At 46.9% G+C, this 127,500-nt stretch overlaps 8 protein-coding genes across 18 annotated transcripts in view; 4 read left to right on the top strand and 4 right to left on the bottom strand.

Moving 5' to 3' along the window:
- The window catches only part of ankrd44 (ankyrin repeat domain 44), a 15,556-nt gene extending 9,306 nt beyond the window's left edge, over window positions 1–6,250 (bottom strand). For all 4 annotated transcript variants that reach the window (XM_062456888.1, XM_062456890.1, XM_062456889.1 and 1 more), the window contains exons 1-8: window positions 5,845–6,250; window positions 3,037–3,120; window positions 2,498–2,576; window positions 2,157–2,227; window positions 1,390–1,590; window positions 1,013–1,100; window positions 386–528; window positions 93–305 (exon numbers count right to left, since the gene is read on the bottom strand). In XM_062456888.1, the coding sequence (XP_062312872.1) occupies window positions 93–305; window positions 386–528; window positions 1,013–1,100; window positions 1,390–1,590; window positions 2,157–2,227; window positions 2,498–2,576; window positions 3,037–3,120; window positions 5,845–5,871 (906 nt within the window). In that variant the 5' untranslated portion in view covers window positions 5,872–6,250. The remainder of the gene's footprint in view (window positions 1–92; window positions 306–385; window positions 529–1,012; window positions 1,101–1,389; window positions 1,591–2,156; window positions 2,228–2,497; window positions 2,577–3,036; window positions 3,121–5,844) is intronic.
- A 1,403-nt stretch (window positions 6,251–7,653) lies between these two features.
- sf3b1 (splicing factor 3b, subunit 1) lies at window positions 7,654–18,115 on the bottom strand. 5 transcript variants are annotated; one of them, XM_062456884.1, is made up of 23 exons: window positions 17,983–18,081; window positions 17,134–17,306; window positions 16,829–16,930; window positions 16,574–16,688; window positions 14,100–14,179; window positions 13,724–13,921; window positions 13,157–13,628; window positions 12,924–13,045; window positions 12,633–12,830; window positions 12,443–12,544; window positions 12,178–12,357; window positions 12,000–12,086; window positions 11,437–11,707; window positions 11,159–11,304; window positions 10,883–11,029; window positions 10,478–10,603; window positions 10,154–10,375; window positions 9,829–10,011; window positions 9,482–9,714; window positions 9,213–9,344; window positions 8,824–9,096; window positions 8,460–8,676; window positions 7,654–8,249 (listed from the first exon to the last, which is right to left on the bottom strand). In XM_062456884.1, exons 1-23 carry the CDS (start codon window positions 18,008–18,010, stop codon window positions 8,091–8,093), a joined length of 3,966 nt encoding a protein of 1,321 aa, XP_062312868.1. In that variant the 5' UTR covers window positions 18,011–18,081; the 3' UTR covers window positions 7,654–8,090. The 5 variants fall into 5 exon arrangements, 4 of the variants coding, with proteins under 4 accessions (XP_062312868.1, XP_062312869.1, XP_062312870.1 ...); XM_062456885.1 differs by lacking the exons at window positions 16,574–16,688; window positions 16,829–16,930; window positions 17,134–17,306; window positions 17,983–18,081 and adding an exon at window positions 14,525–14,912; XR_009929749.1 differs by lacking the exons at window positions 7,654–8,249; window positions 8,460–8,676; window positions 8,824–9,096; ... (12 more) ...; window positions 12,924–13,045; window positions 13,157–13,628 and adding an exon at window positions 14,525–14,579 and having other exon boundaries at window positions 13,861–13,921; window positions 17,983–18,095.
- A 1,182-nt stretch (window positions 18,116–19,297) lies between these two features.
- coq10b (coenzyme Q10B) lies at window positions 19,298–24,902 on the top strand. Its single transcript, XM_062456862.1, has 5 exons — window positions 19,298–19,454; window positions 21,330–21,482; window positions 22,138–22,330; window positions 22,439–22,540; window positions 22,747–24,902. Exons 1-5 carry the CDS (start codon window positions 19,354–19,356, stop codon window positions 22,912–22,914), a joined length of 717 nt encoding a protein of 238 aa, XP_062312846.1. The 5' UTR covers window positions 19,298–19,353; the 3' UTR covers window positions 22,915–24,902.
- A 357-nt stretch (window positions 24,903–25,259) lies between these two features.
- hspd1 (heat shock 60 protein 1) lies at window positions 25,260–30,745 on the bottom strand. The gene is made up of 11 exons (XM_062456861.1): window positions 30,589–30,745; window positions 28,972–29,147; window positions 28,427–28,762; window positions 28,182–28,277; window positions 27,993–28,086; window positions 27,715–27,883; window positions 27,458–27,557; window positions 27,105–27,350; window positions 26,765–26,939; window positions 26,238–26,416; window positions 25,260–26,104 (listed from the first exon to the last, which is right to left on the bottom strand). Exons 2-11 carry the CDS (start codon window positions 29,143–29,145, stop codon window positions 25,934–25,936), a joined length of 1,740 nt encoding a protein of 579 aa, XP_062312845.1. The 5' UTR covers window positions 29,146–29,147; window positions 30,589–30,745; the 3' UTR covers window positions 25,260–25,933.
- Window positions 30,746–31,089: 344 nt separating this feature from the next.
- On the top strand, window positions 31,090–37,401 carry LOC134017345 (MOB-like protein phocein). Of its 3 annotated transcripts, XM_062456860.1 has the most exons (9): window positions 31,090–31,370; window positions 32,920–33,075; window positions 34,914–34,976; window positions 35,248–35,348; window positions 35,456–35,498; window positions 35,726–35,812; window positions 35,938–36,017; window positions 36,202–36,313; window positions 36,519–37,401. In XM_062456860.1, the coding sequence occupies exons 1-9, from the start codon at window positions 31,368–31,370 to the stop codon at window positions 36,648–36,650; spliced, it is 777 nt and encodes a 258-aa protein (XP_062312844.1). In that variant the 5' UTR covers window positions 31,090–31,367; the 3' UTR covers window positions 36,651–37,401. The 3 variants fall into 3 exon arrangements, with proteins under 3 accessions (XP_062312844.1, XP_062312843.1, XP_062312842.1); XM_062456858.1 differs by lacking the exons at window positions 31,090–31,370; window positions 32,920–33,075 and adding an exon at window positions 34,049–34,188; XM_062456859.1 differs by lacking the exons at window positions 34,914–34,976; window positions 35,248–35,348; window positions 35,456–35,498; ... (2 more) ...; window positions 36,202–36,313; window positions 36,519–37,401 and adding exons at window positions 33,234–33,323; window positions 33,695–33,892 and having other exon boundaries at window positions 31,213–31,370.
- A 74-nt stretch (window positions 37,402–37,475) lies between these two features.
- On the bottom strand, window positions 37,476–49,026 carry rftn2 (raftlin family member 2). 2 transcript variants are annotated; one of them, XM_062456902.1, is made up of 10 exons: window positions 48,253–48,383; window positions 43,197–44,098; window positions 42,720–42,900; window positions 41,519–41,627; window positions 41,165–41,345; window positions 40,555–40,773; window positions 39,664–39,770; window positions 39,447–39,550; window positions 39,284–39,362; window positions 37,476–39,127 (listed from the first exon to the last, which is right to left on the bottom strand). In XM_062456902.1, the coding sequence occupies exons 2-10, from the start codon at window positions 43,243–43,245 to the stop codon at window positions 38,921–38,923; spliced, it is 1,236 nt and encodes a 411-aa protein (XP_062312886.1). In that variant the 5' UTR covers window positions 43,246–44,098; window positions 48,253–48,383; the 3' UTR covers window positions 37,476–38,920. The 2 variants fall into 2 exon arrangements, with proteins under 2 accessions (XP_062312886.1, XP_062312885.1); XM_062456901.1 differs by lacking the exon at window positions 43,197–44,098 and having other exon boundaries at window positions 48,253–49,026.
- A 4,903-nt stretch (window positions 49,027–53,929) lies between these two features.
- Window positions 53,930–93,579, top strand: plcl1 (phospholipase C like 1). The gene is made up of 11 exons (XM_062456916.1): window positions 53,930–54,982; window positions 79,612–79,686; window positions 79,792–80,079; window positions 80,504–80,785; window positions 81,818–83,312; window positions 83,512–83,717; window positions 85,546–85,908; window positions 87,639–87,842; window positions 88,853–88,928; window positions 89,336–89,445; window positions 89,716–93,579. The coding sequence occupies exons 1-11, from the start codon at window positions 54,785–54,787 to the stop codon at window positions 89,890–89,892; spliced, it is 3,474 nt and encodes a 1,157-aa protein (XP_062312900.1). The 5' UTR covers window positions 53,930–54,784; the 3' UTR covers window positions 89,893–93,579.
- Window positions 93,580–94,039: 460 nt separating this feature from the next.
- On the top strand, window positions 94,040–125,104 carry si:dkey-49n23.1 (semaphorin-3D). The gene is made up of 18 exons (XM_062456857.1): window positions 94,040–94,219; window positions 106,752–106,987; window positions 115,931–116,094; window positions 116,256–116,318; window positions 116,623–116,742; window positions 117,073–117,160; window positions 117,275–117,403; window positions 117,531–117,673; window positions 117,796–117,910; window positions 118,127–118,196; window positions 118,666–118,810; window positions 119,601–119,823; window positions 120,446–120,534; window positions 121,893–121,934; window positions 122,076–122,233; window positions 122,713–122,777; window positions 123,046–123,179; window positions 123,370–125,104. The coding sequence occupies exons 2-18, from the start codon at window positions 106,837–106,839 to the stop codon at window positions 123,814–123,816; spliced, it is 2,346 nt and encodes a 781-aa protein (XP_062312841.1). The 5' UTR covers window positions 94,040–94,219; window positions 106,752–106,836; the 3' UTR covers window positions 123,817–125,104.
- Window positions 125,105–127,500: the final 2,396 nt, after the last annotated feature.

The following is a 127,500-nucleotide window of genomic DNA, read 5'->3' as shown; positions in this document are numbered from 1 at the left end:
TGAGCTCTCTGGACTAGGGGTCAGGTGTCCAGGTCCTCAGACTGAGCTCTCTGGACTAGGGGTCAGGTGTCCAGGTCCTCAGACCGACTGACCTGCACGTTGACGTCCGCTCCGTTGTTAACCAGGAACTCCAGACAGAGGGCTCCGTGTGTGGAGGCCGCCGCAAAGTGCAGCGGGGTGAAGCCTTTGTTGTTGGGCTGGCTCACGTTGGCGCCGTAGTCGATCAGCTCGCTCACAACCGCGTCCTGGCCGTTGAAGCACGCCACGTGGAGCGCCGTGTTCCCAAAGGCGTTAGCCTCGTCGATCTGCACGGCACCGAGACGCAAAGTCAAGCCCATATCAAGACGAACGGTGAGTTTGCGTGTCTGAGTGAGTAACTCCCTACCTCAACAGCCAGATTGAGCAGGTGTTTGACCACGGCGATCTGCCCGCTGGAGGCGGCGGTATGGAGAGGGGTGTAGCCCCGCTTGTCCTTACAGCTGATCTCCGCCCCTTGGTTGACCAGCAGCGACACCACATCCAGGTGGCCTGGCAGGGGCCGAATGCAGAAAGCCCTCTTTAATAACCCCAGAGGTTATATACGCTATATATAGAAGATTTGAACTAACTGACAACCTCAATCTATTTTACTGGCTGGGAAAATATAGGATAAAACAATGTGTTAGACACCACACAGAGCTCTAGTAGATGAGTGCGGAATACATGCAGCACACTACAAGGCCGTAATCATAATATATATTGGGGGGGGACACACATCCCCCCCAATATTCAAATCTGGTCAAAATGTCCCCCCCAATATATTGATATAAAAATATAAATGTGCTACGCTACGACAGGCAACCACGTACGCTGTCTGAAATGATCATTTACAAAAATGATCCCCCCCAATGTTGCCTCCATGGCTACGGCCTTGGCACACTACACAGGAAAGTAAACCGTGTCATGGTGACGGACGAAGTATGGCACGACGTCCGCGTCCGTTCGCTTCAGATGGTATTTCATTTCGACCCACCCATGAACGCAGCCCAGTGGAGAGCCCTGCCGTCTTTCTTATCGAAGGCGTTGATGTTGGCTCCCTTCTCCAGGAGGAGGCTGACCATCTGAGGCGGGGAGGAGGAGGAGAGAGAGAGAGAAACCCAGGAGAACAGGGGGATTAGAAAGTGTGCCGACAGTGTCAGTCGCAGCAGGAAGCTGGTGGTGAGTCAGGTGTGTGTGTCTGTCTCTCTCTCTGGGAAGCAGGGTGTGGGCGAGCTTCTTTATATAACAGCCGAAAATACAGCAGAGCAGATGGGAGCAAGGTTTTTTTTTTTCTCTTGACAGCAAACAGCCGACAGACACACGCGCCTGGGGAGGGTCGGGCGGGAACGAGGACGTGCTCTCCGACACTACCTCCGTGTGTCCGTTGAGGGCGGCGTGGTGCAGGGCGGTGCGCCCGCCGCGGTCCGACACGTTGACGCTGCTCAGCAGTGGGATGATGACCTCGGCGCAGCGCAGGGCGTTGTTGGCGGCCGCCACGTGCAGCGGCGTCTGCCAGTTCTTATCCCGGGCGTTCACGTCTGCAGAGTGGCGGATCAACACGCGGACCGCCTCCTGTGGACCGGAGGGGAGCGTGTGAGGGTGGGTTTCGGTGTGTGTGTGTCAGAATCAGAATAAAGACAATGCGATGTGTGTATGTGTGTTTGAAAATAAGCAAAAGAAAAGCAAAACGACTCGTACAGAAAGTCATCTTTATACATTTACAGGCATAAAGTCCTAAACACAGACCCACACTTACAAACAGCCATATCCTCTCATTCATCTATAATAAACTGAACAACAGCCACACACAGATATATACACACAGCTACTGAGTCAGTCAGTCCAGTTGCCCCAGCCATGTTGAATTACCAGTTTGTGTCTGTCTATTATGCCTCCTGTGTTGACGATGGATTGCACTGGTTTCTCCACTAAACACACATGCTACTGCATTCCTGAGAGGCCTCATTTGCTGCATGTGTGAGTGTGTGTGTGTGTGTGTGTGTGTGAGTGTGAGTGTTCCTAATCTATATCACAGTGAGCTGCTTAGTTCCCAACCACCTGTGTCACAGCGTGTGTCCTTAAGAATGGGCCGCCGCACAACAGAGATCAAGGACGAGGGTGTGAGTGTCGCTACCCACCTCGCTACGAGAAGCCACCGCGCGGTGGAGAGGGGTGAGCCACATATTGTCTTTGGCGTTGACCCGCGCCCCTGCAGGGGGTGAGAGAAAGAGGGAGAGGTAGCAAGAGATATTAGCGCGGGGGTTGCGGACAGGAGAGAGGAACAGAGAGAGAGAGAGAGAGAGAGAGAGAGAGAGAGAGAGGAACAGAGAGAGAGAGAGCGAGAGAGAGAGAGAGAGAGAGAGAGAGAGAGAGAGAGAGAGAGAGAGAGAGAGAGAGAGAGAGAGAGAGAGAGAGAGAGAGAGAGAGAGAGAGAGGGGAGGAGGGGACACAGCCTGGAGAAAGATGGGTCGTCTTTCACCTGAGAGGATGAGGAGCTCGGTGATCTCGGCGTCTCCTAGGAAGGCTGCAGCGTGAAGTGGGGTGCGTTTCTCGGCATCCTGAAAGCGAGGCCGAGAGTGAGAGCCAGGAACGGTTAGAAATCCAGTGGACAGACAGGCATGACAAAGTATCGCCATGAGCTCAATAGAGCAGTCCTACAGTTGCTACAGTGTCAAGACATCCATTGTCCAGACCACTGAGGACAGAATCACATCTGAACAGAACAATGACAGAGCTCTGGTTGTGGCTCTGAGAGCACAGCCAAGGGCCGGACAGGAGACTAAACACCCAGGAAAGACAATGGGACCACAAGCCGAACCCCAACCCCAGCCCCAGCATATTGGGATATACTGTGACTATATTTATCTCTGCTCTAAGGTAAACAAACTCCTCTTTGGCCTTTGGCATATTGACCTCTGACCCCAAGGCCAGAACAGGAAGTGCAGTGGGTGGAAGCCGAAGGTTTCTGAAATTCATCTCCTAACCCCCTTGTGCGGACAAGGGAGGGGCATGTCTTACCAGAGCGTTGATATCCTCCGATTTGTAGATAAGCATACGAATCTCTTCAGGGTCTCCATTGAAGATTGCCTGGATGAGTGGAGGCTAGAGAATGGAGAAGAAAAGTCAAGTTTAACAAAGTCAAAATTGCTTCTTTTCTGGGTCACGTAAACCAGGTATACTGTTTGGTCCTGTCTGACAAGTCTAGCTACAGTAAAGACAAGTCTAGCTACAGTAAAGACCAGTGACACAGCACCAGTATGCAGGCAGGCCCTATCATTGTCTCTTTCAACAGATCAGCAGCAAGCGTCAGCTTTCTGGAATCCCTGACAGATAAGGCTGCTTGTTTGGGACATGAGAACAGAATAGCGTCAGTGTTGAACTAGGTTTGAAAATGCTAAAGCTGATATGGTGCCACCCCCCCCCCCCCCCCCCCCCCGACCCAATGGTAGCCAGTGACGAGTCAGAGCCCTGAGCTACTGAGCAGAACTATTTCAGAATCCCCGACTTCCTGTACCTCCCCGTCTCACTTCCTGTTCCTCTCGTTGCCTTCTCGGAATTGACAGGCAGGAACCTCTGCCGTTTCGGTTCTGCTTCGAAGCGACATAACCATAGACACAGAGTACACGCATACCCACACGCCCTGAGTGTTGTCACATCACCCTGCACAGGAAACCACCTCACACAGTACATGTGAGGTTCCAGAGCAGCTGACTCTTCAAGCGTTGGCTTGACTTGGAGCAGGTGAAGGCTAGCGCTCCCTCCACACACACACACACACACACACACCCAGGCTCCCCCAGGGAGATCTAGGCCCACACGACACCAGCTGGCAGCCATCCTGTTAAGACAGGAAGGGTGCCATGGGAAGCTCCATATGGACTGATCCATGACGTTTTAATAATAATAATAATAATAATACATTTGATTTGTATTGCACTTTATATTTAAAGCAATCGCAGAGTGTTTTCAGTTGCAGACTCTTCTCCACCTTTTCTCACACTCCATCGCCCATAATGGAATTCACCTACCTTTAGGCCTATCAGTCTCTGTATGTTCTAAGGACATTCCAAGATGCTGAGCTAGCTAAAGAGAAAAGGTGTATACTGATTACGCGGGAAGCTGATCTATGACATATCCAAGCAAGTGGCCCTGTGGGGTATTGGAGAGAAGAAAGGGTGGGGTGAAGAAAGTTGTCCAGATTTAGGACATTACTCGAACCCACACCACACCACCCCTCCAGGCTCACCGAAAAACCCTAAACACTGAGCCCATTGTTGCCTCACAGCAGTACGCTCACAGTCCCACCCCCATAGCCCAATGAATGGTCCCAGAACTCCTACTGCATCCAATGAAAACGTAGCAAAATACTTTAATACTTTATTTAGAACACCATAAGATCAGCCTATTAATCATCCCCTCCTGTACCAGAGTATCCCAGAGGAACAGGGTCCTTCACTTGGTCCACCCCAATCAGTCCCTTTCTCTCCCCCCATCCATTTCATTCTACACAAACATCCTTCATCAGATAAATGCTGTTATCATTCCACAAACTGCAAACACACATACTCCTGATGTATACACAAAGACACAACTAGAAGTTTACAATGTTTCCCTCTCAATAGGATGTCGAAGAATCTGAGACGCCTTGCAGTTAATGCCCGGAGGAAGACATCTGCATATCTCCACACCCACAGGCCCAAAATGAGAAGCTGCTTGACGTTTCAGTAAAAAGGAATTGTAGAATTTAAATCTGTGCATGACCATGTTTTCATACCTTACTCTTGGTGTGACAGACACAAAATAATTTAACCACACAATGTCAGTGATTAAAAAATATAAACTAGGGAGTGTGCACTTATACACCTGTCTATTAGCTTGCTCTTATTTCAGTACAGGAAGCCCTGCACAATCAAATGAAAAAACAGGAAAGACACAACTTCACTTAGTGTCCAGACAAAAACACAGCCAAAATAGGCAAGCATTTCCTTTTCTACACTGAACAAGTCATTTCTCTACCTCTGGGTCATTATGTCACTGTACCCTTGGCCTTGTCTTTACCCCAGCAACAACAAAAAGAGCCCTAGGCTTGTCAAATAACTGTTTTGACGACAACTTCGTACAGGGTAATTGATGACTAATGCGTTTTAGTGCTGGTGAGGCTTGAACCAACACAGGAAGTACCAGTGTTAAGCAACTTTTTCTTAGCACACCAACATTTAGCTAGAAGAAATATGAGAAACAGGGGAAGCAAACATACCTCTTGCAAGAGAGAATAATTATGAAGTGAAATAATGAAAATGAAAATAGCATACCAACTTTGAAGTTAGCTAAACTATCTCGCTGGATAAGAGAACAGGCACAGCAGGGGAGCTGTCAATTAGCTAGCTAACGTTAGCTAGCTATCTTAGAGACTAAGGGAAGTCATCAGCTCCACCAAATCTCTTGCTAACTAGAGACCAGGAAGCCCATCTGTTAGTTGCACAGCACATACAAATTGCGACAGCATATATCTTAACTCTTATTATGAAAATGAGAGCATTCCAGATCACCGGTGTGCAGAGAGCGATGCCCAGTTCTATGCACCTAGCGCAGGATAGCGGTATGTTGCTGTTCTGGCCTTGGGCATCAGAAAAACAGTTTCATCTTCCTTGCATTTGCATGAGACTTATACACATGTATAACTGACACAAAACATCCCACTGGTCCATGACCTCTCAATGATATCAGTAAACAAAGAGCCTCTCCTGTCTAGTACAAGAAGGATAGTATAAAAGCAGAATATTTCTGTGACTGTTTGTTATGTACAGTACACTAGCGGCACCGTACCTGATCGACGAGTTTTAGAACAGCCATATCTCGGTCAGCTTGGACGGCACATCCACTCTCCTCTGGAGATCAGATCAATCAAATATCGTGAAATAGTGCGCCACAAAAACCGTTTGTCGGTTTCCTAGAACTCAAGGACGTAAATCCCACAATGATAGTTGTTTTTCTGATGTAACGCAGATCTTCAAGGCCCGTGCTATACCACAGACCATGACCAGTTCCACAGACGCTTTCAGAGGCGATGGAGAGTCGAGTCAGCCGCTGTTCCAGTAAGCTGATCGCCGAGGGAGGTGGGAGGATATAGGCTTCTTCTCTCGATGTAAACAGTACGTATTTACAGCTACTGCACGGGGCACTTTTCTGAAAGCCGAACCCTCCACTCTCGCCGCTCAGAAAATTCTCCCCGCAGTGTCCTCCACTCTCGCCGCTCAGAAAATTCTCCCCGCAGTGTATCTGTAAACGGGTGAAGAGAAGAGATTGCACAGGAAGTTCAAGTCACTCTCCCTCTCCTCCACTCAGATGCAGAATCATCCACAGCAGCACCAACTCGCTGCAGATTCCCTCGCTGCCTCCCTCCAGTGGTTGCAACATTTAACAGCGCTTTAAAATGGCAAAATGCAAGCTTTTTTAATGTTATGGCTTTTTGCACACACACCCCCGCCCCACACACCCACACATCCGTTTTGTACATATTCTAAGCACATGAAGATGCATTCCAAAGTTTATTGTATTCTTGGTGCACAGAATAGGCAACATTGCTTAATTCCTGTGTCCCTTCGGGGAATAAATGACTACAAATAAACATTTTCTGCCTGCTCCTTGGGTTTCCCTTCTCCTCAGCCCTGTGATGTGAGCAAAAGGATTAGTTAGGTATCCATGTGGATTGCATCACCCTCTTAAAGACTTTCAATTTGACCATGAGAACAATTAACTAATTTCATTACATAAGCCAAATCAGATGACAGGAAACTTCACCCCAAACAACCATCAATTCAGCCCTAAGCCTTCAGGAAGCATTTCATTAAGTAATGATCCAATCAGTGGTGGTATTTCATGACTTACATCATCTCATAGGTCCCATTAATGCCAAATATGTAGTGCACAAATTGCAAAAGGCTTACACAGTTTAGATACGTTTTCTGGTATAGTGGTGGTCCTTATAGAGAAGGTAGACACTTATTTGAGCCTGACAAGGGTACTACGAGCCGAGGTCACACATCCAGTTCATCTCTGCCTACCAGGGAGTCAGTCAAGCATGGATGGAAGCTGCCTGGGAAATCTGGGTCAGAGAGCAAGGGCCTACATATAGAGCTGTGGGGGGGCTGAGTGAATGGAAGAGAAAGGGCCTGAGGCAACAGACTACTTCTGCTGTGGTGCAATTAGAACACAGGGCTGAATGTCTCCCTTTGACAATATGGCTGTGACCTCTACTTATCAGTGATGACAACAGAGCTAAAAGTAGACCTACGGTATGTATTTCTAGATGGCTTTGAAATCTTGCAAAGTTTTGCATCACTGTCTGCATGTCTCTTTGAACCTCAGGAATATTGCATCAGCAGTATACCAGTGTTTAACGACCAAACCCCCCACCCCACATTGGACAAAAAGCCAAAACAACCCACATCAGTGAACACTTAAGGCATAACAGTCCACACGCACTGGACCAGCCTGCAGCCCCTCTCATTCACATGTTGTGTCTCAGCAGGATGGCAAGGCAGATCATGTGACAAAGGAACTCGTTATGGACAGTTCACTTAGAAACTGGCTGCAAAAGACATGACCTTGGTGCGATACAAATGTACACAAACATTTATACACAAACGTTTATTTAGTCAAATAAAGCAACATTCTGATAAGACCAGAGGGTAGTTCACAGATGGATGGCAGAGCATTGTGATGGAGTGGCCGGTACAGAGGCCATACACAGAAACCATATCCTTTTTAAATTTCACTGACTGCTTCTCATTCTATAGCAAGACTGACTTACACTCGCTTTTTTTAATAATAGGAGAATAAAACAATACATACAAGTTCTAAATTTTTCAATTTCCCCTAATCACTTAAACTTTGATAAAACTGAATGTGTGGCAGCTGTGTTCCTAGACAGTTTGACACCCACTACAAGACTGTAATAATAAAAAAAATGGACAGAGTCATTTATTCTGTAGAGATGGGATTGAGAGAGAATGGAGAGGGGTGGGAAAAGAGAGAGAGAGAGAGAGAGAGAAGAGAGCGGGTTAGCCCTTTCACAAGACATACTCTAACTCAGAGCGGATGTAGCCATTTTTCTCATCATTGTGGACGTGTGGATAGTGAGCAATAAGAGCATCCTGCGATCCAATGTAGATGGAATTGTAGATCTTCCAGTAGACATCCCTCACCTTCCTGGCAGGGTGGAACAGACCCTAGCAACAGTAGAGAAAACAGTGTTAGCAAATCACATTACTGTGGATTTGTAGAACATGCACTACTTAAGTCTGAATTGTAGATTTCTTTTTTTTATGTCGGTGAGAAAAAAATTAAATACAAAATCTCATCATTCAACCAGTATCAACCTTATTGTCTTATCAAGATCTATTCTGACATCCAACTGATGTAGCCAGTGAGTGGTTTACCTGCAGGCAGTACTGCAGCATGCGGCAGGGGCCGATGGCAACACGGAGGCCCTCCAGGGCCCCCATGACTGCCTGGATGACGTGGGGCGAAGTCTCAAACACATTGGGCCACACGTAGTTGAGAAGGTGGTTAAGGGAGTCCTCACAGCCAAAGCCATAGACCCCCAGGGACATGTGCTGAACCACTGCACTAGCTGTCTGCCTGTGGACCAGGTCTCTGCAGGGAAGAGAGGGGACACAAAAAAAGTTAATTTTTTTTTTTTTTTTATCCAATGCAACCAATGATCCAATGATATTTAAACAAAATCCCCTCCCCCCCTTCCCCTCCCAACAGCACCCCCTTCCCTTCCACATCTGTCCTCACCTGTCCATGAGCGCGTCCTCCAGGAGAGGCGTCACAGCGTAGATGTAGTCCTTCCCCATCTCCCCGATGTACTCAAACAGGAAGGACAGGGACTTGAGCACGCCGTTCTGCACGTTGAGCTCGGGCACGCGGTACTCGTTCATGAGGGCTGGCAGCACGGTGAAGGGGGAGCAGGTCTCGGCCACGATGGCGATGGCCACGGTGGTGCACACGCGGTTCTGGCGCTCCTGCACCTTCAGGTTGTTCAGCAGGGTGGCCAGCACGTCGTGAGGGCTGAGGGAGGACCACACAACGTGGGATGAAACGTCGGAAACGCCGGAGTGTGATGTCGTTCATGTTCCTTTCCAGATTGGTATCTGCTCTGTGGAGGATGGCTGGTGGTCACTCACCCAATGGCCTTGGCGATGTATCCAAAGGTGTTGACGGTAGCCCGCCGGATGGCCTTCTTGTGGGCCTTGAGCAGCTCCAGCAGCTCAAAGCAGATCCTCATCCACTCCCTCGCAGACACGTACTCGGCACCCCTGTGGCAGACAAGGGAACGTTACACAACGGCTCAAACTACGGCATTAACGACGAGACCCCGCCGGCGTCCCGGGTGGATTAAGTCTTCTGGGTATCATCGTCAAATCCCACACATCCAAAGCTGCTCACTACTGACCTGTCGGCGATCCTGCCCACCAGGTCGATGCAGTTCTCCTGCACCTTTTCGTGTCTGTTCTTCAGGATTGGCGTGAGGCGGGGAAGCAAGTCTTTAATCGGGGGAGTCATCTTGTGCATGCCGATGACGTTGACGATGGCCTTCAGGGCTCCCAGGATGCTGCCCAGCACCTCGGGGTACTCCTCTCCCAGGTACTCATACAGCACCACCCCAAGATGACCCATCAGCTTCTCCTGTGATGAGGGACAGAGACAGGGAGGATGTTAGGCAGGACCAGGGCAGCATTACTGTACCTGAAACGGTATGGTAAGAGAATGTGTGTGTGTGTGTGTGAGAGAGAATCCCACCTCCTGGCAGGTCTTCATGACCACGGCGGTACGAGAGATGAGGTCGGCAGCCTGCTGGCGGACCTTGGCGGACTTGTTGTTGAGACGCCAGAGAACAGTACCGCAGATCTGAGGCAGGTAGGGCTTCACCCTCTTCCCCAGAGCGTTCACCACCGTGCCAAAACCGTTCAACATCACAGAGTCCTGGGGTGGGGGGAAAAAAACAACAGGAGGAAAGGTTTAGTGTCCACATCTAGGTTTAAGATTCTTCTCCGCACCATGCAAAACCAAACAGTTCATGAGACCAAGCAGATTTGTAGCAGGGGTGTCAAGTCAGGTGGCTCACCTCAGTGGTCTGCTCCTGGAAGGCGTACAGGATGCCATCAATGAGCTGCTCCTCCAGCTTGTGGTCGATGTCTGCGGCCCCCAGGTTGCCCATGATCTTCTCAATGGTCTCCATCACCATCTTCCTGTACTGCTCCGCCTCGTCCTTCAGGTCGTCCACGATGCGAGAGATGATCTCAGCGGCTCCCACCTTGTTGGCCAGCTCCACCGTGGTGTCTACCAGCTACGGGAAGACGAGCAGGTGTCGGTTATCATAAAGACACGTTCTGGACACTCGCTGGCAAGGCTTGAAAGCAGCAACACCGATCTGTGCGTGTTTGTGTACCTGTCTGTAGTTGCGTCTGTCGAGGGCCATCCTGTGCTGCCAGAAGTGCTTGAAGAAAGGAGGGAGGATCTCGGTCTTGATGTAGTTGGCCTCCACACCATCAGTTCCACAGCACTGCTTCACCACCTAGGAGAGGACAGGGGAAGTTGTAGTGAAGGAATGATCCAAATCAACTTTATTCCAATACAATCAACACTTACATGAGACATTGTTTTTAATTTTTATTGAGGAACTGTAACCAACGGGTGCAGGGTGAGAACAGAGTCAACATGGATGTCAGACCTGCTAGTTCTCATGTTGGTGACGTCCATCTAGCGAAGTACTAGCCCTGATCTGACCATGGACAGGTCAAACAGGCGAGAATGATTCGCAGGCTTGCGTACACACACACACACGCAAACAAACCTTGAGCACAATCTTCTTCATCTCCTCGTCAGGGGACTGGAACTCTCTGATAAGGATGAGCATCACCTCTCTGGTGTAGTAGTTGGCGTACTCTGCATCCATCAGGGGAATAAGGTAGCCAATGGCTTTGAGGAACGCAGCCAGACCCTGCACACGGAGAGAGCGTTACAACTTTGCTATTGGGTATGTTCAACCAACTACAGAATCTATACAGATTAAACCCCACAGTAATACCCGTCACTGAGCGCATGTGAAGAAGAGATTGCGTGTCCTCACCTTTCCTCTGTGCTGTCTGATACCCTTCCAGAGGGGCTTCAGGACTGAGTCGAAGGACTCGATGCCGTAGGGCGTGGCCGCCTCGGCCAGGGCAGCGATGGCCAGGGCACTGATGGTCCTTACCTTCTGCTGCTCATCAACCAGACCTGAGGAAACACACACGCGCACACAAACGCTCACTACCGCAGCAAGGAAATGCCAAAAGAAGAAGTCATTTAACTAAGGCATCTAACATTTTTCCCATCCCTTCATCTGGTGTGCGTTGCACCCCTACTGACCGTGCTCGATGATCTCCACCAGACTCCGCAGGTGGGGCAGGATGGCACAGCCCATGAGAATGGCGATCTGCTGGACGATCTTGATGCCCGTGTGGCGAGCCTGCCACGACTTCTTGCTCTTGCACACGGCTTTGAGGAAGGGCAGCAGGGACGGGATGCCCAGCGCAGACGCCACCACGGCGAACGCTCGCGCTGTCGTGTTTCTCACGTACTCGTCCATGTTGTCGATGTCGGGCCTCATGGTGGAGATCATGGTGGCCAGGCCAGCAGCCTACAGAGAGAGGGAGGGGCAAGGGTAAGTATTACAGCGACTAGACAACCACACAGGAAACTTTTTAGTGCATCAATCCAACATGTAGTAAATGTAACCAATGGGTGCAGGGTGAGAACAGAGTCAACATGGATGTCAGACCTGCTAGTTCTCGTGTTGGTGACGTCCATCTCGCGAAGTACTAGCCCTGATCTGACCATGGACAGGTCAAACAGGCGAGAATGATTCGCAGGCAGTGTGTGTGTGCATGAGGTATGGCTGGATACATCAGAATACAAGGCTACTGTTTTACCTTGGCCAGATTAGAGATAATCTCTCTGCCCTCCACTCTGGCATAGTAGTCTTCATCAATAAGCAGGGGCTCAATAACCACCAGGATCTGTAGGTGAAGGAAACAGTTATCATTAACCAGTCCAAATCACACTTGAAAGACAATACATGTCCAAACAAAAACTGTGCTGCTGACCAACCTTGTGGACGTAGGGGCGGACCAGGTCGTCAAGCTTGTAGAGGATCCGGTCGATGACTTTGACCAGCAGGTGGCGCTCCTGGTCCTCCAGTGTAGGGGACATGAGCAGGGGCAGGATCTGGTTGAACAAAGGCCCTGCCCCGAACTCCCGCGCCTTGTCTGTGATCTGGCGGAGAGCGGCCTGAGGAGAGACATCATGGGGTCAGGGGGGGGGGGGGGGGGCATTCCTGATGTAGAGGTGGTTGGAATAGTGGATCAAGCCTCACCTTTCTCATGGGAGGTGTTCCGTTCTTGATTTTCAGCAGAAGCTTCATGATCTTGCGTTCCTTCTGCTCCTCAGGACTTAGAGTGGACTCGTCCACTTCCACCTGGAGAGAAAGTCATCCACACTTCATCAATCAAGTTACTGGCAACGTGTGTGTGTGCGCACAGAGTGAGTGAGTGTGAAGTCCTTACCAGCAGTTTGTCAAAGTATTGGATGTCATCAGGCTTGAGGAAGGGGAGGTTTCCAGAAGGCTGGTCATTAATCTGCTTCATGGAACGGTCCTCCTGCTGCATGTGGAAGCCCGTCATGCCTCCGATGGGAGTCGGAGTTGCCGACAGCTTACGAGCAGGGGTGCGGATGGGCACATAGCCTGCGGGGGGAGGCAAGACCTACAGAGGGAAAGGGTGGTGTCGTTAGAGGCACTAACGGTAATCAGTGTAAAACATGAATAGACAGTTGGTTGGAGGGCGGCATGAAAGTACCTTGTAGCCCTCGGGAAACATGGCGTCCAGCTCATCATCTGTGAGGGGACGGTTCCTCTCGTCAATCTCCCTCTCCCAACGCCAGGCCTGCAGCTGCTCCGGGGTCATGCTCATCAGATGACCTGGAGAAACAAACAAAACACGTCCGCTAAGTACTGTAGGATAAATAGAAACAATGTACGTAATCTGATTCTAGTCCTAGGAGGAGAGGTTAGGAAGAAGTCTCTAGGTACCTGGTGTGGGGGTGGCCATGTTCATGGCTGGCGTTCCTATGGGGGTCTTGCCAGGTGTGAGCAGGGGGGTGGAGGAGCCCATCTGACTGGCAGGGGTCTCGTCCCAACGAGACTTCCGCTTGCTCGCCCCAGGAGTGGGGGTCTCTCCCACAGACTCTTCGCCCCTGTCTGTTCGTGGCGTCTCCGCCCACCCGCTGCCATGGCCGGGAGTTTCCCTCTCCGTCTTTGGGGTCTCGTCCCAGCGGTTCTTGCGGACACTCCCTGTGGCGCCCCCGTGGCCGGGGGTTGCGTGTCCCGGGGTGTCCCCTCTCCCTGGTGTGGCAGCTCCAGCCGGGGTGTGGCTGGGGGTGGGGTCCCACATGCGAGTGCTGGGCGTCGCCCCGGGGGTCTCGCTGCCTTTGTTCCTGCCTGGGGTCTCATCCCACCTGCTGTTGGAGGGTGTGTGTGCAGGGGTGTGTCCTGGAGTCTGGCCCTTTTAAAACAAGAGTTTATAAACAAAGTTATGACACTAAAGCCGAGGCTATTGGACACTATGAGCGAAGGCGACATTGTGGGTCAACTGCTCACCTCCACGGAAGCATCTGCCTGGTCCCAGCTGGATATCTTCTTGGGCGTGGTGTTGGTCGGAGTCTGGTTTTGGTCGGCCGTCTGGTCCCATCGGCGCTTGCGCTTGGCTGCCGCGGCGGCCTGGGAGGCAGCAGAACCGTTCACGGGCTTCAGGTCCCCCGTTTTTGCCTTCTCTGCCATCTGCTGCCGGATCTCTTTCTGCCAGGAAAAAGATCAAGAACGATTCACTGAGCAGAAGCCAACCAATATGCACTTTTATTACAAAATCCATGTACCCTACACTGCATCCAGTGACACTGGATGGGAGGAAAATTCTCTTTCTCTCCTTATTAATGTGTAGATGAAAATACTCCCAAAACCAGGAAGTAGATCTTACCTCCTCTTTGGTCAGGTGCTGTTCTCTCATGACGTCCATGTAGGACCTGACCTGCATCTTGGGATCCGGCGTTTTGCCCCCTGCGCGAAAGAGCACCAACAAGACACAGGACACACATTAGGACACATCCCAGGGGCCAGCGTTCATGACACTCAGTAAGCACAACGACACAGCCAGCTAACCCTGACTTTACAAACTGTTCACTGCTTTAGTTCCTTTGTTACAGTTGATTCACAAGACAAACCCTACTTACACATACAGTCCTCTCTTACATACAGACATTACTGTCTAAAAAAAACAAAAAAACAACAAGCAGATACATTGAGAAAAGAGCAGTGGTTCATTTCTTTCTTTTAAGGAGATAAGGAGAGGATAAAGCCATCACTGATGCAGGGGTCCTGGGCTGTGCTCTCCAGAATACGTACACTTTCAGTGCCAAGGGTCCTTCTGCAGTCAGACTTCAACCGGCAGAAAAGAAGCCTAGAAAATGTCTCTTTACCATTAGTAACACTTTGGAAAAGGGTTGGAACTCACATATATAAGCATACCACCTGTGTTGCATGTCATTCAAAAAAATCCTCCAGGGACCTCAACCTCAAATAAAATAATAAAATCTTCTCCAGTTTTGACATGTGATCTCTAATACATAAACAAAAAAAATCTAGGTGTCTGTCCAAATTTAGGAATCCTCTTTGAAAATCATAATGAACCATCATAGGGATGAGTCTTAAACTGATAAAAGGATTCTGGCCATTAATCCATTGCATCACAATTTAGATAGCATTGGTTTAAGCCATCTGCCATCTACCAAGCACCTAAGGCTTCAGAGTGGTGTGTCACTATTCATTTGTTTCAAATGTAGATCTTGACTCTCTAAAAATACTGATATACTCCAAAAATGAGTACAAAGCAAACGTTTAATAAATAAAAAAATTAAGGTTAGGGCTTGAATCTTAACAAAATCAAACATTGTCTTAAGCCTCGAGAGGTTTGTTGCAACTGGGCCCCAGAAAACCAGCCAGTGGACCCTGACCAAACTGACAAGCGCACACTTCTGTTTGTGTTCACCATAACCTACACAGGATGAGTTGCTGCAACCCTTAAGAGAGTGCAGACAGGACTGGCAAAGCAGTACTGCTGTAGGAGAGAAATTAAGGACAGTTAGTATGGGCCTGTGGTATTGAGGCACACAGATTTCTTGATATATATATTTGTATTTTACACATTAGATGTGTAAAATGGAAATATATTTACACAACATCCTTGTACACAAATCTGTCTACATGCAGGCTTGGTACAGCCCTAACCCAGTCTAAACCTAAGGCCGTATATCATTTTTGGTGAACACATCTAAGGATCCAGTCATAGTATGCCTATATACTGGTTGAAAAATATATTTGTTGGGTTTTAAAACCAACTATGGTAACCTAATTAACCAAATTACTTTATTCAACAACAAATGTACCACAGTTGAGATCACGAGAGTATGCAACTGCGCACTTTCTAGTGTCGTGCTATTTAGGACGACCCTGAGCTGAGCACTTTATGAATGTACTATACTGAAATACTTGGAAGTCTGAACACTGTGACCCAGGTGAGCAACTAACTAGGAGCCTGAACTGAGAGCCAAGCTCCAGAGAGCCAAAGGATGTCTGTGTCCTGACTCGTGTTGTGTGATTCTCTGAGTGTGTCTGAATGTGGACAGAAGATCCTGCTGCATCATTTCCCTCCTGCCTTAATTCACTTCCCTCCACAGCTTCGGGAACATAGAATAGGTGTAAACAACCAGGTAAAAAGTATCAAGTTGCCTCAAGATCTGTGAAGGGGAGTGAATAAAACCAGCTAGTAGGGAACAACTTCAATAAATGTGACACTCACGGTCCCCCTGTTCTCATTTACAGAGCACAGCATATCTTATAAATCAGTTCTTATTGTGGTACTTACAAATGTCCAACCCTTATGATGCTCAGATTTACACAATACGTGTATAAGACAGTCACATTGTTCTCTTAACCCTTCGAGACACAGACAACCTTACTGCAACCCATGTAATGTTGCGTGCATTAGCCCTTAAACAAGACTATGCCCAACAACCTATCCTTTCAAACACCAGAAAAGTCCAATTTTGCATGTTTTGCCAAAGAAACAAACACAACACTGTGCTTTTCTAGAAATCAACTTGATGCATGCAGACCTTGCAGATGGGTTCCCTCTAATTCAATAAAAACTTGTAATGATAAATGTTGTTCTGGAACGATCAGGTACCATAACACAAACCACCCTTCAACGCGGAAGAGTTACCACAAGGAAGGCCAAGTCTGGGGAGAAGGAAGCTGCCTGCGCTTGAAGGGTTAAACAGTAAAAGGAGGGTTAGAACCCTTGAAAGACAGCCATGGTGTCAGGGAGCAATGGTACACAATGAGAGGGAGGGAGGGAGGAGCACTATGGAGGGAAGACGGAGGGGTGAAATTTACCATCTGCAAAGGGGTCGAGACGCTCCGGGGAGATGATCATCTGTCTCCGCCTGGCCTTGTATTCATCCTCTCGCTCAGCAATCTTCTGGGGCCGATGCTCAGCAAAGGGGTCATACTGGAGTAGGCAACAACAGTTGTTAAATAAAATAAAAACTATAAAACATCACTTTCCATGTGTAGCCTAACTGATTCATTTCTATGCTTGACTGAAGTTAATTTCTGTCAAAGGGTTGCGTTAAAGGCCCATGTACCAACCTGTTCATCTGACTGTGGTATTGCATTGAGTATCGCTACTGGAGCATGATACCCTGGTTTCTTCTGTCCCAGTAAGCTTGTAGATGAATCCTCTTCCTCGTCCTAGAAGAAAACAGACAGACAAGTCTAGTCAAGCCAGGCTTTCCTAGCTCACACTCCAAAACAAACAAGCACAACATAGTGGAGCAGTCAAACTCCATAAAAATAGCTGTGAAACCAGGAAGGTCAGCATAAAGTCTGACCACTGGGCAGATTAGTAGGATGAAGTGTTGTCTGCTTCATAACAGAGCGCGTGCAACACTTACATCCTCCTGTTCGTTCGCTGCAATAGAAGTGACATATCCAGCAAAGCGGCTGTCGCTGCCGCCATAGATCTCCTGGTCGTAATACCCTGTTGAGTCCAGGCCCACACCCTGGTCCCCCTCCTCTAACAGGGCCGCCTTCATGCCCTGGATCTCAAGGATCTGGGCCTCAATGTCTGCAAGAAAATAAGACAACATCAGGGTTAATTCACTGACTACCAAATACAACTTGTATTACAGCTAAAGCGGGGGGAGGTGTAAAGAATAAATAAATCTGTAGTCAACTTAAAAATAAAAAAAAACTATAACTAAGGCAACATGTTATACACTATAGAATAAATATCATGCACCATGTCGTTATGTCCAACAGTGATACCTAAGCTTAACAAGACGGAAAGACAATTTAATTTCATCTAACAACGCCATTTTGATGCTACCGTGCTAGTTAGCCAACTTGGCTTGGCTAGAAAGCACACAACGAAGCTGTGACGCCGTTCACAATAAACACCAAACCTTCACATTTGTATTTTCGTATGCATGTCAAGTAACATCGTAGAATACCACGTCGGGGGCAACAAACAAATACGCTAAGCAATATATTAACTTGTTTCGTTGTAATTGTACATTTGTTTGTAAAAGTATATTAGCTAGCTAGCTATTAGCCGGGCGCCATTATCTATTATCCATCCTCGTTGTCACTGACTTCGTTGACACGAGGAAAAACGGCATAAAACGTGTATGCACGGACCAATTAATATATACCATGTCAATATAATGCTATAGTATACATGGGAAAATAAAACATAGTGTTGCATTCTAAATAAATGAGCATTTTTAGTAAAATTCTGTTACCTTCGTGCGTTTTGGCGATCTTCGCCATTTTGGTGGTTTGGAGAAACTGGAACCGGAAAGATGCAATTGAGCGTTTCCGTTCTGAAAGAGGGAGTGAATATCCAGCCAGGCACTATTATTTTTTTTATCCCAGTAAACACCTCCTTTCACTGCAGAATAAGATTGACCTCCGTTGTTCGACGGCACAAGAGCTAGTTAGCCTTTCTACTACAGGCGAAGGTACACTGCCTATTAATAGAGGCTACATTTAAAACTCCATGTCAATAATAGTAATAGTATAAAATAATATAAAACCTATTTATCATTTGTGCTTTTGCACGTAATTTACATTGTTGATTTAATTGTTTTAATTGATCGTGATTAGGTCTCGCGAGAGAGAGACAAGGGCTACAACTGAAATATTCAGTGAAACATGAAGCGTCTACGTTTGTTACACTTTACCACTGATAGGGCTTGTTCACCTCTATAAAACTCATGCCTCTTTGCATCCTGTTCCATGCATCCTCAAATGACCCATGACATGACCCCTGATGTTTAGTTTGATGGGTAGGTGATAAGACCCGTCTGTTCTCTGATTGACATCGCAGATGTTTTTTTCCAAGACTAAAATAACTTGGACTGCTATCACATCAAGCCGAGAGTATAGTTTACCAGTACTTCAATAATACTGATTTAAATAATAATTTGTATTAAAAGCAAAATACTTAGAATCTAAAAGTTCAAAAGTGATCAATCTATCACTTTTTAATTGATAAAAAAAGGTGTCAAGGTACCTTCCATGCATCTTGAGAGAGTGAAAGAGACAGAGGCTAGAGCGAGGAAACTCTTTCATTAATCATAGACTGTGCCTCCGCATCGTCCATTATCAGGTGGTACACCTCGTCGGGCATTGTCCCTTACTTATACAGTAGCATGTCAATGGTCACGATATGGTTAAAGCCATCTAGGCTACGTAATCAGCGATTGGGAAGGATTTGGAAAACATTTCCATAATTAGTTTTTAGCAAATGGAACGCAATTATGTTACATTGTTGTTACATTGCTTGTCACATTGTTATTGTTAGGGATTTGTTTCGTTTTGTATAGCACCCATGGTGTCATGAACAATGTAAGTCGATTAAGTCAAAGCAACTCAATATCACATCTTGTGACATTTGTGCGCACGCTATGCAAAAACACACGTCAATCGTTGACTTTTTGACAGCTATAAAGAGCGACAAATGAAAACGAGTTTTTAAAATCCTTATTGACCAATCATAGACCAAGATTCAAGGTGCAGCCCCTGGAGAGGCGGGCTCTTTGCGCTCTCGAGACAAGTACAGTTTTCTGTAAAACGAGGAGACAACCGAAATAAATCAGCTTTGTGCGAAGATGGCAAGAGGTAGCGGGAGCCTGAGGAGAGTGGTAGCAGAGTGTATTAAACAGTTACCGTCCACGTCCAGCCGGAAGACACCATCAAGGAATGGCGTGAGGTAACTTCTGATATAGCTCTAAGTTTAATTCTACAACAGTTAAGATAGACTACTGTACTAACTAGGTAGGTCGATACTGTACGACCGACTAGCTAACGCTAATGTGTTTGATTGCTACTTTAGCTACTACTAGCTTCAAACTGTAACGACTAAAAAGTAACACTACCGTAACTAGCCCTAGCTATCTAGCTTAACTATCAAGAAGCATCTCATGTCATGACCAATGTTTAGTTTCACAACTAGACAGATCGAGTTACAACGTTTGCTATATAAGTAGCTAGCCAACACAGTAACCCGCATTATTGAGGTGAAGCCAACTAAGCTAGCTCTAACTACTGAAGTACTGTATAGTACCGTACTGTATCGTACTGTACTGACTGACAGGGATCGGAAGGAGATTCCTAGGGCAACATCGAACAATACTGAAATAAACTTACTCCTGCTCTAATAAATACAATTATCTTTATAATATATTATATCATATAGGCTACAGCTAACTAGCTATGTGACATTTGTAGTATTGCGTTGTGTGGATAGTGGCAACCTGATACGCCCTGGTTTCACTGATACTGAAGTGGTTGGCTAACATCGGGGGGACTGAACATTGCAGCCAGGCACATGCATTAGATAGGGCTAAACCGGTTAGCCACGCGTAATTCAAAGTAAACCTGGATAAGTCAACGCTTCCAGATACCTGTTTAACGTAATCTCGTATTGTGCATACCGGATCACCTGCAGAGATTGGTCTTGTGTGCTGGGGTTTCACTTTATGAGACTATAGCCCCCAATAATCCATCCCTGTGATGTTTGAGAGACTTCAGACTTCCCCAGACCTCAACTACCTGTGGAGCAAGTGCAATAAAGTGTAAATTCAGATACTAGATTTGTGTGGGAGAAAATAATCCTGTACGGATTGGGATGATATCCTAACAATGGTATTGGAATCAACCAGTTGGCATTACCTACATGACTGATGGTCTGTTTCTAGTGCCAGGGACTTTGCAGCTGTTGCATGGTAGGCAGCAATATACATTGGACAAAGATGCTGACTGGTAGCCATAATGTCTCTAAACACCCTCTCCTCAATGGATAAATACAAATAAATACATGTGCTGTCTGGAATGCATTTTTTCATCTATTGTGATCAGAGGGGTTTGACCATTAACTCTGCAGCCATGGGTTGGTTACAATTGGTCTAGTGTGAGGTCTGAAGTACCTGCTCTGGCATTGAATCTGCAGTAGCTAACAGGCCAAGGGCAAATAAAGGTTTTGAAAACTTACAAACAGTAGGCTATTGTTGTTTATGCCTGGGGACACAGTGACCATTTTCATAATTTCACCAGTTACAGCACCTTTATCTCTTAGGGAAGCAATATACTTTGGCCTAAACTATTCAAAAAGTCCTTATGGAGCTTTTCAAGACCTTGGGTATGTTGTTGAGTGTATAATTGTGTAATCATTTCCTGCTACTATTCTGCGTGAATGGAAAATGGTTGAAATGTAGCCAGCCCTTTTAGTATTTCACCCCTGTGTGTACCACATATACAAAGGGTTGTAATAAAGTTAGAGCCCTTGACCTTATTCCACTCTGCTTAGAATAAGCTGCTCAATTCGAGTGACAGATTGTTGTCAGGTGGTAAGGCCTGAGCTATTACTCATCACAGGTGTGAGAAGTTTCTTTGAAAAAGGCCACATTCTTGGGAAGAATTAAGTCAGAGATCCAAAATGTGTTCAATACCACCACATCCTTTATGGTGTGAAATATGGATCACATTTACATATAGCAGTAAATGTCCTGTTCACGTTTTCTTAGGTCACCCTGTTTTCTCTGCCTATATTTCTCAGAATAACATGTTGCTTTATTTTGGGATCCAGGTACCTGTCTTCATGTGGGATCCTGATGACACGGCTGCCCCCTCTCCTGGTGGCGATGCCCAGCCGCTCCATGCAGGTGCCTGCCCGTAGCTTCTTCAGCCTGGCAGGCACCTTCAACAAGAGGAAGGAGTACTCTGAGAGACGCATCATAGGGTCAGTCTAAAAAAGCACTGTGCCACCATTTTTAGCTGATAGCTAGATTCTCAGCGTATAAACTGTAGCTTAGCGTTTGTCCGGGCAGGGTCTTTGGGTCCCTTTGGGCTCTGGGTTTGGTCATTATGTTAGACCCATGTGCATGACTAGCATTTCTTAATCATGCACTGGTGCTGGTTGGAGATTTATAGATGTACAATGGAACGGATACTTACCCCTACATCCGTAGATCTCAATGAAATGAATATAGGTCATATATTATAGTATATGGAAACCCATGTCAGTCTATGACGTACTCTAAGGAAAGGTCACTATCAGTACCTTTACTATAAATAGAAGCAAGTATGTCCCGGTGGAGGATAGCAGTTATGCAACACACGGGTGGGAATGAGCTGTGGTCTACCAGGCCTCCATGGTCACTATACCATATATAACTTGTCCTCTCTCATTTACTCACATGTCTGTGACTGCAGTCACAATGTACAACCTACTTTATTACCTATATTACCTCACCTCGCCACCTAGTATAAAGTAGGGAGGGTGGAAAAGTATGTGAAGTCCCTTAGTAGTTTACGACTAATTTCCTTCAAATGAATGACGGTTTCTTTCTTTCCCATTCCTCTATTCCTCCTCCTCCTGTCTCTCTGTATCTCAGGTTCTCAATGCAAGAGATGTATGACGTGGTGGCCGGCGTAGAGAACTACCTCCACTTTGTCCCTTGGTGTAAGAAGTCTGATGTGATCTTCCGTCGCTCTGGCTTCTGCAAGGCCAAGCTGAGTGTAGGCTTTCCCCCGGTGGTAGAGAACTACACCTCCCTGGTCACCACCGTACGCCCTCATCTGGTCAAGGTGAGGCCATGCGCAAGCTCTACTTGCAGTATCTCTGTAGACGCATAGAAAGGCGCATTGTTCTCTGACTACTGTGGTCATTATTATTCTCTCCCCCGCCCCCCACAGGCAGCCTGTTCAGACGGTAGCCTGTTTAACCATCTAGAGACCGTCTGGCGCTTCAGCCCGGGCCTCCCCGGCTACCCTCGCACCTGCACCCTCGACTTTGCTGTAAGTGCAGGGCTGCACATGCGGTTGTTTGGGTGTGTGTGTGAGCGAGAGAGTCATGTTCTGCCAAAACATGTCTCCGTGGATGTGTGGGTGTAGTGTGTCTCTCCTCTTGGTAACGCTGTCGTCATGTGACGTGCACACACACCCCCCCATCTCCGATTTCCCTCGTGTTTGAACTCCCCCTCCCTCTTCCTTGTCGTCCGCAGATCTCCTTTGAGTTCCGCTCCCTCCTCCACTCTCAGCTGGCCACCGTCTTCTTTGACGAGGTTGTGAAGCAGATGGTGTCTGCGTTTGAGCGCGAGGCCTGCAAGCAGTACGGCGCTGAGACGAGGATCCCCCGCGAGCTCATGTTCCACGAAGTTCACCACACGTAGTGTGCCACCTCAACCCAGACACAAACACATGGACTCAGCCATGCTAGGGAGAGACAAATAGAAGGGAAGGAGACTAATTTAACACATGGGAGCGGGGGAGGAAAGACTATGCCCTGAACACCGCAGTGCCTGGTTAGAAAAGCACCATTTCATTCAGCTTGTCGCTGAACCTCGTTCTTGATAATCCCCTCTATCCTGATAATCTATGCACACACACCACACACACCCAGATAGATATGCAGACACTCAGAGTGCAGTACAATAGAGTGTTGGATGCTTGCTAGGTACAGAATAGGGCCTGGACACTGTGGTCTAGTCTATAAAACAATTCACCAGACAACCACCCTAGAACTAATTCCATTCCCTCCTCCCCCTATGTGAGCAGAGTAAGGTTGAGGGTTCTAATAGGCTCGTCAGACGAAGAGGGTGTGCTGGACTGATCGATGCCATATTATTGTTCTCTACCACTTGACATAAGATAACTGTGAGGTAGGCAGATAACAAACAGTACTGTACGAGGATCAGTTCATTTGGATGAAAAAATGGACGGACAGGCTTTTCATTGAGCCAGAGAAACTGTGCTGGGGGGTATCTATTATAAGAATAGTGCACGTACGGCCATGTCTTTCCAACATAAACCAAATAGTTCAAGAGGCACTGCTTTCTGCGTACATATTCTCTAGGGAAGTATCTACTGTGTGCTTTGCTTCAAGGGCAAGACTTGGAACATCAGTGTTGTGTTTCAGACTTCAGATATTACAGTGCAGTGGACTTGTTTTTTATTAGTGTGCAATATCGGAATGTGTTTTAAATGCAGCTGATTTTTGTTTGGCACGGACTTTCGAAAAGGGCCCAAACTGGCTTGGCAGAGGCTCAGTCAGATTGCTGTCACACTGAAGTACCATCCACCATCCTGCACCCTGTGGTACCTCGTCCCAGCCCAGCCCCTAGGTCCATCCCCCGGTGGTACCTAGTCCCAGACCAGCCCCTAGGTCCATCCCCCGGTGGTACCTCGTCCCAGCCCAGCCCCTAGCTCCATCCCCCTGTGGTACCTAGTCCCAGACCCCTAGCTCCATCCCCCGGTGGTACCTAGTCCCAGACCAGCCCCCTGGTCCAACACCCTGTGCACTTATTAGGTAAGAGTTGAGTTGATTTCACACGGCTTATACTTGTCAAATCATCTCAGGTCTACCTCTCCATTAGAACATAGGTTTCAGACTTAAGGGCCTATGTTTAGATGTTCTTTCAATTCCAACTCTGTAACTACCGCTGTGCCTTTTAAAGAACATGGCAGCATATTTATCTTTATTTTAAAATAGTATTCTCATGTATTATATTTATTAAGCTGGATATTAAGGACAGATGTAAATATGAATGGGAGGGACACTGCTGACAAGCTAAACAAAAATTAAATTTCCTTGTTGTAGGGGTTATGGTTTTATAATGTAAATGGTGTTTAAGGGGTGAAAATTAATCAACTGCATGGTTTATAAACTATTTTTATAAAACAAGTGTTTGTATTCTGTGTTGAGTGTAGGTTGTGTTTGTCAACATCTGGTTTGGACTGATTCCCAGTCTTGTGGTTGGCCAGAAATAGAGGAATCATGTGGAGACCAGAATAGAGCTGACACTGAGTTATGCCAGTTAACCATGACTCCTGCTGGACTAATCCTCATGTACACACACCAGCAGGACACCCACTGTGGCTGACAATCTGGAGGAGTGAATTGGCCCCTGGATAACAGTATATTAATATGCAATAATGCAAGACGCAAATGTATTTTAGAACATTGGATTTTACTTAAATAAAAAAAATCACTAATTATCAATAAACACATCGTACAATACAGAAGTTGAATGATCACTGTTGCATGTCTGCAGGGTGTTTATGTGCTGAGACCACAATGACATGTCCCAGAAACTGGTGAAGCTTCTTAAACACAAAAACAAAGCCGGCTCAAAGTTAACAGCGGGCACAAATAAAGGCCAAAACTTGACCTCATGAGGACACCTACAGCCTTCACATACAATTAAAAAAAAACTACAACTGTGGCCAAGACCTTAATCTGCTTTGTAAATAGAGCCCAACTCAACCACCCAAACTGCCAGTGTTCCTCTCCCTTCTCCCCGGTAGAGATGGGTGCATTGAGCAACCCTCTGATTTTAATATTTCTTTTGTTTTTAGCCAAATTAGACTGATAACACTCAGACTTGTAAATGAGGCACTTTTCCAATCATTATGTCAAATTATATACTTGAAGGAGTAGGTCTTTCAGTTACCATTTACAGCACAAGTCATACTATACAGCAAGAGTCATACTATAAATCAACAAAATGACAAATGCTCTGCAGGAAAATCTGTTTAATTGACCGAAAAGGTTTCCCAGAAGTCTGAAGTATGGGAAAACCAGTACAGATATAAAAAAAGGACACAAGACTGAAATTAACAAAACATTACAAAAGAAATTATCGAGTGACATTCCTGGCCAAGATCAGTGGAACCCACCCCTCTTAACTATATAGAATATTTGCCAAGTTAAGTGTTTCTCTGCAGGTCCTCATTGAAGTGTCAGTAGTGCAAGACAGGCTTCATGATTTAATATTACACAGAAATGCCAAAATGTTATTTGTACCAGCATTACATTATTCTCACAGATGAGCATTTCAACCATTAACTACACAAGAGCAGGTTGCAGCTATGTGGGCATGTTAATGATGTATTTGACAGCCATGAGGTTGAGATGTAAACGAGGGGGGGGCCTCATCAGGGATTATGTAAGTCCAGGCCACAGTCAGAGATGGAGGGACGGAGAGGGGCTGGGCAAGCCCAGGCTGCCCTCCAGAGGAGAGGGGGGTAGACTGAATTGTAGTAGTGGGGGTTCTTAATCCATTTGCAGCTCCAACAAACTCATGGCCAGTCAGTTTGAGCAGGTTTGATGAGGTCGGAGGGACACCGGTCAACCTCCCGGCCTCTTCAATCTGCTCATTAGTCTGTATAGCACGTCTGTGGCCAGGGCACTTAGAACATGCCGCCACCCATGCCTCCCATGCCGCCCATACCGCCCATACCGCCCATGCCCCCGCCGCCTGGCATCTCCTTCTCCTCCTTGGGCAGCTCTGTGACCACAGCCTCAGCAGTGGAGAGTAGAGAGGCAACACCGGCAGCATCCATTAGTGCGGTCCTAACCACCTGCAGGGGGGGGTAGAGAAACTAATTACCTATGAGGCAATAATAACTTGTACCAGCAGAGGGAGTAAATTCAAGTCCATCAAAAGCATGAAGGTAGTCTTGAAAGTAACAACTGTTTGTGGGGAAAGCATACCTTAGTGGGGTCGATGATGCCCTTTTCCACCATGTTGACATATTCTCCAATGAGAGCATCGTAGCCCAGCTCAGGTCCTCCCTGCAGGATCTTTTCCACCACAAGCGAACCTTCTACACCAGCGTTCTTGGCAATAGTCATGGCTGGGATACGCAGTGCCCTCCTGATGATCTCCAAACCTGGGGAGAGACATAGAATAAGAATTTATTATTAGTCATTGTCAACTTCTGTCTGGCGATGATCAAATCCGTTTTGATCTTCTAGATAAAGGAGATATTAGAATAAATGTATTCACATCTCCCAATTTATGAAAAGGAGTGGAAGAAAAACTCTTAGTGTTACTGTGTATAGCTCGGTTTGTCCATATAGAGAATGCGGGCGCTGCACAAGTAGTGGCCAGTGGCAAAGTGCTGTACTGTTGTGTACCGTTTCTGTGCCCTGGTGCAAACCGAATTTCCTGAAGTGGGACAATATAGGATGTGAACGTGTGCGCTCATGTCCATCTCCAGAAAAGGTTACCGACTTACCAATCTTCTGGTCTTCGTTGGCAGGCTTGATGTTGTCCAGGGCAGGGATGCAGCGCAGCAGGGCGCAGCCGCCCCCGGGCACGATGCCCTCCTCTACTGCTGCCCTTGTGGCGTTGAGGGCATCCGTCACACGGTCCTTCTTCTCGTTCACCTCCACATCACTTGTTCCTCCGATCTGAAATGAAACAGCCCGGTCAGAAAAACTATTTGTTAAGGAGGGGTGTTTGTTAGTCCGTAGAGCAAGTAGCCTCTTATGCTATGACTTGTTTCCACAAGGAACACGTGCCCTTCTCTGCTCTTACGTAACACCATCATCCTGCCCTGCCTGTGCACGACTCACCTTAAGAACCGCCACTCCGTCAGACAGCTTGGCCAGACGCTCGTTGAGCTTCTCCTTCTCGTAGTCGCTGGTGCTGCTCTCCAGCAGCTCGGCGATCTCTTGAGAGCGCTTCTCGATGAGTGCCGCATCCCCGCGCCCTTTCAGAAGCATGGTGTCGTCCTTGGTAACCAAGACCTCGCCAACCTGTCCAAAGTCGTGAGCCTGGATGTCCTCCAGGGCCACGCCCACCGCCTCATCCCCGAACACCTGAGGAACAGCAAGAGTGGTCATGTTGGATGATGGGTCTCTCTACTCACCATAAACCACAACTTTCTACTCTGACCAAGTCAGTGCTTAGTGCCAAATGTACTTACAGTGCCACCGGTGGCAATAGCCATGTCATGCAGTTGGTTCTTCCTGTTGTCTCCAAAACCTGGGGCCTTCACTGCTACCACCTGGAGCCCCACCTTCAGTCTGAGCAAAGACACAAAGAGTACAGCTTAATAATCATAACATCTCAGAGTCTGGTCTTAGGGTTGAATATTCCGCTCTGGGAACAACCAGTACAACCAGTCACGGTGACATGTTGAGAGTGGACCAGGCTGGAGGAGTGGCTAGTGGACAGACATACCTGTTGAGGACCAGGGTGCTGAGCGCCTCTCCGTCCACATCCTCAGCCACAATGACCAGAGGTTTGCGGTGCTGGTTGGCAATCTCCAGGGCTGGCACAATGCTCTGGACACTGGAGATCTTCTTCTCACTCAGCAGCAGGTAGGCATCCTGGAACTCACACTTCTGACCTGAGGAGAGGCAGAGGGAATGAAGTCAGGCTGTGGGGGGGTCAAGAATGGAAAACGACCTCTGTGGGACTTGGGTGAAAGAGGTGTACTAAAGAGGGAGAGGTGTTACCTTTAGCTGTGTTGATGAAGTAGGGGGAGATGTAGCCACGATCAAACTTCATCCCCTCAATGATCTCCAGTTCATCATGAAGAGTTTTGCCATCCTGGGGGGGGGGAATACACACCATTTAATGCTGAAGAGAAGAGTACAACAAAGGGATATTGTGGTTGTAGATTTGGATTATTAGTAATAGTGTACCTTGACAGTAATAACACCCTTGCGGCCCACTTTCTTCATGGCGTTGGAGATTATGGTACCAATCTCTACATCTCCATTGGCAGAGATGGTAGCAACCTGGGGAATCCGGTAGATATTTCAGTCAGATGGATAGATAATTTCTTGATAAATATTTGGAAAGCTTGGCTAGCTCTGCTTTTTATTTTAAACTTGATAAATATTTGGAAAGCTTGGCTAACTTGTTGAGTCCCAAACCCAGTACGTACCTGTGCAATCTCCTCTGGAGTTGTGACGGGCTTAGACAGCCTCTTTAACTCATTGATGACTGTTTCAACAGCAAGCATGACGCCACGGCGGATCTCCACGGGGTTGGCACCCTTGCTGATGCTATCAAAGCCCTCCTTGGCGATGGCACGGGCCAGAACAGTGGCAGTGGTGGTGCCGTCTCCAGCCTCCTCATTAGTGTTGTTGGCTACATCCTGCACCAACTTTGCACCAATGTTCTGGAACTTGTTCTTCAGCTCAATGCTCTTGGCAACAGTCACGCCATCTTTAGTAACCTTGGGGCTGCCCCAACTCTGCTCAATGATGACAGTTCGACCCTGTAAGTGGAGAGTGGTGGGGGGAAGGGGGAGGGTTAGATTGGTAAAGGAAGTACAAAAATAATTTCGGAAACAAATCAGAAGGCACATTTTTAAAGAAAGATTAGAAGGGGAGTCGTTATTTTATGACCACCTTGTAACCCGTTTGTAGTTACCCCAGACAGAAATCAGTTAATTAACTTCAGATGGCTAATAAATGTATTGGATACCTTGGGTCCCATAGTGACAGCGACAGCATCTGTCAGCAGGTCCACTCCTTGCAGCATGAGAGCCCGGGCATCAGCTCCAAACTTCACGTCCTTGGCGTAGGAGCGTGTGAGGTGGGGGGCCAGTGCCCTGGACACCGGCCTCATCTGTTTCAGCACTGTTGATAGACGCAGCATTGCTGTGGAGGAGAAGAAACGAGAGATAGAAGGGAACGTGAGAAACAGTTGAGATTTCAGTTACAAAAGGGGGAAAGGAGAAAGAGTAAAGCACATGGCAAGTCCAGGCACTGCAATTACTCTGCCAACTCAAATATGTGAGCTAATAAGTACACTTTCGCAATAGTCCTGGCTTTACTTTAAATCGGACATACACTGGCACTTATGAAATTATGAAGTGAAAAACACAAGATACTGAAGTTAACCTGTTGCACATGACCATTATCTTCCCAAGACATCCCCTCCCCCAGAAGTCATGCAAGGACAGTCAGTGTGGCACACTACAACCAACCCTAGAGGCCGTTTAATGTATAGCAAGAGGATTGGGGAAGGGGTGACTTCAATTTCCGAGCAGATTAAATCCGTCGTAATAATAACAGTAATGATAACACACAATAAATAGCTTTATCATTTACAATACATACTAGCCTGCTGTTATATTATGTGGAGCTGGCTATCCATCTGTCTATCACCTGTTCATGATTTTAAGAATTTTAGGTTGGAACTTAGAAGTACAAATTCTAAGGAGAAGCCTACAAGCATGTTTTCCTTGTTTCAAAGACCTGGTAGTAGTACTGACGATGGGCTATCCACACAAGGTTGTACAGAAATAAAATAATACGCCTCTGAATGATTTACTTATTGTTAGTCAATGAGTGTAATACAATGACACGGAATCTCCACTTCACTACGGCTCCCACGTGTGTTCCATGGACAGTGTTCAGGTCACGCGTCACAAGGTCAAAAACGCACACAGCATGCGCGGAAATGACTCCCCCTGAATTGCCAAATGAATGAGAAGGATGCCCACTGTGGTTTCCAAGTAACTAATTAAACCTCAATTTAGGAATTAAACGGAACATTAACTGTTCTGTGCTCTAAACTGAAGCGTACATGACAAATTAGTGACAGATGAGCAATCTGCCAGATTAAACTAGTTAGCTAGTTATTGCCATTGAGTGCCGCTAGCTTGAACAGTAACCCGTGCTTGGATTAAGGATGTACATTTTAAGTAACTCGTACAATCGTTGGACGATTTATGCAAGCACATGACTACGCAGCATTCAAACATTCTAACAGAATGAAAAATGTAAAGACGATTAGCGTAAAATACTGTTTTGAGGGATTGCCATTAGACGTTATGGGAGCTGAAATTCAATAGACGCTCTTCATTGCTTAATATCAAGCATTAGTGCATAATGAAACACTAACTTGTAGTTTTTACTGTCCTTGGGTGAGGAAAGATTACCATAGCTAGTGCTAGCTAGCTTTACCGTTTGTGGCTAAAGAATTTCACCCCAAAATACTAGCTAAAAAGAATGACAGTTCAGTTAACTGCAAATGTCCGTATACATTATGCTTACCTTAATAAAGATAAACAAATATCTTACAATAGGTACTTACTTCCTTCCTTGTCGAATTGTTTGAAGACTGCACGAATTGCTCGTCGGTTGGACACGGAATGATATAATGTGGTGAAGAGAGGCCAGTGATGGTGCAACCGTGCTACAGTTCAGAGACAGAACTGCACATGGTACATCGCATCCGGGTAATTTACCGGTGAACCCCTGACCATGTATAACGAAATAAACTGTTGTTTTTACTAATTTTACGAATACTAGAATAGTATTTACTGTTAAATAGATTGTGGAATACTTACATATACCTAATATTTTAGTTAACTTCTTTATAGGACGCTTTATAATGTTATACTGTCAGTGCTTTAACAAATGCATGCTCGTTCCCGGGTGCGGAGTTCCAGAATTTTCGCATGTGCCATTGGAGAAAAAGAGAGGTCAAAGTTGACATTGTGCAACCTCGGTGCTACTTAAAATCATAGACATATATATGTCTATGCTTAAAATCACATGTACGCACTACAAATTAGCAGCGCTTTCATTGCAGTTGACAAAATAATCCTCTATATTAGTTGTTTTATTCGTCCATGTAGTAAACTGAGAGATTTGCATTGCGTAATAGTTTATAGAACATTCTGGATTAGTATTGGAATGGCAAAATTAGGGGGCACCTGAAGACGCGCATGCGCGTAACTGTTCTGGATATTTCTTCACGTGGTGCCATTCCCCTTCAGTGTCAGATCTCAGATCCACGCGCTTTCTCTCTTTCTAGTCAAAGAAAACGGGGCTTAACATCACAAGGACTCAGAGACTGCACATACAACAATGGTAAGCATTTATACTTATGTCACTCAGAAATGGACGGTGTCGATGTGTATGGAATGAAAAATACATCTGCAATCTCTTAATCCCATATCACTAGCTACTTGATAGCTAGCCTGTTCATAGAACTGTTTGCTAGTGAATGGCTAACCAATTTAGGTTGCTAGCTGGTGCTAATTTGTCAATGTATCGAACTATACAAAGTCAGGTGTATTACGTTGCTGTCAACAAAATACGTCTCAACAGAGTTTAAACTAGCCAACGAGTAATACGGTTTCGTATGAGATGGACAGACGTTCCAAACGGACCGAAGGGTCAACAGATGAAACTGCGTAGAATGCACCAAATTTCAACGTGACTAAGACCAGTTTATTCAATGGTTGATTAATAAGGATATTTAAGACATCGGTGATATTGTGACCAAAAAGACTGCACTTGAGGTATCTTGAAAAACGAAATTATGGGTGTGAAATCCAAAATAATTCAGCAATAGTTTGAAACTAATACCCGTGTTACTGTACTATCCGTGTAGCTTGTAATTTAAAAATGTATATTTACAAATGTTTTGACCCTTTGAGTGTTAACAAATTGATTGCACAGTGTCCTTGCACAACGTGAAATGCATTACCGGCGATTCATACACCCCTTCCGGGTTCCGTTGTCGTCACGTCCAGTTTAAGTCAGACTTAACACTAAAGTGTTTTTTAATCATTTTGTGGTGCATATTTGGCACAGTGATTTAACAATTATGTTAAAAACGTAACTTTTTCTATTTGATAAAAAATAAATTACAATTAGTCCAACCATATTGGGTTTATCCCAATAAAACAATTTATGAAACGCATCTGAAGAATCACGAGTAAAATTAGAAAGCCATGTCAAGTCATTGAAGAAGGCCTTGAATGCTATCTTCATGTCCTTGAGGCTTCCAGACCGCACACAGGGCTTGCCACAGGAGGAGGTAGTGGAAGGCACTGTGACAGTGCACCAGTTGATTTATTCTTAAATGTACTGAGAAATCCATCTTTGAATCTGTTAGTGTTCTTTGTCCTTCTCTGTGATGGTAAACATTGATAGGTAGGGAGTGAAGGTCTGCACTCAACCTCCCCCCTGTACCCATCCCCCATGCCCCCCCCCCCCCCCCCCGAGAGTCAACAGATTGTAACCCAAATGCGTTGTCTTCCAGTCTATTTATTTTCTACTGCTCCACCCCCTCTTCAATCCTCATTCACCCCCAACCTCCATGTGACCTTCACTCAAGGTTACACATGCATCTGTTGCTATCAGACAGGCAGCTGTTCTAAACCAAACTGCCTGTCTGTTGACCCTCGTGTAACTAAATATTTGTTTTGATAACTTTCATAAAATTTAAATTGTGTGGAGATGTACTGTGGGGGGAAAAAGCATTTTTCATGATACTCAAGCCTTCCACTTTTTCCATAATTTATCTTAGACTCCCCCTTGTGGCCATTTATTATTGTTACGCTTGGACAACCCCAGTGACCATGATCCTAAAAAGATTTATATAATTCGGTCTTTTCCTCTGTCTCCAAAGGCTTTCAGAAGGTTCCTCCCCATGTTTGACCGGGTGCTTGTGGAGCGTGTGGCCGCTGAGACTGTGACCAAGGGGGGCATCATGCTGCCAGAGAAGGCCCAGGGCAAGGTTCTACAGGCCACCGTATTGGCAGTGGGACCCGGCTCTGTCAACAAGGTAACCAAATTAACTTGGTTCATCTAGACCTTGGGACCATCTTCCAGAATAGTTTTCTGGAAGATGGTCAATACTATCGTCTGAAGTCTATATATCCTACGTCTGACCTGTGTCTCACCATATATTTCTATTGCTTTTGTTTTGGTCATCTCATCCAGAATGGGGATCTTCAACCTGTGTGTGTCAAAGTTGGAGAAAAAGTCCTCCTTCCAGAGTATGGTGGAACTAAAGTATCCCTGGAAGACAAGGTATGTCAGGAACAACATTTCAGGTATTTGATTGATGCGGGATAGTGTGGATTTTTTAAATTGGAAATATACAGTATTTCTGTACAATAAAACGTAGTAAAGATGAGAGGAATTCTACCTTTTATATAGTAATGACAGTATAGGTTTAGGTACATTACCGGAAGAGATTAAAATAAAGTGGCCCCAATAGGGTGTAGTATTTATGGTGACAGGGTCAAACACAAGTTGACTTCTGATCAATGTTTGGTTGGGTCACACATAAAGACACAAAATCCCATAACTCAAAAGCATGGAATTGTCTTATTTTGAGTGATGAGTCAAGTATCTACGATTGTTGCCTTCTTGTAATTTATTAACATATTGTGTTTCAGGACTACTTTCTCTTCCGTGATGCCGATATCTTGGGGAAATATGTAGACTAAAGTCCTATCTTCAACATGTAAAATCATAGCAATCCCATGAAAGTTAAAAGTGGCCTCATGTCCTTTTTTTTTCCTTTTCTATGTTGTTCAATTGTAAATAATTCTAATCATGTTTTGTTACATTAATAAAGTTACCTACTGAATCTGTATGTGTCTGATTTTTGTTTTGTTAACATACAACATAAACATCAGTATTGCAGAAGTGTCTGGTGTAGTGGTCTATATAACATGTTTTTACACATGTATTAAATTGACACACTATTTGTAACTGTGGACAAATAACACATTGGGGCTTATTTAACATCTCCTGTCTGACTCACTGCTGCAGCAGTGGCCCTAGCTATAGCGAGTCCGCAAGAGAAGCATCCGGGTATTCTGTCGAGATGGTCATGGCGGAGGGTACTGCAGTTCTCAGGAGGAATCGGCCTGGAACCAAAGCAAAGGTGGGATTCCACCAATCGGGACGAATTATAGTTTTAAAAAAATGTGGTTATTGTGTGGTCAGAAGCTGTCCATGTGGTGATTTAATAGGGGAAACTCAATTAACAGTGGTTCTCTTCCGGATACGACAGTTAACCAGCATAGGAAGGGTCGGCCCAGTGACTGAAATGTCTGTTGGATACTGTACAGTACTTGTCAAATTGTGAAAATCATTTGCGAAGCCAACTTTAGCTTGGCACAGATTTGCAGTTGTACTTTCTCAGTATTCGGATTTAACCATCTAATACTATTTCTAATGATTACGTTCCGGCTTATAGTCGTGCGTTCTCAATGCTAGCTTGGAAGGTAGCTAGCTAGTTAGCTAGCAACTGGCTGCTAAATGCTAATGAAAGCTAGCTGATTGGAAAGCAACTTCTACTAGATAGCTAGCTCTAGAGCTAACATTATTAGTTTGATATCAATGATAATACTAGGACAATACTTCATAGCCGGGTACGCTGTTGACTTAGCTAGTCTTGTTTATTTGATAACTTGCCATTACATTAACATTCTGTTGCTGAACTTCTAGCAAATGTTGACTACCTAACTTGTAGCATTATCTAGCTGGGGCTAGATAAATTTAATTATTTGTTTACATTGGTCATTGTCATCGAGTCAACCCTCTAACTGACAAGGCTTGGACGTTAAACACATTTATGTAACGTCTTGACTGTTCTGTCATACTTAGGATTTCTACAACTGGCCAGATGAATCGTTCGAGGAAATGGACAGCACGCTGGCTGTACAACAGGTGGGGTGTACTAGCAGGGCTGTTAAAAAAAATGAGATCGAGTGTCTAGACTAAACTTCACAGAATACGGCATTGCCTTGCAAATGATATCAAACAACATTGAAGAAAACTAAAGTTAAACATAATGGCTAACCCTAAACTCTCATACATTGCATGCATTGCTTTTTGGCTAGCTTTTATATAAAAAGTTAAACAAGCTGTGGCCTTAAGGGAGGTTTTACTAGTTATCTATTTCATTGTCAGTGGCTCAAGGCTTCTCTCTCCCTTTTAGTATATTCAGCAGAACATCCGGTCTGACTGTTCCAACATTGATAAGATCCTGGAGCCACCAGAGGGACAGGATGAAGGAGTGTGGAAGTATGAGCACCTCAGGTAGGCTATCTGGCAGCAGTATTCATTCTATTCTGAGAAAGTTGTATAGAATCAGTGTTTTAAAAACAATTTGCTTTCTCCATTTCCTTTCTGGCTCTGCAATACAGGCAGTTCTGTCTAGAGCTGAATGGACTTGCTGTCAAGCTCCAGGTGGGTACCTGCCCACACACCAGCCAATCAAACAGCATTTCAAGTCTTCACTTTCCAATTACCATATTCAAATGCAGAGATATTAATTGATACGACTGGCTGTTCGATATAGTAGGCATCAGTTTCACATTCATTTTAGATTAATACAAGTCACCTGGATTAAATAAAGAAAATGTTGAGATCAGGTCTGACTCTTACACTGTGGAATTTGTTTGTGTTGTCCACAGAGTGAGTGCCACCCAGACACTTGCACCCAGATGACAGCCACAGAACAATGGATCTTCCTTTGTGCTGCCCACAAGACCCCCAAAGAGGTGGGCATTAAATCATCAAGACCATTACCTACAATGCTGTTTGCTGTAAAACCATGTGGTACCAGGATTCTACGCTTGTCTTATAGGATGACAGTTAGTGACAGTTTTCTTCTGTTTTTGTGCAGTGTCCTGCGATTGACTACACCAGGCACACGCTGGACGGAGCTGCCTGCCTTCTCAACAGCAACAAGTATTTTCCCAGCCGGTAAGTTTTGTCATGAAACACACTTAATCACACAAACTATCAACTTATTGTAGGACTGGCATCATACCCTGCCTTTTGAGCCAACCGCGGTGAGTATTATGAAGATGCATATCATAACCTGGCTTGACAACGCTGATCCACATTGTGATTTTAGCACTTCTCCCTGAAAATCTGGTCTCTTCAGGGTGAGCATCAAAGAGTCATCTGTGGCCAAGCTGGGTTCAGTGTGTCGCCGCATATACAGGATATTCTCCCATGCCTACTTCCACCACCGCCAGATATTTGACAAGTATGAGGTACGAAGTCTCAGTGTCACAGACAGTTCCACCTTTAGATACCAGGGCACTGTTACCAAGACAATTGGGAAACGTTACATTTCCTGAGGTTTAGTTACCATTTCCACAACTGTGGCTATGTATTCGAGTCACACTTCTACAAGTCTTTTTTCTGAATGGGACTTTTGCTGTAGTTCTCTCATCATCTTCTTCTTTCCCCCTGCAGAACGAGACGTTCCTGTGCCATCGGTTCACGCGCTTTGTGATGAAGTATAACTTGATGTCAAAGGACAACCTCATCGTTCCCATCCTGGAGGAGGAAGTCCAGAACACCCCCACGGGAGAGAGCGAAGCCTGAGCGTGGCCAAGGCGGACGCGCACACACACTACAGACATGAGCCCAGAACAGAAACAACCTCCTAGATAGTGCTGCCCCTGCACTGGTGTTGAGCATCATTTATCGTCATATCAACCCACATTATGGTATATGCCTCATAGAACTTGCTCTGTGATCCAAAGCTACAGTACAGTGGAGATCTGAGATAATTGGACAATCAGAGATTTAAGGCAAGCTAACAGGACGTCTATTCGAGGTCCGTGTGGTTCAGCTGCAGCTGCTTGGCAAGCTAGGCCTATATAGCTCAATGTAGTGGGACTTAAAGCCAGTTTAGACCTTCCCTATCCTTTCAGATCTGCAAGTGGGTTGTTTCTGGACTGGGACAGGCTCTCACTACTCTGCAGGGGGACCTTGCTTTCATGTTTTAAGCAGCTGGATTTGCAAACCCATGTAACCATCGCATGTGTCGTTGAGGCAAACACATGGTTGGTTTCCCTGTACATAACCCCTGCCACCCTCCTGCTTTCCTCTTCATCTACCGACTATCATGTTCTTCTGGTGCTTCAGCTTTGCTTTTCCTCGATCTTTTCTGGTTTCTGTTCTTTTCCATGTTGATCTCAGTAAACCTTTATCCTCCTTTATCCTAAGTTATTGTGTGAGAGGATTCTTGTCTTTCCAACCCACTGTATTTTTTTATTTTAAATGAACACATGTTTTGTTACTGTTGACATGCATTTTCACAATGTCTTAATAAAAATGTAAAAAGACTGTTTACCCAGCTATATATGTTTTGCTTGGGGGGGCTGGGTTGTCAGCTGAAAGGTGTAAAAACAAACGCACAACGGCTAAAAGGGTAAAACTATTTAATATATCAATAGTACAGGAAGAAAACATTTCTCAAAACTGAAAACACTGCAAAAGGTAGATAACACTGATTTACTCATCCCAAGGCGAGGAAGATCAATAGAAACATGTAGAACTACAAAGGTTCCCACAAACAATAATACTTCTGTTAACCTATAAAGATATTTACAGCAGCATGACAATCTCTTGTCAAGCCTTCCTTTCATTCCCTCTATTACCATTACACTAAAAACTGTCTTGTGTCCTGGAGTCAGATCTTAAACAATGTCAATCATTTGAGACTTCTACCACTGAACAGTGAAACAAGTGAACAAATAATTCCATAACAATGTGCACAGTTTGAGCCCAACTGATGAAATAAACGTAATTACATCATTAACAGGTGAGTATGGAGAACAGACTCGAGCACCAGTCAAAATGAAAGGTATAACCCTAGTGTACAAATTGTCTCAAATGTGGCTTTTTTTCCCCTAAAAGATTTGTCAAAAGTTTTTTCCCTATGATCAATTTTACACAACCTGAACATCCCGAACTGAAGTTGAACTAACTCAATCTCATGGTTCAAGTGGATGTTTACAAAAATTCACAGCCATCCTGGGGCCTTGGAGAACCCATACACCCTATAGAAAGACATCAAAACTCATCCTATTGTACAAATAAACTTCCCCGGGCATGAACCCAAGAACTGTGTTTTATGTCACCCATCACAAGAGGCAGGGCTCCTTATTTTGTGACACAGCAGTATTGAGAGGTCAGGTTATTCTCAGTACCGACATACACAACTTGTGTATTTGTCCACCTGATAAATGTTTATATCCTGCATGTGTTTACAGGAGAGATACAGCTAACAGGAAGTAGCAGGCCAACAGAGGATGAGGGGATGAACCGAGGTGCAAGTGGCGGCGGGTGGGTCACACAACAGGAAAAGCGGATGAAAACATCTCAGAGGAGGACTGATGGATCACAGGAAGTGGAGAGGGCCGTCAGTGTGCATGGCTCTTCCTGGTTCCTCTGATCCCCGTCACATGTGGCTTGTTTTGCGGAGGTGACAGTCATATGTGTGTCTGTTTCTCATCATGTGAAGGATGCATGATTAGCATGACATTCTCTTTTAGAACCTTTCCCTTACTAAAGTGTCATACGTGAATGCGAACAAGGTGAAGTAAAATATCTATATGGTAGTGAATGCATATTGCTTGTTTTTTCCCCAAGAACTTGTATAAAATGTGGTCTTAAAATCAAGTGATAAATACTGTATGGCTTGAAAAAAAAAAAATATATAAAAATAATAAACATTACAAAAGTGCCAATTCTTTTCTCTACTCTATATTCCTGGTTATGTGGAAAGGGTTAGAGGGATATGGGTGTACAGTAAGTGTGTGTGTGTGTGTGTTTACAGTTTCTGTCGGTGTCTCTCTCTGCGCTGATCACATACAGGTAACCTCTGCTGCGCCATCGTCTTGTTCAAAGCCCCCCTCTTCCAGGTGGGAGAGGGCGCTGGGATACCCTCCTCCGAACACCGGGAAGCCCCCAATACCCCCTGATGTAGGGGAGAGCTCCTCTGGGGTGGTGCTGCCCACCCCGCGACTCACAGATCGCGTGGAAACATCACGCTGCATGGAGGCTGTGGCATCCTGTGAGGAACACCCAAGAAACCTTTCAAACATATTCGCCTTTCACACAGCTATGTCATTCATCCAATGTCCAACAGGAGGCAGTGTGGCCCAATTGAAAGTATTACGATCTCTAGCGCCATAATGTCCTCCTGTACGTTCACAGCCACAGCTCACCTGGTTCTTCGGGGAAGCTGCCTGCATCTTGACGGGTCTCTGGAGGAACACCACCTGCTTGGTGGCCAGGTTACCATCACTGAAGAACCACAAAGAACAAACATAGTTAGTCACAGAGTGTGTGTGGTACTAGCATTTGTGTGTATATGTGCGTGTGTGTTACCTGTCATGGCGGATGATAGGAGTGGGAAGCACACAGGTAAGAAGCCAGCCAAACTCAGCGAGAGTGTGAAGGAGGGGTCCATAGTCAGTCTTCACATTGGAACCCTACACATTGGGCAGTAAGACATCTGTCCCTTTAGTGGTACATCCCAGGTACACGATGGGAAAGAGGTCCGTTTCAGATCAGTCTTGTTCAAACACACACAGGCATTGCTGACCTCTATCACAGTCCACTGCTCCACGACGATGGTGTCATTGGCTGGAGGTGAAGTGCTCCTCTCCTCATAGACAAACAGACCCTCTAGAGACCTGGGCACTGGGTCACCTGACACACACATCACTGCATAATCAACAAGTATCTATTTCACATTTCAATATATCCCTATACATTTCTGCATATCTGTAGTAGGTAACATGGAAATATACCAAGCACCAGATTTCTTCACAATAGGAGGAGGAGAAAGATTCTACACGGGGGGGGGGGGGGGGGGGGTCCGTGTAGAATCTTTCTCGTGTCGTGTCACGGAAAGTGTGTCATTGAGATGACAATGAACTAGTTACACTCCTTTGGAAGTAGGATGTGTGTGCTTGCCCGAGTGCATGTGTCTGTGTGTGTTCTACATTTCCATATCTCTACGAATGAGGTGAATTTTTACAGCTGCCAGTCTAGAGGAAGTGAGTTCACAAGGTTGGAAGGAGAGCTCCAAATATAGCCACAGTGAAAGAGAGGGGGAGGGGCTCACGCAAACAGGAAGTGACTGTAAAACAGAATTTTCTGGGAGCACAAAAATTGATAGACTGGGAGAGTGGGAGAGAAACAGATGTGGATTTGAACGATGATAAGGACAAACAATGTTCTTAATCTCTCGTTCTTTCTCCCTCCCTTCCCCTCTTCTTTAATCCCATCCTGTCATCAGTAATAGGCTGTTTCTAACATCACCCTAGTAGACCCTATAATAGTTGTGACCTCTCACTATAGTAGGCTGCAGTGGGACTGTTCTGAAAGGAGATTACTACTATTCATATCAGCACAGGACTCTACACAGACTCAAAACCATCTGGAATCTTAGCTCTGCCAACATATGGACCATCAACCTGACTGGCTGTACCTTTGGGTGTGTCCCAGTATACAAAAGAGTCCACCAATGACCAGCCCTTGCGGTAGTAGGCGGCGGTTAGCTCCAGCCAATCAGCCTCCAGCGCGCTGACCACCTGGCCCTTCCTGGAGACGCGCATGGAAAGTGCCCCCTGGTGGTACTGACAGGCCAGGGAGTCCAGCGGGGCGCAGCCTGGTGCCCAGGAATGGAAGAACACCAGAAGCCTTAGGTCTGGACGGAGAGAAGGAGACGGAGAGGGGGAAGAGGGGAGGGAAGGACATGAGGGGAGAGAGAGGGAAGAAAGATGACCATGGAACAAAGAGAAGAAGGTTAAAACCATACTGGCCTGACAAACAGCATCCAAGAGGAACTCGTACTGTTCAAAGAGTATGATTGTTTGGTAGTAGACAGTGTCTGAGTGTGTGACGTGCTGTGCTCCATGTAGGCTAGGTCAGCCTGGGTTGAGGAGCAGGCAGGCAGAGTGATAGTACTGCTGCAGAGCCCCGGGGCAGCTTGTCACTCACTCTCATCCCCACCACACAGGCTTAAACCCAAACACACCGACAAGGCAGAGGGAAGAGACGGAGAGAGGGAAGGGGTTAGACCAGAGAAGAGGTCTCACCAGGGCTGTAGGTGTTCTCCTCCAGGTCTCCGTCTCCAGGGGGGGTGCGCGGAGGGGAGCGCGGGGGGGAACGGCAGCCCCTCCTGGGACTGGGCACCCGGCCGTTGCTGCCCCCTCCTCCTCCAGCCTGCTGGAGGACCGAGCCCACAAACCTCACCCCGCCACGTGCACTGCTGTTGACCTGCAAACACGCACGCACAGATCAGGAGGCGGCTGGGGGGGGGGGGGGGGGGGGGGTGAGGGGGGGCTTGCGTTGGATGGGTGCAGTAACTATATGACGGCGTCTGTGCCAGTAGGGGTAAGTCAGTCTATGACATGTTCCGGGGGTGCTGCAGTGTGGTGTGCAGGACTGACCCTGTCGATAAGCGCCCTCACGATGTCTCCCGTCAGAGACTCTCCTGGGAGGGGCCACTCCTCCACTCTCAGCACTGGGACACTGTGGCACATGGACACCGCATGCTTACTGGACACACAGACAGACAGACAGACAGACAGACAGACAGACACACACACACACACAGGTTAGCTCACTGACTGGTCTCACGCTACAGAGGGCCTGTCCATCCAGCTGGGTAGTTCTCATCAGGCTGTATGCAGACAGAAAACATATGAAACTTTAATGGGCCCAGCATGAGAGGACAACTGCTGTCTAAGCATGACATACATAAGGATAAAGAAAACAGGAGGAGTGTGTAGACATACAGAACTGTTCCTCTGCTGGGACCCGGTTAGCAGTTAGGACATGTTGGCCCACACCAATAAGAAGAGAGATTCTTAGCGGACGCTTATATTATTCTTAGAGAGAAGATAGTTATGATATGGTATGTTTTACATTTCACCAGTGGAATGTATAATACTGAAGGTCACAGCGGGCACACAGCGGGCACACACCGGGCACCCAGGAGAGAGGAGGCAGAGATGCCCCATTGGCCCAGGTAACAAAACTCCTGTTGTCAGGGTACATTTCTACCCAATGGCAGGCGTTGTCTCAACCCATTGGCAGACCACACCGAAACATCCTCTCTAGGACCCCCCAAAATCCCCCCATCCCCGTCTCCTCACACAGCCGTCTGCCGGTCTGACCTCCTACTGATCCTGCATTAAATATGCAGCTCCTCTTATTAATCATTCAGCTATTTACTAGAGTGGGAAGGCCGCTGACATGCAGAGCTCCAATCAGAGAGCAGTGGAGGAGGGCGGTGGGAGTTATTGTTGTGTCTGCAGCACCTGGGTCATGGTGCTGTGGGGGATTGTTGTGTTGCCAGACCATGTGCAAGCGTGTCATGTCTGCGTGTGTGTGTGTGTGTGTTTCTGGGGCTTCCTCTCATGTCTGCGTGTGTGTGTGTTTCTGGGGATTCCTCTCATGTCTGCATGCGTGTGTGTGTGTTTCTGGGGCTTCCTCTCATGTCTGCGTGTGTGTGTGTTTCTGGGGATTCCTCTCATGTCTGCATGCGTGTGTGTGTGTGTTTCTGGGGCTTCCTCTCATGTCTGCATGCGTGTGTGTGTGTTTCTGGGGCTTCCTCTCATGTCTGTGAGTGTGTGAGGGGGGCATTACCTGGGCCGAGGTCGGGCCAGGATGGCCCGATACAGCAGGCTGAAGGGCAGCGAGCGCGTGCGTCCGACGGAGAGGATGATGGGATGCAGGGCTGTCAGGACGTAGCCCTGGGTGTAGTAGGGCTGCAGGGCCTGGGGCAGCTCGCACAGGGAGGCCACGTACTGCACGGTAGGACGACTGCCTGGAGGAGGGAGGGAGGAGGAGGGGAGGAAGGAGGGAGGGAGGGAGGGGAGTAGGAGGGAAGTAAGGAGAGGAGGAAGGGAGGGGGAGGATGAGAGGAGGAGGGAGAGAGAGAGAGATGCATTAGGTCTAGGTTATGGGTGACTCACTGTGATAAGGGGTTATCCCTGTAATGTGCTTTGTGCACACTGCATTGTGGATTAGAGTACAGTGGAAAAATCTATGCCCTGATTTTTAGTTCACCCTGGATAAAAGCATCGGCTAAACGAATAAAATGTCAAAAAGGCAAATATTTACACAGGGCCATTTGCACCCTTCCTCCTCCGTCCTCTAATGACTTCACCATCCCTATTCCCCTGGGGAGAGGGGAAATCCCACAGACACACACACACAACACAAACCCAGAACAACGTTTTGGTTGTCACAGAGGAATGTGAATGATAGAGTAGCGCCCTTCTCACGGCGACACACCACAGCAGCGTTACACCAGCCAGACAGGGACTACAAACACAGCAGCGTTACACTAGCCAGACAGGGACTACAAACACAGCAGCGTTACACCAGCCACACAGGGACTACAAACACAGCAGCGTTACACCAGCCAGACAGGGACTACAAACACAGCAGCGTTACACCAGACAGACAGGGACTACAAACACAGCAGCGTTACACTAGCCAGACAGGGACTACAAACACAGCAGCGTTACACCAGCCACACAGGGACTACAAACACAGCAGCGTTACACCAGCCAGACAGGGACTACAAGCACAGCAGCATTACACCAGCTACACAGGGACTACAAGCACAGCAGCGTTACACCAGCCACACAGGGACTACAAACACAGCAGCGTTACACCAGCCAGACAGGGACTACAAGCACAGCAGCGTTACACCAGCCAGACAGGGACTACAAACACAGCAGCGTTACACCAGCCAGACAGGGACTACAAACACAGCAGCGTTACACCAGCCACACAGGGACTACAAGCACAGCAGCGTTACACCAGCCACACAGGGACTACAAGCACAGCAGCGTTACACCAGCCACACAGGGACTACAAGCACAGCAGCGTTACACCAGCCACACAGGGACTACAAGCACAGCAGCGTTACACCAGCCAGACAGGGACTACAAGCACAGCAGGCTGCTGAGGCCTCCTTCTCTTGGGTAACCACTCAACCCCGCCCAGGGCTGCTCCTAATGAGAGGGATACACCACCGTCACCACAAGGCTTTTTATACCAGCCGCTGCTCCAACAGTCACAAACACAGTCCAGACTACACCCCCTTATCTAATCCCCCAGCACTTTTCTTCTCTGGTTTCGAAACAATTGATCCTTTTATTCTGCAGATCTACAAAACAGGACTAGGACTCGGTGTCTAGCGGGGAAGTGGACAGGCGGATGTTGGGTTGTTTTTCCTTCACACAGTGACTTTCTCACGGATCTGGCAACCCACTCCTGCCATCATTACCTTACTTTTTGAGTCTACTGGAGTGGCTGTTCACTGTAGGGCTGGCTCTGGGCCTCACACAGACTCTTTACAGTCAAACACAAACATTTGTAGTCTTAACACGCATGCATACTGCACATGGGTTTACATCAACAAAATAGGAGCTGTGTGAAATCAAGGGGACAAACAGCACATCACACTGGCACACTGTTCTTGGACAGCAACACACACCAAGCCCATTCCAGCACAACCGAATGTACACATTGCATGTTTACAAATACAATCATACTCCGCTACACCACATTCTCACAACCGGGAACATCTGAAACAGATTGTTTCCCTGGACTTCATGTGAATTTTACGGCCTGATTTGGCTTCAAGGTCTGGAATGCTGGCTGGTGGACATGGATTCTAATCCGAGGTCCACATCCGTCACTCTGGGATGTCTAGACCAGTGGGTGGTTAGGGAGGACTGTGGGCAGACTGGCAAGGCCAACCAGAGTGCCCAAGCGGCATATCCTGTGTGCTACAGAGAGAAGCTGAGATAACGGTACAACAACAGGAACACAGCCGCCTAAAACCAATCCTCTCCAAAAGATCCTTCAGATCAACCTTGGTGGGAGTCCTCACCTGACTGTGTGAAAATAAGGACACATTCCAGGCCATAGCTCTCCAGAGGATCACAACGCCAGGCAGTTCAGAAACAGGCCTTTAGTGTCACACACACACGTCTCTGGCCCAGGCTTTTGTCCCTCTCCTGCTCCCCAAACCCCCCCCCCCCCTCACCATCCCAGTGCTCGCCCTGTTAATGCACACACTGAGCCCTCTGTTCGTTGTTATGTGGGAGAAAAGGCAAGGACAGGAGGAGGGGTGCAAATTGGGGGGTGAGGGGGGGGGGAGGTGCGAAGGAGAAGCTGTGTAAAAAAAAGGGAGGCAAAAGAAGAGGGGGGGGGATGCTGTGGAGACAGAGCAAGTAAAAGAAAGAAGAGGGGGAGAAGGATTGAGATACCAAGAAGGAAGGAGGGGAGAATGTGGTTACAAGAGAGTTTATGAGCCAGAAAGCTCATGTGTGAAAGGGAGAGCTTGTAAGAGCCACTGGCAACCGTCGAATAGAAGGAGGGAGGGGAAGAAAATTCAAGGACTGACAGAGAAAGAGAGAAGGTGGAGCTATGTTCCAGACATGGCATACAGTGTTGGACAAACGGGAGGGCATGAGAAGGAGGTACTAGAGCTCTCACTGGATCCGATCATTTTTATATGATTATAGAGGCACTTAGTCTGTTCAGTTGTTGCCCTGTCTGTTAGTACATCATTAGATTACATTAGCACAACATTAGGCAGTTACGCCAATCAAGCTGCTTTGAACTCCCCAGAAATGTTATTAAGGCCAACCAGATTGATTCTCCACACGGTATTAAGCCACCCGGCCAGGTCTGCCCTTGTACTGTCCCATGAAAATAAATCGTAGAAACTCACGATAATCTGACACAATCCCGTGTTTTCAGATTAACAGGATGAAAGAATACACTAGATTGAGGCCCTCTGTTTTCCAGTAGTAGAATGTAGATCAGTTGAAGACTCAGCAGAGAAGTAATCAGGAGTTGCATCCATCAGAGGTAAACAACCTTGGAGAGAATGACATTAACCAAGCGAAGCGGGGAGGAGGGAGTTTACATTCATCCCCCAATCCTTTTATCCTTCCCGTTCATCCGTTTATATTCACAAAACATATCTCCAGTCAACTCTATATCTATCATCCATCCATTCCTGTGGCCATTAACATAGGTACTCCATCCATCCAGCCAGTCATGCCCCCCCCCCTCCCCCTCCCCTCCCCGCTTCCTCCCCCCCAACTCTTTTTTTCCCCTCTACCCTGCACTCTCCCCTGTGACTCTCCTAGGGCCCCGGCCTTGCCTCAACCCCCCTCAGAAGGCCCAACTCTGGCCCGGTTCCCCCCTCACTGACACAGCAGCACAGATCCCAACTCGGACTAATCAGCGTGGGGAGGCATTCGCCATTAGTCTTTGATGTGCTGCCTCTGGCCTCGGCTTCCGTCCCACAGCAGGCAGCCAGGAGTAATGGTGCTTTAAAAAGGAGGCCAAGCCACTAGGCAGGGCCACTGCTACCGAAGGCTGAGGGGAGATGGGGAGGATGGAGGAGAGGGCGGGGGGCATTGTGCAGAGAGGGTGGAGGGGGAGGGGAGACGGATGGGTATAGATGTGCGTCCCAGAAAGGTTTCCTTATTAGGGGAAAGGTGAAAGGGAACATGACAATGCTGACCCCCCTGGCTAGTCGAAGTAAAGCAGGGAATAGGGAAACTAATCTGTAGTGGGGAAGTGTTTAGGGACAATCTTCATAATCTGTCTATTTGCCTCTTCATCACAGTCCAACATCTGGCTCTGGAGGGTGGGGGGTTATCTGAAAAGATCTAATGGAACGGAAACCATGTCAGTCTTGTGTGCATGAGAGAGAGAGAGAGAGAGAGAGAGAGAGAGAGAGAGAGAGAGAGAGAGAGAGAGAGAGAGAGAGAGAGAGAGAGAGAGAGAGAGAGAGAGAGAGGAGAGAGAGAGAGAGAGAGAGAGAGAGAGAGAGAGAGAGAGAGAGAGAGAGAGAGAGAGAGAGAGAGAGAGAGAGAGAGAGAGAGAGAGAGAGAGAGAGAGAGAGAGCAAGCGAGCGTGTGTGCGAAAGAAACTAAAGTATTCTGATCTACCTCTAAGGCATCTGCAGTCCAGGTGCTCCTCAGGAATGGAACACACTGACAGTTCTTTATGCTTAAAATCACTCCCTCAACATGAACGCAAAGTTCTATTCTCTCAAGCACATTCATTATGAAACCTATGCAAGGTATTTGTCTAAGTGAGCAGCAACCTGGCCCATAGTTTGTTAACGAACAAAAGAACCCAGTGCTCTGCTGTGCTTAAAACCAGCTCACGTAATGGATAGACATGTCCAATCACATCCCAGTGCCCATCCAGGGTGCCAACTCAGCACAGAGAGGTGGCTCACCAGGGGGGGGAGCTAGGCTGGGGAGGCAAATAGGCCAGGCCAGCCTTTCAAAACCAGATTCTGGCTCATATCTTGAAAAACAGGATAATCGATGAACAGCACTGTTCATTACTGATCAGTGATCAGATCAATCACTGTCCCCAACAACTCATATCAGTTTATGTCCAAGACACAAGCCCACTGGAAACAGGTGTCCATCATGATTAGTTCAGTTCTTCCAGTCTAACACTGGTAGTTGGTTAAATACCTAACTATGCCACATGGCCTGTTTACATGGTGGGCTTCCATTCAACAACTTAATCACCATATCCTTCCAAATGGGTCACACTGTCCTCCTCGTCAAAACAGCCAGACTCCTCCTGTTATCTGGATTACCCTGAAAATGCACTGCCGCTTGACAGCCATAGCTGATTGAGATTATCAAATATATCTATGTAACAGCAGGTGTCTCTGTGGGGAAGTGGCCATTTTTTGTTGTCACGCATGAGCATTCTGAAACGCTCACACACACACTCACACTGCAGGGTCACATGGGAAGGAGAAATAGGAAAACTCCCCTGACCCATTTCTGGATAGAATAAAATGACAGCACTGTTGCTAGGACATTTCAGAAGACCCCAGCCTCTTTCTGCCGAGGGTACACACGTGTAAGAAGTTTAAATGTAATGAATGTCTTGAATTCACGGTTTACTCTATGTAACCCACTACACAACTTCAATAAGTTTGGTGTTTTTAAGAAAACGTACAAGTACAATGTCTCAAAGTAATTTACACTGGACCATATGGAAATCTGATTAGTTTTAGGACTAAATTCGGGTCAGTCAATGGTCCCTTCATGTGATTTTGTTATGTTTTCGCATTATCTTGCAATCATGCAAGATAATGACAGCCTACCTTCCATACTGAAGTCGAGTAGCACATATTCGTACACCGTATCTGTTTTGGTTTCAACTTGTGGTCTCTTCAAAGTGGAGTATATTTTCCCTGGGCTGCTGTCCTCCGGGTCCTCGAGCTTCCGCAGCCCGCAGCCCATTGTGGCGGGATGTCCAGCTCACACAGCTCGATCACGGGAAGAGCTCTCCGTTATGAACAGCCGCGCTCCTGATATGAAGTTAACGGGATTGCTCCATCCCGAGCTCAATAGTTAATCCCTTGGAATGACCCAACATAACCTCTGCACACTGCAATAGGCTACAAACGTTATTCCTCAATTATCCAATGGTCTGAGAGTTTATGCTACTGAGCGTAGATGATCTTCATTGGATCCTTGATCCCACCGCCGAGCGTGTGGAGTGTGGAGCTGACTGCTAAGGGAAAAGAAAAAAAAACTCGCGGAAAGTTATGATTGACACTTTCCACCGAGGCGCGTGCTGTTACTTTGTTGCAAATGATAGTTTTAATGTAATATTACTACGTGTCACTATGTTGTTCGATGGAATCATCCACGGAAAATGTAAAGGAACAAATCTGTGAGACCCGAAACCTACATAAAGGAACGCAAAGCGTGGCTTCTCGCTAGAGACAGAAAAAATGGGAGGAACGTGGGCGAGCTGATTTAGGGAGCAACAACATCTGACAGAGGAAGCGGTGGCTGCATGGAGAGAGGAAGGTGTGAATAAAAAAATCACATGCAGTCTGTCACCATTCAGAATAATTTCTCATTTTAATTGGCTCATGCTCAGAGAGTTACAAGTCTTTGTATTGTTACCGTTACGAATAACCATGATTAAAGACGACAGCTGACCTGTTCAAAGGTTAATCCAGCATGTTTCACGTCATCTGTGAAATTACGAAAGTCCAACGTCCTTCTTTATGGTAATGACCAGACACCTATAACTCTATTTACTCTTATAGAGACCGGTAATTGAAAGATAATGTGTTGACTAAATCTCTTTCTGATTTGCAATTTTAGAAACCTAACACCTTTCTGTATGTCTCAATGACTTGTAATAGAAGGAGGCATTATTTAGGCAATAAGCCATATGTCACCAAGCCCATAACTCCTCTCCACCAATCCTAGACCAGTGTCGAGAGGTAATGGATCCCATGTGGTATAGGGCTCCTTAGGGCATCTTGGCCAGTCAATTGACAAGCCCCTCACTTGCCTGTTCACCATCTGAAGTATACCAGATCTCCCCAACTCTGACCTAGGGAAATACATAATCCAGCCTCTAGATTTCCCTTTCACTCTCACATTTATGCAACTCTCTGTCTCCCTTTCTTTATACATGAGAACGAGACGTTCACATTCACCGGAATGGAATCTGGAATATCCTCATAGCAGCTGAAGCACATCTATGAATCCAGCTGCAGGCCCTTGGGGGATAAACACTCGGCAGGTGCCAACTGTGTTGCACAGTGCTCTGCCCTCCCACACTCAATGCGTTGGGATCATTCTCACTATATAGTCGCACCATCTACCAAATTAAAAAGGAGTGCTCCAAAAGATTTGGGATAGCCCAATTGTAATTTTTGCTCTCTGTAATTTCCATGTACTTAAAGTCAATATTTTATTTTTTATACTCTCATACACTCATTTAGTAGGAGTAAATATAAGGAAGGAAGGAAACATGGAAGGAAGTAAAGGAAGGAAGCAGCTAAATGCAGCAAATATTATAAAAACTGTTGAAAGCTAAGAACTGCAATGGTCTTTGAACACTTCTGTAATTATAGGATGTATATTTATCCCTTTGTGTGTGGAGAGAGGAAGTTGGAGGGACTGGTCGTCTCTAGACCAGCTGTTGGAAAACACCTGCAGCAGAGCATAGGGGCATGGCTTCTGTACACCATCTTCAATGTGTGCATTTTTTTTTTATACCAATATTTTTATCCTCATCTCTAGTCAGCATCATGGCACATATCAGCATGTGAACAAAGAGTGGCATTGTGGCAGACTAGTCATTCACAAGCTCTCTTCTGCTATGTGAGCTGTGTACAGTTTCTGCTTTGAAAGAATGTTGGAAAATATAACAGAGCAGAAAAAAACATAAGGACTTAGATTATGGAATAAAGGTACTAAACGTTTCAAATGAAATTGTCATCGACAAATCTTACCATAACTGTTGTATAGCCTTTTAGAACCTCCTTGGTTTGAGTCTTTGACATAGACAGAATGTTTTATAGTTAAATTCATTGGGGTATAGCGCCATCTAGTGTCAAGAGTTTGAGGAAGACGTCAAAGTCTGATTTGCGTGTACATACTTTATGTGTACATACTGTATGTGTACAAAAATAAATGTATAGGCTACAGTAGAGATAAGGTGATACGTTTGTATCATCAGAGGTCCCTACTGTGACCTAAAGAAGGAAGGGTACCCATCATGTTCAGAAAGATGTTTGTGTCTCAAATATTATGTCACATTCTATAATGTAACGTCTCTAGAAAGTCCAGAGTGGAGCAGGTGGCAGTCTACATAGATAGTGTTGGCATCAGGAGCTAGCACAGGAGGGGGAGAAAGAAGAAAAAAGTTAAATAAGGACAAAGGGAGTCAGAAATGTTCTGTTGCTCCACAACCATATCACCCACAGTGACCAGCTGGACAAACTGCTCTCCTTCGAACACCTGCCCAGGGTGTTTCACACACACACACACACACACACATACATACACACACACACACACACACACACACACAAACACACACACAGACATGCACAAACACAAATATGCACACAGACACACAATCTATGATCTACACACAGAGAGGAATGCAGTGGGGGTGGACAGTTCTGGAGGCCATTTAAACAGTGATGTTAGTTTAAAAAGAAAGTATATATTTTTGCAGGGGAGATATCATGACACATCCAAATTCGGTCTTGCACAGATCCACTATTAAGAAAGTAACACCATACTAGCACTTCGTTGCAGAGACTCTAGACGCATCAATAGAAGGGAATGGTCCTAGGACTGTGACTGGAATGGTTCTAAGACTGTGACAGGAATGGTTCTAGGACTGTGACTGGAATGGTTCTAGGCCTGTGATTGGAATGGTTCTAGGCCTGTGACTGGAATGGTCCTAGGACTGTGACTGGAATGGTTCTAGGACTGTGACTGGAATGGTCCTAGGACTGTGACTGGAATGGTCCTAGGACTGTGACTGGAATGGTTCTAGGACTGTGACTGGAATGGTTCTAGGCCTGTGACTGGAATGGTCCTAGGACTGTGACTGGAATGGTTCTAGGACTGTGACTGGAATGGTTCTAGGACTGTGACTGGAATGGTCCTAGGACTGTGACTGGAATGGTTCTAGGACTGTGACTGGAATGGTTCTAGGCCTGTGATATCTGTTGGCTGTCAGAGAATGTTATGCCTAGATAGTTTACAAAAAAAACTAAAACACAACTTTAGAAGCAATACTGTATCTATAATTCTTATAAACCTAATAAACTACATCTTTGAATGCACTGCCAGAGTTATTGTGTTAAACTTTGATGTGTCTGTCGAAGAAGATAGTTTGCTGATGCACGACAACACTATATCCAAACAATGAAGGGCCACCCTTGCTTTTAAGCCTTCTAAAATGACAAATGGCACATAAGAAAATACTAAAGGTCTCCAAGTGTGGACAAGGTTTATTCTCAAGGTTTCTTCAATATTTCTCTCTCTGAGTTATCCTGTGAGTTTTTTTATGTTCTTTGAGGGTTTTACGTTGGTTTCGTGTTGTTTTTTTAGCATGTGTGAAGCCAATATCTTATGTTACTACCTTCTAATGAGAACTTTCTTAAGTAAACGGTTTAACAGGACAAACAGTACAAAATAAATTGGAAAATGTTGGCTGTGTATAAGATTAAAGTCTGTCACAGGCATGTGTGTGTTTGTATGTGTTTATGTGCATCTAAATTCATTGGGTAAAAAAATTAATTTGTTCTGGATGAAATGTCCCTTGGCATCGAAGTCTTAGGAATCTACCCTACCCTACCCTGCCCTGCCCTGCTCATCTCTCTCTCTCTCTCTCTCTCTCTCTCTCTCTCTCTCTCTCTCTCTCTCTCTCTCTCTCTCTCTCTCTCTCTCTCTCTCTCTCTCTGCTGTCACACCAGCATGGCAGGTAAACAGGACAGCAACAGTTTCAGCAGGATGTCTCAGAAGCCGTTAAATCTCTAGCCCTGTCTTGGATTTCATCCATCCCAGGGACCTGTCTTGTAATGTGGTGCTTGGACAATTTGTGACAAACTTAATTCAATTTCCATAATGGTTTGAGATCAAATGTCTGCCATTAAATAATTTCGGCCAGTAAATGGTTGTGTAGGTCTATCATTCCGAAGTCTGACAATATCATGACGCATGCATGGTAACAGAAACGTGCTTGGGTAATCCCTAACCCTATTCACATTGTCCTGAAATTAAATGACAAGAAAGCAAAGCAAATTGTTATAACACCCTGTAAGTTTTTACGAATCTGCCCGTGTTCCCACTCTGAAAGGCGTGGATACCAGCGGGGAGGTGTGAGTGGTCGGACTCGTGCGCTAATGACCCTCGACACTGCCTATCCACATTCCACAGTGCAACCACGAGCTGCAGCTCACCTGGCGCGCCGCTCAGGTTTTGCAGTGTCGTTGCGAATACCTTCTAAAACTGAATGTTTTTTGTTTTTTTTACAATGAATTCACATCTACCTGTAAACTATTTCACCTAAACGAAAGGCACACATGAAATATCGCTCAAAATTAATATGCTGCATAGGCCCACACGTTATTTTAGACGACACATAATGAGCTTTACAATCCTGTTTTGTAGCCTTCTCAACACTGCTCTGAAGTGTTGTACTGTTGACTGTTGGCTATAACGTTTGATGACTAATACTGGATGGAGTGTCTGAATGTACTGTTTGTAGTGCATTGTATAAACTGCAGAGGGAAGCAAGAACATGACATTCATGGAAATAATCGCCGGTGAACTTAATTGTCTGTCAAGCAACTGTAAACATATATTCATTGTCGACCTGAATATCTAGATTTTCTTAATGTACATCCCTACCATACAGTAGATTGTAATATGATGGTCATCATGTGAATGCATGACACACATTAGCCTAAATACTACCTGTTCCAATCTTTTGATTTCGTTGACAGGCTATCAATTAACGGCTGTAGAGAAAGTACTCTCCTCCATGTATTTTAATGTAGTAGTTTAACCTCCCTTCTCTCTGCTTCTCCCCTTTGCATAAGTCCTTTAGCTTTTAACTACCAACTTGTCTTTCATGTAATTATGATATTAGTGTGCCATGTGTTCACTCTTCATATCAAAGCTGCTTCCCTTTTGCCAAACTCCCTTTTCTATTCCCTTGAGGAATCTGTCATAAAAGTACAGTAGATTATCAAGTCTGATTTAGCCTGCCAAATCCATCCACCACTACTGCACGTCCACCCTCAAGACTGGACCGCGCGAACACTTGGAATGTTTCCAATTGTGCGAGGCATTCCAGAGCCCAATATCTCTTACTCCACCCACAAACGAACTTGTTTTGTCAAAGTGCATTAGTGGCCAAGTGCATTGGTTGCTTGGCCCTTCAATCATTATTTGTAGGAGAATGAGGGAGGAGCAGGGTTGTAGAGGCAGGATGGATGGAGGTTTAGAGGCGGTGCTACTGTCAGTTACGTTCTGCATTCTCTTAAAAAATCGTCTGTTTCAAGATTCGTCTGCTATGTCGAGTAAACGCGGCTGGCGGCCTTATGTCCGGAACACTGATTTCATTGGCACTATCCAGCAAAGCAATTGCGTGAAGTTCCACCTTTGCTCGTTAGTAGCCTAATCTTGTCGGTGAAAGTCGTTTGGTAAGGTTGATAGACTTCTTACAGTAGGATACAATTTGGTAACCCACACCAAAATAGATGTATTATTATTCTGCTATCTCAAGGATTCCGATTAACAAAATTCAGATTTAGTTTGAGTAAGCATCTCTGAAGCATCTCTGAGTCTATTCAGAACTGCAGGCTAGTCTTCTACTTTCCTGGAGAGACGGAGTGAAAGGGACTTGTTGCGCGGAGTACACGTCCACCGGGACTGCACTGAGCCTTTTATTTGAGGGGAAAACCTACTATTAAGTCAAATAGTGATTCAAGTTGGTGCGTGTCGGTAATGTTTTGATGTCAGAGTCAGAGAAGGAACATAACCAATCGTGGGGTTGCTCAGTTAATTTCAGTGTAGTCTTGCGCCTAAGCGACTTTGGGTAGAATGGATGTTAACTTAATTTGATAGACTTTATCTGCAATTAGGACCTTTTTTAGTATTTACCCTATTGGCGGTTCTAACGGAACCACCAGAGGTCAGATGCGTTTTCGATTCATGTTTCGGTATATTTCAGGAAAGGCTCAGACTCCACTCATGCTCATGTAGCTAAATGGCATATACAGACGGACGAGCAATTGAAACTTATTACGAGGCAAAACGTTGAATTGATTAACTTAAACTATTAGCTCAGCCCTTGCAATGTCTGAGCGAGACTGTCACGGAGACAGTCTGTCCATCGATGGAACCCAGGAGTTCGTGCCGCCAAGAGCGTCCAGGGCTGGCAGGAGGAGCGGTGTCATCCTTCCCATGGCTGAGCGCTCCAGCCTTGGCCAGGACACCGACACCATCCTGCTAGAATCGGTGAAGGCAGCCCCGCGTAGGAGCAGCATTATTAAGGTATAGAAATTGAATTCGTATTTCATACATTTCCCGGAAACAACAGTAGCCTAGTGCTACGCAGGTAGGTTTGGAACAGCCTTAATGATAGTAGCATAATCAGTCGCTCAATACACCTGGCATTAACACGGTGGGCTCGGCTACCTGTCAACTCGGCAGACATCGTGGAGCCTATTTAAATCCACTTCCTCATATTGGTTACATTAGAGACTTTTAGCTTCAGATTGCATTTTTTACACGAGACGCAGGGCATGGGAATATATGCCAGTTTTGAAACCAAGTGCCAGTTAAAAGTTACTTGTTTGCTTGGTTGTGGAAATTGATTGTAGGTTTTAGAAAATGTTGAGAAAATGTATACAGTTTATGTGCAATTCACATAGGACAGCTCAGAATGCAGGGTGGCACCCCTCGAGCCGAGTCAACAACTCGTGACGCGCGCCCGCGCCCACTTTTGAACAATACCGCGGATTCCACGGCACGCACTGCACGGGTGATGTCTATTCAATACTAAATAGCTTGTCACTTTTAGCTTAGAAAAAATGCCGAAGCCATGCCTGATTTTTACGCTATTAAGACCCACATCAACCCGATTGATAGGAACCATAGCAAATTATATAGACTTATTTTATGAGACCAACACTAAAATTGCCCCCCAAATACTTTGTCAAAATGCAATGTATATTACTGAATGAAAGACCCCCCCCCACACACACCCACACACACACACACACACCATTAGGTTACTTTGCAGGTCATTGTCTTAAGTAATTTGACTTTAAGGAGGTTCATGCTGTATGAGATCAGTGACAAGTGGAAGACCACTCTCCAAAAGCATTTCTTGTCCCTTTGTCATGGAGATGTGAGAGAGGATTTGAAGGTGTCCCAGGGATTCATAGGTTAGGTGAGAAGGCTGAGCTAACCCTGACTCAGAGGGGAGTGTCAACATCCAGAGCAACTCTATACTCCCGTATGAAGAGACCAGTTTGAACAGAGGCCATGTCTGTCTTCAGGGCAGTGAGTAGCTGGAGTGATCGTAAAATGAGGACATGTGGATAAAAGAGATACGGAGGAAGATACTGATGTCAGCGATGGGATCCGTCAGCTGTTTCACTGTGGAGAGGGGGAAGAAGAGAGTGAGAAGGACAGACGGAAGGAAGAGAAAAAAGAGGGAGAAAGAGGGCTAGGGAAAGGGTGCGGGTGAGACAACAGAGTGACAGAGCTTGTGACTTGGTCTTGCCTGATACAGATATGCACTGGTCATTGGTCATAAATCTCTAACTGTCCCTAGGGGCCCACTTATCAGAACCGCTTGTTTAGGGATGCCAGTCCCTGCACACAGCCGCTGATAATGGAGGGAAGGCCGTCTTTTCCCTATTCCCTGATAGATGCCGTCTTTTCCCTATTCCCTGATAGATGCCGTCTTTTCCCTATTCCCTGATAGATGCCGTCTTTTCCCTATTCCCTGAAAGATGCCGTCTTTTCCCTATTCCCTGATAGATGCTTCCTTATTGCTCCGTGTATCCAGCCTGCATTGACAGGATTCTATTGTACAAATTCATTTAAAATGGACACAACAACAATCAACCATGTAATAGGAGAACAAAGAAAGAACCGCCATAGCTCTTCACTTAAATTACAGCAGAGATTCACTCAGTCAAAATACACTACACATGTTTGCCTGTCTCAATCTGCCACTTAATCACTCTGTTCCCACCAGCATCTGGACATAGAAAACAAGTTAGCAGCTCAACATAAATATGGAACAAGTTAAGTTGATTCTACTGAATACATTCATTGGCTACAGGTGGAATAATATGACTCACTGGGAGAAACCAAGCAGGCCCTCTTAGTCAGATGCCCCAGCTAACAACCAGATGTTTGGCTGGATAAAATTGAGAGCTTAGGACAAAAGCAAGGAGAGGATAATAAGAACTCATCGATCCGTTAGTCCTGGGACTGATGGATCAAGGTCCTGGGGATTATGATAATGCCCCATGTTCCTGTGCCTGGCTCTCTGAAGTGAGCCCTGCACAGAGAGTCTTGTGTTTATAAAGCCGGGGGCCCAGAAGCTGCAGCCGGGTCTGTCTGTTGTCCTGTTGACCCATACCAACACTAGATTCCATTAATCTCTTCTAAAAAGTAAAACTTAAGTATCTCATTATTTTGACTGCCAATCATGGATTAGGATTTTTCCAAGAATTACATTTTTGTAGTAATACTGTAGGCCTATGTTTTTTTGTTACAAATATTTTTCTGGTGGGTTATGAAGAATGTTTTTGTTGCTCAGTTTATTAGATGGAATTTCAAAGGAAGTTAGTCTCAATGCAGTTGATTTGACTACGCCAAACATGTTAATTATTCTTACTAATGAAGATAAATTAGCTGTACAATTCCACGTAATAATCCAAAATTGTTTCCCAGAGCTCCAAGATGCAGACTGCTCCTTTGTTGATGTGCCAGGCAGGCTTCAGCGAGTGGCTCATGGTCCACACACCATACATACACACATGGTGCACACACGCACGCACACACACACACACACACACACACACACACACACACACACACACACACACACACACACACACACACACACACACACACACACACACACACACACACAAGGACACACACACACGCACACACACACACTCACACACACACAGTCTCCAGGATGGGGCCCATGGGAGCCCAGAATTGGACATCTTCCTGACAGGCTGGTGTGTCGCCTGGCTGCTTGCTGCCTTGGTGGTGAAGGCCTCAACTTCTGCCTGCTGCTGTACAGAGTAGCATGTGTCCTATATCCTTATACCACATCCCTCTGTTTCGCTTTTCTCTCTCTCCCTTCCCCCCCTCTCTCTCTCTCTCTCTCTCTCTCTCTCTCTCTCTCTCTCTCTCTCTCTCTCTCTCTCTCTCTCTCTCTCTCTCTCTCTCTCTCTCTCTCTCTCTCTGTCTTTCGTTGTTCTCATTCCCCCTGCTGTGCCCAGCACCAGACAATGATTTGTTTACAAAGTTATTTTGGCTGTGGGTCAAGAATAATGACAAAGTATCTACTGTCATTGTGTTTATCTAACTGTGTGTGCTGGGCATTACTATTGAGCCTCTGTCCACCAGTATCGCTCTGCCACTGGTACCACATTGCTCAGAGAACACAACATCTCATGCCAGCTGTGCAGATCATGAGGATGTGTGTGTGTAGGAAGAGCTAGAGAGAGAGAGAGTTGGGGTTCTGCTGCTCTGTGGCCTTACTACTTATTAAAGACTTGTGTATCAGGAGTTTTCATCAGTTACAGTTTTTCTCGATTGGTTACACACATTTTCTGAATGCATACCTCATACTCTCAGAACTCTACACACAAATCAAAAAAACACACACACAATGGGCAAAACCCCTCACTTCTCAAATTAAACTTAACATTCAAAACAATGTTATTTAATCTCAAAATGGTATTTTGTTTTCAAATGACAAACACAAACCATCATATGAATAGACATTTATAAGAACCATTTGAACACTAATGTGCTCAATGTAAAACACTATGATGAATGGAAAACACTTCTTCATTCATCATAGTGAGTTAGGCCTTTTTTTGTTCAGTGTTACACTTACTACAGACAGTACATACATAAGTGTGTTGTAAAATATTTGAAAATATTATTTTTATACTCAGAACACAGAAATACACGGTAACAAATATGTTTTACGTATTTTTCCCAGAAAAACAATGTACACAGTGTACATCCCAACCAACACAAAGTTGCACATACAGTGGTCTACATACAAAACAACATAATCATTTACTGTATAGTGTATACAGTTACATTATTATTATTTTTCTTTGTGTTTGCCGTAATGTTATGGCGTTATTTTCTAGGACCATGTTCATGATTTCAGTTTCCTGTTCAGGAGACAGAAGACATTCCCGACCACCTTGTGTTGGTAATCTTTCAGTTCTGCCAAACAAATAGTAAAATACTGTAAATACTGTGTAGGAATACAAAGTAAGAATACATTTTCCAAATACTTGAAACATACTTTATTTTTACAGTCATACAGAACAGTCCACAGGCAATACTGTACTACTGTACTTGAGTACTGTATTGATATGCAGTAGGCCTACTTCAATTTTGTAGTGAGAGTAGATTTCTTACCTATTCTCATTTCGGAAAGTCCGGATGATGGATGCTACAGTGTACCTGCTCAAATTTGGCTGTACTCTTTGCCCAGCCTTCCTCATTGTTAGACCATGGTTGACCACATGGTCAACCAAAGCGGCTCGGATCTCATCAGAGATTATGGTCCTTGGCCTTCCTCATCCTCGTCCTCCCCGTCCTCCTCCTCTTACTCTCACTCCTCTGCCTCTGCCTCTGTTTCCAATGTTGGCATCCATTGCTCAAAAACAGAAGAGGTCACCTGTTGCCCTTTTATGCTAAAGCTCTGATTGCTAATTGTAAAACTGTGTGACAGGTGTTTGTCCATGCGATGAGTCAGTGTGCGTATTTGAATGGCAGTGTGTTCCTTGTGAAAACAAAAGATTTTCTTCATGAAAATTGTGCCAAATGCAGAGAATTGTGTGTAGTGTTTTGAAAAAAGTGTGTTTTAGAACTGCAATTTGAGTGTAAAGCAGGAATTGTGCTTGTAGTTTAGCAGAATTGGTTCATGGGGTTGGTGCATGAGTTACATGTTATGGTCATTGTGTCTCAAGTACCAGTATTTGTGTGTAAACAATTGAGAAAAACTGTAACTCCTACATTCGTTAAGTTAAAGGTTGCTATTGACCCTGGTCGGGTTAGCCGAAAGCAAGAGAGCAAATGAGGAGAGAGGTGAGGGGGGGTCACTATCTAAATACTGTTTCCTGTTTAGTAACACCCTCTTTACAACTGATGTTGTCAAGCTTCTCTCTCTCTCTCTCTCTCTCTCTCTCTCTCTCTCTCTCTCTCTCTCTCTCTCTCTCTCTCTCTCTCTCTCTCTCTCTCTCTCTCTCTATCTCTCTCTCTCTCTCTCTGTTTTCCTGTCTCCCACTGTCTCTCGCCCTGTCTTTCTCTCTCTCCGTCTCTCTCCGTCTCTCTCTGTCGTTATGTCTCTCCTGTCTCTCCTGTCCCTGTCTCTCCCTCAGTCTTTCCTTGTCTCAATCCCTTTCTTACCTTATTACAACTTTTTCTTCTCTATACACAGTAACATTGGAGGCGATACTGTAAGTGCTCTATTAGGGTTTGGATGGGGTAGCAACTTCCACCACACAGGAAAGAGACAGATGTAGAGATTACCGAGTGAGAATGAGAGGGGGCAGAGAGATAATGGGAGGAAGAGAGAGACGGAGAGGGGGCATCAGAGAAAGGATGCCGAGCGCTCCATTGACAGATTGTGTTTGGACAGATCGTACAAAATAAAGTGCACGGTAGAGAGCATGAGGGAGATTTGAAAGAGAGGAGCAAGAGAAGGGGACAGAAAAATTGGAGAGGTGACTGAGAGATGAACATATTGTAGTGTACTGTGAGTGCATGTGTGTGCGTGTCTGTGCTCAACCTTGCGTGCACAAACACACAAGTGCAGGCTGGAGGAGAGTCTAAGGTTGTTTCTGGATGGGTTTGGGCCTGGAACTGCATGTTTGGGTGGATCAACCATAGAGGAGGGATATAACTAGGAGAATGGGGATGTTCACAAACACACACACACAAAGTCCACACTAATGCAAACACCCTCTAACAAAACGTAAACCTGGCGCGCCACTCTTTAATGTCAGCTGTGTCTACTCTCACTAACTTTACAGCCCACTTTAATCTCTGTCCTCTTAACTTTCAACTTCTAACTTTTAAACTGCACATTGCACTCTCCATTCTGTGTGTGTGTAAGCTGCAGCTTCATACGAAGGGAGGAATGCGGTGTGGCTGTCAGACTTCTATGACATCACCATCATTTAGCACAGATTCCAGGCATGATACTCGGCCTCCATGGTAACCAGTGTGCCTGTGACACCCACCCAAAATATATGTGGAGGGGGGACCATTTTCCCAGATGGGCTGTGTCAGGATTTGGGGAGTTTGCCCCAGCAACAGAGCTTGCTCAATCTCCCGAAGGACTTGTTAGGAGAGACCAGTTTTGAAAAGAAGAATGTGCAGTGACATTTACTTGCACCAGCCAAGGGTGTGTGTAGTAGATATATATCAATAACACATTGTAGCACTAACTGACTCCAGCTAATTAACACTCTGAAAAACACATTCTGAGTTCACAGTTCTTTCAAGGATTACCACACACACAGGCAACACAGGAACATACTCACATGCACAAAATCCCTACCATGGACACACACGGTTACACAACCAATATAACAAACATGAGGGGATGCAGAAGTGGCAGCGCACTGCTTAAGGTCAAAGGTCGGAGAAGAATAGAGCAGAGTCGATGAGCCTAGAGAGAGAGAGAGGAAGATTCAGCTGACAGTGGGCAGGAAAACAAATCCCCAGCGTAATCCATATCACAACATACAACTGGAAAGCCACTCAGCATTCAGACCTTAGTGAACCTCAACCGGCACAAGGGCTGCACTCACCAGAAGCAGGCAGTGCACTTGTTGCCTAATGAATGACTGCTACTCGTCTGTGTCTTCCGTGTGTGCAGGGCTGGCACACTGGGTTAAATATGGGCGGGTCTGGCGTTTCCATTTACGTCATGGGGATGGGCATGTTCATGATCCAATTCTGACCTCTGACCTTGAGAGGCAGATTGGTCGGTTTCCATGGAGACCTAAAAAGAAAATCTAGTTTTTCTGTCTCTTTTCCTTCTCTCCCCCCCCCCCCCACTCTCTTTCAATCGCTCATCATTTTCAGGTTCTCTGCTCGGTGTGTGTTGCTTTCTAAGTTCAGAGGAGAGAGGATGCACTGTTGATCAGGATTATGCAGTTTGATAGGATACATCACACATGAACAACCCAAAGGAGTGATAATCCTCAGGCAGAAAGTACATCCTTATCTGTTGTAATCTCTGTGTCTCATTTCTCTCTCCGCGTCGATGCTCATGACATTTTCGGCTCAGACTGGCATGACTGACAAACAGACAAGCAGGCAGTCAGATAAAGTAGATAGTACATTTTACATGCAGGCAAATGAGGGAAACTCTTCATACTCTCCTGTGCACGCACGCATGCACACACACACACAAACACACACTCCCACACACACACACACACAGAGCATCCATGCGGCGATGTAGAAACAGCTCTAGGCTTCTATTCAGATGTGAACGAGCACTAATTAGAGTAATTAGTGCTTTTCTGGCACGTGCTGATCTACTCCTCGCCTCCTTTCTGCTGCACAGGGTCTGTTGGTACCAAGGCTTCATTAAGGACCTATTCAGTCCAGAAATAGCCCCCCCCCCCCCACAATCCCCTGCTCACTTTCAGATTTTTATTCTTTCTGAGTTTTTCTTTCTTTATTCTGTCAATCTCTCATTTTCTCCCCTTTAATCACTGTATGCCAAAGTATTCTTCCCGGAGATAGTTATGTGTCTGGGACATGGCCTATGTAACATTAAACAGTGTAAGACCGACTTGGGTGCAATTCTAATTTACATTTGACATTGTATTCAGTTAGCAGATGCTTTTATACAAAATGACGTGCAAATAGTGCCTATCGAAAGTACATCAGAAGATCAAGGATTAGAAGTGTATAGTCCTACAGTATTTCGGTTGTCATATAAGGAACATTCTGTCTTTACTTGCCACATCGCGAAGTAACCACAGCTCAACGACAAATCTTAAGTGCAACATCAACTACGCATGGGCGCATTCCCTTGCAAAACAGTGTGACAACAGGTCTGCTTTGAAATGTGACCAGATAGCATTTGAAGATTGGAACTTTCTTGGTTGGAGGACAGTGAGATATATCAAATCTCTGGTGACAATGTTAACAGATTTGCTGGGAATGTCAATCAGCGATTGCATCAACACAGCAGAACCTCATGATTACCTGTGATCTGCCCGAGTGGACAGCAGTGATGAGAGAGGGAGAGGGTTCACTGGGTTAGCAGTCGCAGAAGCTTCCGGAGCCTGGCTGTCAGGATTCACACTGGTTCCCACCCAATGCCTAAGGTAAGGGAGTCTACAGAGTCCAAATCCATATATACCCCCCCCCCCCCCCCCAATCTAATGGCATCATATAACCTTTGGACCTCTCCTCTGATAGCCATCACTATCTTGATTAGCATTGAAGTGCTTCATTGATGACTTCCCATCGCCTTACTGAAGTAATCTGATCAGGCACAGCTAAGCCGAGTCCAGAATAAGAAGACCCAACACAAAACAGATAGAGACACAGAGGCCACTTGACAAACAAGAGACAAGGGAGGATTCTTAGGCCTCTGTGCTCTCAAGTTTTATTGACATGAATTGTCAACAAAATCAGGAACTAAGCAATAGTGGGTGTATCTATTTGTCTTTTTACTGATGTGTGTGTGTGTGTGTAGGTCGGATAAGGAACACTCCTGGTGCTGTGACCTATATCTTGGCCCATTAGTTGATGAGTAAAGGCAGACTTGTATCTGGGGTGGATATGACGTGGCTGGCGCCGTCTGCTATCACATGGGGGCAGGTGTAAGCAATCAAACATGCATGCATGCATACCTGCACATCCCACACACACACACACACACACACAAACACGCACACATATGTATACTTGTGCACACACACGTGCATGTAAACACACTGGCACACACACACATACACACGCATGCACATACAGACACACACATGCATACACATGCAGTATAATCTGACCTTAGATACCACTGTCTATTGATGTCAGCCCGGGTTTGGTTTGCCTGTCTGCTCTGCCATTAGATCCTCCCTTTCTCTTTCGGTTCCTTCATCTAGCGCTCTCCCCATTGCCCTCTCCCCTTGGTTTACTTTTAGGAGACACCAAGTCATTTGTATAAATATATTTTGTTTTAAACACTCTCCTTCCTCTCATTCTCTTTTCCCCCCCCCCCCCCTCTCTCTCTCTCTCTCTCTCTTTCTCTTGATCTCTCTCCTTCCTGTCTGTCTCTATTATGCTGGCCTATCGTAAACATTTCAGTCACCCTTAGCTGCAGCGCTGCCTGATTTATTTAGCATTTATCCCAGTCTGCCTACACACTAATCTGTCCTCTCTATCTCCACCTCCGCCTGTCACTCTGTCTCCTTCAATGTGGCTGCTGCTCACACTCCTCCGCCACTGCTCCCTCCATCCTCACTCCTCCCTTTGTCCACTCTCTCTCTCTCTCTCTCTCTCTCTCTCTCTCTCTCTCTCTCTCTCTCTCTCTCTCTCTCTCTCTCTCTCTCTCTCTCTCTCTCTCTCTCTCTCTCTCTCTCCATGTTTCCATCCCACCTACCCATTAATACCACGTTCACTGAAGTCCTGGTGTCACCTATGTCAAACTCTCTCTCTCTGTTTCTTTTTTTCAGTCTTTGGTTCGTCACTTGTCTGCTTTCTTCATTCCTCTTCCTCTTTTTCTTTCAGTCATCCATCATTCTGTCCCTGTCGTTGGTAAATCAAAACTGGGAAGCCCTAACAATTGTTCAAACATGTTCTCTTTTTCTCTCTAGTTTAGATTGTCTTTGATCTTCATTTCTCTCCATCTCTGTCCTTTTCATCTGCAGTTCTCTTCTCGTCTGCTCCGCACAGTTGTAATGCATGGCAGAGCAGAGGGACTAGATAGCACTGTAGTCTCTACGGGCAGACAATTCATGGCCTTAAAAATATCTTTACTCACTGGCAATATCCGGTCTTCCCTTCCGCTCAAGCGTGCACTCTCGTTATTTCTCTCTCTCTCTCTCTCTCTCTCTCTCTCTCTCTCTCTCTCTCTCTCTCTCTCTCTCTCTCTCTCTCTCTCTCTCTCTCTCTTCCTTGTCTAGACGTCTTACTAATGTCAATATTGTTGAGAAACAGTGTTCTTGGGTGGCAGAGATGGTCTTGAGAAACATCCAAATATTTTCTCATTGCAAACACAACACTTTTTGTTTTTGCAATCAACAGTGTAGTTTAACTTATGCTCAATTTATTTGGACTCAGCTAGGCATCCATTTAGAATGCCTAGCTTTTATCGCAGAGTGTTTATCTGCTGCACAGACCTGGTTTGCTTCTAGCTTGTCAATGGTACATTACTCAAGCATGACCAACGAGTGAATGCAAATTCTCCACAACAGCCTTTAATTGCAGATTAAGGTGACAGTGAGTTTGTCTGACAGAAGTGTTTAACATCCCCAGAGCAGACACGAGGTACCTAACCTTACCTGCTCAGCCAAGTGTGACAGAGGTCCGGTGGGCCAACATTGACTCAGAATTTCACTCAACAAGAATCTCTTCTCTGTTTTCTATGTTTAGAGTCTAGGGTACTATTCTGAAGACTTAAGTAGACTTCAGACAATCAATCAGGTCAGGTCAGTTCTTGTCAGGTCAAACACACAGTGGTGTCTGTTCTGTTAGTACGCAGCATGTCAATATGCACAGTCCGGAATGTTGTGTGAAGGCAGAGGGCGCTTTAAAGGTGACGATCCCACCTGCAGGGGTGTTCAGAGCACTCTTTCTATTATATTAAGTGTCTCTGCTGATGCCTATAAGCTGCCTCTCAGCGGGGAGTGGTTTTGAGGCTGGGGTGGGGTGGGTCCCCAGTGGTGTCAAAAGATACATGATGCATGATGGGGAAACTGCAGCGTGTGGTGATGATTGAGGAAGATGGGGGCTTGCCTGGTTTCCATGGTGCTGGTGCCTCCAGCTGTCACTGTTCTGATTGGATCAAAGATAAGATTGTCTCTGAATTTCAACAACCCATACAGAGAGAGAGACCGGATCCTGTGTGTGTGTCTTAGTGTGTTTGTATGTTTCATACCCCAGTATTTACTCTAGGGGATTTTATTCTTTGTCTTACTGCGGTATATTTGTCATTGCTGGTCTCTCTGTATATGTTGACTGTGTATATGGAGTACGTTATACGTTGTAGTAACTGTTATGTGTCGTGTTGTCTGTCACTGTTATGTTAGTGTTGTCTGTTATGTGTGGTGATGTCTGTTATGTTAGTGATGTCTGTTATGTGTAGGGATGTCTGTTATGTGTAGGGATGTCTGTTATGAGTAGTGTGAAAGTTTCAGGGGAAGCACAGGAAACTGAGTTGAGTGCTGGCGCCATGTACTATTCCGTAAAGTGGAGTGGACACCATATCTTCAGATCCAATCCAATAAAGCCTTCAGATTGAATAAACTTGGTCTTGGTGGCTTTTTGGATTGCAAGGCATCCCTGTGCCTCTCATGGCCCTTATTTCCATGGTAACTATTCTGCAGGCAGGCTGATGAAAGTACTGTATGTCTCCTGCAGACACCTTTGTGTGTTCTCATTACGGCTCTGTGTGTGTCTCCCACTGACCGAATGAGAGGAGAGGAAGACACAAAGAGAGCGAGAGCGACAGAGAGAGGAAGACAGGATTGTTTCCTCTAAGAGACAGCCATGTAAGGAGGCTGTGGAGGTAGACTAAAACAGAAATGGAAAGGCAGAGTTGACCCAAATGTACCCCAAATATCGTGTTCTTTCCCCCTGGACTGCTCCTGTAACACACACTGTACCAATATGCTATGGGTGTGTGTGTGTGGGGACGGGAGCTGTTGTGTTCAGCCCCCAGTTGTGTCTGTTGTGCTCACCACCCTCACGTCTCTCTGCTCCACCTAAGCCCCTCGTTCAGACCCACCCATATTGGCCGTTCCGTTTCATACGTTTCCATCTCTGCCCAGCCGTAAACGATACGTTCTCTCTTTCTCTGCTCATAAAGTCTGTATTCTTCTGTTTCTCTGGGTCGTAAAGCCTCCGTTCCAGCACGGCTGCTCGCTGCTCGCAAGCAGGCGGACTGGCTAAGTAGGCGTCCTGCTGTTCAGATTTCATAGATTTAGTGTCCGAAATGCCGCTTTGCTGATGTGGATGACAGTATAGAGGACGTTTCCAGTGGCTGTAGGGACGAGGGTGGCAGAGAAGAGAGGGTGATGTGAAGACAGAAGGAGGTGGAGAGGTGTTAGTGGCCTGGGAGTTGGAGAGAGAGGGCTGACTGCTGAGGGATTCCCTGCTCCATGCCCTAAGGGCTCCATCAACTTTCCTAACCCCTTTCTGGTTTCCCCTCGCTGGGTGCACACTGTTCACCTCCTCCCTGCCCCTCCATCACTCACAGTCTCTAACACTGATCTGGTCTCCATGGCGATGGATACATTAACAACCCCCCCCCACCCTTGCCCTGATTATGCATCCCTGGTGTTAAATAATGGCACCCACTCTAGCAGCGGTTGTCAACCTGACGTAAGAACTGTTGATTATGGGAGGCCGTGGGAGGGTGATTGCTTGCTGTATGTGTGTTTGTGCTTCGTGTGTGTTTTGTGTGTGTATGTGTGTGTGCGTGTGTGTCAAGGGGAAGGAGTGTGAGACCATACTTTGCCTTCCTGTGAGAGAATAGAGACTGTGTTTACAGCTGGAGAAGAGACCGAGTGTGTCTAGTCTTCTATAAGATGTGTGTGAAGTCGGGGTACTTGTATAGGGTATGTATTGCAGCTTTGTAAAGTGTTGTGTGTGTTGAGGATGGTATGTACTGTAAGACTGCCATGCTGATAAGAAGCCATTACAGTTGATAAATTGAACTGCAGTTTCTGGAAGACTGGAATTAACTGTCTGAATTGTGAGATCAATCTGTTCATACAGTGCAATCAATCTCTATTCAGGCTTCACAGAATGCTGTAAATGTTTGAGTATGCAGAGCCCGTAACTAGTATATCTTTATTGCATACTGTATTTAGACAGGGTTTTGGGAGCCTCTTGGCTTGCCGTAGCGAGGCAATCTAGTGTGGGAACTCTGAACAGACTGTGTCTCTCTGAGCTCTTTTCCCACGTTGCCTTCGTCCCTCTCTGTCCTTCACACACACACACTCACATAGACACACACACACTCACACACACGCACACATAGAGACACACGCACGCAAGTACACGTACACACACACACAATAACACTACATCCGGCCAGGACTCCATCTAAGCAGGGGGCACGGGGGTGTGTCTACGTGTGTGTGTGTATTTTTTCTGTGTGTGTGTCTGTGCATGTGCTATGTGAATGGGAGGCTGTGTGTATTTTGTATATCTATAGTCCTGGACACTAAATCTAGTGTTTAGATTAGTACATTTGTGCTAAGTGCATCGGTTTGTTTATCATGTTCTTGTTTATGTGTAACTGTATATGTAAAAACTACTGTTCTGCTTTCTCTTCTAATTCTCCCTGTCTCTGTAAGACAACCTGTGTGTGTGTGTGTGTGTGAACAGCCCAGGCTGAGTTAGGTCTGCAGAGGATGTCAGCCCTCCGAGGGGGGATAGAGGAACAAGGGAGGGGAAGTGGGAGCAGGGTGTGTGTGCGTCTCCCATACGTTACATAAGCTGATCGTATTATGTAAGGCCCCTTTTTCATGGAGGGAAAACAAACATCCGTGTTGGTTCATGTTCTGCCTTGTCACCTTGCACCCTTGGCACCCCCCCTTGGAACCCCGTTAAACCCCCTTGCCTTCAGCGCTACCACTTCTGTAAACCCTAATGCTCTCTCTGTCTACACAAGCATACTCCCACATCACACATATGAGTACACACACAGACACACACACACACACACACACACACACACACACACACACAGACACACACACACACACACACACAGACAGACAGAGTGCAGTCACTGCTAGATGCACTTCCTCTTTTTTGAAGCATTACTTTGTTAAAGCATCTTCTCACAGTTGTAGATAGCGTGTGTATATATAGCCTTGTAATGGCCTCTGTGTGAACTGGAAGCTTTAGATAGGAAGGTATATTTGACCTGTGTGATAGCCTGCATTATTCCACTCCATACATGTATGCCTCCGTACCTAATGGTTGCGTGTGTCTGTGTGTGTCTACGTGGTAGTGCTGCTGTCACATATGGGTATGTTTGAACTGTTCAGTCATCAGATCTGCTGACATAGTTGTGTGCTGTTTGCCCCAATGACCTCTGTTTCCCTTTATTCCCCTGTCTCTCCCTTTATCTATCTCTTTCTTTCTTTCTCTGTATGTCTCTCTCTATCTTTCTCTTCTATCTCTCTTTCTTGCTGTCTCTTTCTCTCTGTCTCTCTTTCTCTCTCTCCCTCTGTCCCCATTCTCCTCTCAATGCTTGCCAAAGCAATAATATAATGACATCTATAATCTCTTGTTCCATCTCTCTCTCTCTCCCTCTCTCCAGCCCTCCCTCTCTCCCTCTCTCGATGTCTGCCTTTGCACCTGTCTCTTCTCCCCTTCTCCACACATCCATCAATACCCGTGGCTGCCCTCCTTTTACTTCCACCCCTTCCTCATTTCCCTCTCTCTCCCTCTCTTTCTCTCACTCTCTATTTATGTTGTGCATAGCAGCCCTCTTGTCACAGGGCAGAAACTGAGCGCTTGATGTTTTCTAAAGTATGTTTGATTTGCATGACTAGTGTGTTATCAAATGCATATTCACCTTTCATAATAAATGACGGCTCTCTCTCTCCATACAGTCGTTTCATCTCACAGGAGGCAGAACAATGTAAGCCTCATCTTTAGCCTCATCCCTATCCTAATTCAGATTGTCATCCTCGGCCCCATCCTCTCCTCCATCCTCCCTGGCCCCAACTCCAGCTCCTGCCCCGACCCTACCTCCAGACAGAGCCCCGATCTCAGCTGAGACACGGTGGCCTCAAGGTGCCCCCTCTGGGCCTTGTCTAGTCCTCTATGCCCCCGAATCTGGCCTTAGTCCATCCTGGCCCAGCTGGCTCGGAGAACCCCTCCTACCTTCCCCCTCCCCCCTTTCTCTCTGCTCACAGCTGTCCGCTGACTGTCTACCGAAAACTCCCTCTTTCTCCCTCTGTTGTTCTCTCTCTCGACCTCTTATCTCTCTCTGTCTGAAATACACACAGACATACTTCTTCACTCTCTGCCTCTCTCGTTCTCTCCCAAGGCCAAGTCCGTCTCCTCTCCTTTCCTCTCCCCGACATAAGGGTCTTAAAGATCTCTCTTTGTGCCTTCTTTTACCCATTTCATTTAGCCTTCTCCATCTATCATCTCTCTCCCTCTCTCTCTCCCACTGTGTTGATGTCTCTGAGTGTTTATACAGAGCAAGCCTTCAGAGGGTTATCCTAGATAGCTGCTAATTGCACATCAAGCACAGTTTATATTGACAGTAAGATGTCCGACGATGTTACAAGACCCTGTCCTCTAAAAGGAACATTACTGCCTTCCTCTTCACTCCCCTCCCCTCTCTCTCCCTCCATCTCTCCCTATTCCATTCAACCTTCATTCTATCTTTTCTTTCCTGCATTTCATCCCTCACACTTCCCACGTTCACTAAGGAGGTATAGATGTCTTAGCGTAAAAATAGAGCAACATACTTTCAAAAGGGACATTACAGTAACAATTCAGCTGTTTGCCAGATACTCCTAACCACATATAATCAGTGTGTTATACAGTACATTGTGCATACAGAATGACTCATAACTAATCCATGGTAACAGATGTGGTTGTTTTCTCTGGCTGGTTACATTGACAAACCTCCCAGGTTACTTTGAGTCAACAGTTACTCTGCACAAGAAGCAGACCACTTTTATGCAGACATAACAGTCACAATCCCGTCATTTTATTTCATGAATGAATAAATGATTGTGCCCCTGGTGGTATTACAGACTCAGACAGGTCCTAGCCCCATCCCCTGCCCTAGTCCTACCCCCAAGTCCAGCCACAGCCTTGCCCCAGCTCTGGAGACGGTTTATTAGTTGTGAGTAGTGTCTTGTTTGTGTGTTAAAGATGGGACATCTGGGACACACAAGATGGGACATCTGGTACTCGAAAAGCAACAAGAAAGTGACTGTCCTGCAACAATGTGTACTTCATCAACATTTCAATTCTTTGTTACTCGATATCCATGAAAAGCCTCTGTAGACACACGGCACTAAGAGAGTTCCCATCTGTGTTCTTAAGTGAGGAATGGTGACGAAAGACAAACAAGGGATGGGAAGAACATTAGGTGGCCAAAAAGGATTGGAGGCGATGAGAAGGTCAAAGATGGACCGAGTGAGAAATGTAGACGATGGGAGAAGGGGAGTGATGCCAAGCGGGTTGTTTGTTGTATGTACTGTGCGTGTACCTGTTTGAAGGCTGCATGTTTTCGCTGTTAGGGCACGTTGACATTCTGTGGGGACAGATATTGGAGCCAGAGCCAGGCCAGCAGAAAGTCTTATGGGATAAATCTTCTCACAAACAGGGCCAATCTAGCCTGCTACTGCTGCACTGTTTACAGCCTGGGCGAGATGGACGGACGCACACGCACTTCACATCACCGAGGCCTTCTAAGGCCTTCTGTTTAAGATCAGGCTTAGGTTGGTCTATGAGCTCACTGCCGAAAGAGAGTGTACGTGCGAGTGTACAGTGTGTGACTTTGTGTGTGTGTGTGTGTGTGTGTGTGTGTGTGTGCGTGTAGCATGCGAGTGTGTGTACTTTGCCTGCGAGGCATCAGTAGTCTGAGCCACAGCGGTGACTCCCTGTCACTGCTTCTCACACAGGAAATGGGTGTGACACACAAACAGCTGGGGGGTTAGATGAGCAGGAAGGGGGGTAGGTCTGTGTGTGTGCGCACGTGTGCGCGTGTGTAACTGGGTGGGGCGATGTGTTTGGTTTGCGCACAGAAACACACTCAGAAAAATACTTTCACACACACTTTCTTCAAATACAATCGAGTCTTTCAGTGCTTAGATACCAGAGACATGGGCCAGAGCGGAGAGCATGGGTTTGTGTGCTCTTGTGCACAGTAGCTCACAGTTACTCCAGACCATGCTTGCTTTTGTGTGTGTGTGTGTGTGTGTCATAAGCAAGTGTGTTTGTGTATGTGTGTGCTGTGAGGGTGTGTGGAGTATGAGGTCATAGTGGAACCCTGTTGTGTTCTGACCTCAGACACATTTGTCCCCTGCGGAGACGATCGTTCCTTCCTCCTGTACATCCTCCTCCCCTCCCTTCCACTCCTCCTCTACCCTCGCCTTCCTTCCTTCCTTCCTCCAGATTGCCTTGCTCGCTGCTCCTTTAGTCTCATCTCCCTTTCCAACGTTCCCCGTCTCTTCATGTCTCCTGCTCCTCTCCTGCAACCGTCCCCCTGACTATTAGCATTAATACAAGAGCCTCCCTCAGATCAGCGACTGATCGGCCAAGATCCACTGGAGCAAGACAGTGAGCTTCCTTCAGACTGGTCTATGATCAGCTTCCAGGACGTTATGATACAGCTCACTGTTGTTCTGCTCTGTGCTGCATCTGAGGGCCAGAACACTTCATTTAGAGTGAAAGAGGGATATTTGATCTCGAAGCTTGATCGTGAATGTTTGGGCTGGCCTGAAGGCAGGGATGTAGTTGTTTGTCCTGTCTTCTCAGGAAGCATGGCTTTCACCAGTGTGGTAGACCTCTCTGTGGGAGAGAAATGAAGAGTCCTGTACTCATGCCATTGAAAATGTCTATGTTTGATACAAAAACATAAGAAAAGGCCAATTTCTAGGAATTTCACGTCCTGTTTCACCTGGAGTTAACAGTGGCTTCGTCTGGGAGTTGCATTTGCTTTGAATAAGGAGCCCAAACTCTTCTCTGAAATGTCACTAGCAGTATGGCACTGAAGTTGCGTAACTGTACCCTTGGCTGGCGCACGTCAGAATGACTGTATCGGACCGCTGAGATGTTTCGGCTGGGTTCAACTTTTAGACACACGCATACACACACACGCACATACTACACTTCGACAATTAATTATTCAAAATTCCCCATCTCACCCCCTCCTGCATCCTCAGTGTTGACGTTTGTCTGAATGATTCATCAACCCGTTTAGCAAACACCTCAGTTGCATGTGCATGTGAGGCTTGCTTTCAGATAACTTTCTCTGTCATCCCTCCATCCCAATATTTTCCTCTCCTCCTCTCTTCTGTAGACTTTTCACACTTTCTTTCTTTCTTTCCTACTTTTGTTCCTAGTTTTTTCTTCTTCTTTTCATTTAATTTTGTTTCCCACAGTGAAAACAAGAATAGACCACTCAGCTGTCTCAAGTAATATCTAGAGGTTGACCGGTCTTGGCAAGGTTCTGTAGCTCGGCCTCTCTGACCTCTCCCTTTCTCTCTTTCTCACTCTCTTACTCTCTCTCTCTCTCTTTCCTCTCCCCAAACCCTCTCTCTTTCTGTCTGCCTGTGCCACAGCTGTGGTGCTGGAGCCTGTCAGCACTGGTGTAGTTAGAACACTCAAACAGAGACATACAAGCAGAGAGACAGGTCACAAGCAAAGAGACAGGTCACAAGCAGATAGACAGGACACGAGCAGAGAGACAGGTCACAGGCAGAGAGACAGGTCACAAGCAGAGAGACAGGTCACAAGCAGAGAGACAGGTTGCAAGCAGAGAGACAGGTCACGAGAAGAGAGACAGGTCACAAGCAGAGAGACAGGTCACAAGCAGAGAGACAGGTTGCAAGCAGAGAGACAGGTCACGAGAAGAGAGACAGGTCACAAGCAGAGAGACAGGTCATGAGGAGAGAGACAGGTTGCAAGCAGAGAGACAGGTCACGAGAAGAGAGACAGGTCACAAGCAGAGAGACAGGTCATGAGGAGAGAGACAGGTCACGAGCAGAGAGACAGGTAACAAGCAGAGAGACAGGACACGAGCAGAGAGACAGGTCACAAGCAAAGAGACAGGACAGACAGAGGCAGAACACAGAGAGACAGACAGAGAGAGAGAGAGAAAGTGCTGCTAGAAGAACAACAGAAGTTCTAGCTATTATGTAAGATCCATCCCCTTGACTTGGAAGTGTGTCATTGTTCGGGATAAGAGCTCCCCTGAGGGACTGCTGAGAGGGTCCCCTGGGCCCTGCTGAAGATAGGGCAGAGGAGGGAGAAGGAGAGAGAGCGGGAGAGGTCGGGAGGGCAGTGAAAAGGAGTGACACACTATTTGTTAGTGGAGAACGCGTGGCAAAGTGTTTGATGGGAAACAGCGAGATAAACAGAGGTGTCAGAAGCAGAGATGATGGACCAACACAGAAAGTGATGAAAGGCAGAGAGAGGAGAGGCGGGTGAGTGGAAGGCAGAGAGAGGAGAGGCGGGTGAGTGGAAGGCAGAGAGAGGAGAGGCGGGTGAGTGGAAGGCAGAGAGAGGAGAGGCGGGTGAGTGGAAGGCAGAGAGAGGAGAGGCGGGTGAGTGGAAGGCAGAGGGAGGAGAGGCGGGTGAGTGGAAGGCAGAGGGAGGAGAGGCGGGTGAGTGGAAGGCAGAGGGAGGAGAGGCGGGTGAGTGGAAGGCAGAGGGAGGAGAGGCGGGTGAGTGGAAGGCAGAGAGAGGAGAGGCGGGTGAGTGGAAGGCAGAGGGAGGAGAGGCGGGTGAGTGGAAGGCAGAGGGAGGAGAGGCGGGTGAGTGGAAGGCAGAGGGAGGAGAGGCGGGTGAGTGGAAGGCAGAGAGAGGAGAGGCGGGTGAGTGGAAGGCAGAGGGAGGAGAGGCGGGTGAGTGGAAGGCAGAGGGAGGAGAGGCGGGTGAGTGGAAGGCAGAGGGAGGAGAGGCGGGTGAGTGGAAGGCAGAGGGAGGAGAGGCGGGTGAGTGGAAGGCAGAGGGAGGAGAGGCGGGTGAGTGGAAGGCAGAGGGAGGAGAGGCGGGTGAGTGGAAGGCAGAGGGAGGAGAGGCGGGTGAGTGGAAGGCAGAGGGAGGAGAGGCGGGTGAGTGGAAGGCAGAGGGAGGAGAGGCGGGTGAGTGGAAGGCAGAGGGAGGAGAGGCGGGTGAGTGGAAGGCAGAGGGAGGAGAGGCGGGTGAGTGGAAGGCAGAGGGAGGAGAGGCGGGTGAGTGGAAGGCAGAGGGAGGAGAGGCGGGTGAGTGGAAGGCAGAGGGAGGAGAGGCGGGTGAGTGGAAGGCAGAGGGAGGAGAGGCGGGTGAGTGGAAGGCAGAGGGAGGAGAGGCGGGTGAGTGGAAGGCAGAGGGAGGAGAGGCGGGTGAGTGGAAGGCAGAGGGAGGAGAGGCGGGTGAGTGGAAGGCAGAGGGAGGAGAGGCGGGTGAGTGGAAGGCAGAGGGAGGAGAGGCGGGTGAGTGGAAGGCAGAGGGAGGAGAGGCGGGTGAGTGGAAGGCAGAGGGAGGAGAGGCGGGTGAGTGGAAGGCAGAGGGAGGAGAGGCGGGTGAGTGGAAGGCAGAGGGAGGAGAGGCGGGTGAGTGGAAGGCAGAGGGAGGAGAGGCGGGTGAGTGGAAGGCAGAGGGAGGAGAGGCGGGTGAGTGGAAGGCAGAGGGAGGAGAGGCGGGTGAGTGGAAGGCAGAGGGAGGAGAGGCGGGTGAGTGGAAGGCAGAGGGAGGAGAGGCGGGTGAGTGGAAGGCAGAGGGAGGAGAGGCGGGTGAGTGGAAGGCAGAGGGAGGAGAGGCGGGTGAGTGGAAGGCAGAGGGAGGAGAGGCGGGTGAGTGGAAGGCAGAGGGAGGAGAGGCGGGTGAGTGGAAGGCAGAGGGAGGAGAGGCGGGTGAGTGGAAGGCAGAGGGAGGAGAGGCGGGTGAGTGGAAGGCAGAGGGAGGAGAGGCGGGTGAGTGGAAGGCAGAGGGAGGAGAGGCGGGTGAGTGGAAGGCAGAGAGAGGAGAGGCGGGTGAGTGGAAGGCAGAGGGAGGAGAGGCGGGTGAGTGGAAGGCAGAGGGAGGAGAGGCGGGTGAGTGGAAGGCAGAGGGAGGAGAGGCGGGTGAGTGGAAGGCAGAGGGAGGAGAGGCGGGTGAGTGGAAGGCAGAGGGAGGAGAGGCGGGTGAGTGGAAGGCAGAGGGAGGAGAGGCGGGTGAGTGGAAGGCAGAGGGAGGAGAGGCGGGTGAGTGGAAGGCAGAGGGAGGAGAGGCGGGTGAGTGGAAGGCAGAGGGAGGAGAGGCGGGTGAGTGGAAGGCAGAGGGAGGAGAGGCGGGTGAGTGGAAGGCAGAGGGAGGAGAAGCGGGTGAGTGGAAGGCAGAGGGAGGAGAGGCGGGTGAGTGGAAGGCAGAGGGAGGAGAGGCGGGTGAGTGGAAGGCAGAGGGAGGAGAGGCGGGTGAGTGGAAGGCAGAGGGAGGAGAGGCGGGTGAGTGGAAGGCAGAGGGAGGAGAGGCGGGTGAGTGGAAGGCAGAGGGAGGGCGGTGGGGCCATGATGATTATATACCCCGTCTGCATCTCTTTCTTTTTTTGCCTAAATCCTCTTCCTCTTTTCCTCGCTTTTTTCGTGAGAGGCCATCCTGGCAGAGTGCCACATAGTGGGTGCTGGTTGTTGTCAGAGTGGCAGCCATGTGGGCAGAGTGGTTAGTGTGGGCATTGTGTAAACAGGCTAACAGGGCCTAAGAGAAAGACATAGATGACTGATTGAGACCAGCCAATCACCTTGAGTGGAATAGCTTTTTTCAGCCAATCAAACAGATTAAACAGCCAGACAGAAGCTTTATAAACATGGGTGTTTCTCTTGATTGAGTATCGCCTCAGAGCCCTAAGATGGTTTGGGTGTGAGGAATGGCAGTGCGCTTCCTTGTTTAGCAGACACTTGATCTAGGCTTTATCCTGGCTTCAGGAGGTTTACACAGTGTGGAGACAGCTAGTATGTAGGGGTATAGGGTCTACATCTACACCCCCCCCCCCCCCCCACACACACACACACACACCCACACACACACACACACACACACAAACACACACACGCACACACACAGAGGTAAATAAATCACCATCTCCTCACATGAGCCACCTACTGGGCCTGTCTGCTGTGGTATGCACTGTCACGCTGCCTGCCTGTGCCTGACAACGTACTCCTGACCGCTTTTCGTCTCACCAATAGCCTCACTGACTATTACTGAGGATAAATAAGTCCTGAGGCAGGAGTCTTTCAGCCACGTTCAGAACAGAAACATGTGTCTGAGACAGCTCCTTTCCTGCATCGTCCTCCGAGCTGACCCTATACACCATTGGCTGTTTAAAGGCTACAATGAAACACAACCAGGAAGAGCTACTGCGGTAGCACAGAGCCTCGTTTCCTCCTTTGTCTTCATCGCACTCTCATCCAGCTACACATGTCAGAGACAGATGACCCTCATCCCTTTCTCTCGGTCTTATTGAAAGTAATTCATCACGCACCGTAAGATGGCTGGCTTGCTCCTCACCAGCATCATTGAGCCTGGTTATAGATTAGCTCAATGACATCAGATCAGCAGCCTCAACAGTGGCATCGTACTCCATTAAATCTAATTCCATCTTTGTCCTGGCCCCCGCGGGGTAGAATATGTGTGTGCGTGCGCATGCATACGATTTCCACAATGTGTGTGTGTGTGTACTAGTTGCACAATGTGTATGTGAGGAGCGGGGTGGCTGTGAGGGTAAACTCGTGGTGGCTAATCCTTCCACATCCCTCTAACCCCAGAGCTTGGCTGTCCGTCTATCCGGCAAGGATTACCAGGGGTGGTGTGTGTGTGTATGTTTGTGTGTGTGTGTGTGATGGGGGGGGGGGGGGGGGCAATGATGCTGGCAGCACTGTGGTAATCTGGTCCGGTTACGGTGGCCTGAGGGATCATTAGCTGATTCATAACTCGGTTCCGGTTTTGTGGAAAACTGGATTAATATGGGAAGCAGGTGTAGGTTCAGGCAGGGAGCCGCGGATGACAGAAATGTGTGTGTGGGTGTTGTGGTGTTTGGGGTGAGGGGTGGGGGGTGAGGGGTGGGGGGTGAGGGGTGGGGGGCACATGCCTAATTGTGTGAGTGGGTTTCTGGATTTACGTCTGAGATTGCAATGCGTGTGCCTGACTGTGTTCAGAGGCGCTTTGGTAAGGGTGGGTAAGCGGGTTAATGAAATAACCTATGGCTGGAAACACAGAGCATCACTGGGAGAGTTACAGAACTGTGTGACACAATGTTCTATTACTATAATCACACACAAGCATCATTACACAACTAAGGTCAAATGGAGTTTACATATACACTAATCTATATTGTATGCTGCTTGAATAGACACACCAGCGGGAAGTCTCAAAATGCCATCCTCTGACCTAAAGCGTTTGACTAAAATTTGATGAACCAGAGTTGTTTTTGACGGCAACAGACTGTCCATACTCTAATTCTAATTTCCAATACATTTTTGGGATGACTTTATTGTGAACAGCTGAACGCAATGTAGGCTTGTCTTCAGTCTACCTACAGTACACTCTTACATCCCCCCTCATTCTGCCGTCTCTTTCCTCTCACTCTCTTTTATCTCAGCGCTTTCTCTCTTTTCCATCCAATCTAGCACTCTCTCTCTTTTGCTTCAATCTTTACCCCTGTCTCTCTAGATAGTCAACGGCAGCATGTTCATAACGAAGAGCATCCTGGACGGAGGGAAACAAAACAAACGTAAACGTCACAGAGTGAGCTCACGGGGGGGGGGCAGATTAGAACTGATGGATGTCCTTTTAGGCGAAACTGCTGCATTAAGAGCTTTACTGCCTGTTGTCATGGTTTCCTGGAGGTCTTTTTGTGTGACGGTGATTGTGGACCTGCTCTCGGGGGCATTAACGCCACCACCCAGTCTGTTCCCCTGCATCTCCTCAACCAGCCTCGTGGCTCCCGCCCTTCCCTGTCCACCTAAATACCAGCTGACCTGCTTTCACTAAGCCTGTCTGCCCGTACTCGGACAAAGGCCAAACCCAGACAGCCCTCCGTGTCTTAAAAAGAGATTTTGTTGGAAAAAGACTCACAATGAGGCATTCTGAACCTGGGCGGGTCATGTGGGAGCAGCGGAGGGCAAGTGTTTCCTCCAGCGTGTCCATGCCAAGGAGGGATCTCAGAGATCTGAGCTGCTGGAATCGAAGGACCACCTTCATTCACAAAGCTGGGGCGTTAGCTCAGTGAACTAATTCAAACCCGGTTTCAGGCAGCGTCAATTAAGATGCAAGCCTTGTCACTGAACCACGTCATTTGACTACAGCTAAAGTTCCCCTCTGACTGTCTATAATTGATAAGGCATGCATGTCGGGTTACGCCAGCTCTATATTTAATCATTCACTCAGTCGAGTAACACCTACCCCTTGCACATCCATACATGTTCATGTTTGTGTGTGTGTGTGTTTGTGAGTGTGTGCTTGTCATCTGCCCAAAGGTCTCAGCAGCTGTAAGGCCTGCTGCTGTGAATTGGTACTAAATTACCAGAAATGAAATGAAATGGCACAATCGATTTCAGCTGAGCTTCTGGAGATGAATCCAAATTAAAACTATCACTGGGTGAAGAGACATTATTTCTGACGTCTGGCAGCTTTGGGAGAAAGGGTGGAGCGTAGTTCCCAAAATAGCACCTCTTTCATCTTCCTTAAGAAATATTGACAATGGCAGCCTGACCTGAGATAAAATATCTGCTAACCTTTTATTTCAAAGAGACCTTATCTGTACATACCTCCCTCACATGTCTCTGCAGACACTGTGCCTTCACTGCCCTCTTCCTGCTGGGCCAATAAAGTTTTTCGAACATCAGTATCATACGTTGGTGTAGTACTGTTAAGTGCCAGCACTGTATGTTTGTCAACTACATTTTTTTACTTTCAAGCTGAGGATCTCTGAAGACTCACGGCACTCATCTTGTGGGTCTCTGTATTCCCAGGATCCCTCAGTGCAGAAGATGGGTGGGTGCAGGAAGAAGACCGTGTCCTTCAGCAGCATGCCCTCTGAGAAGAAGGTGGGACTCTTCTGCTCTACAACACCCAGTCACACTGAGATTAGGAGAGGAAGCATCTAGTCTTTTAGGGTCTTATACACGTTCTTGTTGTCTTCCTCCTATCAGGTGAGCAGTGCGGCAGACTGCCTAGCCTTCATGCAGGGGGGCTGTGAGCTGAAGAAGGTGCGTCCTAACTCGCGGGTCTACTGTCGCTTCTACACCCTGGACCCGGACCTCAGCTGTCTGCGCTGGGAGCCCTCCAAGAAGGACGGAGACCGCGCCCGCCTCGACATGGGCACCATCAAAGAGGTCCGCACTGGCAAGAGTACTGAGACCTTCCTGCACAACGGCCCAGCAGCAGAGCACCTGGCTGAGGAGGCTGCCTTCTCCATCATACACGGGGACGACTACCAGGTAGACAGGACGAGAGCTGCCACCCTGCTGAGGAACCACTGCCTGCATCACTCATCTAAAGTTCAATTGAAAATTAAATCCTTCCTTCCTTCCAACCTTCCTTCCTTCCTTCCTGTCTCTCTCTCTCTCTCTCTCTCTCTCTCTCTCTCTCTCTCTCTCTCTCTCTCTCTCTCTCTCTCTCTCTCTCTCTCTCTCTCTCTCTCTCTCTCGCTCTCTCGCTCTCTCTCTCTCGCTCTCTCTCTCTCTCGCTCTCTCTCTCTCTCTCTCTCTCTCTCTCTCTCTCTCTCTCTCTCTCTCTCTCTCTCTCTCTCTCTCTCTCTCTCTCTCTCTCTCTCTCTCGCTCTCTCTCTCTCTCTCTCTCTCTATCTCCCTCTCTCTCTCCTACCTTCCTCCCAACCTTCCATGCCTCTTTCCCTCCCTCCAGTCCCTGGACCTTGTGGCTTTGTCAGCTGACGTGGCCAACATCTGGGTGACAGGCCTGCGCTACCTGGTGTCCCACCCATCTGTCATCGGAGGGGCCAGCGGGGGAGGTTTCGGGACTGGCGACGGGGGGCTGGGCCTGGAAGGCAGCCTTGGCAGCCGGATGAGGAGTGAATGGCTGGCAGCAGAGTTTGCCGAGGTGGACGAGGATGGCTATGGCATTGTGGTCGAAGACGTGGCAGTGGCCACCATCTGTAAGCTGTGCCCGGGCATCAAGGAGGCCAAGGTGAGACTGGTCTGGAGTCTGAATATGTTGGGAGTGGACTAATCACACTCATATGCATCACGACTTGTTATTACATGTACTATACTAGAGATTCATCCCCTCGCTGTGCATTCCGTCACACTTTCTCTCCCCAGTCATCACACCTCTCTCTGGAACATGCAGGGGTGCAGTTAAAACATAACATTCTACTCACAGCCTGCTTAGAACTCTAGAGCATGTAAATAAACAGAGACTCCCAAGATCTCCTGCTACCTCAGTCGGATATTAAAGGAAGCTGATCTGCCCAACTGAAATCTTTTTACAAGGAGTGGCTGAGGTATTCTTAGACCTGTGATACAAACTGAACCAGACACAGGCAGCAGATGGAATAAGATTGCAGATGGTGTTGCTGTTCACAGACCTGAATAGCACCAATTACGTGTGTGTGTGTGTCTTAAGGGGTACTTCAGGTGGTATCTAGGCAATAACTACCCACTCTCGATCTCGAAATGTAATCACAATGAGTGTGTATGCATATACATGTGTGGGTGGGTGTTTTGTGTGTGTGTGCGAACGTGTGTGTGGCAAGGACATATAGGTTAAGTGGATATAAGATATATTATCTCATTGCTGAAATCATATGATGAAGGTTCTAATATCCATTTCAACAGGGAAATAAACCGAAATAAAATCGGAATTCATTTGAGAATAATAGGGAATATTATATTCATTAATTCACTTCAGTTATGACTTCTGGATTGATATGGATATTAGATTTCCTTGGCATCAGGCCTTTCTCAACTATTTGTATGTATTGAGTCTAGGTCTAAGCCTATTATATTGCATATTGAAAATATACAGTTGCTTTTTTACAAACTTTTCCTTTCCACCTTTAACTCCATCTCCCTTCCTGAACTTATGTCATGTTTATTACGCCTCTCATCCACATTCTTCCTCCTTGTCCTCCTTTCGTTCCTCTCTGCACCTCTCCTCCTCCCTGCCCCTCCTCCTCTCTGCACCTATCCTCCTCCCCGCCCATCCTCTCTCCCCCAGGTTCGTCTGCGGTTCAAGGAGATCCAGCGCAGCAAGGAGAAGCTGACGTCTCACGTGACGCGGGAGGAGTTCCACGAGGCCTACTGCGAGCTCTGCACACGCCCAGACGTCTACTTCCTGCTGGTCCAGCTGTCTAAAGACCGGGAGTGTCTGGACGCCCAGGACCTGCGTCTGTTCCTGGAGACAGAGCAGGGTCTGTCCTTGGCCACAACTGAGGGCTGCATGGAGGTCGTCCGGCGCTTCGAGCCCTCAGCCCAGGGCAGGGAGAGAGGCATGCTGGGCCTGGACGGCTTTGCCCGCTACCTGCAGTCCCCTGAGTGCCAGGTGTTTGACATGGAGCATCAGGGGGTGTGCCAGGACATGACGCTGCCCCTGTTCCACTACTACATCAGTGCCTCCTACCGCTCCTACCTGCTGGATGACCAGGTCCACGGAAGGGCGGACCTGGGGGGTCTCACCAAGGCCCTGCAGGCCGGCTGCCGATGCCTGGAGCTGGGAGTGACCGACGGCCCAGAGGGCGAGCCTCTCCTGGGGGTAGACTACGGTCCCGACGCCCCCCGCCACCATCACCACCACCATCACCACCACCACCACCACCACTACACGCCAGTCAGCATCCGCAGTGCCCTGGAGGTGGTCAACAAGTACGCCTTCCTGACCTCTCCCTACCCCCTGCTACTCTACCTGTGCCAGCGCTGCTCCCCTTCCCAGCAGCGCACCCTGGCACAGCACCTGAGGAAGGTGTTCGGGACCCGTCTCTACACCCCAGAGACCCCGCCCGTCAGCCTGGGAGAGCGCCTCGCCACCCTGCCCTCCCCCGAGCAGCTCAAGGGTCGGGTCCTCCTGGTGGGAAAGAAGCTACCGCCGGAAGAGGACAGCTCAGAGGGGGAGGTGTCCGAAGAGGACGAGGAGATAGGGGGCGGTGGCCCCCTGGCCGGACGCCGAATGACCATCCCCGGAGAAGAGGAGCTGGGCGTGGTCTTGGTGGTGCCGCCACCCCCCCAGCCCAGGAGGCTCCGCCTGTGCAGAGAGCTGTCTGGCCTGGTTAGCGTGGCTCGCACCGGGAGCCGCAGCTTCTACGCCCACCGCAGCGCCTGCAAACAAGCCCAGCAGCACTCCCCGCCCAGCACCCCCACCACCCCGGGCACCCCCCAGCCCCCCGAGCCCCCTTACTGGACGCTGTGCTCCCTGGGGGAGGGAGAGGCGGGGCGGTTGGCCAGTGAGAACCCGGAGGAGCTGGTGGGCTTTACCAAGCGCACCCTGACACGGGTGCGGCCCAGCTCGGTGCGTCTGGACTCCAGTAACCCCAACCCCCAGTGCTACTGGAAGGGCGGGGTGCAACTGGTGGCCCTCAACCAGCAGACCCCCGGCGCCATGCTGGATCTCCACAGGGGCCGCTTCACCCAGAACGGCGGCTGCGGCTTTGTGCTCCGTCCGTCTGTCATGAGGGATGAGGTGTCCTACTTCAGTGCCCACACCCAGGGCTGCGTTCCAGGCAAGAGCTAACATGCTGTTTTCAAACACACACACACACACACATATCTTTGAATTACTCCACTGCAAATTCATATTTCATGTTTTCACTTTGAAAATTACATTGGCATTCGGTTAATTGCTCGAATGCATCATGGCATCACATACCCGACGTACAGTATGTTCACGATAGAGTAAACCAGCGTCTGCTGCTGTGGCAGGTGTGCCCCCTCAGACCCTGCGGGTCAAAGTGATCAGCGCCCACAACCTGCCCAAGCCCCAGGGCGCCGGCGCCAAAGGCGAGGTCATCGACCCTTACGTGGTGCTGGAGCTGCACGGCGTTCCTGCAGACTGCGCCGAACAACGGACTCGCACCGCGGCCCAGAACCAGGACGACCCGCTGTTCGACGAAACCTTTGAGTTCCAGGTTGGTCTCTCGGTCCCGGTGGTATCGAAAGAGAGTAGCGTTTTACATCATTGTCCATGTCCCATTGGAGTCAATGGAAACTGTTTTCAATTCCCACCACTGATTGTGGTATCAGTGGTGGGAAATGTGAAGGGTTGGAGGGCTTAATGACCATGAAGAGGAGGGCTGGAGGCCTGTTCAGGAAGAGGAGGAAGAGGGCTTTGCCTTAACTTAGCTCCTCAACCCTGAGGCCAGTAACCCAAGCCTTTGCAGGGGGGGGGACTGGAGGGCAGTGTGGCGTGACTCCTAACACACACACACACACATCCACACACACACACACACAAACACACACACAGGAAACTGTGTATAGCTGATTGTGTGTCTGTCAGGCATCTCAGGCTCAGACAACTCACGCTCTCATGTGTCGTCAACACCTCAGCGTTGTCTTGTTAGAAAGCTTATCTTTGATAGGAATACCAGGACATCCAGGTCTCCTAAGACATGTCAAGGTTGTGTCTATTCCACCACATATGAAGCCCCATGTACCCAGCAATGCCTTCTTACTGTTTGTATGTGTGCGTGTGTGTGTGTCTTTGTGTAGGTACAGTCTGTGCAGCGTGTGTTAGCACTTCTATGGGTTGTCCCCTACATAAAAGCAGACACACACTCCAGCTTACTAACATGTCCTAGCTCAGTCAGGCCATGATGTTCCTTCTACTGCATCAGACACATAACAAGCAGGTTCACATGCTGGAACACAAACCCAACAGACCCAGGCCTGGACCCCTGAGGGCGCACCTTAATCTTCAATCCAACCCACCCACCAGCCTCCTTATCTGACCCTCTCAATAACCGCCATTTCTAAATAAGAAGGAGGTCACTACTTATGTACTCTCTCTCTCTCTCTCTCTCTCTCTCTCTCTCTCTCTCTCTCTCTCAATCTCTCTCTCTTTCTTGCTCTCTCTCTCAATCTCTCTCGCTTTCTCTCTCTCTCACACACACACTCACACACACATGTAAGCACACCACATGCACAAACACACAACCACACACTCATCCCTTGGGAATAAATGTCTCTTGTTGGTTGAATTAGTTTCCTGTTGCCTGGAGTGTAAGGACCTCATATTGCTATGGAACACCAGGGGGTATATAAAACACACACACACCCCACACACACGCATTCGGTGAGTGGCTTCAAATTGTGTGCTGGGTCGGTATGTGATGTATATGTGTGGTGAGGAGAGGAGGAGGAGGAAAGTCCATCTATCACAAACACAACTGGGAATGTGTGTATTAATTCACGTGTCCAGCACACAGTCAGCAGAGTATTGTGTGTGCATGTGTGTATGTGTGTGTGTGGGGAGGGGGGTTCTAATTCTGATTTGGCTAGTACCTTTCAGTGTGAAAATGTACATGTATTTTTTGTGTCAGAGCATGCTTGGCTGAAATAAATGACGCTTAATGTATTTTTGGGTTATGTTTCCTCTCCTGTGTATGGATATGAATAGTTAGATACAGTTAATATATAATTTAGGATCTTTCATTCATTCTTGTTTCAGAGGTTCTGTTGACTAAAGTGGCAAAAGAAATGTTTGATTCGTTATGCAGAAGTATATATTGAAGCTGCACCGATGCTCATATACAATATTTCTTCTTCAGAAATGAACATTTCAAGGATAAACATTAATCTTTAAACCGGATTTTCCAACCAAATGCATAAAAAAATCTGTTTTCACATTCACATGAATATGGGGATGAAGATAACACAACTAACGTCAGTATGACTCAGTATTTATGTTCTAGCATAATCTGTTCTCATCTCATAGTGTTGATGGTGTCTCCTCAGGTCAACATGCCAGAGCTAGCCCTGCTGCGCTTTGTGGTACTGGATGACGACTACATCGGAGATGATTTCATTGGCCAATACAGCGTCGCCTTCGAGTGCCTTCAGACTGGCTACCGCAACGTGCCCCTGCTGGGCCTAGCCGGAGACCTCTTGCCCCACGCCAGTTTGTTCATCCATGTGGCGGTGACCAACCGGCGAGGGGGGGGCAAGGCCCAGAGGAGGGGGCTGTCGGTCAGGCGGGGGGTCCGGCGAGGGAGGGAGTATGTCACTCTCCGGAACACGGGGATCAAGGTCCTGGACGACACCTTCCGCTCAGCTAGCGCCCCCCTCAGGGAGGCCACGGACCTGCGGGAGGACGGCCAGGTGAGCCAAGACGGCTAAATGCTGTAGCCACAAATTATTTGCTGCACCTTGTTCTAATTTTACCATTTGACCTGCTACTCCTTCGGAATTTCATTTTGAGAGGATGAGTGGATCATTGAGGATCTGATCATCTTTTTGTCAAATCAGGTCATTGCACAGCTGTTGTGCAGATACCTGATTGACCCTAGTGATCCCACTTGCTGTCTTGATCATGAACAGCAGTTTGGCATGAGGTTGAATGTTTCCGAAGGTCCAGATCAGGCCAAAGGACAAAATGCTCGGCAAGACGGATTTGTTGAACATATGGAGAATATGTGTCTACTTGAAAGTGGTTCAATTTCCCTGAGAAAGAACCGCCTCAGTTAATCCATGCGCATTAGTTGCATTTGAAGTGATCCTCAATTTAGACTCCTGGGTATCTGTAAACTGAGACTCAGTTTTACTAATACACCATTAATCTTAAGGGGGAGGGGACGACGACGACTATTATTGTGTTCCTTCTAAAGTCTATGACCTTCTCTTTCTATTGTATTGTCTGGGGTTGTATTGCAGAATGTGTGTATGTGTGTGTTTAAGGGGGTGTGCTATGAGGTATGCGGGGTTATGGACCTTGGAGTTGGGAGCAGGGGATAGAAGCCTGGGGCCGGTGGACTGGAACTAGAGGCTGCATCTGGCCCTAACATGCTGAACGACAATGTTTTTGACTCGTATGAGCGGGTGGGTTTATATTTAGGTGGAGTCGAAATAGGTCTTGTTCTCAAGTTGTTGTAGGAGAGTAATTTTGGACTCGATTGCGTGACTGTGATGAAATCAGACACTACCTGTGAGTCCTCTGTGGGGTGGAAGAAATGGAGAGAACGCGAGGAAGATAGACAAGTGGAGAGAAGAGATGAGGATTACACAGAATCTATAAATACCAGCATAGGGAGGACAGATAGACCTGGTCACAGCGCAGACCAGCTTATCTCTACATATACACAATCTTGACTGACACACACACATTCAATCTTACCTTTTCAATCTGGGATTTTTCTTTGACATACATTCTCTTTCGATTTATCTCGATCTCTATCTCCTACTCTTTGCCATGTGTCCAGCTGTGGTCTCATCTGCTACGGTCTATTATTCATCATGTCAGCCCCCCCCCCCACACACACACACACACACAGTCCTCAGGTGGATATGGTAGCCACCAGTGTGTAACTGCTTGTCCTGTGTCCCAGTGGTTCTTACAGCTGGGTAATTGCCAGAGATTCCTGGCAGAATGTTAGTTAGAACAGCCCTGGGAGGGAAATCAGTTGCAAGTATAGACAATGTTTATTCACTGTGTATAACTGTCTGTTTAGTAAGTGTATTTGTCAGACGTGGCTTATGTCAACATGCCATACTGAAATCCAATGAGTTACTGTTTTGATATCAAATACTCTACTTTCACTGTATTTAAGAAGGAGGTCAGAACTTATTTTCTCTCTCTCTCTCTCTCTCTCTCTCTCTCTCTCTCTCTCTCTCTCTCTCTCTCTCTCTCTCTCTCTCTCTCTCTCTCTCTCTCTCTCTCTCTCTCTCTCTCTCTCTCTCTCTCTCTCTCTCTCTCTCTCTCTCTCTGTCCCTTTATCTCTCTCTGTCTTTCTTTCTTTCTCTCTTTCTCTCTCTCTCTCTCTCTCTCTCTCTCTGTCCCTTTATCTCTTTGTCTTTCTTTCTCTCTTTCTCTCTCGCCCTCCTCCATGTTCCAGAGTGCCACTGTCAATTTCAAGGAGCAGTGTGGGCTCCCTCCGGTGTCCAAGTTGAAGCAGTGCATCCAGAGCTTGGCCACCCGTCTGCAGAGCCCAGAGGGCCCTCCAGGAGCCACCATGATCCTGAGGGATGGCTACCCCTGTCTAGAGCCACTGGCCAGCCTGGCCGACTCCACACGCAAGCTCCTGACCGCTTACGACACGGTGAGGAAGCCATCCATACCGATAGACTGCGTAGGCATGAAGGAGATCAAGAGACGGAGGGAGAGAGACATACGCGCGCATACAACCACACACGCACCTCCGCACGCAGGCACACATGCACACATGCAGAGGGACATGCATGGCCTCACACGCAAACATGCAAGCTTTACACACACAACACCACACAAGGGCATGCAGACGAATGCACCAACACACACTGTGCTCCTTTCCAGCTGTGCTCCCTCCCTCCCACTCTCTCTCTTCTGTATTCGATCACCCACCTGCTCGCTCTTTCTCATCACTCCCCCTCAGTCAACAGAACAAATGGGTAGGAGAGAGAGGGATCTAGAAAAAGAGGACGAAGTGAGAAAATCAGGAAATAGATTACATTTGTGTTCATGGAATTCTTTATCTGGGCCGAGGAGGCTTTTGTTTTCTCTGTGTTTTTGTGAGCCCATTGCGAGTCTGTCTCTCTCTCTCTCTCTCTCTCTCTCTCTCTCTCTCTCTCTCTCTCTCTCTCTCTCTCTCTCTCTCTCTCTCTCTCTCGCTCTCTCGCTCTCTGTGTGTGTATGTGTGTTTCTTGCTTGCTAGCCTAGCGGGGCAGTGTGAGGAAGTCACAGTTGGTCTGAGCTCCAGACTGTTACATCTCACCCCCTAAGCCTTCATTACACATAAGCTTAGTCATCAACCCAACCCCCTACACATGCACACAGACACACACACACACACACACACACTCTTCCCCCACCACCCTCCAGCCAGTCTGTTTGCCATCAGTCTTTCCATTTCTCTCTTTCACTTTCCCTGCTGTTGCCCTCCAGCTACAAACAGCCTTTCCATCTCTCAATCCATTTGTCCGTAGATGTGAAGTGATATTTGTGGCCCTTTGGTCTGTCTGTCTGTCTGTCTGACTGACTGTCTGTTGGTGTGTCTGCATGTCAGCATGTCGGTCTGTCTGTCCATGAAGATAATCACCCAGCATCCCTCTGCGTCCACACTGTTTATTCCAGATGATCTCCGCTCAGAAGCAGCTGATAGAGAACGCGGACACCGTGCAGGAGAGGATCGCCCAGGTGCAGAGAGAAGGTGAGAGATGGAGGGCTGGAGGAACAAGAACCACTGGAATAAGCGTGGAGGAAGCAGCAGTACTTGCTATGACTGGAGGGCTTCTTCTTTTTATATTCTCATGCCCAAATCAGGAGAAGGACTGCATGAAGCACCCTTTATGGGAGAAACAAAGGGAGGGAAGGAGGGAGAGAGAGACACACACACAGAGACAGAAATGGAGACACAGAGACTGGAAAAACAAACATGAATTTGAGCCCATCATGGCGCAGACGTCAAAAAGGAATTGGAAGGGTTGCTTAGCTTGATTGAGCTGGAAAATGCTTCTTTGTTGCTTGATGTAAACAAAGGTCAAGTATGACTGTGCTATGTAAATAAAGTTTGATGTGAATCGCTTTGAATGCGTGGTATGACCCTCCCCCCACCAGGGATGGAGTTCCACGAGGAGCTGCCTCGGCTGGGGGAGAAGGAGGGCCTGAAGGGACGCAAACAGAGCAAAGCCCTGGAGAGTTTCACATGGAACATCACTGTGCTCAAGGTGAAAACTCTCTCTAGCTCTCTCTCTCTCTCTCTCTCTCTCTCTCTCTCTCTCTCTCTCTCTCTCTCTCTCTCTCTCTCTCTCTCTCACACACACACACACACACACACACACACACACACACACACACACACACACACACACACGCGCACACACACATACACACACACACACAGTCACACAATCACCCACGTATACACAGCACACAGCACACCTCTTTCTCCTTTTCATTTTCTCACCCACCTCCCTTCCTCTTGTTCCTCTACCCAGGGTCAGTGTGACCTGCTGCGCAGTGCCAAGGTAGACTCCCTGGACGCCCTGAGGCAGCTGGCTCTAGCCTGTGAGGCCTGTGGCCTCACCTCCACCTCCTTCTCCTCAGGGGACCACTACGTCCCTCACAGTCTGCCCACCCGCAGGGGCAGCACCCAGGGCAACGGACGCATCTGAGCCCCCCCACCCCCTCGCACACACCACCAGGGGAAGGGGCAGGAAGGAGTGGAGAGAGATAAGCTGAGAGGCATAGAAGGACAGAGAGGCGGAGAACAGATACAGTAGAGAGAAACATCGTGAGAACGCGGAGGCTGAGTAACAGTGAAATGAGAGATAGAGAAACATTAGATAGAAAGAGTGAGTGAGAGAGAGATGGAGAGAAAGGGGTGGATTTATCTAAAACCCTTCTAAAACCCATTCCTTTATTCAGTCCAGTGAGACTACCAGTCTAGACTAGAGGCGTGTACCTACACTAATCTTAAGGCCTTACTATGTGTGTGTTTCAGGGACTAATCAGTCCAATAACAGGCTACAGCAAGAACTCATGAATGTTCTCATATAAGTATTAACAAAATGTCAGGAAGGTGCGCTTGAATTCGTCTTAATGTATTTCTGATGGACAGAAGTAACATGAAGCTTTCCTCAAAAAGGAATCTTGACCAACTGACATTCTGATGACTCTGTCAAGCGATGTGCTGTGATGTGGTGACAGAAACTTGAATTTCTCAAAGTCCCACTCTTTCATGACCAAACCTGAGACATTTCCATTGTGACAGCCTCTCTTCCAGTCTAGTGCCCTGAAGGCTCCAGTCACCTAATGGTCTCTTAGAGATGACCCCATACCGTTTCTGCTTGGGGGGGGGGGGGGCCCTAAAGGCCTGACATTAACACCAGAGGGGGTGGGCCAAGGTGGGGGGGGAGGTGTCACTCAGAGGCTGAGTGACTTGCCTCCATACTGCTACAGTCCTACAGTACACCCCTGGATACTCCCTTGCACGCGAAACGTCTAAAATGTTGAGCTAAATCCAGTGGTGAAGCTATCTCCCTCCAGCCCATCCTCCCCTTTTCCACTTCATGTTAACTCATAAATACTAGAGAGAGGGAACCTGAGAGGAGCTATATGTTGGCAGCTACTGGAGCGCCAGCTACAGGGTTCAGGGCAGCTCCGGGTCAACCCTGCAGGGCTCACATGGCCTGGCCTGATCAGATAGCTCAGATCTGGGGGACTGGGGCAACGCTGAGCCTTGGGCAGGGGAAGGAGGGGCGGAAAGGGGAACCACTTTCAGTGAGTGGTTGGGAAAAGACCTTGATCATATGGTATTTCGAATCCTTCCATATACGTTGAGAATTGATTTGAGCCTTACTGTTGTTAATGGTTGAGTTCAATTGGGTTGGTTCATTTGGGACTACAGTTTTCTATGGGTGGTGTTCTGCTAGATGACAGATTCAATGTATTTGAAAGGATATAAAATAATATTTGGCTCATATTATGACCCTGACTGAATTAGTAATGTTTCTCCATAGAGTTTAGAAAGCTCTTGTGACTGTAAGTGTATGGACTGCAAGAATTTTCCCCTCTGCACAGTTCCCTGAAACTGAGTGGAATTTTGGTGAACTGTGAGTCAATCTAAGTTATACAAATATGGTGCAGGTGCTACTTACTCATTTATGTGTGCTTGCCCAGTTGTGGTGTTGTACTTCAATGTAAAATATTCCATTGTAAATGTATTTTGTTTAGGAGGTAAAATGCTTCACACTGTATAAATTAGTTTCCTAACTACAACCCAGCAGTCTCCAGTGGATTTGCTGTGGCCTTTAAATTGAACACGGTACCAGTTTGGCCTTGTTTGAATACTAAATACCCAAACCAGTATGTGTTATATTCAAATGTTTTCCTGAGAATGTTGTGGCGGCAAGGCTAATTTGAAGGTTTGTCTCTGAGAGAGTTTGAAGAATTCGGTCATTGCAGTCAAATGGTTTTGAGTTTTCTACTTGGTGCCCTAGATTACAGAGACAGTGTTAGGGAAGATCAGAGAGACCTGCCGGGTTCAACCCAGCCCAGAGCACAGATATAAAGACAGGAGATCATGGGGAGAATGGGAAATATTCCTCAAGGGCCTGAGTAAGTTGTGAACTACACACGTGTCTATCATCACTGCCGTTTACGGTGTGCATACAAACATGTTTGTGATAAGAATGCTGGAAGAATCTGACCAAAAAGCAGCTGCATGCGTAGGGTTGGGCCTCTGAGGTGCTGGGATTGAAGGGGCTGCAGTTAGACACCTCGTTCCTGTCCTCCCCCTCACATCACGGTTTTATCCATCGCCTGTTGCCTGCTGCACCATCCCACCTCCACCCACCCGTTCTTTTCTACCTCCGTCTATCTATTCCTCCATCCCTCTCTCGCTCTCCCTGCCCGTTTTGCCCTCAGTATTTGCATTGTCTCTGCCTCTCTACTCTCTTTGATTTGATCGGATCTTCCTCGTATCCATCTCTCCCTCTCCTCCTCTTTCCTTCCTGTGTTTCTAACTGTGTGTGTGTGTGTGTCAGTGAGGGCGGACAGGATATAGCCAACAGTGTGATGATGCTCTGCTCCTCTCCTCTCCCGGTCTTCTGGTTCTCTCACTGAGCCCAGGCCCACATGTTTGAGCCAGAAAGGTGCTACTGTCTGAGTCACGGCTACAGGAGGAGGTGACCTGTGCCTGCCCTCAGTTTGTGTGTGTGTGTGTGTATGAGAGAGAGAGGTTTGCCAGAGGAGGGTAGGTCTCTGTCTCCACCTGCAGTGCTTCTTAATTAGCAACCGCAAATAAAGTGACAGCACACGCGTCTATTGACTTCTATTAATAACCGTCTGACTCACTGTAAGCATGCCCTAGAATATCACACATCTGTCTTTCTCCTTCTCTCTGTCTCTGTCTCATTCTCTCCTTCTTTCTCTTCCTCTCCTAAATCCATGTACCTTTGTTAAATAAAACAGGATCAACTTACCTGTAAAGTGGCCGCTTCTACATAATTGATGAGTAGCTCCAGTTTGAAGCCACCATATAAGCTTTCTGCCCTGCTTTACATGGGTTTCACAAAAACAGGAAGTAGGTCGGGGGAGAGAGGGTATCGGTGAGGGTTGAGGGACAGGTGAGGTGTGTTAAGGTGATGGACAGATGGAGGGAAGGAAGGGGAAGGGCATGACGTAATGTATTGATGTGAGCCTCAATGTGTTTAACCCCTGAGGCGCATCCATGAATAAAGCCACAGAGGACTATTATGCCTGTGCTGTAAAACAGAAGTGTTGAGAGACCTTTATAATCTACTGTTGGCACTCTGGTGAGACACCACAGTGCTTTACTATCGTAACTCTCTCTAACTAACCCACCCACGTGTCTTAAACGACAGTAGTCAGTCCTCTCAGCCAGACCTGGTGTTACACCAGAACTGGAACAAATAGAAGTTGAATTATTGTCAAATGTATTTTAAACATGTATTAGCTAACCCTGGGGGCCATGGTCAGAGTTCATAGCCCACCAGGCATGCTTAATTGAGCACAGAAGAAGTGTTTGAAAGGTTTTTAGGGATTTCATAGTCTAACTGATCCAGGCCTAGGCCCTACCATTCTAGTCGTGTGTATTGATCTCTCTTTTTCTGTTCTCTCCTCCGACTAGTAAAATCCATGGATGTCTGTCTAGCGCTCTTGTCACTGTACTTTGTCTTTGTAAAAATATATAAGAGAGTATTTATTGAAAGTGACAATTGTGTTTTAAAACCAATACATATTAAATGGACCTTGCTTTTATTTTGAAAAGCTACTTTGTTTTCTATCTAAATAACCAAATGTATCCCAGACTAAATAAAATATTTTACTGATCATTACCTCTCGCCTACTCTCCTTTCTCTGCAAGATGATGGAATTTGTGCCTGATTTTACGCGCCATGTGTATTTGTTGAGTTACGAGAAATTAAGTTCAACACTTTCTCCAGTAGGTGGAGATATTACTCAGGATAATCAAAATATCAGAACCCATGGTATGTGGAAGTTTTCTTGAAGCAATTAAGTAATCAGTCGTTCACTTATTTCACCCATCATATTGATAACCAACCAACGGTAAATTGGTGTCATTTGTTGCGATGGATTTCTGCAACCATATGCAACAAAGTGGATACATACACACGTTCTCCTAGCATAGTGCAAATGAAATCCATGGTCAGGCCTTATTTGACACGAAATAAATACAACACTGGATTGTAATCACGCCCAATATCCTTGTCATCGTCAGTGACCGAGCGGAAAGCATGTATTGTTTCATTGGTGCTTGAAAGTAGAGATAGGAGGTCCGGGGAGTGGCTTTGCACACATGTGGACCGCTTGTTTACAATGTGTGGAAGAGAACAAGGTGTGTACACTTAACGTCACTAAAGTTTCCCTACCCCGCGGCTGCCCATTTGTAAGCGATCCAGAGTGGAATAACGCATCATCTCTGGTCGTGCCATCAGGATCAAAATAACGGAGTTGGTGAGTTGCAAAACTTATGGGAGTATATATACTGTATACAAATACTGTAGTAAAGCTACAAGAGACACATATTAACTTTAACTGTGATTTTTTCAATGTGCTTTATTCTAATATCATGTTATCATTGAATAGCAATGTCCACATCGGTGTTACTAACAGTAATTGTAGGCTGTAGAAAGCTGTTACCACACAATTAATGAAGTATATAGGATAGCCTACCAGTTTTTATATAGGATAGCCTACCCTTTTTTCATGGAGTTTTATGGAGGTTCATCCAGTAACTTTACATTTTGAAACAGTATGCTATACTAATATGATGTAAAGTAAATAAGTATTATATTTAGTAGTTTAATTTTATAGTAGGCTTCCCAAGAGCCAACTTCTCTCTCTTTCTCTTTGTCATTATGTGAGCAACGTCCCACGATTGTCTGTCTTTCCTGTTATGGGGAATGACTCCTCTGTTCTTGCTCTGTCATTGTGGTTTCCTCCACTTTACCATGCCTCCATTGTGTCAAACTCAGTGCCTTGGAGTTACAGTAATAGTGCTCAGTGAGAAAACAAAGGAAAACTTCAAGTTTCTACCACACACCTATTACAATATGGGATACATGGAACTGTATGGTCACAAGAACCAGCTCATAGTGTAGCAGAAAGTACTTCAAGAAATCTATTTTCATCACCTCACACTATCAGATTATATGATATGGGTTTACTGGTAAGAGAAGAACCCGAAACTCAGTTAGGGGCCAATGTTTTGATTATACACGCCTGATCAGAAAGATTGATTTGGAATGGGAGTCATCCTTTACTTGAAAGGTTCTCTCAACTGAAGGGGTCTGGTCCGATGTTACGAGCCGAGGGGAAGGGGGAGAGAATGCTAGAATACTCTTCTGTGTTTGATGAGCAAAGTCTTCAAGACACATGTCCAAGTGTGCTTTCTATTCTCCATGCTTACACGTTTCTTGGAAACATTACACACAGTGTTGTGTTCTTCATTCTCTATGCATCTGAGATGATTTAACTCTTTTATGACGTCACTGCTTTTATGGAGGGTGCAAATCATCTCACTGATGGCAAATGCAGAATAGGCTCATACATACAGTATGCCCTTAAGAGTGAAAGCCTGGCCCTGCGGCCAAAGAAAGAAAGAGCACAAGAGAGAGAGAAAGAGAAGCTATAAGAGGGGAGAGCGGTAAAAACATGGAGGGATGAAGACCCACATGTGACCAATGCAAGTTAACCCTGAGGTCTGGCCCTGACCCTGACAGGATCAGAACCCTCAATGTCCTACTAACCTCCATCCATATTACTGTAGCTCTCCCCCTCACCACACACTCAGTGACTCGATATAAATCAGGCTCTGGTCTGACAACAAATATATCCCACTGAAACAGACCTCCACACTGGCTGTAATACCAGTGTCGGGTTTCCAATGTGGCCCCGTGGCTGATAGCGTGGTGAGGGACGTAGGAAAGGAGAGTTCAACCACACACCACACGACTGCTGCTCACCAGGACCGGGACTGGAGGGGGGCGGACAAGGGCTGTAAAGCATTTTCATTGACAAACACACTTCCACAGACACACACACACACACACACACACGAGCACTCACACAAAACCATAGATGCTGTGTGTTTTAAATCACATTGTCTCTGAATAAACATAACAGCAGGTACTCATAAAATATCCTATTATTACTAAATGTACTGTCGAATACTTTTTATAATGGAGGGAAGAGTCCCAGATATCCAGTCCCACTGGTTTATATCAAATAAGCAGTCTGGAGAACTTGTAGGTGATTACTTCTCTCTGCATGTCTAGACCGTTATTATCCAGAGAGAGAACAATTTAAAAGTAATTACCCTTCTTTCATACCTATTAGTCCCCTTTCGCTCCATTGACTATGTTCACGATCATTCACACAAAACTCTATTGATTAATTATTGTTATTAGTGGCTATGTGAGGCAGTCCCCATCCCAGCTGTGTGCATGTTTCTGAATCAGATCAGTCTGATGGATACAGGCATGTGCTGCAGTATGTTGAGGAGGAGACCTTCACCACCCTCTCTGATTGGCTCTGCAGATTGATCAGGTGCCAAAGCTAATAACATTTTTGCTCTTGCTCTGTTGGGTATTAGGTATGTTTATAAAGCTGGAGATTATCCAGCAGTTATATGAAGCAGATACAGTATGTTGATGTTGTCATGCAAACCTCTCTACCCACCCTTACAATATTCCTATTCCTCTAATCCCATATGAGTGGGTGCATCTGGCTGGGACTGGTAGTTGGACTTGACTGGGCTGGGGCTTTGGCTGGGGCTGGAGGTGGGGCTGGAGGTGGGGCTGGAGGTGGGGCTGGAGGTGGGGCTGTAGGTGGGGATGTTGAGTTTGAGTTTCTATGAGAAACAAACTGGACTGGAAGGTGAAATAACATCAACAAGTGCATGCTAGGCAGTATGCAAACAAGCCTTTGTGAAAGAGACAAAGTTATTAGTTTGGTTGTTAGGCTACATGCTGTGCTCTTTTTTTGGTTCTTTCCTCTCCTGCTGTTTCCTGTGTGTGTGTATCTATATGCCTGCTGTGTGTGTGTGTGTGATAGAGACAAAGAGAGAGAGAGAGAGATGAATAGAGGGAAAGCAGGTGGACAGACATGTTATTCAAAATGTGTCATTAGGTTTAGATATAATTACTGTCAAGAAGAGGTGTGTCTTGATATTGGCCTGCCTTGGCTGTGTCCTGGCCTGGGAATGTTCTGGTTCTGTGTTCTGGTTGAGTGTTCTGACTGTCCTGACTACATCCTGTCTTGGCTGTGCCCTGGTTGTGTCCTATCCTGGCTGTTCTGGCCAGTAGTGGTCGTTGAAATTGAGATTGAGGGACCTGTCTGCATGTTGAGGTGCTGACAGGCACAGATCATTCTGTCACGCGCTCCCCTGGCAGGGATTAGGCCAGCAGGTTGCAACAGGATGATCTGTCTGCTCCTGATTGAACTGCACCTGACCTTGTCCTCACCGGGAGGTTGAGATGTTTACCACTTTCTCTTCAGGCTTTCTTGGGCTGTGAAGGAGATGAAAGATGGAGGATATACAGGTGCCAAAAAGGACAAATGTTAGTGTTTAAAATCAGCAAATACCAAGCAAGTGAAAACATGCAAACACTGCAAACGAATAGATGCTCCGACTCTCCCACCTTATCAACTGCCTCATGTTGACATTATATGAAGCCCATTATATAGTTTATCAAGGATAGGCATTATTTGTACTAAAAGCATTATCTTTGATATCACAGTTTGTGTTATCATCTTTCCTTATAAGTGTTTGCCCTGCACCAGTGCACATTCAGCACCAGATATGAAAAAGATTGGTGGTTCGGACAATGGAACCGTTGAAAATAAAGAATTAGAAGTAAAGTAAAGAAGAGGTGAGGCAGGCGCACATAGTTGCCTCCACACAAACACACACACACATACACACCCATGCCCCAACCACACATTCTGTACAGTGTACGCACGTTTGTTTGTCTAGACTAGTCAGATGGCATGCTAACAAACAAATTCCCCTGCTGCCCAATAGAAAACAAAATAACCCATTGTGTTAGTTTGATATATTATCTTAATTAATGACTTCTTCTCTGTGCATAGTCCACAATTACAGAGTCCTGCCAAGTAGAACTCTGCTTCCTTCCTCCTAGATCAGCAGAATGAACCTGTATCTGGCGCCAGTGAGCATCCACAGCAGACTGTGGAAGGGGATAGACAACACACACACATAACACACACACACACACACACACAGTGGACAGACGCACAGACAGACACACAGTTGGTACTGCTGTCAATCTGAACAATATACAGTTATGTCTCAGATTCTCTCCTACATGTCTAGCTGATTTACGACTGGGTTTTGTTATGGTTCTCCAGCTACAAATACACTCCGTTATTATCTCTCGTCCGGGGAGGTTTCTTTGAGTTACAGCTGGACAATGTGGTTGACATGAATGCATTTATTTTTGTTCGCCATTGTTTGCCCCAGAGCTCAGTCTGTTCCAGTAGTCTCTTATTATCCATTCGTTCACAGTTATACATATGACCTGTGCGTGAGTGAGTGTGTGTGTGTGTGTGTTCGAGTTCGACGTATTGAGCTTGGTTGAGACTGAGACAGAGAACAGACTTTGAGATAACCATGCCTCTGGCGGCAGCTCTGTGTCACAGAGGGAGATAAGCTACCAAAATGAGCGTGTGCTAGCTGGTTGGCTGTTGCCCAACTTCTACCCTCAGATCCGCTTGGTGGGTGCATGGGCTGGAAGTGGTGGGGGTGGAGGTGTGTGTGTGGGGGGGGGGGGTGCGTAGCCACTGGCCAAGCCACCAGTATGTGGGTTTCTCTTGACTGGAGAAGCAGAAGTACCTACATCCAGCATCTCCTCTACCCTGTCAGCGAGAGCTTTGCTTGGACTGACAGTACACTCTCTCCTCCTCCTCTTTTAACATATCTATGTCCTCCTCCCTTGCTCAATCTCTCTCTGTAGGAACACCAGCGCTGCTGCTCCAGGGCCTAGATGCTGTAAATCAGGGGGAGATTATAGATAAGTAATAGCCCCGAGGAGGGCTTGCAGGCAGGGGAGAGAGAGACACAGAGAAACCATAATAGAGAGAAGAGAGACTGCTGGCTCTGATTGATGTCACTCCAGCAGCATCCCATGTCCTACACGGCTCTACAGAAGACATAGGACCCCCACCACCCCTCTGATACTAAGGGATGACTAAGGGATGACTAAGGGATGACTAAGGGATGACAAAGGGATGAAGTTCACCGTGCGGTACCCCATCACCCCAGCATTCCTCACACTATCTGTTTAGGATTAGGTGTCCTTGTGTAAATCATGGTTGTCAACCCCCCCCTCCCCCTAGTTACTCAGAGAGGTGAGCCCCCCCTCCCCCTAGTTACTCAGAGAGGTGAGCCCCCCCTCCCCCTAGTTACTCAGAGAGGTGAGCCCCCCCTCCCCCTAGTTACTCAGAGAGGTGAGCCCCCCCTGAATGGCGTGTGGAACTGAGCCTCTGCCGGCTTGATCTCCATGTGAGAACAGGCCGATTGAGCACTGCCAGGATCTTGCGGCGAGGTTTCCCAGTCTTACAGACGGAGGTCTGTGGGTACGAGGGACTGAACCCCTGCCCCCACATCTTTATAATGCAACACATCAGTCTCCATGGGAAAAACACATCCCTTATGTCCTTTAATGAGCTTCAAATACTGATGGTGCCTTAGTATTAGCCTGGAGAAAATGTTCCTTCCCTGGCTCCTTGCCCCAGGGGTACAGTTAGGGACAAGTCAGCTATCTGGAAGTGCTTTGCCTAATGCCAGTAAAGTACCTTTGCCTTCTAATTAAGCTCTTTCGGCTAAAGAGGTTTGTGCTCTTTCCTGTGACAAAAAACAGTACATGAATGTGTTTTCAATATTGACGTCTAGACTCACAGCTACTCTATGTGACAGGCATGCAAACCTCACATAAATCCTTAACATAATATTTGCCCATTTACAGTATGAGCTCAGATGCATAGAACTCACTGAAAAGAGGAAGAGGAGTGGGGAGGAGGAAAGAGAGAGAGAGGCGGGGTCAGGTTAGTCACATAGTAAACTGTCTGTCTCAAGGTCATGGCACTGGGAATTGTCTCCATGTTTGTTTTCGACAGGAATACAATCACAGTTGCCTACAGTATACTCGAGCCAGGCAGGAAATGAGGTGGAATTCTCTGTGTTATTTCTCCTCTTGTTACAATGTTTCCTCTTCCTTTAAGTATAGAATTCCTACATCTGGGAAGACACTGAGAAAGAGAGACTTCAAATTGGATATCTCTGAGGAATATTCCTGCCCATTTTCACATTCCTGAAGACCCAACTGTAGTGTGGAAATGTATTGTTTTTTCCTGTGGCGCTTCAGTGCCTCATATCTGGAATGTCTGGCTGAGAGATTTCTTCATATTTATTGGTCACTCTGTCTCCAACTATATCTGACTCTGTGGCTCTTTAAACATTACATCCTCTTTCTGCCATTCCAGACAAGAGATATTCCTCTACAGTACATGTACATGTACATGCACACACACACACACACACACACACACACACACACACACACACACACACACACACACACACACCAGTTGACTGTTTGCTGTATGCGCACACGCACACATGCAGGCACACACAGAACAGCTTGTGGATGGTTGCTGTGGTCAATCCAGCCCTCCATCATAATGTATCTCTGTGTGTGTCCAGCAGTGGTTCAGACTGACATCAGGACTGATGACCTCTCTCTAAGATCTCTCCAGCCGTGACAGGATCTGTTCTGTTGTGATACCCACATGCTCATAGACACAAAGCCCGAGAGAGGTTGTGGAGTCACACTCTTGTATGAAATCTCTAGAAACCATTCATTTGAGATGTTTTCTTCACTAAATAAGACGTCAGACTAAGGAGTGGTGCTTTGTGGATACAAATCATGAAGCTCTTATCATTCCACACACTAAGATTACAAGATTATCACACTAAGATTGTCTTTTCTCTTTCATTTTTCATCTCGGTTTTTTTCCCCTAGCAAAATGTTTATTTGAAAAGGTTTTATGTAACAATTTAAACAATAAAATCCATTTGCTAATGCAAATACTTAAAATAGACAGCATTTGGATAACATTCTTGCCAAATGATAAAACTTTGCCAAACCATTGGTCGTGATTGAAGCTTTTTTTCAAAGATATTCACTTGAGTCATATGCAGCACAGACTGTTGCTGCTTAAATGGTCTGTTTTCATTCATCATCATCAGAACAGTCTCATTATACTGTAGCTGATGAAGGGACCTCAATACCAACTGATTGAATGAGGCTGAGATCACAGGAAATCCCACTCTACTTCCAGTTAAAGCACACACACACACACACACACACAGACACACACACACACACAGAAACACAGACACACCATTTATTGTGTCCTAGTGAATGGCTTGAGGACACAATCCTTCACAAATGAGCTGGAATTTAGCCCTTTAAATACGTTCAATGCCTACAAGACAACAGTTGCTCGTGAAAGTTGTAATCACTGTGGTGAGCCGTGTTTCACAATCCTGTGATGCTTAGGGGTATTCAGCTTTTGTTTCTTTTGAGTGTTAAACATCAAGTTTAACCATTTGTGTTTGAGTGCATCCTTTTCTTTCACCACAGAGACAACAGAAAGTGTTTGGACTCTGAATGCTGTTCCATTCTCCTCTTACCTTAATGGCCAGTCCTGTGTCTTCTCAGGGTTAAAAAGCCCTAACATCAAGTAAGATGTGTAAATCTCTGTGTCTGGGCCTCCCACACCACTCAGCCAGATGTTGGTATCTGGAGCTAAGAGGAACCCAGAAAACTGTTCTGTCTCTGGTATGTCAGAGCTGCACGGTCTCACCCCATTTACCTCACAGGTGCTAAGCTTTTCAGAGAAACCCAACATTTCTGACACAAGCTGCATGTTCCAGGAATCTGCTTTTTAAAACACTGCCGTGGCAGCAACAGAATAAACATGAACAACGTGTTGATAGAATCATGTTAACGAGGATATGGTTACAGTAATGGAGGACATCCTATATCCATCGAATGTACAGTTTGCCTAACTTTTGACATCCAGTAACTGTGAGAGAGTCGGCTCCTTCAGGAGTCGGTGTGCATGTTGTTTCCCCAGCTGAGAGCAGCTGAGAGCAGATCTGGAGGTGGAGGTTTGTTATCTCAGCCAGGCCTGGGCCACAGGGCTGAGGAGGAGATGGTGTGGGAGGGAATGTCCTCTCTGGGCTCTATCACCCAAAACACACTGTGACGCACATCCAGCCATATACCCACTCACATCCCCTCTGGCTCCTACACACCATTGTTTCAGCCCACAGGTGCTCTGCTACGATGATTCCCTTGAAGCACCCAGTCACCCAGTCTCCCAGCCTTCAGTCTCTTGGTTGGGAGTTCGACCGGGATTCTTTAAAAGCCTTTTTTGGTCGCTGGAGCTGTCGGCACACTGTGTGTGTTTTTGCAACTTAAGCAGATAGTTCTTCATCCAGGATTTGAATGTGATTGGGCTGTGTCAGCCCCCCCAACATCTTGTCAATCAGGCGGAATGTGGAATGTTCCAGGCTGACTGTGGCTTGTCTCTGTTCTGAAGCCTGGCAGTGTCAGTGAGCTGAGAGTGACAGGGGTGCTCATTGAGAAGGAGAGACAGGGTGAGCCACGGAAGCCCTCTGAGCTGCCCAGGTCTTTGTGTGAGCAGAAAGGAGGGACTGGGATGGTGGGGGGTGGTTGGTTTCTGCTTGGCTGAACGCAATATTCCCATGCATCTCTCGATGTGTTGGGTCCTTTCACAGCTCACTAAGGCGGCTAATGAGACCGCCTGCTTTTTTCTTTCAGTCCACGGCCACCCTGAGACTGTGGGGCCTCCATGGTCTCCTATCTTGGGGTATCTTTGTCTTGGCTGTCAGCTGCCCTTCGTGGCTCACTCGGAACCCAGTCAGAACAGGCTGCCTTTGACAACACTGCATCAACAGCTTGTTGTCATTAAAACACAGAAGCCTGCAGGCATATTCCAGAAATAATTGAAAACGTATTGTCATAAACAACTTTTTCTGCATACATTTTCTTAGCAAACAATACATCCCTCACATACAATCCGCAAAAAATTATGAAGTAATTTTAGGGTTGGTGTAGTGGCATTATGCTTATACCCTTTATCCTTCTCTATTGTAAAGTTGTGGATTTTTCTCATGCTTAGTCCTTGAGTCTTGCTATGCAAACACTATTGACTTTACACATCTGATTAATGGTCCGTTTTCTGAGAAGGTGACAGTGTTCTAGATTCCTGGGATGTGTCCAGACTCCACAGTATATCCAGCCTGATGTGTTGGGATCGACCCGGCAGGACCAGGCTGGGCCTCCCGCTGCTCTCCTCTTTCTCCCTGGCCCCAAACCCAGGAGAGAGAAGGGAAGAGATGTGAAATCATTCATCCATTACACTGACAGGGGAATACATCACTTATATGCTTGTCACCCATACACAGCGTCTAGCAAAATGCAGCACAAACCTCAGCTATGTAGCTATGTGTCTGAGTTGGTCAATCTTTAAAAAGCAGCGTTGGCTTCTTTGAGAAGCATGCAGGGTAGACAAATGTTTAAAATGCGCCTGTTATCAGAACTTAAGGTTGCAATCAAGTACACATGCTTCTCTATTTGAATCTCTCCCAAGATTGTGACTTAATCATTTTTTGTTTTTTTGTTATGTTCATCCTTTGACAGTCAAACCTCTCTGCTGTTTCATGCGGGATATGTGTGCGTGAGTGGGTATTAGCTTATGTGTAAGTGTGTGAATGTGTGTGCTCTCGCCCCACTGCAGCTGATATGGGAGGATACAGCACCAGGGAGAATGGGGCCTGTTTCCGACAGGGACCCCTGCCATCTGGAAACGGCTCACATCCATCACTTCCCCTTCCCACCATGGCTTTGACTCAATTTCCCACTGCTTGTTTGTTTGTGTTTGCCCCTTTCGTCCTGTAGAACACAGGACACACACCGGCTGGCCATGGGACAGTTGGTTCTGAACAGCCACTGTGTCCCATCATAGCTTCATTCCATGGTCTGGTTAGTGGTTCCAGAACAGCATTAATGTTCTAGAAGGTAGAGGGGTGAAACATACTAACTCAGAGCACAGCCTGAAGTCTCCTCAAAGCCCATAATGATGACTGAAACCACATCTTGCTTATTCATTATCAATCAAGTCCAATGCATAAATGGGAACTCCTGTTTTAATATGTAATTCAAATCTCTGTTTCCTCTCCTGGGTTTGGTTAGTGATGACGAAAACACAGAAGGAGACACATTTTAAACGCTGAGCACGCTTGGAATAGTCCGAGAGGTTGTGTTTGTACTTTTATTATTACAACATTTCCATTTCACTAAAGGTCACACACATGTAGCCAATAACGCAATAATGTTGATTTTGGTTCCTTCAGTAAGATGAATAGCCTTTTTGTAGACATGTACCAGATTCTCCCGTCCCGGCCTAAGCCTTGCACCTGTGGCCCGGCCGTCGCTATCAACACCCACCCAGGAGAGTCCCTAAAATGTGTGGAGTCAGTTGGCTGAGCGGTGAGGGAGTCGGGCTAGTAAAGGGTAATAGGGTGGGAGAGTAAATCAGGGAGGGGATTAAGGTGTTGCCAAGGAGAGGCTGTAAAGCTGTCACCTCCTCTGATTCCTGATGCTGAGCAATCACACCACTTTGGCTCCGTCCCCTGCATGGGGATAAATCACTGAGCCCTTTATTATGGGATTTTGCAGTCACTTACTGACTTTGGCGTGGCACAATTTCTCTTTGAGGTAGACCCATAAATATGAAGGAAAAATACTTTTCCACCAGCGATGAGTTTTCAAAATGAAAGTACTAGATCTGGGGTCATATCACTAAGTGCCTTCTCTGCCTCCAGTGATGCCTGTATTGGAAACATCTAACTTCCTTGGGCAATGGGAAGGTGGTTGTTGACTTGCTTGTACATCTCATCTACAATCCTCCGCCAGCATTGTTGACCCTCTCTCCAGGCTGTTTCATAGCACCACCACTTACAAACACCGCACTATGGGATGCACTATTCAAACACTTCACTACACCATACAAACACCTCACTATGGGAACCCACCACACAGCTGGAGAGAAACAAACTCCACGGAAGTGCCTTACAAAGACCTTCCCTTTCTATAGGACTAAGGGCCCATTTTGGAATTATTTTTAAGAGCATATAGAAGGTAACAAGATTACAGTCTCTATTCTATTCAAATATTTTTTTGCATTGTTCAACACAGTACCCAAGCGGAAAAAGAGTATACTTAAATCTAATTTAAATATAATGAATGAGAAGTGTAATTAAAATATACATATTTTTATATGCAAATACGTATTGACAACTTGAATAAACGCTATTAAGTTTCTACTTATTCAGTCTAAGTATACTTTAAGTATAATTTTTTTCACTTGTGACAGTGCCACAACAGTTTACATCCCAAATACATTTAGAGTCCAAAGAGCTGAGAAGTGTGTAGAGTGTTTACCTATTGTTTAACCCCCTCTCTGGAGGAAGAGAAAATAAAGATGGGTTAGCTGATTAGCCATGGGAACGGCCCTCTAAACAATAACCCACATCAACCCCCCGGCCTGAACAACACCCCCCCCCCCCCCCCCCCTCCGTGATCTGAAATGAGTCTGGCAAAGGTCATGCACCCCACCAGTTCCCTAACACCGCTGGCCATTTCAAGTCTGTCTGAGGATGGCTGAGCTCTACAGTGGTGATGCAATCCCAAGCCCTTGCCTCAGGAAAAATAATGAGGACATCTTTGTCGTTTTAGAGCAGCCTATCACATGGCTATGGTGACGGAAGGACAAAGATGAGGAGCAGGGAGAGTTGAACGCTTCTGGTTCTGTGCCTGTGCCTGAGACCCGGAGAACTTGGTTAGCCCCCCAAGCTAAAGCCCAAGCCTTACCCCAGTCAAGTGTCCTGGGTTGAAACCGAGTCGCTTACATAAACAAACACACTCTCTCTGACCCTCGTATCTAAAAATGTCCTCTACTGGCTGCTAACACTTAAGTTCTTCCATAAACACCATTGACCTGAGTGTGTGTGTGTGCTGTACCTTGTGACGTGTGTATCCATCAATCTAAACCTAGATGCCACGAACATTGGCGACAGGGAGGATGAGTTCACTGCACTGCCGTCTTTATTTAGACAACATAACCCACGTCAAGACTTGTTGTTGAGACAAAGCTTCCTTCTTGACGGATGTAGGGGAAAGGCCGGTTTGTCTTCGGTCTGTCGCCTCAGCACTTATGTACATACGTCCTCCTAGTCAAGCTATGACCATAAATGGTAAATGATCTTACCAAAGCTTGCCCTGTTGTCAAAGAGATGGATTTCACATCCCATAAGTTCCCTGTCCATTTAATCTCATGCAATATGACACACTACAGGCCTCTACGGTCTATGAAGCAGCGCAAGTATTTTTCTTAGTAATATATTTGTATGTTAGTTGGCCATCTACTGTACATGACTGTACTCCATTCCGGGGACTAAAGATTTATTCAGGTGTACAATCCCCATTGTAATATCATGACTGAATATGAATCCATCCATCTTACAGAGTATTCTGTTTCTGGTCCTATTTCATTTTTTAGCTGATTTATGAGCTCAACTGAGGCCTTGTTATGGAAAAGGCTTACATTTACCACTGAATGCCAGGGATGTACTATAACTAATAAACATTTCTATGGTGAGCTTCAAGAGAATAAATCACGTTTGGCGTTGATTTTGACACGTGTACAATGTATCCGGAAACCTGTAGGTAATTGAAATCATGAAATCAGTATTTGAACTCTCAAAATGATTGATATTTTGAAGACAACTCTCTTACGCTTTCTTTTTTCTCTGTCATTCTTTCTCTTTCATTTCCCTGTTTTCTCTTCTTTTCTGCCTCCCTCCTCCCAGTGAGCCCTTGGCTGCCGCGTTGACCTGCCTGTGGCGGCCGTAAGAGTGACCGCTTTCTACCCAAGAGCAGAGGACCTGTGATAAGATGACTGCAGCGACGCGGAGCCCCGGCTGTGTCTCTGCCTCTGTGCTGCTCGCTGTACTCCTCCAGCTGCAGTTGCTGCAGGCTGCAGCCTCCTCCTCTGCAGCAGCAGCCTGGACGCAGACTGGACCCCGCCTGCAGCTCTCACACGCAGGTACCGTAGACACCAGCTGAGCTACTGCGCCATCCACCATCACAGTGTCTCTGTGCTAATGCTCACAAGCTCATCATTTAGAAGAGAAAGTTTACCGGCTATCACAGTAAAGTTCCTAGTGAGTCTGACTGGTTATATTAAATAGAATGGATGGACTTAAGGAATAATTACCTGCTATTAACCACTGGAACTTAACAACTTAAAAAGAAGCCTTAGAAGTTGTTACTCGTAAAATAGTTAAAAGTGCTAACCAGTCTGTATAGTAATGTGGCTAAGGGGCTTACATTAACGTTTGACATTGGTGAAAACCATTGAACCTATGAAGTAACCGTGACGACCGCTTCGTGAAGTCATGTCTGTGTACATAGTCCCCATTTTCCAAATGCTGTCATTGGAACATTTTACACAAATGCTGGAGGTATCCAAATCCCCCCACGATGATCCAGAGGTGAGCTAGTCCTCTGGTTGGTGCCATTCTCAGTATGCATATAGCTGTAGGGTCTGTGTCAGGGCCTATTAACCTTTTATGGGCCAGACAGCCAGACAGTAGCTGTAGGGTAGGAAGACCCACCACAGGAAACCAGGGGCTCAGCATGACCTTATTAGTGATCAAGATGAACATAATCTGCCAAAGACTCAAGACACAAACAAACAGCCTGACTGACAGTCAGATAGACAGATGAACAGATAGACACAAAGAAAGATGAACAACTACACACACACACACACACACACATACACCCCCACCCAATAACCACACAACTACCCGGTTGAGTTCAGGGGATAACACTGTGTCTGCATGCTCCTCCTCCATGTCTTCCTGTGAGGAAGGGCGGGCTCCACTGGATTCCTGAGGTCAGTTTCTGGGGTGAATCGGGACGTACACATACTAGGCCCGGGGATACACCTTCATGCGTGTGTGTGTGTCGGTGTGTGTGCTTAGTTCCGGAAATCGTCAGTCTGCTCTCCATTATCTCTCAGCGTGCTAATAACATATTAACAGAGCCAAACATGACCATCATCTCCTGGCTTTGCTGCATCTATGGAATTGCGGTTGTGTTGAGGGGAGGAGGACAAACCACTGAATGGCTAGCCCTCTCCCCAACGCAGACGTTACTCATTACCGGAGAGGAGAGATGGGGAGGTGAGGGAAGGCCGGGGGAGGTGAGGGAGAAGCTTGTTTTCCTTGTAGGTATCATCATACTTCACAGTCTAGATATAGCAGGGACAATTTATGATGCAGAGTTGATGAACAGGCATGGAATGGCAGCTAGGCTTGGCTGTGTGAAATACCGTCTGGTTTGAGGGTAGTTATCAGAGATAGGGAGTGACACTTCAGATTAGTGTCAGTGGTTTAGTCATGTACAGAAAATGTGATTTCCATGTGCTGACACAGACCATTCATCGTTCTTTCCAAGTCTTTCCAAGCTGAATATTTTGGCACCGGATTTGTTTGGAGGACAGAAGTGACTAGATAGTGCAGAGTGTCTCCCTGCAAGCTTCATGTATGCGTGTGAGTTGTCTTACAGCTGTGTTACAGACACAGGATTATTAGGACAGATGGTTTGATTGTTCTTGAAAATCTCCGACTTCCTCTATTATTGCTTAGTTAACCTCTCAGTCAAAGCCGCGCCGACAGACATTGACACTCCTACACCCCAGTGGCTTCTCCATGGGCTGCTGTCTGACGAGGAAGGTCTGACAGAGGAATGGATCCGACCCAAGGTAAACAGAATGACTTCATGTCTCTGGGCTGTGCGATGGGAACTTCACACTCCCAACTATCATTTGGACAGCTGCACCTCCACAGACAGTCCTACGCCGTACTGATAACACCTCATTCACTTAGCCTACTCCCTCACTCATGTCAGACATGTTTTATATTGCCACCGGGAGAGACTCCACATGCTCTGGGTATCAGAAGGAACTGGTTATACTGTTGCACTTCTGTTTGACTCTTGACCGTTTCTGTGAGTTCTCTCAAGTGTGGGAGATCAGAAGTGTCTGGAATGTGACCCGTGTCAGGGGACGGCGTCTGTCGAGGGGGTGTGGTCTGTACCCTGCGGTGTCATGCAGTGACCTCTGGCTGGGTGACCTGGGTGTCTCTGTGGTAACGAGGTGGGGAGGACAGGAGTGAGGGGATGACACAGAGAGAGAGAGTCTTGGTAGGGGTTAATGAAGCCGTCAGGCCGGGATGGAAGACAGAACTGGAAGGCCGTGGGGAAGAATGCTGTTAATTAGGCCTGGGTGTCCTGGGGTTGATGCTGGTGTGTGTGTATGTGTTTGTTCGGGGATGAATGTGCCTGTGTGCGTGTGCGTGTGCCTGCGTGTGTGTTTGCCTGTGTGTGCATTCCTCCCGACGGCTTCAGCAGTGTAGCTGTTGCTAACAGTGATCAATGATAGACGATAGAAGCCCTTTCACTGTCCAGCAGATAAGGGCTGATGTGTAAGTGATAGTGTATCTGTAAGGTCTGGCTGCTGCTGGCTTACAGAGAGGATCTGGGTCTACTCAGCACACGGAGGTCAGGAGGCCTGGGCTCTCTCTCTAGGGCCTTGTACTACCACGGTCAGGGGTGTGGGGTGGAGGTGGGGAGCAGATAACTGGGGAGTTGTGTGCATGTGTGTGTGATGGTGTGAGGTGATGGGCGTTTCAGCACCATTACCAGTGCACTCAAGCAATTAACCACGCACACTCATTCTCTAACACAAACATACACTCTCTGCCTGTCCGCGTCTGTCGCTGTCTCCCTCGCTCTCGCTCTGTCGCTCTCCCTCTCTCGGGGTTGAAGTGCTACAGTGTTTAGTAAACAGTGAAGGTGAAGCAGCTCAAGTCTGTCAGAGTAAGTAAAGCAGAACAGCGGGTCATTTCAGCCCCAGCATTCATCTCTGGGGGATCTCAGCCCCTTCACACATGGATATCTTGAAACACCAGTCTGACATTGGGAGAGCTGGTGTGTGTGCAGTACAGTTGTGTAAAGTGTGTGTGTGTGCAGTACAGCACAGTTGTGTACAGTGTGTGTGTGATAGATGGGGGATGAGCAGTAGCAGGACTGAGACTCGAGAGGAAACTGAGGATTAGGAACACGACAAAAGGAAAGATTTGAAGAATGTCATAATTAACTTGACATATCAGCCATCTCAAGGACTCAAGGACTCACTTTTCTCTCTCTCTCTCTCTCTCTCTCTCTCTCTCAGTTCAGTTCAGTTCAAAGGGCTTTATTGGCATGAAAACAACAATTGTTCATATTGCCAAAGCAACGGTAGAATTACAGAAATATTAATCAATGTAAATCATGGCCTTATATATACTTATATTTCACACTCTCTCTCTCTCTCTCTCTCTCTCTCTCTCTCTCTCTCTCTCTCTCTCTCTCTCTCTCTCTCTCTCTCGCTCACACACACACACACTTAATGTTGCTACATTATAAGCCACTGTGATTGGCTCTTGTTGATTTGTGTTATCTGTTAACTAGGCATGACTGTCCAGGGAGGGTCCTTAAAGTTTCAGGCACAGCCTGAACATGTTCAAGAATTCTTGAATTTGTGTAGCCACTGTATTAGACAGTCTGTCTTGCCATGTCCAGCACTTTGATCTCAATTCAAAACTTTGAAGCTTGATGTTTGTCTGTAAGCCAGGTATTCATGTGATGGGAAATCACAGAAGAATGGAAGTCTGAGAGCTCTACCAATCAGATGGGCACCATGTTCAGCAGCTCCCTGGGAACCAATCAGAGCTGGGATCTTGTGTGTCGATAAGTATCGTGGTGCTCGACTGCCAAGCAGCTATTGTTTTAGAGAAGATAAACATTATAATACCATTGTGTCTTAGATATTGGCAGTCAACAACAGAGCTCCACAAACACATGTAAACACTTTGTATCAAGTAGTGCCTTTGTAGTCAGCGTAGCGTGTGTGTTTGAATGTGCGTGTGTGCGTGCAAAGTGAGAGGACCGAGAGGACCATCTGTGAATATCCTCTGTACAGGGGCGTTCTCATAAACCTTGACTTTGGGGCTTTAGTCAAAGCTATAGTGGTCGTTTATATTAAACTTGTCTATCCGGCCTTTTATCATCGAGAAAAAAGACAAATTTTCACAAGTTGGAACGGCATCAAAGGCTATTGAAGCCTATCAAAGCCTATTAAAGTCACCTTTTAATTTATTTTCAAATCTCCTGAGGTTATAAGTACAGAAGGTCTGAAGGATTCCACTCTGACAGAAGGGAGCGATGGCAGAGATTCAAGCTAAACAGTGAGGAGATTAGTGGGGCAGTCTGTAGACAAGAGGGGGACGTCGTCTTCTTGCAGAAGGGGCCGGGGGTCATGTACTGGCCTTCAAGGAGATGTCATCACTCTGTTTTCTTTGCTGCTCTGTCTCTCTCTGTCTCTGACTGTCGCTCTCCCTCTCGTTCCTTCTCTCTCTCTCTCTCTCTCTCTCTCTCTCTCTCTCTCTCTCTCTCTCTCTCTCTCTCTCTCTCTCTCTCTCTCTCTCTCTCTCTCTCTCTCTCTCCCTCCCTCTCGTTCCCTCTCTCTCTCTCTCGTTCCTTCTCTCTCTCTCTCTTTCCCTCCCTCTATCTAGCTCTCTCTCCCTCTCGTTCCTTGTCTCTCTCTCTCTCTCTCTCTCTCTCTCTCTCTCTCTCTCTCTCTCTCTCTCTCTCTCTCTCTCTCTCTCTCTCTCTCTCTCTCTCTCTCTCTCTCTCTCTCTTTCTCTCTCCCTCCCTGTCTCTGTGCCTGTCTGTTTCTTATACCACCTCAGTCTTTTAGGTATGCAGGGTTTACAGCTCGTCCAGGTGTGGACATTGTCATTGTCATTTATTTAGCAGAAGGAGGAGCACCCTTTTTGGGAAACGAGTGTTTCAGTCCCTCGTACAGCAGCCTTCACAGTGCGCAGATCTCTTTGTGTGTCTCCCTCTGTCACACACTATTGACTACCTTTTGGAACTGACATGCTGAATGAGGCTGCGTGCTTCAAGCTGTGTGGTCCTGTCCTCTTGATTAACGTTTGCACGGCAACATGCAGTAATGAAGGCCAGACTGATTTTATGCAGTGCAGAACCCATTAAATTTCAGCAAGTCTTTCACTCTTTAATTTGAACCGGAGCATAGAGAAAGAGAGAGGATGGGAAGGGAGAGGATGAGAGGGTGAGAGAAGGAGAGAGAGAGAAAGAAACACAGAGAGAGAGAGAAAAGACACAAAGAGAGGCTGAGAGAGGCCGAAAGACAGACAGGGATCTGTTTGTCTATCCTCTGTCCTTTTGTCTCTCTTGTCTCCTCTTAGCATGACTGTAGAAGCTGGGGGAGAGGAGATGGGAAGTGTATGCCTGAGACTTGTCTTCACTTCAAAGGGCCGTTTGGGCAGTTTCAGCAGACAGGGGGGCTGGGGTTGAGGGTACAGAACAGGGCCAGACCTGTTGAGCTGTCAGGTGTCATCCAGGAGCTTGTTAGTTAGGTACAATCTGGACTTAGATAGAAGAACTGAATACTGGTAGTACTGAGGTGGTTTTAATTTACTCTATTAGATTGCATTAGAGAACCACTCTGTTGAAAATCCCAGTCTGGATAATAGGATTGAATCTCACTGGGTTAATCAAAATCAAAAAAAGAGAAGCAGTCAGAAAGGCTGACAGACAGACGGATAGAGACGGTAGTAACCTGAGTAGCTTGGAACGAAAACCGTTTTCCACCGCAGAACACAGAACCTTAGATCTCAACCACACAGAACACCACTGGAAAACAAACTGACATCAGCCATAGACCCACCCTGTCAGTGAGATAAACAGAAAGGAGATACCCAGGCTACCTGACTTCACTAAGAAAACAAACAGCAGCGTTTGGTTAAAGAGCTGAAGGGGAAATATGTGTCATTCCGTTCTCTCTCATTTTTTCTCTCTCTTCTCCTCTCTGTTTACACCAGGGCAACATCTTACTTCTGGTAAAGCAGACAGGAGTATCTATTTCATGCAGCTCAATGATCAAAGGCATGAAACAGTTGGTTAGTTATTTACCCAACCTTGTGAAGGTCTGGGTGCATGGTGGATGTCTTGAAATCTAGCACTAGTCTATGGTGATCAGTTGGATGCATTAAGATAAACACGGCCTTCTGTGCTGTACAGTACATAACCATTAACAAAACGGTTGGTTTCAGTACTGTTCAAAAGTACCTTGATTCTTTCCAATCATTACGACTGTTCTGGAAGAATCTTAGCGTGAGGTTTGATAATCCACAACCCCTATCCTGGACAGTCCATGTAAACTCCTCATACACTACTGGGTACATAGAACATTTACTGTGTTTGGTTTCTATCATCTCATGGCAGCTATACCACTGTAGACCAACCATGAACACTTTAAGATGTATCCCCCCAAGGCCTCTCTGACTGTTAGCGTATGGTTTGGCAATCTGGCAATCCTTCATTGACAAGTGTGTCTGGTATTATCCAGCGGACCCAAAGCCTTGGCTCCTATGCTACCTGTTCTTGCATGAAGCAAAAGGCACATTTCTGTTCTCCATTGTGCATATAACTTTGGATACATTACCATGGTGTTCTATCATTGAACTCACAAGTTGTCCTTTTTTTAAGATGTCAGAAGTCCTTCGAATGCGCGAGTTGAAGCATCTTGGACTTGAACCGTGAGCCTGTTAGTGTGATGAAAGCCTGCTCTGTTACTGTAGGAGGAGCGGGGGCTGTCGGACGTAAGAAAGTCAGGCTGCCTGGCGTTTCCACATCATTGTTATTCCAGATGTTTTGATGGCATGCGAAACGTCTTACATCTGAAAGACAACAAGTTACAGATCAAACCTCCCCACCTCTTCTGCCCGTTCATTCCTGAAGCATGTGTGTGTGCACGTCACAACCATTTGTAATAAATGTGGTAGCAGACTTGGCTTGAAGAGTTCTTCAAACCACTTGTTTATCGATCGTCAGTTCAGTTCAGTTCAGTCACATCTGGCCACCACCCATTTTTCATCATCTTAAAAGTATTCCTCACAGGTGTTGGGCACACACCCAATACTTTCCTGCATTTAATTGATTGTACCTTGCCGTGAGACCTTAAACAAATGTTTGTCATTATCACGTCACAGACACAGCTCGCCATACACCAGCACTTATTCAACAGTTTCTCAGGGAAACTAATCCAAACAATGGACTGTCACAGAGATCTGGAATTTGTTAGATTGGAGTTCAGATTTCAGATCGGCGGTACTCCACAAAGCCCTGTGTGTGCGCGCGCGTGTATGGGCATTTGCGTATCTGCGTAAAGGGTTCCTGGGGGGCCAAGGTCAGTCCAGGAGGCTTAATCAAACAGTGCTTCTCTGTAGAGCCAGAACTAATTAGGTTGTCTTGACCAGGTGACCTCTGAACTCTGAAACCAGGGTGCAGAAAACTGTGGCTGTGGGCTGTAACTAACCCAATCAAAAGATCTCGCTCAAGGGCATTGGCCAATCAAGGCAATCAGACCAGATGTAAAGGAAAAGGACAATTTAGACTCACTGCATTATGTCCATTCTGATTTATGTGCAGGTCAATCAACTGTCAAGAGAAATAAAGCTTGGATGGACAACAGGAAACTTCATGTAGTGAAGTAAGGACTTATGAAATTAGTATTAGTTTCAAGTTGAGGTATCCTCCCATGAGTTATGGTGTATATGACTATAAATCTCAACTTGAAAATGTCACGCGCATCGCCACACATCCAACTACTCTGTCCGGATTCTCCAGAATGATGCCAGGTAGAAGAGATCCAGAAATATCCACAGATAACTTGTATCTCATGCATTGCCCAATCTGGTCTGTGTTACTGCCCATTAGTTACGACCTGTGAACATGATGTGTACTGTCCTCCACTCCTGGGTTTTATGTGCTGGGAAGATGTTAACCTGTATAACACCATCCACTATTATACCATCAGGCTCTTAGTCGTTCCGCTGAGCTGCCAAGATCAGGACAGTCTGATCTCTGATATATGGGAGAAAACAGATAACAGATATATATATAATAGTAATAGTGTGTGTGCAAGTGTGTGTGTTCAGGACATGGGAATTGGGTTGGGTTTGACACACAAGTGATTTTGTCAATTTTAAAAGCATTACAAGTACCATGGCCTCGAGTATATGCTCTGTTATTGTTACTTGGAATATGTACAGTAACAGCATGTAATCAGGAAATACTACTTTTCAGCATAATTTCAGAGCCATATTAATGTCGGAGATGCAGCTATTGATATAACTATGATTTCATGGTTAGGTAATTGAAACCAGATCTGTGAAGTGAACATGTGTAGATATACTGATATAATCAGTGGGATAATATACATGGAAAGGATTAGCTGGTGACACATGGGTTAAATCCAGGCTCAGTTCAATCTGCTTATCTGAGCTCTTGAAATGTACAAAATGTAAAAATAGCAGCAAGCACAATGGCGGATTCCTCCTCAAAATGGCAAAATATAGTAACATTTACATATTAGTGGCTTACAGTCGCTAAACAGATAATCTGAGTCTCATGAGATAAATACATACTACAGATGAATCATTGCTATGTTTGGCAACCAGAGGATTGACCAGAAGACCAGAAACCAGTATGTCTGTCAGAATCCCAAAAAATAAAAAAAGACGGATGGGGGTGTATTTGAACCTCTGACCTTGCATTTATCAGCTCAACGTCTTACCAAAACATTCGTCAAGAAGGCTGAAAATTCTTGTCCAGGTACAAGATCAAACAAATGGCCTGTGTCCAGAAGGCTGACATTTTGTCCAGATATAATATCAAATGAATGGCCAGTGTCCAGCAGGCTGACAATGTGTCCAGATATACAGCTCTGGAAAGAATTAAGAGTCCAACGCACCTTTTTCTTTCCTTTCCAAATTCCTCCGATAACATTATGATGTTATCAGAGGAATCCTAATAAGCAGTACACCCCCCCCCCTCCCCCTCTCTGTTTCAGAGCTGCGTCGTGAGAGGAACAGTTCAGCGCTGTTCTGGGATGGGGGTGTGAGCGGGGGCTACCAAGCCCTGCTGCTGGATGAGGATCGTGGTACACTGCTGCTGGGAGGGCGGGACCACATCTACCTGCTCCAATCAGACAACCTGGAGAAGCCCACACGCACGGTACACTGCTATCCATTCGCAAATACACAGATACACCACACATTACCATCACTTAACATTGATGTGGTTCGCCATATGCTAACCTATGCTATGCTAACCTTTCTCCTTTCTCCCTTTTTTCTCTCTGGCTCTGGCTCTTTCTATGCTCTTTTTTCCTCCAGATCTATTGGCCAGCTGCTAGGGAGCACGTGGAGCACTGCAGACTGGCAGGGAAGAACCTATTGGTAAGCAACAAGTCAGAGCCAGGACAAACAAACAGGACGTCTCCCACACAGCTGAGGTGGTCACTAAAGTACATTCCCTGGCTCAGACAGAGACAGTGTCCTTGTTTCTATGTAGCCTTGTTTGGACATGCTCTTGGTTTAGGAGACCCTGGGGTAAATTGGTATGATCGGGATATAATTCCCTTTGTAAAAGCAGGACTATCACTATCTCAGTCAAAAGACAGATGCAGTAGTAGGTAACCGATTGGGCCCTCGGTTGATCCTCTTGTTTTCAATTCTTTGTCTAATTGACCTGTGTTTTCAGACGGACTGTGCCAACTACGTGCGCCTGTTGCAGCCCTTTAACAAGACTCATGTGTACGCCTGTGGGACCGGTGCCTACCACCCACAATGCACCTTCATCCATCTGGGGCACAACACGGAGGTGAGGAGCCAGCCCCGATGAGCAGACGGGCTGAGGCCTAAGCTCTCCCTGTAGGGGGTTAGAACGAGTGAGCGAGGGTTTGAGCCATGGGGCTGGGATTAAGATGGAGGATTCGACTCCTTTCGTCTCGCTGTCGTCTGTCTCTTTGTGCGCTTTGATGGATCCACAGGAGGCAGCACAAGAACAGAAGACATATCCTGGAGCTTTATATGTAACCTAATGAAAACCAAGCCATAGCAAATCCAATTAGATGAACTCATTCCAGCTGTTGCGGAGATCTAAATCCCTAATCCCTCTATTGTCACCCCTGTTTTCATCCCTCTCTTCCAGGAGTTCCACCTCCTGGCCCATGCAGTAGAGTCAGGGAGGGGCAAGTGTCCCTTCAGCCCCAGAGAGCCCTCCACTGCCCACCTCACAGGTCAGTCTCCCCACACAGGGTAGTTCCAAATAATACAAATACAACACATACCTGTATCTGTGTTGTATAGCGCAACTTGGTTTGTGTTTCTGAGGCCCCTGTCCTTCCTGCCAGATGGAGATCTGTATGCAGGCACGTCGGTGGACTTCATGGGTACCAACGCCGCTATCTTCCGCACATCTGTCCAGGGCAACAACCAGCACTACCTGCGGACGGAGGCCTATCAGGACCACTGGCTCAACGGTGAGGCACACAGGAAACGTGGCTACATGAGCTCATCGCAGCACATTCAGTACCTTGGTGTGAATACTGAAATGATTGGAGTTTCAGTGGCGGTCATAGACTCAGTGTGAATGCTGCTTGTCTCCAGAACCAGAGTTTGTGGGCTCCTTTTCCATCCCGGACACCCACAGCGCAGACGATGACAAGGTTTACTTCTTCTTCAAGGAGACAGCTGTGGAGTCTGGGCAGTGGGACAAGCGTGTTTACAGCCGAGTGGCTCGGGTTTGCAAGGTGAACCACCTTGTGTATTGTCCACCGACAGCATCTAAATACACTCTGCCATACACTGTCAATTCCCAATGAAATATTTGAAGATTCAAACAATGATAACTGGTGTTCTTGTGGCTGAACAGAATGATGTGGGTGGTAAGAGGAGCCTGATAAACCGCTGGAGCACCTTCCTGAAGGCCCGTCTGGTCTGCTCTGTCCCCGGGCCTGGAGGACTGGACTCACAGTTCAACGAGCTTGGTAACCACTCTGTCCTGCTACACATCTCTCACATCACGCTGGGAGTGGTTCCGATTTTGCTCTGTCAGAAGGTGGTTTCAGATCATGTAATGGAGCAATATAACTGTGAATCTCCTTGTTTTTGTCGTAATACTTTTGAATGATTTGCTTCTTTCTAGAACCTCAAATAATTATTTGTAAAGTTTCTGATATGGTTTTGCTTCTGTGTCTTTCCAGAGGACATATTTGTTCTGGAGACTAAGGACCCGCAGAATCCAATCATCTATGGTGTTTTCTCCACATCCAGGTACAGTAAATTTAAATTATGAAGTGTTGACCAGGAGGAAAGCTGATGATTGGTAATGATTAAAAACCTACAAATAGGAAAAAACAAAACAAATGGTGACACTTTTATGTGCAAATGTATAGCTCATGACATGCCAGACACACCCTGAAAGACAACAGAATCTTGAAAGGATGTTCCCCTCTTCCTAAGAAAAACAATTCAGTAAAGGACATGCACACTCCCGCCCAAAACTCAAGAGACCTTGTGGTTATACAGGGGTCAAAGTTGAGAAGGCTTGGGTGGTTATATTATTGTAACAAGGACACTGAAAAAGGCTCACTTCCTGTCGTTCTTTCTCCTCTTTCTTGCCCCTCCTCCCCCTTCCACTCTCCCCTCTGTCTTCCCTTTCACCCCCATTCACTTCCTTTCACCTCCGTCTATCCCTCATCCCTCTCCTCACCTCTCCTGTCCCCTCCTCCTCCACCCCTAGCTCTGTATTTAGGGGCTCGGCTGTCTGTGTTTACTCCATGGCTTCCATCAGAGCAGCTTTTAATGGCCCCTTCGCCCACAAGGAGGGCCCTGACTACCGCTGGGTGGAGTACAAGGGGAGGATCCCCTATCCACGACCTGGAACAGTACGTACTGCATCAACCTGTCAGGATGAGTGTTGAGCCAATGAGATGGCCAGAGAGAAGGTCGGATAGTTCCGTGGAAAAAGACACAGACGGAAAGAGAGAGATTGAGTGGTTAAGAAAGACACATTGCAAGCCAGTATAATTGGGCTGCAAAAAAAGTAATGAAAATAAAAGTCGTAAAAATATCCCACAGGTAGTCATACAGAGAAAACGGACGGACGGACGGATGGATGGATGGATGGGCGGGCGGGCGGGCAGGCTGGCAGGCTGGAAGACAAGCAGCTCTGTGTGTGTTGATTAAAGCAAGCTGATAAAGCTGGTTGAATGTTGCCACTGGTATTTCTGAACGCATACAGGCTCTTGAGATCTCCCGGGACGTTTTCAAACGTCAGTGAGAACCTGTGCTTCAGTGCTGTGTGTGTGCGCAGTGTTATTGTAGAGCCTCGGCAGGGGAATACTGCAGGCCGCCGAGTGGTCTCAGTGATGTGGTTGATTACAGCTGGGGTCAGACACGTCAGGGTTGAGGTACAATTAAGATGAAAACAAAACCATTTTCACATGGCTGCTGTGGTTTTAACCCCCGATCAGAGTCACTGCAAACACACCCTCTAATGGCTGCCACATTTTAGAGGAAACGTACTCGGAAATGGCGGCCGTAAGGGTCTCAATAAACAATCGCGCTCTTTTTTTTCGTGGCTCTTTGTCGATCTATAGGGAATTAAATCAGACATAATTGAGGATTACCTACAATAAACATTCACAATGGGTCCTTGTCCCCCTCTCCCCCCAGTGTCCCAGTGAGACATATGACCCGCTCCACAAGTCCACGCGGGACTTCCCTGATGACGTGGTCAGCTTCGTGCGGGGCCACCAGCTGATGTGGGAGGCCATCCTTCCCATGGGCCGCCGGCCTGCCTTCACCAGAGTCAACCAGGCCCACACCCTGAGGAGGGTGGTGGTGGACAGGGTGGAGGCCGAGGACGGACAATACGATGTACTCCACCTCGGCACGGGTCAGTAGGACAGAACCGGGGTGTGGAGTGGAAGAGGTGGTTTGGGGGGGATTATGCTCATGTTCAAAGTTCATTTTTCTTTTAAACTCTCCCTCATCTTGGAGAGGGAGGTGATGAAAGCCATTTCGGGAAGTTGCTTTTGAAATCCAAGTCCAAGTTCCAGGGAGGTAACGGAACGCTGACCAACCAAATCCCTAGAATATGCACACACATAAGGGTTCCCACGGCAACCTCCCTTACCAGCTGCCTGAGACTATCGTGACATTAGGAAATCTTCAAGTCTTATTGACTCAATGTGTGAGTGTGTGTGTTTGTCTGAACTCTGGCCTTTCTGAGTGAATCATTTAAAGACAGAAATTCAGCTCCAGGCAAACAGACATGCCTGGGCTGTGTGTTGACGACACATCCCAGTCAGAAGTGCTGGGTCTGGGGTCAAGGGACCTGATTGTGAGGGCAACACAGAGGGTAGCAGCTGGTACCTCCACCATGCAGGGTGACACATAAATCCTGGTCATATCTACCCTTACACCGGACCTATTGATGGTTGGTTACCAGGATACCTCCACAGAATGTCTTCAACAAACCACCTTCACTTTTACAATGTTGCTGTTGTCTCTTCCAGATGACGGCAAGGTGCTGAAGGTGGTGTCTATACCTAAAGAGGACTTGGGAACAGACGAGATCATCCTCGAGGAACTCACAGTGTTCCAGGTGAGAAGCAGGACCGGATTAGTCACAGCTTGCCATTCCCAGACTATGGCTTACCAGTCTCCAGGACAAATAAGGTAGAATGGTTGAGCTACAGGACGAGACTTCTGAAGACGAGCATTCCTCCCAGTGTGTCTGAGTACCATCTGTTGACCCACAGGCATGTGTCCCTCTGTCTGAGGCATCCGCTGTTGTTTCCACGACAGCATTGCTTTACAAAAATAGCCACGTGGAAGAAGAAAAAGAGATAGGGCACATATTTCCCAGGGCTCTCTCAATCCTGTAAGCCAACAGCCTCGGACAAGAGCAAGAGGAAGAGTGTGGAATGGCAACAAACAGGAGATCAGTTGGGCTTCATCCATTTGTTTATGTTTGGAATTGAAAGCGGAACTAACCCATTTTCGACCGTCCCTTGAAACAACGTGAAGATCAGTATCAGTGCGCCGGGCTTCTCTACATGTGTCAGCCTAACTCCATGCACAGCGTAGCTGCATTCTCACTTCCTAGCTACAGTGAAGCGTAGTAGATTGATAAAACTGATGAAATCTTACCAGGGAATATTTTGTACAATAGGCGTAGTCATAGGAGTTGCCGGGGTCACACAGTGTTAATGCAGTATCAGAGCTCCCTTTTCTACTCCAGATCTCTAGAAAGTGTATATCTTCATCGTGGGAGAGAGAGAGAGCCTGGGGAGTCCTTGGCAGGCTCTTGGCCGGGGTTAATACCCAGATATGAAAGTAGTAATGTGTTTCCCTGCAGGGAGACGCAGAGGTCAAGCTGCAGTGACAGCACCCTCTCTGGGAGGGTGAGGGACTGAGAGAGAAGAGGCAAGCATAGATAGAGGCTCTGTACGCTTGGAGGGAAGAGAGAGAGAGAGAGAGAGAGAGAGAGAGAGAGAGAGAGAGAGAGAGAGAGAGAGAGAGAGAGAGAGAGAGAGAGAGAGAGAGAGAGAGAGAGAGAGAGAGAGAGCAGAGGCAGGCTAGCAGGGAGCTGTCAGTAAAAGCCACAGGAAGGCCAGCAGTAGGCTGTGGCCCTTGGCAGGGCTCCAGAGGATAGTGTAGCTGGGCTGTGAGGAGACATATGATAGCGGGCTAATTGTCCGCAGCCGCCTAAGAGCCCTGTTGAATAGAACCAGTCATTTAGAGTGGTCAGGGGCCATTGGCTCACAATGTCATAGTGCTGAAATGACTCAGTGAGCTGGAAAATGGCGTAACTCTCTCCTTTGGAGAGGCCTTTGGTTTCTCTTCACCAAAGCATGCCTACCTACAATGCCCACCTCATCTCCTATAGTCCATATTGTTTAGAATGCTCTTTGTGGCGTTCTGTCCATTAACTCGATTGATACTGTTCTTCTCCTACAGAGCCCTACCCCCATCCTAAGTATGAAGCTGTCTACCAAGCGGGTAAGTTTACATGCCCAACTGGCCACTACCTATGGGTGGTCTTCATCGGGTTAAACAGGTCACAAAGCAGTTAAGACTTTACCTCTACTGTAGGTATATGGGCTGTGTAGATGATCTGTTCTATGGCATGTGTGTCTGCAGCAACAGTTGTATGTGAGTGGCGATGGTGGGGTGGTTCAATTGGCCTTGCAGCGATGTGAGCTGTATGGAAGGGACTGTGCTGACTGCTGTCTGGCCAGAGACCCCTACTGTGCCTGGGATGGGCAAACCTGCAGCAGATACTTCCACACAAACAAACGGTAGTTCCACCAAGTACTCTATACCGCAAACTGCATTTGGTTTCATCCCTGTAATACAATGCCGTTGTCTTATGCTGTTGAGTTTTGAAGGACTTTTTTCCAACTTAAATTTAACGCATGCAGTACGGTTTTTGTTCTGACAAAATCTTTAGGTCTTAGGGATCACTGTTTCCATTATCAGAAGCTTTAATCCGTATCCTCCCTTTAATAGCGTTCGTGTCACAAAGTGCTTAACCGTAACTCACCACTAAACCCCCTGAAGAGCCAGTGATATAGCACAGAGGCCTAGGAACTAGGGATGCTCTGCAGTATGCAGACAAGACACCATGCCTGAGGAAAAACAGTCGTTATCAAGTCGAGTTAGCTACAGGATTTATCTAAGGCCGACCCAAGATTATACTGACGAGTGCTTTAAGGCTATCGGATAGTTATGACCGCAGTGAGATTTTGAACCCTGCACTCTCTCTGGTGTCTCTCAGACGCGCTCGCAGACAGGATGTCAAGTACGGGGACCCGTGGAGCCAATGCCATGACTTAGGAGATGGTCAGTATTACTGCACTGTTCTGTACTTACAGCCTGTTCAGATGTGCTTCTGTCAGCGACTGGCTCTGAACAGTCCCTGGAAGTGACTTAGCACTCCATATAACTTATCTCTGACGTCGGAGAGCCCTATCAGTCCCTTGTAAGTCTCGAAGTTTTTACAAACTCGGTTTACACCTCCAGTGTCAAGTGAGAAACGTGAGGGATTTTATTTCTGTTGGTGAAAGCGCTCTCTGGTGGCCAAACTTGAACCCTACACCTTTCTCTGTAGGTTCCGAGTCTGTGGAGGTGAAGGTGATCTACGGGGTGGAGAGTAACTCCACCTTCCTGGAGTGTGTGGCCCACTCTCAGCAGACCTCCGTCAGGTGGACGGTGCAGCAGCCCCAGGCTCACACCAGCAAAGAGGTAAAAGAGGAACAACCTCCAAAAAACATCCCATATTAATGGACGAGCACAGAATGATTGACACTTGGCTAGGTTTGTATCGTGGGGAGGACTGCTTTAGTGTGCAATAAAAGGTGTGTCTAGGTGTGTGTGTTGTGGATGAGATGGTTTCTGTAATAAAGACTCTGTCTCTCCCCTCCTTGTGTCCCAGCTGCTTCAGAGTGAGGAGCGGCTGGTGCGTCTGAAGCGAGGCCTGTTAGTCCAGGGGCTAGAGCTGGAGGATGCTGGCCTGTACACCTGCGTGGGCCAGGAGCACTCCTACTCCAAGGTGTTGGCTCGATACAGTCTCCAGGTCATCCCCAGACACCACCTGACCAGCCCAGGCCCAGGGAGGGGCCCCGGAAGAGCTCTGGCAGACAGGCACTCCGAGGGACTCCGTTCCCAACTCCTTCAGAGGAACTACAAGGAGCTGCAGCTGGAGGGCACCGCTGGGCTGAGCGTGGACGAGTACTGCGAGCAGCTGTGGTACAGGGAGAAGCGGAGACAGCAGAAGCTCCGCACGCTCAAGTGGAAGCAGTCGGTGGAGAGCCGCAAGGCCCGTGTACGAAGACACAACCCTCCCCATGACAACCCTCCCTATGACAACCCATCTCAGTGATGCCTGAGAGGGGAGGGGAGGGCAGAGAGACTTTGGGGAGGATGGTTATGTAGTCTTCAGTGCTAAGGAGTTAAGGGACAGAGACTTTGGGATACAAACTATATAAACGGGATTGTATAGCCTTCAGTTCTAGGACGAGTGGTTTAGGAAACTTTCTGTTGAAGAAAGGGGGTATGTATATTAGTGGTAGTTGGCTATGCACATGGAAAGGACCTTCAACAGATATGAAAAAAAATATTGATAATATCAATTATGTAATGACTTTTCATGTTACCCAATAGAGATCTATTTTTGATAGACCTTTCTCAATTCATTTCTTAAACATAAGCTCTCGCGTGTGAAGGGGACAGTGGGGTTGTTCCGGTCTGAACTACATCCCCCGGGTGGCAGTGGACTACAGGGCTCATACAGGATGTGTTGCACCACCGTTATACAACCAAGGATGTCCCTGAAATATTGTGCTTCCTTCTTGGCACAAAAACATGTCTTAAGAGTTTTTCTCCCATGTGACAAAAAACATGTCTAAGATTCGCAGCTCATGTTTGCATTTGTCATCACCACCATCACACTTCTGCTTCATCTAGCCATCAGGCTCACAAAGTATGTGTCGAGGGAGACCCTGTAATAAATAATGTTGAAATCATCCCGCAAATAACTTCTTGTGAGACAATTTGAGACGCCCAATTCTTTGTGAACCTCAGTCAAGATCCATAAACATTTACAAAATGTGATCTTTACCATCTTCAAACAGGTTTTCATTCCATATTAGAGATATGTTTGATGATCTGTTGCTTAACAGTTTGATTAAATTCAGGTCATTGTTTGTACTGAGGTGATCACCCAAATCTGTTATGAAAGGCAAGTAATGTAACTAATCTAGCAGCACCATCTAGTGTTACTTTCAGTGCACAGCAGTATTTTTTTTACTACACTTATGTATCCCATTCAGTAGGTTGAATTAACCTATTTATGCTTAATCGTAGTTCACTATAAAATACATAATGTTAGAATGTCTTGACTGATATTCAGTGAAATGGACTGGACCATCAAACAGTGTGAAACCTACTAATATTGATGATGCTGTCACAATGTGCATTAGTCCTGGTGCAAGATGTTGGAATCAATCAGTGCTCACATCATACCTTGGGCAATGATGGTGTTTTGAGATTTGAGGTTGGGATTTGCTTTACATATGTTTCTGAGGCTCACATCAACCAGGAGAAAATCTGAACTTCAGCATTCTTTATGAAACAATTTTGCCATTGAATAAAAGTAATGTTGACCAAAACACTAGTACATCATTATGAAGTTGTGACTTATGTGCCTTCATTTTTCTCAAGGTTCAAGGTCCAACATACCTGAGACAGCCTCCTTGAGCCTCTAGATGGAGACATTGTCACAGTTAAGGAAGGTAAAGTAGTTACAGTATCTATCAACCAAATAAAGTACCAGGCATATCCAACATATTTACTCAGCTGATAAAGCAACACTTCACATGAAATGTTTGGATGATGTAGGGAAGCCTTTTCACTATTTTGTGAGAATGACATAATGTCCCACCTTTAATGTGCATATGCCCGTGTCTGATGTAGTAGACACACACACACACACACATACCCCAACACACACACACACACACTTTGTTCTAGGCAGGAGCCTTGGCGCTGGACGGTGTCTCGGGAGGGCTCCATAGCAGATGGGGGGAAATGGAACTCCGTGGTAGCGGGTGAAGAGACATGACAGGCCGTCGGGTGCTAATGCACGAGAACATCTGGCCGATGCTCTCCCTGTCACTCCTCGCCCGCTGGCAGAGCTCTCTTGCCCCGGGCCACTGAGCTGCGGCTGGGCCACGGAGACACGACGCCAGCCACCAATACATTGGCAAACTTAGAAGTTGGAGTTACTAATCACCCCTTTATTGCTAAAGAGCGTCCAAATCAAACTCCCATGACGTTAGATTTATTGCCTGGATGGATACTGTGTAGTAGCCTACGGACAGGCGTTGGCTAAAATGTAAGTGTTTATGTTATGTTCAATCTCTCTGATTAGTTCGCGAAGCAGACGGAAAATAAGAACTATGAAAAGTAAAACCCATAGTGACCAATACTTTGACACTGATGAAACGCATTTTAAGTTGAAAAACTTGGATAAACCCACATATACCTTGTCACTTGCAATCTGCAGTTTGTTCCTTAGATGAGGATTTAAAAAAGGCTTGAACGTTTTGTATTGCCTATTAATCATGTAGTCCTCGACATCTTGCAACAGGAACTATGCAGCTGCCTAGTCCATGCACTTCTCAAAGCCAGTAGGGCCTATTACCACATTGTTAGTCAACTGGTAATATCTACACGTGTTTACGTTAATTGACAGAATAATCAACAATGACTAATCACAAATGATTACCGAGAGGAGGTTGCGGGACATTGGCATTGACTAAACTACCGTTAAAACAATTTATGCGCGCCAGGCTGGAGATGCACCGCACTGCGCTAATACAGTCGTAGTTTATTTTAGCTTGCCTCGCGCCTTAAAGGAAGAGAACCACTTCGGGTTTAATTACAGGCTTTAGCTAGAAGCAATTTCACCGTGATTGAGGAGAGGAAAAAAAGATCACCTCTTTATAGTCTCTAAAGTCTCTAAATTGCATCTTATTTGTACTACAACAAAAGACACGTTGACAATAGCGCCGCATGTTTCCTCCGAGTGCGTAGTGACCAATTACCAGCGTCCATATCTGGGTTGTATTAAATACGGTACCTAAGACTGACAAAGCCCTGATGGAAAAGTTTTGAAGTTTCCTTGCAAAGACTCCCCACGCATCTAGTGATGTTTAGATGTTCTTTTTTTAAACCGAATGTCAGGTCTTGGATGGATGTCTGAGCGGATTGGTGACGCATTTTCACTCTCTCTCTACATTTGATTGAATACAAGTAGCCGGGTTCCCACAGTCTCAGTGGGACGGCACATTTCAGATCGCCACAGGGGATGGGGTTTAGGACAGTGTGAGGTAGAAGGTGGAGTACATGAGTGAGGGTTTCTGGGAGGGGTCAACCAGTCTCATCTGCAAGAGGCCTATATCAGGGGCATGGGCTCTCCTCCTGTCCAATTATCATAATCACATGATCCCTTCACCTGGGAGGCCCACACAGAGCAGAGCCCCGGTAGAAGCTCATTCCAATCCCAAATCATTCTCTATTGTGTGAATAATAGCAGGCACCGAGAGATGGCAGGGGAGAGAGATGTCTGTGGTAATTGCCATGTGAGGATGAGTTTTGCGTCTCGCTGACCCCTCCCCTTCATAGGTGCACAGCAGCAGATACCTGTGCAATCAGACTACATACCGAGAGCCATTGTGTCATAATCACTCCCATTCACACGGCTCAGTTTTGCCTCTTCTCTCTCCTCCTCCTCTCATTGTCATTATCCTCTTCGCTCTATCCATCCATCTAACCGTCCCTCACTCCCACCGCTCCCCTTATGGAAGTTGAACTTGTGTTGTTCTTCTTTCTTCTTTACCTCTCATCAACTACTTTTCTCCTTGTCGGATCTGTCTCTCCATTGTGTTCCCCTACAGTCATTCTTTCATGTCATTCAGTGAGTCCCGGCTGGTGGAGGATTGTTACATCCATCCGGGTGATGAATAGAGATTGCAGTGGGTGAAGCTGAAGAGGAGTATGAATA

This window comes from Osmerus eperlanus, chromosome 3 (genome assembly GCF_963692335.1).
Source record: "Osmerus eperlanus chromosome 3, fOsmEpe2.1, whole genome shotgun sequence".
Taxonomy (NCBI): Eukaryota; Metazoa; Chordata; class Actinopteri; order Osmeriformes; family Osmeridae; genus Osmerus; species Osmerus eperlanus.
This window is presented reverse-complemented; position numbering and strand designations above follow the sequence as displayed.

Bases quoted from the DNA above. Each gene is read 5' to 3' on its own strand.
- hspd1 (XM_062456861.1), bottom strand. From the start codon at position 29,145: ATGCTGCGTCTATCAACAGTGCTGAAACAGATGAGGCCGGTGTCCAGG. The intron at 28,763-28,971 runs GTATCCAATACA...CTCCACTTACAG, and splicing joins CTGTCACTATGGGACCCAAG to GGTCGAACTGTCATCATTGA. The intron at 27,351-27,457 runs GTAAGTACATTT...GCTGTTCCTCAG, and splicing joins CTATTGCCACCGGTGGCACT to GTGTTCGGGGATGAGGCGGT.
- coq10b (XM_062456862.1), top strand. From the start codon at position 19,354: ATGGCAAGAGGTAGCGGGAGCCTGAGGAGAGTGGTAGCAGAGTGTATT. The intron at 19,455-21,329 runs GTAACTTCTGAT...TTTGGGATCCAG, and splicing joins CCATCAAGGAATGGCGTGAG to GTACCTGTCTTCATGTGGGA. The intron at 22,331-22,438 runs GTGAGGCCATGC...CGCCCCCCACAG, and splicing joins TACGCCCTCATCTGGTCAAG to GCAGCCTGTTCAGACGGTAG.
- LOC134017345 (XM_062456860.1), top strand. The intron at 33,076-34,913 runs GTAACCAAATTA...TGTCATACTTAG, and splicing joins GACCCGGCTCTGTCAACAAG to GATTTCTACAACTGGCCAGA. The intron at 36,018-36,201 runs GTAAGTTTTGTC...TGGTCTCTTCAG, and splicing joins AACAAGTATTTTCCCAGCCG to GGTGAGCATCAAAGAGTCAT.
- si:dkey-49n23.1 (XM_062456857.1), top strand. From the start codon at position 106,837: ATGACTGCAGCGACGCGGAGCCCCGGCTGTGTCTCTGCCTCTGTGCTG. The intron at 116,743-117,072 runs GTGAGGAGCCAG...CCTCTCTTCCAG, and splicing joins ATCTGGGGCACAACACGGAG to GAGTTCCACCTCCTGGCCCA. The intron at 117,161-117,274 runs GTCAGTCTCCCC...CCTTCCTGCCAG, and splicing joins CTCCACTGCCCACCTCACAG to ATGGAGATCTGTATGCAGGC.
- sf3b1 (XM_062456884.1), bottom strand. From the start codon at position 18,010: ATGGCGAAGATCGCCAAAACGCACGAAG. The intron at 16,689-16,828 runs GTTGGTACATGG...TGCCTACTCCAG, and splicing joins TACCACAGTCAGATGAACAG to TATGACCCCTTTGCTGAGCA. The intron at 11,305-11,436 runs GTCAGTAGGGGT...GTGTTTCCTCAG, and splicing joins GGTGGAGATCATCGAGCACG to GTCTGGTTGATGAGCAGCAG.
- plcl1 (XM_062456916.1), top strand. From the start codon at position 54,785: ATGTCTGAGCGAGACTGTCACGGAGACAGTCTGTCCATCGATGGAACC. The intron at 80,080-80,503 runs GTAGACAGGACG...CCCTCCCTCCAG, and splicing joins TACACGGGGACGACTACCAG to TCCCTGGACCTTGTGGCTTT. The intron at 83,718-85,545 runs GTTGGTCTCTCG...GTGTCTCCTCAG, and splicing joins ACGAAACCTTTGAGTTCCAG to GTCAACATGCCAGAGCTAGC.
- rftn2 (XM_062456901.1), bottom strand. From the start codon at position 48,391: ATGGGCTGCGGGCTGCGGAAGCTCGAGGACCCGGAGGACAGCAGCCCA. The intron at 41,628-42,719 runs GTAATGCCCCCC...CTGTGTGTCCAG, and splicing joins CTGGCCCGACCTCGGCCCAG to TAAGCATGCGGTGTCCATGT. The intron at 39,128-39,283 runs GTGAGCTGTGGC...TGTTCCTCACAG, and splicing joins CAGCTTCCCCGAAGAACCAG to GATGCCACAGCCTCCATGCA.